At 42.3% G+C, this 143,914-nt stretch overlaps 5 protein-coding genes and 4 pseudogenes across 8 annotated transcripts in view; 7 read left to right on the top strand and 2 right to left on the bottom strand.

The window, feature by feature from the left end:
- Positions 1–45,170, top strand: part of vps45 (vacuolar protein sorting 45 homolog) — a 53,048-nt gene extending 7,878 nt beyond the window's left edge. For 2 of the 3 annotated variants that reach the window (XM_088328229.1, XM_088328227.1), the window contains 15 exons: positions 19,576–19,636; positions 19,702–19,781; positions 26,168–26,236; positions 27,719–27,856; positions 27,933–28,043; positions 30,210–30,344; positions 30,416–30,529; positions 30,586–30,753; positions 34,773–34,908; positions 34,991–35,037; positions 40,366–40,473; positions 41,222–41,343; positions 41,403–41,534; positions 41,609–41,699; positions 44,720–45,170. In XM_088328229.1, coding sequence (XP_088184355.1) covers positions 19,576–19,636; positions 19,702–19,781; positions 26,168–26,236; positions 27,719–27,856; positions 27,933–28,043; positions 30,210–30,344; positions 30,416–30,529; positions 30,586–30,753; positions 34,773–34,908; positions 34,991–35,037; positions 40,366–40,473; positions 41,222–41,343; positions 41,403–41,534; positions 41,609–41,675 — 1,488 coding nt within the window. In that variant the 3' untranslated portion in view covers positions 41,676–41,699; positions 44,720–45,170. The remainder of the gene's footprint in view (positions 1–19,575; positions 19,637–19,701; positions 19,782–26,167; positions 26,237–27,718; positions 27,857–27,932; positions 28,044–30,209; positions 30,345–30,415; positions 30,530–30,585; positions 30,754–34,772; positions 34,909–34,990; positions 35,038–40,365; positions 40,474–41,221; positions 41,344–41,402; positions 41,535–41,608; positions 41,700–44,719) is intronic. The other variant, XM_088328228.1, reaches the window with a different exon arrangement.
- Positions 23,926–24,619, top strand: LOC148370572 (general transcription factor II-I repeat domain-containing protein 2A-like; annotated as a pseudogene).
- Positions 37,665–37,807, top strand: LOC148370571 (5.8S ribosomal RNA; annotated as a pseudogene).
- Positions 45,171–61,682: 16,512 nt separating the features above from the next.
- On the bottom strand, positions 61,683–70,669 carry LOC148370569 (transmembrane protein 65-like). The gene is made up of 5 exons (XM_088328177.1): positions 70,646–70,669; positions 68,615–68,733; positions 66,767–66,939; positions 62,929–63,050; positions 61,683–61,754 (listed from the first exon to the last, which is right to left on the bottom strand). The coding sequence occupies exons 1-5, from the start codon at positions 70,667–70,669 to the stop codon at positions 61,683–61,685; spliced, it is 510 nt and encodes a 169-aa protein (XP_088184303.1).
- Positions 70,670–74,971: 4,302 nt separating this feature from the next.
- LOC148370568 (U2 spliceosomal RNA) lies at positions 74,972–75,105 on the top strand (annotated as a pseudogene).
- A 4,963-nt stretch (positions 75,106–80,068) lies between these two features.
- psmb4 (proteasome 20S subunit beta 4) lies at positions 80,069–92,806 on the top strand. The gene is made up of 8 exons (XM_088328226.1): positions 80,069–80,220; positions 87,949–88,075; positions 88,362–88,441; positions 88,532–88,678; positions 89,699–89,780; positions 89,839–89,955; positions 90,021–90,109; positions 92,699–92,806. Exons 1-8 carry the CDS (start codon positions 80,096–80,098, stop codon positions 92,709–92,711), a joined length of 780 nt encoding a protein of 259 aa, XP_088184352.1. The 5' UTR covers positions 80,069–80,095; the 3' UTR covers positions 92,712–92,806.
- A 615-nt stretch (positions 92,807–93,421) lies between these two features.
- On the top strand, positions 93,422–112,877 carry rfx5 (regulatory factor X, 5). The gene is made up of 11 exons (XM_088328223.1): positions 93,422–93,702; positions 104,118–104,346; positions 104,416–104,449; positions 108,529–108,611; positions 108,686–108,811; positions 108,898–109,018; positions 109,186–109,260; positions 109,328–109,526; positions 109,669–109,751; positions 109,816–109,932; positions 111,104–112,877. Exons 2-11 carry the CDS (start codon positions 104,231–104,233, stop codon positions 111,752–111,754), a joined length of 1,605 nt encoding a protein of 534 aa, XP_088184349.1. The 5' UTR covers positions 93,422–93,702; positions 104,118–104,230; the 3' UTR covers positions 111,755–112,877.
- Positions 112,878–116,392: 3,515 nt separating this feature from the next.
- trnau1apa (tRNA selenocysteine 1 associated protein 1a) lies at positions 116,393–143,549 on the top strand. Of its 2 annotated transcripts, none has more exons than XM_088328225.1 (8): positions 116,393–116,540; positions 119,583–119,680; positions 119,745–119,859; positions 119,949–119,998; positions 120,062–120,193; positions 136,199–136,315; positions 138,868–139,106; positions 143,205–143,549. In XM_088328225.1, the coding sequence occupies exons 2-8, from the start codon at positions 119,595–119,597 to the stop codon at positions 143,363–143,365; spliced, it is 900 nt and encodes a 299-aa protein (XP_088184351.1). In that variant the 5' UTR covers positions 116,393–116,540; positions 119,583–119,594; the 3' UTR covers positions 143,366–143,549. The 2 variants fall into 2 exon arrangements, with proteins under 2 accessions (XP_088184351.1, XP_088184350.1); XM_088328224.1 differs by lacking the exon at positions 116,393–116,540 and adding an exon at positions 116,591–119,096.
- On the bottom strand, positions 134,452–134,590 carry LOC148370565 (5.8S ribosomal RNA; annotated as a pseudogene).
- Positions 143,550–143,914: the final 365 nt, after the last annotated feature.

Raw genomic sequence — 143,914 nt, 5'->3', positions numbered from 1 at the left:
CAACCCGAAAAGTCAAGCGATGACCTGGTTTTGGATGGGCTCATATTTGCGGAAGCGAAAGCTTGAACCAAACAATCGTTTAATTCCAGTTTCATTTAACTTGCCACCAACACATCTCTTTATTCGGGATTTTTTAAAGAAGTTTGATTTGGAAACACAAGAATGTCACACTTTACAAAACCACAGGGCCCTTATTGCTATTGTGCAAGAGCGAGCAACAGTAAGTCCTGTGCGGGGGCTTGCGTTTGGCAAACCTACAACGGTTTGGAGCAACGTGAATCATCCTGCCCTCCCAAACAGACTACGAGACTTGTCATGGATGGTGGCTCATGAGGTTCTCCCAGTCAGAGCTGTAATGCACCACCGAGGAATGTCAGCGACTTCGACATGCCCTCGACCTGGCTGTGGCGCCCAGGAGTCGATGAGGCACCTTTCTTGTGAGTGCAACGCTGCCGAGGACTTGTGGACAATGGCCGACCAACTAGGAAAGTTCCCGGACTTGCCAGCAGGCTGATGCACAGTACGTGCTTTACGGGGTGAGTCGGTCGAGGAGGTCTCGGAACGACTTTGCCAGGGACTGGCTCACTCTCGCCGCCATCAAGGACGCCATCTGGACCTCCAGAAACCTGCTGGTATGGAGGTGCAGGCAGATCCCCCCCGTGGCTGTGCTCCAAATGGCTGCAGATACCATACAATCTGCGAGCAGCGGGCCTAGGACGCAGCCATAAAGAAGAATCGTCTGCACCCACCCGGAGGGGGGAACCGGAGCTACAATGTGGGGGTCCCGGCAGCAACGGCCTGGGTTGTGTAAAGTAGAAGTAAGAAGGGAGAGGACCCACACAGAGGACTGGAAGGATGCTGCTTGGGAGGGTGGGATGGAAGAGCTATGCCCTTGCACAATAGTATTGCCCTTTACACGTTGGTTAACTACTGTTAATAGATAATAACTCTGAAATTGTTTAATTGATGTTGAAAATGTCAGGAAAAAATGTTAAAACGTCATATCGTCACGTCATATTGTCAGATATAACAAATTTGTGAATATGCTTGATGGCTGTTGAGATTGTCGTGTTTGTTTTGCTGCTGTTGGTGTCGATGGATTTGTTCAGACCAAAGACAATCGACTTTGGCCTGGACGGATCTATTGACACTAACAAAGATGTTATATAATGAAATTGTGTATATGCTTGATTGCTATTAAGATTTTCGAGAAGGGTTGTTCAAACCTCACATTGTGTTTGCTGTTAAAAACGTCATATTGAAATATAATATTGTGAATGTGCTTAATTGCTGTTGAGATTGTCATGATTGTTTTCTGTCATTAGTGTCAATAAATTTGTTCAAACCAAAAAAAAAAATTTCATATTTCTACTTTTTACAGGAGATATATTAAGGAGAGCAAAATCTTTTGGGAAATACAAGTTTTTTTTTAAATATATACATTGACATAGGAACAAAGGAATTTGAATGTTATTTTATTGTTAAATTGTTTAAGTTAAGTTCTAAGTTATATAATTTAACAAGATATTTTTATTTACAGCAAAATAATAAATACTGTATAAGTGATTTAAGGTTTAAATGTAATAATCTTGTCTGTTTTTATTCATATTTATGTTCCAAAAACATTCAGTTTAAGTGTGTTCAATAAATGTTTATCCTGGTTTGCCCTCGACCTTAAGTGTGTTTTGAAGTTTGGCCTCTTGTGCAATTGAGTTTGACATCTCTGCTCTATGGCATGGAGAAAACATTTTTTTTACTAGTCTGTAGTTGTTAACAGGAATTTTGGGGCAAAACAGACGGCTACCAACTGTCATGAACCAGAACGGACACTCGGATCCAATTGCGTCAGTTTCAGAGTTTTTATTGACAAGGATCGTTGAAACTGGCTTGGGACGATGATTAACCCAGGTGGCTCCACTTAGGTAATCACGACAGAACCCCCCCCTCAGAAGTCCCCCAGGAAAAAAAAATTAATCCAAGACACGTCACAGGGAAACATAGGTAATCCAAGGGAACAAAAAGTCATAGGCAGATCACAAGTAATCCCAAAAGATACGTCACCGATAATCCAATAATGAGCGTCCAGTAGTCCCCTCTCAGAATTCCTCCGAATGGACGGACACCCCATCGTCAGCATCTGGAGGGGCGGCAGCGGGTGGGTCCGCAGGTGGAAGAGTAGCAGCGCCGGACCCACGAGGACGACCACGGCGCGGCGCTGGTTGGTCTGGATGTAGTCGGTGGAACTCCGCCACGAGAGATCGGTCCAGGATCTGCCCGCTGGGGACCCATGATCTCTCCTCCGGACCATATCCCTCCCATTCGACCAAGTACTGGAACCCCCGACCCCTGCGTCGGGAGTGGAGCAGGCGGCGCACCGTGTAGATAGGTTCCCCGTCCAGAAGGCGCGGAGCCGGGGGAGGAGGTGGTATGGGTGCCAACGGGCTCTGGCTGACGGGTTTGATTCGGTAGACATGAAACGTGGGGTGCACTCTCATAGACCTTTGTAGGCGGAGACGGACTGCTGAGGAGTTGATAATCCTTTCAATAGGAAATGGGCCTAGATATCGAGGAGCCAGTTTCCTCTACTCAACCCTCAGTGGTAGATCAGCGGACGAAAGCCAAACACTCTGGCCCACATGGTAATTCGGAGCAGGACTCCTCCGTCGATTAGCCCCGACTGAATGAGCCTTGCCTGCCCGAAGGAGTGTGGCCCGGGCACGAGCCCAGGTTCGCCGACAGCGGCGTGCGTTTGCCGTAGCTGACGGACAGGAGACTTCCACTTCCTGGCTAGGGAACATAGGAGGTTGGTAGCCATATACGCACTGGAAAGGGGACATACCCGTGGAGGAGCTAACCAGAGAATTGTGGGCATACTCCACCCATGCCAATTGCAGAGCCCAAGACAACGGTTCACGAGAGACCATACAGCGAAGTGCTGTTTCCAGATCCTGGTTAACTCGCTCTGACCGTTGGATTGAGGGTGGAACCCCGATGAGAGGCTAACTGAGGCACCCAGCAGACGACAGAACTCCTTCCAAAAAACGGACGAGAATTGGGGACCCCGGTCAGAGACAACGTCCTGAGGGATGCCATGGAGGCGGAATACGTGTTGCTGAACTACCAACGCGGTTTCCTTGGCGGAGGGAAGCTTGGGTAGTGCCACGAAATGGACCATTTTACTGAACCGGTCCACGATAGTAAGTACGGTCGTCATCCCCTCAGATACTGGCAATCCCGTCACAAAGTCCAAGGCGATATGGGACCACGGCCGGGGGGGAACCGGTAGGGGATGTAACAGACCGGCCGGACGTTGGTGAGAGGCTTTGTTCTGGGCACACACTTGACAGGCTGAGACATATTCCCGTACATCATTGGCCATGGAAGGCCACCAAAAACGTCGGGACAAGAAACTGTGGGTCCGAGCCGACCCCGGATGGCAAGACAGGCGAGAATCGTGCCCCCATTGGAGGACCTCGGACCGTAAGGGCTCGGGGACGAATAGTCGACCCTCGGGACAGGAGCTGGGACCTGCTTGATCAGGTAGCGCCTCTCTGACTCGGGATTCAATATCCCAGGAAACCGCCGCCACCATACGGGAAGCCGGAAGAACCGTCGCAGGACCCTGAGGTATCTCATTGGGATTCTGGAATTGCCGGGAGAGTGCGTCGGGCTTCACATTACGAGATCCGGGTCTGTAGGACAGAGTAAAGTTAAAACGGGTGAAGAACAGGGACCAACATGACTGGCGTGGGTTTAGCCGCTTGGCCGATCTAATATATTCCAAATTCTTGTGGTCTGTCCAAACTATGAACGGCACTGTTACCCCCTTCAACCAATGCCGCCATTCTTCCAGGGCTAGCTTGACGGCCAACAACTCACGATCCCCCACGTCGTAGTTGCGTTCGGCCGGGGACAACCGCCGGGAAAAGAAGGCGCACGCGTGCATCTTCTGGTCCTTGTTTGACCGCTGGGACAAGACGGCACCAACTCCCACATCTGAGGCGTCCACCTCCACTACAAGTTGGCGTGCGGGGTCAGGTACCTGGAGTATGGGGGCCGTAGAGAAATAGTTCTTTAAACAGTTAAAAGCTGCATCGGCCGCGGGGGACCACCGGAATGGCTCCTTAGGGCTGGTGAGGAACGTGAGGGGAGCTGCCACCGAACTGTAGTTCCAAATCCAAGGAATTGTTGGAGTTTCTTGCGAGACTCCGGGACAGGCCAAGAGGTGACAGCTGATACCTTGGCAGGATCCATCTGAAGGCTCCCCTCCGCCACGATGTAGCCCAGGAACGAAACCGTCTTGGCATGAAACTCGCACTTCTCCGCTTTAACAAATAGAGTTCTCCAGGAGACGACGGAGAATAAGCTGGACATGCTTTTGGTGCCCTTCGAGGGACTTCGAAAAAATCAAAATATCGTCCAGGTACATAAATACAAAGCGATTAAGCACATCTCGTAAAATGTCATTAATCAAAGATTGGAAAACGGCTGGGGCGTTGGTTAACCCGAACGGCATTACCAGGTACTCGTAGTGGCCGGTGGGTGTGTTGAATGCCGTCTTCCACTCATCTCCCTCCCGGATACGGACTAAATGGTAGGCGTTACGCAGGTCAAGCTTAGTGAAGATCGTGGCCCCCTGTAGAAGTTCAAATGCAGAGGCAAGCAGTGGCAAGGGATAGCGATTTTTAACAGTGATGTCGTTAAGCCCTCGATAATCAATACAGGGTCGGAGTGACCCGTCCTTCTTTCCCACAAAGAAGAACCCCGCCCCCGCTGGGAAAGAGGAGGGCCGAATAATACCACCCGCCAAGGCATCGGAAATGTACTCCTTCATGGCCTCCCTCTCTGGAATAGACAGGGAGTAGAGGCGACCCCGAGGAGGAACGGACCCTGGCAGAAGGTCAATCGCGCAGTCGTAAGGTCTATGAGGGGGCAGGGAAGAGGCCTTAGCTTTACTGAGGACTTCCCGTAGGTGATGGTAACAGACTGGGACCTTTGACAGATTGGGTGGAGCCCTTGTGGAAGCAGGGTGATCCGGGTAAGGAGCGGCTCGCAGACAGGTTTGGTGACAGTCCATGCCCCATTCTAGTATCGACCCAGTGCGCCAGTCGAAATGGGGGTTGTGTTGGACCAACCATGGATGACCCAGAACGAGGTGTTGGCTCGGGGAGTGAAGTAAATGGAATCGGATCTTCTCTCGGTGATTTCCAGACAACTGTAATTCTATGGGTTCAGTTATTTGAGACACGGTGCCTAACAGGTGACCATCTAAAGCCCGAGCTGATACCGGATTAGGAAGGGGTTTAACTGGTATCCCCATTTTGCGTGCGAGGGACAGATCAAGGATATTTGCTTCAGCGCCAGAATCAATCAGGGCATGTAAGGACTGAGATGAGCCGGAAAGAATGAGATTGGCCCGGAGGACCGGTCTATCAGTCTTTGGGAACGAAACTAATGCCGAGCTCAATCGGACGTCCCCTATGTCCGACGAGCGTTGGCTTTTAAAGGGCAATTGACCACCCTATGACCCTGGCCGCCGCAGTAAAAACATAGCCGTTCGGAACGCCTTCGCTGGCGGTCTTCGACGTAGAGGGAGGTACGATCCACCTCCATCATCTCATAAGATGTGGTGGACGTGGTTGAGGGGTTCGGTACCTTACTAACTTCTTGAACTTGCCTGGTGACGAATTGGCTGGGACCTTCTCTCTCTCGACGTCTCGCCTGAACCCTACGGTCGATCCGGGCGGTCAAGTCGATAGCTTCGTCAAGTGTTGCCGGAGGAGCGTGGGATACTAATTCATCCTTGAGATAACCGGACAAACTGTGGAGGTAGGCGTCGACCAGCGCCTCTTCGTTCCAGTGACTCTGGGCTGCTAGCGTACGAAAGTCGATAGCATAGTCGGCGATGGAACGTCTCCCCTGGCGGATGTTCATGATCGAACGGGGGGCGTCGACCGATGAGGAACCAGAGTCAAATACCTTGATCATTTCCTGGCCCAGTAGGCTAAAGGAGGTGCATGCTGTCGCCCCCCGTTCATATTCGGCCGTTCCCCAAAGGCGGGCTCTTCCAGTCAAATGATTTATTACATAAGCCACCTTCGTCTTTTCGTTCACAAAGCTGCGTGGCTGTAGGTCAAATATTAGCCGGCAATTTATGAGGAAGGGGCGGATCTGGGCGGGATCTCCACCGACTCTCTCCGGCGAACCCACTCGTGGTTCAACAATGCCGTTGCCGGACTGATCGGGAAGGGGCCGGATTTTGTGGCCAGGCTGCTAGGGAAGTGTTGATTTGCTGCTCGAACAATTGCTGGTGTCGCTGTACTTGCCGAACCAGGGTGGAAACGTCATGGGCTATTTGTTGTACTGCGCCTTCAGTGTGCATTAGGCGCTGTAACGCGGATTGCTGCTCGGCATTTCCGCATTCTCCGGAGATGGGGGAAACTTCCGCTGGATCCACAATATGGTTCGAGTGTTCTGTCATGAACCAGAACGGACACTCGGATCCAATTGCGTCAGTTTCAGAGTTTTTATTGATAAGGATCGTTGGAACAGGCTTGGGACATCGGCTCTTGCTGGTCGAAAAGCCTCATCGGGCGGAACGGCAGCTCCGTGATGAAAAGCGCAAGGTGCAACGTAGCGGGTAAGTCGGTGGCCGGGGCGGGAGAGTAGATAGTAAAACTTGTAACAGAAATAGGTCAGGCAACGAGAGGCAGGCATGAATCAGGCAAGAGAAATCGTGGGTACCTTGTATGTTGGAGTCACACTCAGAGATACGAGGAGTACACTCGAACGTCCATCTCTGGACGCTGACAGCGTAAGTGAGGAACACCATCCAATCAGGAAGCGCACTCCAGCGCGCCAGATGATTACCCCAGGTGGCTCCACTTAGGTAATCACGACAGCAACAAGCAATGTCCATCGATGCAGATGCTTCTCGGCGGATTTGTTATTTTATTTGTCGCCATTATTGCGTGTTTTGGAGTGTGTAAATATTTTACACTGTTGGATTTACTACATTTACCCGGTTTTATATTTTCCCAGTATCCTGTTTCAGACTGATCTTGACGTTTCTTTGATGGGTCTATTTTTAAAATTATTTAAATTCAAAGTGTTTATTGTTATATGCACAATAAAGAATCATGTTTCCCTGTACAATTACATTTTTACTTTGCTGTAAAAAAAAATATTGAAACTAAGAAATGGTTGGCATTTCTTGAATCCCAAGAGTTTAACCTTCGTAATGATATGGGAAATGAGCATTTGAGTGATTAGTGACATCGTACAGACACCGTGTCCGTACGTGTCTGAAACACGTATTTGCTTCCCGTCTCCGTCTTTCCCTGTGTGAGTTGAGCACACGGTCCGATCACCCCCCACCCCACCCCCGTCTTTCCCCCGTCTTTCTGTCCTTTACTTTGTGTAACGTTATGTTTGAGTTGTTTGACTTACGGAGGGGGTCTTGGAAAGATAAATGAAGAGTGGAGTGATTACTTTTCCTCGCCCGCAGGGACGTAGTGGTGATAGGGGAACTTAAGAGCGCAGAATGGGCTTATTAGTGCGTGAGAACAGGAAATAAAAGTACTGCGCGATTGGTGTATGAGATAGATATGAAAAACTTACGGTACTGGGATATAAATTAAGGTGAAAGACTCATTGAGCGCTCCGTCTACGTGTGGCTGTGAATTTGAGATCTGTTTCCGTTGAACACTCTGACGCTCTGAAGTTGAAGATTCGTGTGCGAAGAGGGCCACTCAAGTGGGAGGAGCTGGGTCCGCCCTAAGATGAATATTCATGAAAGGGGTTGAGCTGGAATGAACTGTTTGTGTCTGAGCAGAAGCAGACGTGCGAGCAGAAGAGGCCCCCCCCGCCCATTCTGAGCCTGAACAGCGCCCTCGTTCGGAAAAATCAGGACACGCGTCCAAATCAGCCTAAGTTTGCAAAAGCAAGGTCAGTGACATTAATTGAATAATTATGAACATTCTTGTGCCAGTGAAGCTTTTGGGATTGCGCCATCCGGACAAGGCCGAGCAGATTGAAAAGGTGTCACAAAAGTGGGAGAAGAGGACGAAGGATCTTCAACCTGCATGGCCGAAAGGTGGTACGTTCGATACATACTCTTGTGATGTCATGGAAGTCAGGATTATGGACTACAAATCTGGAAAAAATAACAAGAAACGACAAGAGAAGAGGAACACAGAAAAGGAGATTTTGAAGCTGTTTAAGACTGAAGGTGTGCATTACAGAGAGAAAATTAGGGAAGGACTGATTCGACTAAAAGATAAATCATTGAATGCTGAAAAGACAACTGGATCAGCTGGGTTGTATCCAACTTTGGTCGGAACAATGAAAATAAATGGGGATTTCAAGTATGATGGAGAAGGGGACGAGATGAAATTGCCAACAAAAAACTTAGGGAACGCACCAACAAGTCCTCAACATCCTCCTATCCCAAAGCATTGTAGCACGGAGAGAAAGTTCGACACAGTGGAATGCAGGGAACCGCTCGACTGCTATGCGGAAAGAAATGAAACGGTCAAGGGAAAGTCAGGTGAATCTTTTTGGGTCGACATGGGAACCGGAGGTGTCCGTCAAACAAGCCAGAACATGGAACAAGAACAACAGCGTGCGGTCCGAGCTACCATCAGAGAATTGGAAGAAGAAATAGACAATCTTCACGCAAGAGTTGAGGCAAGGGAGGACGGTGAAAGACCTGGACCGTCAATGATTGCGACTGGAAATTACGACCTAAGATATAGGCCTAATATCCGGCCGCCAGAGAGGTATACAGACCCTGGTCAGTTTCCAATTCTAATCAAGGGAAACAAAGGTCAGTACATCCCTTGGCAGACGCTCGACCTCACGGGTCTGATTTCCCGATTGCCAGACATACATGAAGGTGCTGGGAAGTGGATTCGACGGTTTGAAGAAGAGACTATTGGCAAGCTGCTAGCCATCGGCGATATCAAGTCAGTATTGGCACAATGTGTAGGTGCCTCAACGATGCAGAATATTTTGCGCCATAGCAACAATGGATGGATGATCGATGTGATGGCGGATGGAACTGAATTTAACGCCTACCGTGCAGTGGTGTGGAGAGCATTACGGGATGAATACCCTGCCAAGATTGATCCAAAGGCATTAAAAGGTGAGACTCTCGGCGAAACTGAGAATCCAGCTTCATACATCGGCAGACAGCTCAAACGATGGAAACAGGAGACAGAGGAAGAAGTGGAGAACAGCCCTATACTTTCGACTCTGTTTCGCAATGCAGTCATTGGAGCCCTGCCAATACAAGTTCAGAGTAAGCTGGAAGATGCCGTAGGGTTAACCTCAATGCCATACAGGGAGTTCCGTGACCATGTTGTCCACGCCATTGAGAGATTCAGAAAGGATCAGCAAAGACAGCAGGACTTAGAAAAAGCTGAACAACGGAAACTCACTCAGATGCAGCTCTCTGACCTGCAGAATAAAGTTAGACTGAAGACTCAAGCACCTGTACTGGACCAAACCATCCAGGCAAGCGTGACGGCGCCGCCCATCGCTCCATCAACCCAGCAACCACTTCCGGTTGTTAATGTTTATCAGCAACAGCCATTTGGCCGGCAACCCTACGGAGCAGTACAGGGCCAGATGCCTGCCTGGGGTCGAGGTGCCCCAAGAAGGAACGGGCACGCGCCCACAGGCCAAGTGCTCGTGTGCTGGAAATGTCAGGGTCCTGGTCACTTTGCACGAAACTGTTCAGCAGCCGGTCCAGGGGGATGGAGAGGAACAAAGGGGGGCCCGTCAAGACAAGGAAGAGGATCTCCAGGTTCAGGTCCAAGATATTGGCATTAGGGGGGCCCAGAGAATCCTGTGGGGGAGGCCCAATTCACAATTCATGCAGGGGAAACTGGCAGGGAACCAATAATCCAGGTCAAAATTGAAGGCAACAAAATCCCAATGCTAGTTGACACCGGAGCTACATATACCTGCATAAGTTCAGAGTATGCCTCGAACCTCCCCATGTCTGGCAAATTCATAAGAACAATAGGATTCTCGGGATCAAAACAAACCATTCCAATGACAGACCCAGTGAAAATCTCTACTGAAGAGGGTGAAATTATGATACCCATTCTTGTGTCAGAAGAAACGCCAGTAAATTTGCTGGGAAGAGACGCTTTGTGTAAGCTTGGAGTCAAATTGTGGTGCACTCCTGACGGGGTGTATCTGGACAGGATTGGACTCAAGAATCAAATGCTACAACAAAGCAAAGGCGCAAAGGTCTATTGGTTGGGAAATCTACAAGAACCTGTAAATAAAATTATGAAAGTATGGGAACCTGTCATCAAAATACAGCTACCAGAGGCATTCAAACCAACGACAGAGTATCATTGCACTATGTATTATGACTCGTCCTGCAGTATGGTCTACGAGGAAATATGGGACAAACAGACAAAGAACATCACAGTAGAAGTTTTGGTCGACTGCCTCCTGATTGGCCATCAGGGTGCAGCTCTGAACATCAAACCAAATGACTTCACGTCGCAGTGGTTCGGAGTGCCGGAATCGGAACCACATATTGCATTACTAGTCAACAAAGGATTCAAATCTAAAGACCTAGGTCCCATGGTGAAAGCAGCAAAGAGCGTGAGATGGATTGAGACTGAAGATTCGGAAATGACAATCTCGGACGAAGATGGTATGGTGAGAATACCATGTGAAATGAAAATGGATGCGAAACCTTGGGTGGTTACCATACCAGAGGCGACACAAGCTGTTCAAGATGAAGAAAAACAAGAGGACGTATTGAGACAAGAAATGCTGAACCATGTTCCGAAGGAGGTGTGGTCAAATCATGACACCGATGTTGGATTGGTGAAATCAGCAAATCCAGCTGAAATACAACTGAAACGGGGAACGAAATTGCCGTTTCGACCGCAATACCCGTTGAAGCCAGAAGCGGAAGCAGGGATACAAAAGACGATCGACGGACTGCTCAAGGCTGGAGTACTAATTGAGATGCAAAGTCCATGCAACACTCCGATTTTTCCAGTTCTCAAATCGGACAAGTCTAAATATAGATTGGTACATGATTTGAGAGCGGTAAATGAAGTTGTCCAAAATTGGGCAGCTGAAGTTCCAAATCCAAGTACTATCCTCACAAATGTGCCTCCAAACGCAAAGTACTTCACAGTAATTGATCTTTGTTCAGCATTCTTCAGCATTCCGTTATCTGAAGACTCATGGTATCTCTTTGCATTCACATACCGAAGGAAACAATACAGTTACACACGGTTGCCACAGGGCTTCAAGCATAGTCCTCATATGTTCAACCAAGTACTGCGTAATGACCTGGAAGGCCAAGACATCGAGAGTACACTGATACAATATGTTGACGACCTGCTAATCTGCTCAGCAACGCTCGAAGAATGTCATAGAGACTCGATCAGAGTCCTACAAAGACTGGCTGAAACAGGACACAAGGCTTCAGAAGCCAAACTACAATACTGTCAGCCGCAAGTGGAATATCTGGGAAGACTCATTTCACAAGGGCGCATTGCAATGACACCAGAGCAGCTCGAGGGAGTCAGCAAAGCTCCGAAACCTCAAACGGTCGGACAAATGATGACCTTCCTTGGAATGACGGGATTCAGTTCCGAGTGGATTGAGGACTACGCATGGAAGACCAACCCATTGAGGGACTTGATGAAAGAAGCAGGAACGACGATGCTACGAGCAAAATTGCAATGGACAGACACTGCAATGGATGCTTTCGAAAATATCAAACAAGAAATGCAAAGAGCGCCTTCTCTGGCAACACCGGACTACACAAGACCATTTCTGCTGTACGTAGCGAATCGACATATGTATGCTTCAGCTGTGTTAATGCAAGAGACATGCAGTGGCAGACAAAAACAGCCAATTGCCTACTACAGCACCAAACTTGACAATGTGGTGCAAGGATGGCCGCCATGTTACCAAGGCTTGGCTGCAGTTCATTATGCATATGAGAAGGCCACAACAGTAACTATGGGCTATCCAGTGATAATTTACACCCATCACAAGATTTCAGGACTGATAAATCAAGGCAAGTTTGTTGTCACTCAGGCCAGATGTCTACAGTTCATGCCACTGTTGACGTATCCGGACATTACATTGAAAAGATGTAATACAACAAATCCAGCTAACACCATACCGTTTGAATTTGAGGGTGAAGCACACGAATGCGTTGCGGACACAATGAAGTACACCAGGTTGCGACCGGATTTGGAGTCCATTCCGCTACTGGGTGCAGACCTGACGTATTTCGTTGATGGATCATGCTTCCAAGATTACCGGGGAAATCATGCTGGGTACGCAGTTGTCAGGCAAGAAGCTGAGCAATATGTGACGCAGAAAGCAGAGAAATGTGAACAGCCATGTTCGGCTCAGTGTGCAGAACTAAAAGCCTTGACAGAAGCGTGTAAGCTAGCAAGAGGAAAAACTGCAAACATATACACCGACTCGGCATATGCGCATGGAGTTTGCCATCATTTTGGAACCGTTTGGAAGCAGAGAGGATTTAAAAAATCAGATGGGAGCCCAATTCATCATAATCAACAAATTACGGAACTAATGTCTGCTATGATGTTACCATCAAAATTGGCCATCATCAAGTGCCAGGCACACAGAAGAGGAGATGATGCAGTGATACGTGGGAACAATGCAGCGGATGAGGCAGCCAAAGAAGTGTCAAAAAGCAAAGTTGCTGTCCTCGCTCCTATGGTTTCACTAGAACCAATGGCAACGCCAGACGATATAATCCTGATTCAAGGCGAAGCGAGCCTGAGCGAAAAGACACTGTGGAGAGAGAGGGGTGCTACCTGTGATGATAAGGGACTTTGGAGATCGCATGAAGGACTGATTATTGCTCCAGTGTCACTGCTGACTATGTTGATATCAGACGTGCACACGATCGACCATTGTGCAAGGGGAGAAGTTGTGAAGAAGCTGAAAAAACAAGGTTACTGGTCTCCGTATTTGCAGGCCACGGTAGACGAAGTGCTCAACCAGTGCGAAATCTGTGCTGAAAGAAACATCAGGAAGTGTGTACGGGCACCGATTGGCTTTGTGCCAGTCCCACAGGGACCATTTAAGCATTTAGTAATTGATTATGTAGACATGATAAAGACAGTCCAAGGAAAACGATATATGCTCGTCGTGATCGACCGATTTAGTCGTTGGGTGGAAGCAGTGCCATCAAAAGATCTAGGTGCGGAAACAGTAATTAAGTTTTTGATTAGAGAAGTTATTCCGCGATTTGGCATACCGTCAGAAATAAGCTCGGATAACGGTGCGGCATTTGTTCAAAAAGTCGTGAAGGGCATCTTACAAAAACTACGCATTAAACAACGGTTGGGTGCGGTGTATCACCCACAAAGTCAAGGAATGGTGGAAAGAGTAAATGGCACATTAAAATCAAAGATAAACAAGATCTGTGCAAGTACTAAGCTAAACTGGGTAGATGCGCTACCATTGGCGTTGATGAGTTATCGTATGCAAACTCATCGGATCACACATTTAACACCGCATGAAATGCTAACAGGCAGACCAATGCCAGCGCCGCATTTGAGAGGTCCCTATAAAGGGCCGCCGCTTGAGCAACTACAAACTGAACTGAGAGACTATATGAGACAATTGACGGCTATCCAGAAGGCCATCTACCTGCAGGTGAAGAGGCAAGAGTCCAAGGTCGAACAACCATTCGAGAGGACAGTGGTCCCAGGAGATCTCGTGTACATCAAGGTGTTTCGACGAAAGTGGAACCAACCGAGGCGTGAGGGACCGTACACCGTCGTAAGGGCAACGCCGACCGCTGTCCAGGTCGAGGGCAGCTCAACCTGGTACCATCTAAACCACTGTACCAAGGCTCGCGCTGCCACCGTCGACGAGACCAAGCAAGATCAACAGGGCAGTAACGTTAAATTAGGAAAACAAAATGTGGATGACAAAGCTGTGTGTGATAATAAATTGTCTAATATGGTTGTTACTAGGAGCAGAGCTCGAGAAATCGCAGCGGCGAATGGAAATTGCGGATCCAGAAGTGCAGCCGGAGATCCCGACAGCGGCGATGCAGTTGCAGACCATGACCCATCAAAGAGACAGCAGCCCGGTTAAGTGTGACACTACTATACAACATGCTGAAACAATTGAAAATTTGGAAAGTACAATTCGTAATAGAAAACAAATTGGAAGTACTACAATCCCGAGTACGGTGGGATTAATCCGACAACAGAGAGACGTGGAACCAACCGAAGTGCCGACTGTATACCGAAAACCAAATATGTTAACAACAGTACAGACTAACCTAACGGATAACAAGCCAAGCTTTAACAGCTGGTGGTCTGGTTTGTGGGTCACTCCAGCACCTAAAGAGATGATACCGACGGTAACAACACACCCAAAATCAGAGAAATCTACACCCAAGGCAACAACACCAAAGGGTGAGGTTACAACACGCCAACGGCCGAAAATGAGTACACTAGTAGTTCGTAAAATACAGGAAAATGTTACAGAGGGTAAACGGCCAGAGCAATCACATTTAAACGAGGGGGTAACCGTGACTCCTACAATAAAACGACCAATTGAAGTAGAAACTCAAAATGATACAGTGGGTAAGCCAATTGAAGTTAATCCTCAAAAAAGTATGGCCTACGAAGACTATTGTGCGGATGGTGGAGTTGGCAGTCAGGACAGTCGCCTAGTCATGAGTGACTATAGGCCAAAAAGTTTTAACCCAACGGACGAACTTGGGTGGGAAAACGCGAAGTACAACACATGGTATAGATGGTTATGGTATACTGCGAGAGTCATGACAGATGAAGAATGCATAGCATGCTCGACAGCACCACCAGGCGTTTTAATTGTAATTCCAGAAAAACATAATATGAAGACGTGTGCAGAGGAGCAGCGACGGATTTGCAAAGACCCAAGATTTGCTTCACAAATAGTTATAGTTAAGCCAGTTCCGCTGCCAATGTGTACGATATAATGTAGATTTATTTCTGGTGCAAAAGGTGGACATTATTATCCAAGGCTATCGGGGACACCTGAGAAAATTAGGTATAGGATGTTTAGAGAATTTCAACGATCAACGGACCACAAAGTCCCTCCAAAAAGATATCGGGTAGATAGAACTGCTGAGTATGAATGTTATGCAAGTGGTGGATATAGCTACAAGGGCATAGATGGACACGAGGTAGGAAACACGACAGTGAAGTGTAAGACAACTTGGGTTATATCCTGGTTTCCACACGCAAATATGTATCCTTTATTTCCAGATAAACCAGTATGGTTTGAAAATCCGGGTGAGCAAGATCAGACATGCGAAAACGTAACAATGACAATTCCAGACATACGTTATTTGAGGGATCAATCAGTCGCAATAGCAGACAGTTACTGGATGTGTGGAGGTGACTATTTAAGGAGCAAGCTTCCACGAAATTGGGCAGGATTGTGTACACTTGTGAGAATGAAAGTACCGGTCCATATAATGTATAAAGGGGTTTATGAGCTACTAAGAGTTTCTAGGGAAGCCAGAGTTAAGAGAGCATATCTTCCGGATGGACGAGTATATCTAGATGCCATCGGACAACCGAGAGGAATTCCAGAGGAATTTAAAGCTAGGAATGAAATTAAGTCTGGATTAGAATCGATATTTATCTGGATAACTCCGAATAAGAACGCAGAATGGATTAATTACATTTATTACAACCAACAACGTTTTATTAATTACACTAACGAGGCCTTTAGTGCAATAGGAGAACAATTACATGAGACATCTAGGATGGCCTGGCAGAATCGTCAGGCCCTGGATTTTCTCTTGGCCAGTAAAGGAGGCGTGTGTCATATGATAAAGGAGGAATGCTGTACTTATATACCTTTAAATACAGCCGCAGCAGGAAGCTTCACAAAGGCGCTGTCAAAGATTCGTGAGTTGAGCAATGAAGTGACAGTAAATACTGAAAAGAACAGTATCTCTTTTGATTGGTTCTCGTCTACATTTGGGTACTGGGGTGGTCTGTTAGCGAAAGGGGGAATTCTTGTACTAACTGTCGTAATAATTATGTGTTTGTTGTGTTTCTGTGCCATACCTATTCTTAAAAGAGGAATGCTTAAGACTTTTGGAGAACAGATGACAGTAGTTGCTAACACTAGGGTGGCAGAAGCTCAATTAGCACAGTTAGTGATTGAATACCCAAGCTTATTCCTTAGTGTGGAGGAGCAGATGACTCAACTAAATTCAACGCCTTGAAGTTTATCTGGCAACATTAACAGTGAGTCTATATTACTTTAAATAATGGAGCATCTGCGGAAAGAGACACATATGATGATCTGGACCAAATACAATATCAAGTACCACTATTGTTAAACACGCAACACACTATATAGCGCTAGGAATAACGGCTACAAATATATATTGGTTTCTGATTGTGTTTCTTTTGTTGGTATGTCACACTGCCGGGGAGCGAGCTGCTGACTGAGATGGTCGGGATGCGTCGTCGCGTCCGAGTTTCGGGCTGCATGGAAACTGAGCGTGATGCCTGCTGGGATGATCCCCCACTCCGACATCTGACTTCACGACACCCGCTGACGAATACGGCGAAGCACGTTCTTCGAAGTGTTTACGGGGATCAGGCCTAAGGCCAATATGTATACTGTATCACTATCTAATCATGCACGTATATATTGGAATATATCAACAACTATAACCGGGAGTTTGCACGGTTGTAATCACTTTTATCACTTATCGGTTCATATATACATATACCTTATCATGTACTGAACGACTATTCTACGTGTATAATCCAGTATGTACGGATAAAGATAAAATGCGTAGGGAGACTGGTGCATGGGTTGAAATGATCAAATCAGGTGTTTGGAGTGTCGGAGGTTTTTGTAATTGAAACATGAACAATGAAAGTTAGAATAATCACAGCAGGCTGACCGCCAGAATTTTATTTTATTTTTGATTCGCGTAAACTCTGTCCGTGTATTGATATCTATGATTTGTAATACTTTGCCACTACTCTGTATTCATTTTCGATTTTAATTTCTGTTCAGAATGGGAGGTGGGATTGTGGTAAATAGACTTGCATTTGTGCATACACTGACGTCAGTGAAAAACTCAGTTCGGGAAGTTCTTGGCAGACAGTTGAGTTTGCTTGAAGATAGAGTGCGAGTCTCTGTATACACTGGGCAAGGAACGAAGGTCTCTGTATACACTGGGCAAGGAACGAAGGTCTCTGTATACACTGACGTCAGACTGTTTGGAGAAGCCATCTCCTTGTCTCCTAATAAGGATACAAAGAGATGGCTTGAACGAGAAAAACAAAATTCCTTTAAGTAATACGTGATATCGGACCGCCTTTTGGGGTGTACAAAAAGCGATGTTATGCCTGGAGCTTTTTCGAGACCTTCATTGACGCATCAATAAAGTCATCTCCCTTCCATGTCGCTGGCTTTTGTCCATTTTCCTTATCCACATATGAGAAGGTTTCTCTCAGATCATAACCTACGTTTTCTCTACAACAGTACAACCTAATAACGCTCAGGAAAGTCCTGAAGCACGAAGTTATTCAATGTCTTCTGATCGGCTGCAAATTGCTAAACGAACGGAAATTCCGAAAATTCCAAACCGAACGCAGATTTCGAAATCGGAATAAAGCAAACGTTTGATTTGAAAAGAGTTTTTTTTTCTTTCTTGAAAAAGTTGACAGCCACCCGGGCAGAGACGTTATGAAAGTTGTACGCCCGACGTAAAAGATGCACTTTTACGCGGGATATGCTCAGGAGGTAGACCGCTCGTCTTGGGATCAAGAGATCGCAGTTCGAATCCCGGCTCCTCCGTGTTACATGTCAGTGTCCTTGGGTAAGACACTGAACCCCCAATACCCCAATATTGGGAAATGTGAAGCACACTGTAAAGCGCTTTGGGAAGTCTTGACTTGAAAAGCGCTATATAAATGCAGATCATTTCATTTAATTTCGCTTCTCGGGTGTCCGGGCAGACGTTATTTCAAACACTGGATATGGACAGCTACCATACCATTCATCAATAAAATCTTATTTTAGAAACTATCAAAACTTGAAACACACATACACACCTTTAATGTATTCGCCATTCGTTTTCTGTGCTTTGCCATGAAGAGAGCAATGTCATGGCTTGCTTCAGTGGTGGCGTTTGTAGCAGTGACAAATGTTTTCAGGTTCTGTGTTTGTTTGCCGTACCAGAACACAATGCGTTTTAATGCTTCTGCCATGTCAAGACTCATAATTGAATTCATGTTCATGTTTCGTCTTGTTATGACGTGTAACACTTGATGTGCGAGGTACAACGCTCTCAAAGCATAATGCACAAACAGCGTGGTCATTTTTTGCACAAATCTTTCCACGCTGGCTGAAAAGAACGATATTTTTTCGCTGGGTGAGCTGTTGTGATTCGTTCATTTATCGTGCACCGGTGTTCCTGTGGGTGCGTTAAAACACGGATCCCTCCTCTGCGTTGCGCGGCGCAGACATGCACACAGGAAGTAGAGGAGGCGGGTGTTACCGTAAAGCTTCTAAATAACACAGCGCGCAACTGAAAATGTCTTAATTTCACCTAAAAATGCGCATGGAAAAAAAAATCATTATTATTGTGCCACGCGCTCGTGTGCCACTGGTTAACCCAACTGCTGGCACCTGTGCCATAGGTTGCCGACCCCTGCTCTATACCATTTTTGGGACTGAGCAAAAAAACACAAATAATATCCCTAAGTGTCATTACAAATATACACCAACACAAATTAGAAATCACTTAAAAAACATCTACTTTGCTGCTAAAGTGTGCCTATGTCAGGATTGTATTCTTACCTGTTTAAGGGGACTTCTTTGTTGAAATTGGGTCTGTAGCTAGAGGTTTATTTATATTGTAATGCACCCCTTTTAAAAGGGGCGGATTGTGCTACTTTTGCTCTAACACAGGAAATTCGGGAGAGAGAAAAACAAGCAAAAGAGAAGTGCTGCAAAGTAATTGAAATGTAATATAGTGTTGGGCACGTTACTTTAAAAAAGTAATTAGTTATAGTGACTCACTACTTCTTCCAAAAAGTAACTGAGTTAGTAACAAATTTACTCTATGATAAAAGTAACTGGTTACCAGGAAAAGTAACTATTTTCATTGATTTAAAAATGACTTGTATGTCAAAGAATAATTTTTTTGAGCAAATACAAAACACAGCCGTGCCTACTTTGACTAGTTTACCTGAAGAGATGGAAATTCCAACTATTCTTAGAGAAACGTTTTTTTCGGCTCGCTTCACTAAATAGAGACAGCTTTTTTGGGTCCAAACGGCTCTTCAAGTTTTTGTTGTTGCTTTAATCACTACATTACCAGTTATTATACAACATTATGCACTTAAAAGGGGGGGAGCTTAAATAAAAAAATGACGAAAATGGGGGAAAAAAGAAAGAAAAAATTTCAAAACAAAATAAAAAAAGAGCTGCACGGGTCTCCTGAGCCACAGATTGTTTTCCACGGGCCTATACAAATAAATCTGACTTTCTGTGCTGCAGGAGAATGTGCAACATCTGATCCAGGAGCTTAGAAGACCAAAGTACAGTGTCTACTTTATCTGTAAGGTCACGCTTGCACAACATTCAAGTAAGGATCGACTAGTAATGCCTGCGTGTCTGCTGCAGACTTCAGCAACGTGATCAGCAAAAGTGAAATCAAAGCTTTGGCGGAGGCCGACGAGCTGGAAGTGGTGGCTGAAGTTCAAGTGAGTGACTGTGGTGAACACATTTTGGTCATTGCTTTTTAGATTTCTCAGAGTGTAGATCATTTTAGCGTTTCACATAAGGCTTCAACCCATCTTCCCTCAAAGCCCTACATTCCCAACCTGCGGACCGGGGTTTAGATCCGGACTGGATCGCCATATCATCCTGACCTAATATTAATTGTTAAAGTATTTTCAATTATGACAGGCGCATCTATCTCATGCCGTAACATCACTTTTCCGTATCCTAGCACACCCACTGAGCAAGCATTGGAAGGTACCAACCAATCATGTACGAGTCATACTACCCATGTTATTTTAACTAGCCAATCAAATCGCCAACTTAAATCCAGACCGAGTTGCGGCGAGTGTGACAGCGAGACAGACAGTCAGTCATGAAGCGAAGGTGTAAAGCGAGCGGCAAGAGATTGAAGTGGATGAAACACAGCGAGAATATACTGGAAGAGACAGCGTAAATTAGTCGTATTTTTTTTTTTTTTGTATTTTTATTATTATTCAGCCAGTATCAACATGATATCTACCGGAAATCATTTTGTCACGCGAAGCTATCGACGTGACTCGTCGCCTTCGATCGGCGCCGGGTTTTTAGACCCAACTGCTGTGTTGAGAGTCATTAGGTGACCAAACCCCCCAATTTCAACCCTTAATGCCGAGCGCCAAGCAGGGAGGCAATGGGTACCAATGTTGTAAGTCTTAGGTATGACTCGGCAGAGGCTTGAACCAGCGACCTCCCAGTCTCGCCGTTAAATGAGGCTTCTCCTCAAGACTACGTGAGCAGCCATGTAGCACGCCCTTTGAAGAAGGGTGGCAGTGTCGCACTAATTTCTGAAAAAACGCTCAAATTTACTCCTCTTACCTCTAATAATTACAAGGCGTTCGAGGTGATGAAGATAAGACCAATTTTTTTAATCGTCTCATACGTGTTCAAAGAAATGCAGGAATCAAAATGACATAAGAGGGAGTTATTTTTATTGATACACAATTTCAACAAGAGACTCAGTGAATCAAAGATATGCGTGTGTCTTTATAGTTTTCAACATAGCACGTGTACCCGGTTTGGCCCCGTCCCTTTTCACGCCTGAAGGCGTACATGCCCAGGGTTCCGTCCTTATTTGGAAGTGTTTTTAAGTTTATGCCAGTTTATGTCACCTTGCCCTTTGCCGTTATCTGTTGTCCTCCCTTAAGGAAGATTGTTTATTCGCCGAGATCTTCCCGAGATGTAAACAACATTTCTCCCAACTGTAAGCAAATCTTTCTACATTTCTTTCTAAATGTATGCAAATCTATTCTACAAATGCAAGTTTATTTTCTACAACAGAGGCTCTTGTTATGCGGTCCTCTCTATTGTCAATTTATGTAGTAACTATTTATCGTGCACCAGGGCCATACACAGCCTTCTTGGATGAATTCGCTGAACTTTTGTCTGAACCAGTAACCTATGCAGACATAATTATAATTATGGGGGACTTTAACAATCATATGAACTCCCCACTCAGTTCACTTACTGTTGCGTTTCGGTCTCTAATTGATACATTTGGTTTTAATCAACTGGTTGATTTGCCAACTCATAAAGATGGAAACACGCTAGATTTGGCTCTGACTCGAGGAGTTTTAACCTCAAACATGACGGTGTTACCGTGTACTACCGTTATCTCGGATCATTATTTAGTTACATTCGAGGTGCTAGCTAAATGTAGTACTAAAAAAGCTGAAGGATTTAGCGGACGCAATATAAGCACAGGCACAGTTTCTGAGCTCTCCGATCTTCTTCCAGGAGCAGTTGCGTCCTTTCCTTCATACAAAGGCTCTATCGACTCACTCATGAATGAGTTTACTGCTACTCTGGCTAGTGTCCTGGATTCAGTAGCGCCCATAGGGCTTAAATCACGACTTAAAAGAAGCACGCCTTGGTTTAATGATGAATCTAGATCCCTTAAAGAAGAATGCAGGAAATCTGAAAGAGAATGGCACGCTACCAAGCTTGAAGTTTTCCATCAAACCTGGTGTGACAGCTTGTTAAAGTATAAAGTGGCCCTTGCCTCTGCAAAATCAGCCTACCTTTCGAAGGTGATTGCGTCACAAAAGAACAATCCCAAAGTCCTTTTCGACACTGTAGCATCGCTTACAAGGCAACAGACTATCCCAGATAGTTCCACCCATTCAGCCCACGACTTAATGGTTTTCTTTACTAAGAAGATTCAATGCATACAGGAAGAAATTGCTAAAGACAGTATTAATACAACACATACTAAAGGGCTGAAATCTTTAGATGCACGACATGGTGGCTGTCCAGGGAATTTGTCCCGTTTTAGTGAACTGTCACTCGATAATCTTAAACAGGTGGTGAATACGGCCAAACCGACGACTTGACCTGTGTCAAACCTACCGTTTCTTTCTAAAGTACTTGACAAAGTAGTGGCACAGCAGCTGAATGATTTCATATCCGAGAACAATCTTTTTGAATCAATGCAATCAGGATTCAGGGCTAACCACTCTACTGAGACAGCTCTGATTATGGTAACCAATGATCTCCTACTGGCAATGGACTCTGGCGCTTCATCACTTTTGCTGCTGCTGGACCTTAGTGCTGCTTTTGACACAGTGGACCATAATATCTTACTAGAACGGTTGGAAAAATGGATTGGTCTCTCAGGAACCGTCCTCTTATGGTTCAAATCCTACCTCGCACTGTGTTAAATATGGCGAAATGACATCTGAGCCCTGTGGTGTTCCGCAGGGTTCAGTGCTTGGCCCCCTTCTTTTCAGCATTTACATGCTTCCATTAGGTAATATTATTCGCAAGTATAATATCAGTTTCCACTGTTACGCAGATGACACTCAACTATATCTTCCGTTGGAGGAATCTGCCACACTAAATTGTGGAAATTTGGAGGCCTGCCTCACTGAGATAAAAGAGTGGATGTCACTCATTTTTTTGCGTCTTAACTCTGAAAAGACCGAAATGTTAGTTATTGGTCCATCTAAATGCCGCGACTTATTCTCAAAAACTGCTGTAAACATTGACAAATGTCACATCACACAGAGTGATTCAGTTAAAAATTTAGGTGTCATATTTGACCCCGATCTGTCCTTTCAAACACATTTGAAGAAAATTACTAGAACCTCTTTCTTCCATCTTCGTAACATTGCTAAAATTCGTCCTATACCGTCTCAGTCGTATGCGGAGATTATAATTCACACGTTTGTTACCTCCCGTCTCGATTACTGTAATGCACTACTCTCCAGTCTTCAGATGACCAGAATCAAGAGTCTTCAGCTGGTACAAAATGCCGCAGCGAGGCTTTTAACTAGGACAAAAAAGTACGATCACATCACCCCAATTTTGGCTAACCTGCATTGGCTCCCTGTTAGCCTAAGATGCGATTTTAAGGTTCTCCTACTACTATACAAAATCATACATGGACTTGCCCCCTCATATCTTTCAGATCTGATTTCCCCCTATGTTCCGGCCCGAAGCCTTCGTTCTGAGAGCGCCGGTCTTCTGGTGATCCCAAGAGCCAAGAAGTGTTCCGCTGGTTCGAGAGCGTTCTCCATCCGGGCACCGGTGCTGTGGAATGCCCTTTCCCCTGAGATCCGATCTGCAACCTCAGTGGAAATGTTTAAATCTAAGCTTAAAACTCACTTCTACTCTATAGCATATGAATAACCTAAACTTTTCGTGGACAATATCTCTGTATTATTTGCGATTGCAACATCCTCTGCTGTCTGGTAATCCTGGAAGGGGGATACCTCATGTGCGGTCCCTTCTCAAGGTTTCTTCATTTTCCTCATGTTGAGGTTTTTTGAGTTTTTCCTTGCCCTCATGTCGGTTCCAGATCAGGGGATGTTGTAGTAATAGTCTGAAAAAATAATCTGCGTAATCCTGTGAAGCCCTTTGAGACTCTTTGTAATTAAGGGCTATACAAATAAAAATGACTTGACTTGACTAGAGAGGTTGATGCAAACTCTGATGATCTTTTGCTCCACAACAATGTGAGATGGCTCAGCAAAGGTAGGGTGCTAGAGCGATTTTGGTAAATTAGACGTGCGGTAGCAGCTTTCTTGGAAGAGCTGGAAAGTGAGAAACCCATCCAACGTTACTGTCTTTCTAAATGACGAGAAAAACATGGATATTGTAGCTTTTTTGGCTGATATCATGTCACACTTGAATGGGCTCAATATGCAGCTGCAGTTAAAGAACAATTCCATTTGTGAGCTGATGACCAGTGTCCGCTTATTTCTGCGAAAGCTTGAGGTGTTCAAAGAAGATCTGCAAGGATCACACAGACTTCCTAAAAATAAAAGAACAGGTGCAGGAACATAGAGATGTATCCTCTTTTGTTGGCTTTGTTGACAAGTTGATTAAAAACTTCAGTAAAATTTTTGATAGCTTCAGCATTGGGGAGCAGCTCACCCTTTTCATGCAAAATTTATTTCTCATCACTGATGTGAGAGCATTCTCAAATGATCACTTCAAGTGGGCAAATGCTGGGTCCCTCCAGATGCAAATGGTTGACCTCCAGACCGATGTGGCCCTGAAAGAGCAGTTTGGAAGAACTGATTCTTCCACCTTCTGGCTACAGATGGTGTCTGAGACAGTTTTCCCAGATCTGAAGAAAGTAGCCCTGTATATCTTGACCATGTTTGGCTCCACATACAGCTGTGAGGCAGCGATCTCTACGATGAACATAACAAAAACAAAATATCGGTCCGAGCTCACTGATTAGTATCTGCACATGTGCATGGGAATTGCATTGACCTTGTTTCAGCCCAGATTTAAAATGTTGTCAAGGCAAACTAAAGCTCAATTCTCACACTAAAAAAATGGGGAAGGGAGGGAACGGAAGATCATCTGTTACCCAAGAGAAACAGTTAAGATTTTTGAGAATGTATTTTTCTCTGAAGCACTTTATTTGTTTTTGAATAACTAATTTAGTCATTTTTATTTAAACTGCAGCCATATAATGGTAACCCATGTGTCAATTTCAATAAATTTCTTTGAAATTATTTTACCCGTAATGTGTGTTTTTTCCCCCTTTGTCTGTTCATTTTCTCAGGTATCAGTCTTACCACAAATACAAATATGTTCCGGACCTCAGCTTGAGGATATTTGTTTTAACTGAAAAGCTATCCTGTGTATAATAATCAGAGCTTGAAATTGCAAAATTAATTTACCAGCAAATTCGGCCAGAATGACAGAACAACATGGGGTCCCTCTGCGTTGTTTTAAGTGGGGTATTTTGAAGTCAATGTAAGCGCGAGATTGAATAAATTAAATAAATGAAAGCAAGGGTGCATGTGAGCTCGAGTTATTGCGAGAGAGAGATGGCAGGTAGGTTAGTTGGAGGAGTTTGCTTTAAAAAAAAAAAACATTATTATTGTGTTTTATCAGTAAGATATTAAAATTCAGAGAGACAAGTATGGTTCACTTTAATTATTGCCTGCACAGTTTGACTACGTAGCTACGTGACCTTTCTTACTTTCGTGACGACAGCGCTCACTAAAAAGAACAGCACACAAATGGGTCTTCAGATTGTTTTTGTTTCTTTCGTCCATATATTACCAATTATTATGAACATTATTCACAAAATCAGTTAAAAAGGGGGGGGGGGCAGAAAAAGGCGAAAAAGGAGGCACAGGAGAAAATAAAAGAGAGAAAAGATGAACAAAGCAGGAAAATTAAGAAAAAAATAAAAAACGAAAAAAATAAAAAGGTAGGAAAAAAGAGAAAAGGAAGTAACCCAAAAAAGTAAAAAAGCAAGTAAAAGAAGTAAAATGGTTGGGGGAAAAAACAAAAATCTAAAAAAAAGGAAACAAAAAAAAATAATGAAAAAAGGGTAGAAAAGAAAAGAGAAAGCAACAAAAAAGACACAATTTTGGGGGTCTATTTGACCGCTATTGTGTTATATTCAAATAATATGCAAATATTTGAATAATATGCAAATATTTGAATGTAACAGTTAATCTTTTTGCCAACATTGTACTTCGACTACAACTGTTTTGTGCAACCAACTAAATAAATCCCCAAAATGTTAGTATTATGTAACAAGAAACTTTTTTAAAAACGGGAATCTCATGTGAAAGTTGTTGTAAAAACCACACATTTGTGGGCTGTGCGACCTTTCCAATAGTACGATAACCAATTCATTAATATGTGAAAAAATAATTTACAATTGCCCGAAAGCCAGCAGAATGTAACTTGTTTATATGTCAGGTTTTAGACATGTTGACTAATGATTTGGTTGCCACAGTTGGGATTGATGTTGTGCACTATTATTTCTCACAGCTTATGTGATTGCTCAGACCCGTGGAAGCTTGCAGAGAACATTGGTTTTATGCTAAATGTGTGCCTTTCGATGTTTGTGTAGGAGTTCTACGGGGATTTCATTGCCATCAATCCTCACGTCTTCTCCCTCAACCTGAAGGGCGTGGCCAAGGTAAAGATTGAATTCAATTGTCTTTGATGTAATTGATAAAGTAGCGAACATTGTTTGCAACCAGACTAGCCATGGTACTCCTGGAGCACGTATTTTTAAGCGCCTACTAGTGGTACAAAAAAGGTAATCTGTTAAAATATAGAATTATAAGCGAAAATACATTAACTATCATATGAGCGTGTATTTTTAAAAATACTTGTACATCAAGAAAATTTAATGTATAATACAAACGTGGGAGTTGAGATATTGAGGGAGTTAAGATATTTGGCCACTATTTTGCTGCTGCAGGTACCCAAAAACATAGTGAAAAGCAACAAAATTACAAGAAAAATTTGGTCCCTTTGAGTCACTGTAGTTTGTATTCCTTCTTGTGCTTTGTAGCACTCAATTTCACTTGCACTACACCAGTTGTTCTCAAATAGTGGGGCAGCCCTCCTTGGGGAGGAAAGGGGGGAGGGTTGTTGGGGGTAAGTGCATTTCACCCCTTTTTTTTTTACCTTTCAAAGAATTAAGTGCATTTGCACATCCACTACATTAGAGAGCAGTGGCGCTCTCATTGTTTACATTGAGCCTCCACACCGTGCATATAGCACAGAGTATAAGCTTTGAATATGAAGTGTAGATACAAAGTGACGCAGACCCTTGAGTGACCAAATTAAAAAAAGAATTAACCCAAATGAGGAGACAAACTTCTTGGGGGGAAAGGATTTCTTCGAGGGGGGCGTGACAAAAAAATAATTGAGAAGCACTACACTACACAGGGACATGTATTGGTCAAATAATACACACTGTCCCTTTAAAAGATAAAAACAAGATAAAAGAAAGCCAGGATAAATAGTCAAAAATATTGACAAGGAAGTGCTTAGAGATTGGCCTGAGTCAGGAGGGTCAAATTCATTTGGGTTTGGGCCACATGGTAGAAAAAAAAAACTCACGGGGGCCATTCTAGTAGATTAAAGAAAGAGACAGAAAGAGACCGAGAGGGGGAGAAAGAGAAGAGATGGTGAGAAAAGAAAGATAAGGAAAAAGTGATAAATGGATATAAAGAGAAAAAAGAGAGAGACAGAGAGCGATAAAGAAAGAGGGAGTGAGACAGAGTGAGAAAGATAAAGAAAGACAGAGAGATAAAGAGAGAGTGAAAGACTGACAGAGATAAAGAGAGAGTGAAAGAGAGCCAGAGAGACGAGAGAGTGAAAGAAAGAGGGACATAGATAAAGAGGGATAAAAAGATGAGAGAGTGAAAGAAAGACAGAGAGAGTGAAAGAGGAGGTTAAAAATTAATGAGAGAAAGACACACATTGACAAAGAAAAAAAGGAGTGAGAAAGAGAAAGAAAACGAGAGAGAGAAAAAAGTGTGAAAAAAGAGAGAGAAAGTAATACAGAAATGGAAAACTAGCTGGAAAGCCCTTAGCCGCTGCACTTGTACGCGCTGCCATTTTTTGTATTGAAATGAAACAAGATGGCTGCTCACGTGCACGTCAGGGGCGGAGCTGGGAGCCGTCCATGTTGTGGCGTTGCACGCAGGGCCTTACCTCCGTTCTATTGGCCCTCAAGAAGTGCCCCATGATTCGCTACCAGCTCTCCTCCGACATGGCCAAACGATTGGCCGAGTGTGTCAAGGTGAGTGCAAGCCAAGGCCAATTGCTGATAGTGCCGCCCACCGTGACCAATGACCCCTCGGCCTCGACCCAAACAGCAAATCATCACCAAGGAGTATGAGCTTTTTGACTTCAGGAAGACGGAAGTCCCGCCCCTTTTGCTCATCCTTGACCGAAGCGACGACGCCATCACGCCATTGCTCAATCAGGTGAGCCAATACAGCACGTCATCCACAACCAATATCGTCACGGGTATTCTTGTTTTTTTTTCCGACAACCGGCTCTTTGAGCTCGACTCGCCCCAAAAAAAAAACCTTTTAGTTGGAATCCCAACTCTTTTTAGACAACCGGCTCTTTGAGCTCGACTCGCCCCAAAAAAAAAAACCTTTTAGTTGGAATCCCAACTCTTTTTAGACAACCAGCTCTTTTGTCTACACTTAATAAAAAGGGCCAACTGATGGAAATCGCGACTCTTTTGGATAAAACAACCAAAAAGGCATCCAGAAAAAACACTGACAGATGACGAAAAACTACCAAAAACAAACCCTACCCCACAACTTAAAAACCGACCTAAAAAAAATTAACATGAAAAATGACCAAATATAGGCCAAAAACCCCCCCAACTAAAAGCGACCTGAAAAAACACTACAAATTAAAAGGTGACCAAAAAAGATTGAAAAACAACCCAAGAAATTACCTAAAAATATGACCAAAAAAATGACAGAAAAAAACGACTTTAATAAAATAATTAAAAGAGCTGGCAGACGGGAATCCCAGCTGATTTTAGAGAACCGGCTTTTTCAGTTTGGCTCCGCTCACTAATAAGAACTGACTAATGGGAATCCCAGCTCTTTTTTGACCATTAAACCGTTCGACTCGGATAGGAATCCCGGCTCTTTTTAGACAACCAGCTCTTTTAATTCGGCTCACTAAAAAGAGTCGAATGATGGGAATGCTGACTCTATTTAGACAACTGTCCCTTTAGGCTCGGCTCACTACAAAGAGCCAATTGGCCAGAATCATGGCTCTTTTTGGAAAACCGGGTGTCAGAGTGCTGAACTCACTCCCTGCTCTGCCATCCTTCCTCACAGCCTCTCTCTCCCTATTTCCTGCTCCACCTAGAGCCTGACTCTACCTTTTTTTCAACCAATAGACACCCACTGCCTTCAGGAAACTGCGTCACTTTAACACTTTATTACCCAAATAAGCTAACCTTGCTCATTGCACAATCATGTACATTTGCATGACTCAGAACTTTGGTTTACAAAGGTACCATATGCAGTTTTTAACTCATGTGTTCGCACTTTCTGTTTTCGTGTCATACTGTCTGTGTGTCTCACAAAGGGATTTTTTTTATCTTCTAGACACTGAGGGCTGAAAGAAACGTAATTCCAATTCTCTGTTTATGCTGCAGAATTTACAATAAAGCAGACTTTTGACTTTGACTTTTGTCCCGGCTCACTGATTGGAAAAAGTGTCTCTTTCAGCTCAGCTCACTGAAAAGAGCCGATTGATGGGAATCACGGCTCTTTTTAGAAAACAGGCTGTTTTTACTCTGCTCACTAAAAAGAGCTGGTCCTTTCCCCTTCCCGGAGTTTTTGTGGCTATAATTCATTTATATCTATGAAGTTATTGTGTAACATAACCACAAGGGCAGTAGCTCAGGAGGTAGAGTGCTCGTCTTGGGATCAAGAGATCGCAGTTCGAATCCTGGCCCCTCCGTGTCACATGTCGAAGTGTCCTTGAGTAAGACACTGAACCCCTAATGCCCCCAATAAGCAGGTTTGCGCCTTACATGGCTGCACGGCCGCTATTGGGAAATGTGAAGCACATTGTAAAGCGCTTTGGGAAGTCATTGACTTGAAAAGCGCTATATAAATGCAGTTTATTTCATTTCATAAAATGTATATGTATAATTTTTAAAAACTATAATATGATCTCCACAATTATTGATGGGAATTCTGGCTCATTGTAAAAAACGGCTATTTCGGCATGGAATACTATTTCAGATACCATTCACCTCCTGATTGATAGTGAGCTGGCTCGTGGTGCTCAATCTAAAGAAATAAACTACCTGAAAAAAACACTACAAAGTAAAATGTGACCAAAACAAGACTGAAAAACCACCCAAGAAATTACCCACCAAAAATGACAGAGAACGACTTTAAAAAAAAGACTTAAAAAAGCAGACCGACTGGAATCATAAAGCCGTTACGTTCATAAATACCACATCACTATTTCAAAGGGAGCCTGCTCCTGATTGTTGGGCAGCTGGCTCCTGGTGTTCACTTCAAATAGAGCTTTTATGTTTGTGAACGATACATCACAATGTCTGAAATTGATTGGCATCGGTTTTGGCATGCATGGCGGTGCAGTGGACGTACCAGGCAATGGTCCATGAGCTCCTAGGCCTGAACAACAACCGCATCGACTTGTCCCGGGTGCCCGGCATCAGCAAAGATCTTCGCGAGGTGGTCCTGTCCGCCGACAACGACGATTTTTACGCCAACGTGAGTGGCCACCGACCATGCTAGTAGCCACGCCCTCACATCAATAACATAGTGGGCCTGTCCTCCCCCAGAACTTGTACTTAAATTTTGGCGAGATCGGCAGCAACATCAAGAACCTGATGGAGGACTTCCAGAAGAAGAAACCCAAGGGCCAACAGAAGCTGGAGTCGATCTCTGACATGAAGGTGCTGTTGTGGTTTCGTTAATTTGGCGTTTGTCGCTAACCACAGCTCCCCTACAGGCCTTCGTTGACAACTACCCGCAGTTCAAGAAGATGTCGGGCACTGTGTCCAAGCACGTGACTGTGGTGGGTGAGCTCTCCCGCCTGGTGGCGGAGCGCCACCTGATGGAGGTTTCAGAAGTGGAGCAGGAGCTAGCCTGCCAGAATGACCACACCAGTGCCCAGCAGGTTGGGAAACAGGCGATCGCAGCGGAAAAACACTAGCATCTTTAGGAGCTCAATAAATCGTTTTCATAAACAATCGATTTACCCTATTTTCCTCACTATAAGACACACTGGATTATTATGGCACCCTCCCAAAATAGTCTTCTGTGGTACATTTTTCGCTTATGAAGAACACTGGACTCTCAGGCACATTTAATTAAAACTACATTCCATTATCTGCACCGCTTATCCTCAGTAGGGTCCTCGGGCAGTGGGCAGGGGACACCGTGAACTGGTTGCCAGCCAGTCGCAGGGCACACAGGGACAGACAACTCGCCTGCTCATTCACACCTCGGGACCATTTCTGGCCAATTAACCTGACAATGAAATGTTTTCGGAATGTGGAAGGAAACCGGAGTGCCCGGAGGCAACCGACGCAAGCACAGGGGGAACATGCAAACTCCACACAGGAAGGTTTGATCCCATGACCTCAGAACTGTGCCGCAGACACACTAACCACTGCCCCACCGTGCTGCATTTAAATGAATTCAATACATTTAAATCAAAATAATTTATTTCATAGAACATAAATTAACATTATGACATATGGTTTCACCCCTATAATGAATTTTAGCAACAAAAAAATTAACATGTTAATCACAAGAGGGTTCTTGAAGACCACTCTTTATTCTCAAAGGCAGAACAGTTACCGTATGCAGTATCCTTTAACAACAATTCAAACAAGATTACTTAACAAAAATCTTAATTAAAGTTATCACAATACGTTTCATACTTACGGACAAGTATTGTGCAACGCTACAACAAAAGAGGATTTGCATCAACCATTCTAAAGTTGGTGTCCATGTTCTGCGCTTCTTTTGTTTCCTTTCAGCAACAAACATGTTTACCATGAGAGGGCACTCAAGACCACCCTACATGTTTCTCAAAGGCAGGACAGTTATCATATACAGCAGGGGTTGAGAAGGTTTTTGACCCAAAGAGCCTTACTAGTAAAATATGTTGATTTTGTTTTTCTTCTCAGAGAGCTATACCATATACTGGACTGTCTCAGAAAATTAGAATATTGTGATAAAGTTCTTTATTTTCTGTAATGCAATTAAAAAAACAAAAATGTCATACATTCTGGATTCATTACACATCAACTGAACTATTTCAAGCCTTTTATTATTTGAATATTGCTGATTTTGGCTTACAGCTGAAAAAAACTCAAAAATCCTATCTCAAAATATTAGAATACTTCCTCAGACCAAGTAAAAAAATAATTTTATAACAGCAAAACTAAATCAAACATTTGAAAATGTCCATTGATGCACTCAGTACTTGGTTGGGAATCCTTTTGCACGGATTACTGCATCAATCCGGCGTGGCATGGAGGCAATCAGCCTGTGGCATTGCCGAGGTGTTATTAATAATAATATAATAATAATTTCCTTGTATTGTCATTCTGTGTAACAATGTACACAGAACGAAATGTCGATTGCACCTGACCCGTTGTAGCGAGCCGATGCAGCCGCAGCCAACAGAGGGCGCCGCCGACCACTTTTAAAGTCTTAGGAATGACTCGGCCGGGGCGCGAACCACCGACCTCCCAGTCTCAAAGCGGGCGCCTTACCATCTAGGCTACTGAGCTGGTTGATGCCCAGGATGCTTCGATAGCGGCCTTCAGCTCATTTGCATTTGCAGGTCTGGTGTCTTTCATCTTCTTCTTAACTATACCCCACAAATTCTCGATGGGGTTCAGGTCAGGGGAATTAGCAGGCCAATCAAGGACAGTGATGCCGTGGTCAGTGCACCAGTTACTGGTGGTTTTGGCACTGTGGGCAGGTGCCAGATCATGCTGGAAAATGAAATCCTCATCTCCATAGAGCTTTTCAGCAGATGGAAGCATGTAGTGCTCTAAAATCTCTTGGTACACAGTTGCATTTACTCTGGACTTGATGAAACACAGTGGACCAACACCAGCAGCTGACATGGCTCCCCAAACCATTGCTGACTGTGGGAACTTCACACTGGATTTCAAGCAACTTGGATTTTGCTCCTCTCCAGCCTTTCTCCAGACTCTGGCGCCTTGACTTCCAAATGAAATGCAAAACTTGCTTTCGTCTGAAAAGAGGACTTTGGACCACTCTGCAACTGTCCAGTGCTTCTTCTCCATAGCCCAAGTCAGACGCTTCTTCCGTTGTCTTGAGTTCAGAAGTGTCTTGACCATGGGAATACGGCTATGTAGCCCATTTCCCGGACACATCTGTGAACTGTGGCTTTTGATACCTGGACCCCAGCTTCAGCCCACTGTCTTTGAAGCTCCCCCAAATTCTGGAAGCGGCTCTTCTTAACAATTTTGTTAAGGCTGCGGTCATCTCTCTTGGTTGTGCAGCGTTTCCGGCCACATTTTTCCCTTCCAACAGACTTTTTGTGGATATGCTTTGAAACTGCACTCTGTGAACAGCCTGCTCTTTGAGAAATTTCTTTTTGTGTCTTACCCTCCTGATGGAGGGTATCAATGATGGTCCTCTGGACAGCAGTCACATCAGCAGTCTTCCTCATACTTGTGATTTAGTTTACTGAACCAAGCTGAGTGTTTTTAAGGCTCAGGAAACCTCGCAAGGTGTTTCGAGTTAATTAGATGATTCAGGTGATTAGTTGAATAGCCTACTTGTATACTTTTTCATGATATTCTAATATTTTGAGATAGGATTTTTGAGTTTTCTTAAGCTGTAAGCCAAATTTAGCAATATTAAAATAATAAAAGGCTTGAAATAGTTCAGTTGATGTGTGATGAATCCAGAATGTATGACATTTTTGTTTTTTTAATTGCATTACAGAAAATAAAGAACTTTATCACAATATTCTAATTTTCTGAGACAGTCCAGTATTTTAAGACAAACCAAACCTGCTCTTCAGAAAAAATAGCTAATTTTTCAGCGCATTTTGTTTCTTTGTGTGACGTTCGATGATTTGATCACATTTATGACATAATATTGCCACAGCCAATGTCCAATATGAACAAATAAACCACTTCAAACTTGTTTCCCTACCACAGTTTCTTAAGATAATTGAGGCTAATTTTGACCTTCATTTTTTCCTCAAAAATGGTTTCAAAACAAGATGCAATAATAATAATCATAATTCAAAAGCAGAGTTCTTTAGTAAATATGTCACAAAAAACTGCAACTGAACAAGTGATGGAACTATTTCCATTTAGTGCATGTTTGAGAGAGAGGGGAGCGTGCTGTGTTGCATAGCTGCGCCCACTCGTACCACTTACCCGATCGAATTGTTCTGTGTGGTTGGCTATTGTTTGTGGGTTGTTACATTTATATGTGAGTTTTTTACCCAAAAGTCTCCCAACAGTGAACATATATTATTTAAGGAGCTTTCATATAAAGGATTTTTTTAAAGATATACAGCCAAAATAGTGTCTGTTGGTGACGCTGTGGTTAAAACTGTGCCCTTTATATAATGGACCTAACTCCATTCTTGATTAGAGTAGCTTTGGCAAAGCAAGATCTAATCCTGCATTATGCTTGTGAAAATTGGAACTTTATTTAAGAATTTGCTCAAACAGCATTTTATCACTGATGTATACTCATGAAAAGAGCCAAAGGTTCCCGACCCCCTGATGTACAGTATCTTTTCATTGTAACCTACATTTCCAATTTTATGCACCATATTTACCGGTATGTAAGGCTTATTTTTACATTTTGATTTGCAGGGAACTACATAAGCAGTATGGAGACTAGAATAATTGGAAAATTAAAATAGAGGTCTGAAAAAAAGGCTGCTTTGGTAAATAAAAAGTGATCTGCTCAGGATTAGTTTTTGGTTAGTCTTCTCGCATTAAATTCAATTATTAGGCACAATTCTGATGGGTACTGTTTTGACATCATTTTGAGCGATAACTGGACCATTTCTTGATTAAATTTGTGTCCTTTTCGTGTTCTGTGGAATCCAGCAAGAGATGTCGAAAGTTCCAGCATTCCATACAAACGTTAGTATGTGACTAAGATCTATTTTGTGCCCAGAATGTGCGGCGGTTGCTACAAAACCCCAGCGTGACAGAGCCGGATGCCGTCCGTCTGGTGGCGCTATACGCGCTACGCTACGAGCGTCATAGCAACAGTGTCCTGCCCGCTCTCATGGACCTGCTGGCCAAAAGGGGTGCGTCCGACAGGCAACGCAAGGTAATCAAGAAGGACGGTAGTTTTCTTATCTTGTCCTTCTTGTTTTTGTTAAATTTCAGGTGAGGAAAGAATCAGAACTGCTTCCCAAGAAGTTTTGAATGTAAATGTAAATGGTCTGCATTTATATAGTGCTTTTCAAGTCAATGAAGACCTCCCAAAGCGCTTTACAATGTGCTTCACACTTTTCCTTTTTACATACTAACTAACCGATAACAGCGTCAGCCATGCAAGGCAACTACCTGCTATCGGGGGCATTAGGGGTTCAGTGTCTTGCCCAAGGACACTTCGACATGTAACACGGAGGAGCCGGGAGTCGATCCCAAGACGATCGCTCTGCCTCCTGAGCTAATGCTGCCCCATGGCAGAATGGCAGAATATTCTGGACACAATTTTGCTATTGAACCTTTGCACACACGTGACCTAACCACCTGACGACACCATGACGGAAGGCAGTGAACCGTTGTAAATAATAGGTGAGGCCAGTAAACGGTAGACAACAACAACAAAAAAACTATAGTATTTAACACCATTGGCAATGACTCGTCAAACAAATATTGTACAGCTATCAAATGAGGTGGCTTTCCTTGGAAAGCACAAAGAGCACTATTAAGAGAAATTGGGGATAGCAGCACTAGCTACCGACCCATACTTTCTTCCTCCTGCCATATTTAAAGATCTAATCAAATAGTCCAGTCTGCCCAAATTCAGTCCACACAATCTGTACCACTATATTGTAAATGGTGTATCACCATACTGATCTAAAAGCTTATAAATCTGGATGCTTACCACTCTGTAGCCGGTTGGGTTACCAGTACGAGTTTCTCACTGATGCAGGGAGGCACCTCAACATTGTAAAGGTAAGACACTAACGTTAACTGTTTATGCTGATATGTTTTATGCAGAGTGCCATCAAATCTCAAATCAACTGCAACCGAAAGCTGCTAACATTTTTTTATCAATATTGTGGCTAAATTTCACTTCCCTGCAGAACCCCCCGCCCCATTCGAAAGCGCACCGTTTTTTGTGTTAACCCCTTAACATTCCGAAAGCCCGCCGGACTTTCGATTAACAAAATATGTGTCTTTACGATGTCACCAGTCAATGAAATATGCCATGGCAATTATTGCTGGAAAGCTTAAACTTTTGCCATTCAAGATATGGCGACCATTTCAAAATATACTTATCACAGAAACATCACGATCAGTCTCAAACAAAAAATAAGAATATTATAGAGCCGGCGTAATTTGAGTAAGACGTCGTCTTGAAGCCATCAAATTCAATTAAAGTACACAGTTATGGCCTCCTTACATTTGCAAGAATCTAGTGAATCCAACCGTGTAAAATATTTACTACAAAACACACGAATAATGACGACATATAAAAAAAGATCCGCCTAAAAGCTTGTCTGCTTTGTTAGATATTTCTTCATGTAATTCATTCATTTCGTTCCAAAACTCACCTTAAAAAAATAAACAGACTACTCAGATGACTTCCGGCATATCCTTCTGATTGACACCACTCTGCCAAACAGTCCCGCTTGTTTGATAAAAGGTAGATTGCTTTCTGTAGTTTCGAATATTTTCAGCCAGTAGTCATCAAATTCAATGATGATTGACACATTAGCCAATGAAAATATTATTTTATGCTGTTTTCTGGGGGGTGCATTCGATTCAGACCCGAAAATAACGCGCGCAAGGCAGTCTGGGAATCACCATTTTTACGCTGAAGTGTGCACAATCATTGATTTGATTTGACAACTCTTGCACAATGTCTAAAAATGTAGCCAAATTAAATTTACATTTTGCAAAGGTTTTAGTGTTGTTAACTGCTTGTCTCCAAATGGCCACCTTTTGGAAACGCCTAAACCTTCACTCAGAAAAATGCTTAAAATACAATGTTTAGTTTTTCTTATTGTGATCAAAGTTGAAAAGGTACCGGCTAAGTCTTCAAGCTATTGCCTCATCTGTTTTCCAGCTAAAATGCCCATGCTACACTCAATTGCTGGCATTTGTTTGCAAAAAAAAACAAAAACAGTGAGAATAAAAATGTTCTATTTCCGTGTGTTCCAATTCAGATTACTCAATGTTTGTAGCACATGCAGTGATTTATTCAGTTTGGCAGAACGTCACTTTTAGAAGCGACCAAAACCGTCCATATGCTCCAAATGGTTCAACACCAGTACAGTGGAACCTCCTTTGCGGTTCGACGTTCGCGGCTTCAGAGCTTCGCGGTCTGTAATGGTTAATTATTATTATTATTATTATTAATTAATTAATTAATTAATTAATTAATTAATTAATTAATTAATTAATTAATTAATTAATTAATTAATTAATTAATTAATTAATTTTTTATTTGAAGGGGCGTCGCTGCTTCGCAGATTTTCACTTTTTGCGGGTTTTTTCAGCGGACGCGGGTTAAGGTGGCCGGCTGGATGGGCCGGGGAAGGGGTGGGAGGTCACTCCCGGGCCGCGCGACGCAGCGAGTTCGGCGGACGCGGCGCCACATGGCGCGACGCGAGAAAAGGCGGCGGCGTCCGAAGACCCCAGTAGGCGACAGGCGGCCGTCCGCGCGCGGCGTGCAAAAGGCGGCAGACGTGTGCGGCACCCCCGTAACTGTGTCGGTGTCGTGCGTATCGCGCCCGAACGACACCCGCGGTGCGGCGCAAATAAAAACCCTGTCGTGAATTTGTCTCCGATCGTCCCGGGCGGACGTAAAATCGCCCACCTGTACGACTCTTAGCGGTGGATCACTCGGCTCGTGCGTCGATGAAGAACGCAGCAAGCTGCGAGAACTAATGTGATTTGCAGCTGCGATTGGCTGGCAACCAGTTCAGGGTGTCCCCTCCCCATTGCCCGGAGATGGCTGGGATGCCCCCCCGCGACCCTAATAAGGATAAGCGGTGCAGATAATGAGATGAGATTCTTTTTTTTTTTTTTTTTTTGAAGGGGCGTCGCTACTTCGCAGATTTTCACTTTTAGCGGGTGGTTTTGGTCCCCATTAACCGGGTCTAAAAAAATAATAATTAATTTTTTTTTTTTTTTTTTGAAGGGTCATCGCTACTTCGCAGATTTTCACTTTTTGCAGGTGGTTTTGTTCCCCATTAACAGGGTCTAAAACAATAATAATGGGTGAAAAAAAACAAAAAACTTTTTTTCACGGATTTTCAATTATCGCGGGTGGTTTTGGTCCCCATTAACCGCGATAACCGAGGTCTTACTGTACTCATTTTATTTTGGGTAGGTCTTGGATTGGGATTTTAGGCGTATTTGACTGGAATTTTAAGGGGTTAATCATGCAAATCAATATTCTTAATACATACATTATACAGACTACAATAGTGACACCCATTCTGTCAGACACTCAACGCTGAAAAACATAGGAAAAACCGAGTGTGCGTTCACGTTTACGGGTGTGAGATTCTTTTGCAGGTGCGTCCAGGTTAGCCACAACCCTCGTACCTACTTAACATTAAATTGATCGGAAATAAATGAAACGTACTTTTAAAAAAATATTTGCTGCACATCCGAGAATCGTTTGAGGGCTGGGAGTCCCTCTGTTTGATTGCAGATGAACATTGCCATCTTCTGTTTTCATCAAAAGGGATATCATAAAATTCCAAAATTAGCTTTAGAACCATGCCCGCTGGCACAGTCCACACAAAGTAATAAATCACACTCGAAAAAGTCGTGGTTATATTCTTCTGTTGTGGTTATTAGTATTTGTTTAAACTCAAATTCTCATTCAAGTGCTGCCCACTGAGATGGGGTTCTTGCCATCCGTCATGACTCTCATTCTGCTGAGGAAGGCAACGTGACGTCTCGTGCAAAGGGCCAATATATAAACGCTACAATTTGACACAAGTGTATCAATGTAACATTTAAAGCAAGCTGTTTGTACTTTTCAGAGTCATTGCAAAACCGCTTTTGGAGCTCTGAGTTGTTTTCCATTCTTTGATCAATATTTTGCTGTCAGACACTTTGACAGCTTGCCTCTACAGTGTTATCTTGTGGACGCTGGACATGTTGAAATTGAGTTGCTCTTGTGGATAGCACAACAATATGAATATATGGCTAAAGTTGATACACTTCCTTGTATAGTCTTCACAGCCTAAAACAGTTAACAATAACCTAATATAAAGACCAAACCCTAACCCTAAATCCTAAACCTTATAAACTCAATAACTAAGATTGAAGGCTGTTTTACCCCCCTCAATCGTTTTATGCTGTATTAACTCGAGGACCGAAGTGACATTGCCAACAAACATTTTTTATCTTTGATCTATAATCAGTTGTCAGTCATTTCGGAAAATTAAGTTATTTTTCCATTGTCGATCAATATCCTGCTTTCAGCCATTTGGTGAGCTGCAGTTTGTTAGAGGACAGTCAAATTTTTATCTTGTCCGTCACATGTTGGAGGAATGTCGGCTGATGAGAATCTTGTAGAATCCAAAATATTTCTCAAGAGGTTTTTTAATGGCAGAATATTCTGAACACCGCTATGATACAGACAACCTATAGCAATTGATGTGTCATTTTAAAGCAAGCTTTTTATACTCTTTCTGAGGAAGAACAAAATTCAAGCGGAGACTGTGACTGCCGTTTTCTGCTTGCTATCGGTTGCACATTTTTCGTGTAATCAGCCAATTTGGGTTTGCACAAATTCCTGTTATCATCAAAATAGACAGCTTATTGATCTTTCCACGTTGCACAAAATCTGTTATCAGTTATTTCGGAGATTTGCCCATGCACCACTGTATCGTGGCTCTTGACATTAGCTTGAACTTCTTGTCAAGTCACATCACATTGATTTGTCTTGCCCTTTATCACAAAAACTCTCAAAGGGCTCCACAGACCACCATTACAACATCCCCTGATCTGAAACTTACATGAGGGCAAGGAAAAACTCAAAAAAACTAAAAATTAAGAAACCTTGAGAATGGGTGTAATTCAGTTCAGTAATTACTGAAAAGTCGTAAAACTGTGAAAAAAGTAAATTCAAAAGACAAGCTTCCCGTCTCAAAATCTTGGCCAATGCAGCAGGTTCTAGATGTTCTAGATGCATGCATCATGAGTTGAAGGTTCTCGACATTAGTTTGGTCTTCTGGTTTGCACCAAAAACATCAATTTAACACGAAGGTCATAGTTGAATTTTTGGTAATGGCAATATTGGCAAAATCAGAGACTGAAAATGGACTGCTTCTCGAGAAGTTTTCAAATGGCAGGATATTCTGGACACATTTGTGATATAGACGAAGGTGAGATTCTAGCTACAGTACGTCAGTCACATTTGGAATCGAGCTTCTGGTTTGCACGAAAAGTATACATTTTTTGTAAAAGTTGATCTACTTCGTGTACAGTATTGTCTTAACTAACCAAACCTGCTGGACTTTGGCGAGCAGTTAAAAAATGTCCGCTTTTCCTGTGCTCGCCAGATGGTCCAGTGTGTGGTGGAGTACGGCGGAAAACGAGTCAGAGGAAGCGACCTGATCACGCCCACTGACGCTGTCTCCATCACTAAGCAGTTCTTCAAAGGCCTGAAGGTAAGTGGCCACACCCCCTGGGCTGCGCCCCCTGACAAGTGTGTTATTAGGGCAGGGGTGTCCAACTCATTTGAGCTTGGAGGGGCAACATGGTATAAAACACTTTCGTGGGGGCCAGACTAGTAGATTAGATAGAAACAGATAAAGTGGTAGAGAAAGAGTAAGAGATGAAATAGAAAGTTAAAGAAAAAGAGAGGGAGAGAGAAAGAAAAACGGATAAATAAAAAAAAATGTAGGGAGGGAGAAAAAAAACTGGGGGGTAAAAAAGCAAGATAAAGAAAAAAGAGGGAAAAAGAAAGAGAGAAAGACAGAGATAGAAAACATTGAGCGAGAGAGAAAGAGAAAAAAGGGACAATGAAAAAGAGAGAAATTAAAAGAAAGGGAGAATTAAAAGAGAGAGACACACAGAGACAAGGAAAGTGAGAAAGAAAGAGAGAAAGGAAAAGGGATAGGAGAGGAAGAGAGAAAAAATAGAGAGAGGGAGATATAATAAATAATAATACACACTCTCCCTTTAAATTTCATCCTGAGGGTCGTGAATGGTCCTCAGGCTACAAATTTGAGACTCCTTTAGTGTTAGTCAGCAATTCGAGCTAAAATGGGTTTATTTTGCGAGTGGCGCCTGGCCTTGCTGACCTTCAGTGGACATATTTAAAACTGCAGCTCACTTTTCTCTCATGCTCCACTCGGCATTGTCTCTCGGTTCACATTTTGCCCACGGGCCCTGACTTTGCCCCATCTCCGGTAGGGCGTCGAGAACGTGTACGCGCAACATCAACCCCTTCTTCACGACACACTAGATCAACTCCTCAAAGGTCGTTTGAAGGACAGCCAGTTTCCTTATTTGGGAGCCAGCAGCCTCCGGGACCGGTAAGGGTTAGGGTTTAACAGGCGGAGCTCAGCCACACCCACATCGTTGGCGTTTACAGGCCTCAAGACGTGATCGTGTTTGTGATTGGAGGAGCCACTTACGAGGAAGCGCTTAGTGTGTACAATGTCAATCGCAACACAGCTGGCGTTAGAGTTGTGGTGGGCGGCACCAGCATGCTCAACACCAAAAGGTCTCTGACGGCACCCTCTTTTTCCACTGACTTTGCCCACTCCTGCACTGACTCCGCCCCTTGTGTGTCTGCAGCTTCCTGGAGGAAGTGATGTCATCAACAGGCGGCGGGGAGCGCTCGCAAGCAGCCGGTCGCCGTTAGAACAGACATTGAACATTGCGTGAAGTATTTATTTACATTCCTTATATGAGCAAAGAGGGAGTGGTTTCAGAATGCTAATTTTCTTGTTTCTTTGTTACAGAGGAGCAATCTGTAAAAATCAAATTAAATGTATTTGTAAAGCACTTTTTAGGCAACAATTTGGCACTCAGCGCTGTATAAAAGAATTCAGAGTGCAACTAGACAATAAAATCCCCTTTCCCTTCCCCTCCCAACACACCTTTTACACAGACACACACACAATGGTTAAAATACCTCCCTCCATCCATTATCTGCACCGCTTTTCTCAGCTACCTTCGGGCAATGGGCAGGGGACACCCTGAACTGGTTGCCAGCCAGTCGCAGGACACACAGAGACAGACAACTCACTTGCTCATTAACGCCTAGGGAAAATATGGACCGGCCAATTAACCTGACATGCATGTTTTTGGAATATGGGAGGAAACCCACGCAAGCACAGGGCGAACATGCAAACTACACACAGGATTGATCCCATGACCTCAGAACTGTGCCATGGACCACTAACCACTCAGCCGCCGTGTCACCCGGTTGAAATACAATATAAACAAAATAAATAGTAATAGAAATAAAATATAATTATGAAAAGGCACAGACTAACCATGTATGGAAGGGAGTGAGAGAGGCGTATCCACACTGATAGCAATTAATTAATGAAACTTTGGTTCCAAGATGAGAAAAATAAAATAAAACGAGTCAAAAACAATGTTAGCGTAACATGGCCGAAAAGGAATAGGAAGAACCATATGCCTTTTTCATCCTTTCCCTTTGACTTTCTTAATAGTTGTGTCTTACAGCTAGATCTCCTGTGTATTCATATGTAACAAACACCTCACGAATATAAATATTTACATAGGTCCTGTAGATGCACAGTCACTAAATCAGCATCGTTATCATCACCATAACTACTTTCACCGTCATCATTGCTGTCTCCATACATTTTCAGAACACTATATAATAAGAGTATCAATTATAATAATCTCATTACTGCTCATGGTCACAACTGACTGTTTTGTAGTGTGTGTTGTCCATCATACAAAGTACCGTCAATTCCGGACTATAGAGCGCACCTGATTATAAGCCGCACCCATCACATTTTAAGGGAAAAACCGATTTTTTTCCATACACAAGCCGCACCTGTATATAAGCCGCATGCACCCACATCAAACAAACACGAGATTAATCCAATCCAAACTTCAAGTCCCGCGATTGAAACTAAATGTCCCTCATTGAGGCACACAGTCTAAAAATCACTCCCAGCAAAATGAACGCAAAATGATATAGGTACTTTAAATTTGTTGCAGACCTGCAGATTCTGGGTGCCCGTTGATAGTAATCCAAGGAAAAAATGTGTATATTTCCAAAGGTAAGGGTGGGAAAAATATATATCCATTATTGTCCGCCATGTCCACAAAGACTCACCTTTACCGGTCCCCACTTTCCCATCAACGTTGGCGTTTGCTCCGCCCCTCTTTTTTAATTTGCTTGTGCAGAATAAATGTCTCAAATAAATACAAATAAATACATTACAAAAATATACAGTTGCAAATACATATTACACATATTTACAAAGAAAGACGGTACATCGAGAGAGTTTTAAAAGCTTTGATAATAATAATATAATTTTCATCCTAAACCGTGCCTTTGGGAGGTAGCCTCACGCTACTAAAAAGACGCTCGCATACCCGCAAGTTAGTCTGTTAAGAAAATAACGGCTGCAATCGTAGGAATCACGGCAGACCATCCACTTCTGCTTTCTAGATATTGATCTAGATTGTAATGAATTTGCATAATATAATGCTGAAAGCAATACAATAACAATAACAACATTCAACAATAATAAGAATAGTCATATAGTTGATAATTATAATAACAACAAAAAGATAATAGTCATGTTAATAGTTGTAATAATAATCATCATCATAATAGTTAGAATCTATCTATTTATCTATCTACCTTGGTCATATCCCTCAAGAGGGCTGACCGACAGCAAGACAAACACAATAACAAAGAAAATAAAAGGGAAAAAATAGCAAAAATACGCACACAAAACTTTTTGGACCATGGCCAACCCAAATGCCCAAACACCCAAACAAGTTAAGCACCTCGGCACCTAAATTCGTCATGCTTTCGTCCCTCCAGATGAAATGGGACACAAGAAAGCGGCCATGTCACTCGGGTCAGGGTGACACAACACACTCTTTTGTCCAACAGCAGGGCCCGACAGCTTTCACTGGTTTACCCCTGTCCCATCATACAGGTGCCCTGCCCATCCCTTAGAATGCGCCCAAACATGCCACTATCCTTTTACAACACCTCTCCACTCATTCCTATCACCAACAATAACTCTAGCTTTCACTAGATTTAGACCTCTTTCCTGCAGTGCATCATAACACCATCAATCCACGTCAATTGTTCTAATGAAACAAATTGATACAACAGAATGTTGTACTATCTTTTAATATGCCCGTCAATTTTTTTTTTACGTTTTATATCAGGATTTGTCTTCGTTCTTAGTGTAACGATTTTTTCACAAGTTATCTACAGATGTTTTCCTGATTTATTCTTATTATTAATTTGTACTGAATACTTCCCAAAATATTTTAATGGCACTATCCACATCCTCTGTACAATATTTTGTTTTCAGTTTTGTTTAAATTGGTCCTCATAAAGTGATTTAAATATCTCTTCAGTTCTTACTCATTTGTAAATATATTTTAATGTTGACTTTTGACTAGTAACCTTATCACACACTGGCTGGTGGTTAGAAATATCACAAACCAATAATCCACTAACGTTTGCAATTTCAATATTATTTGTAAAGATATTGTCAGTAAGTTTTGCACTGTGTGAAGTAATTCTACTGGGTCTTAATATAGTTGGGTATAAACTCATTCTGTTAAAATAGTCATCAGCAGGTTTATGGTTGTTTGGATTCATCAGGTCAATGTTGAAATATGCACATTATAACAATTTTGTGTTGATTATTACTGGATATGTTTTTTCAGGGGCGGCATGGCAGATGGGTGGTTAGCGCAGAGCTCCACGGTGTGGAGGTCATGGTTCAATTCCAGCTACCGCAGCTACCCTTGTGCAGAGTATGTATGTTCTTTTCGTGTTTGCTTGTGTTTTCTCTGGGAACACCAGTTTCTGGTCCAAATTGTCCCTTGTTGTAAATGAGCAAGTGAGTTTTATGTTTTTGGTGTGCCTTGCAACTGACTTAGCAATCGGTTCGGGGTGTCCCTTCCCCACTGCTCAAAGTCAGCTGGGAAGGGTTCCAGCACCCCCGCAACCCTATTGAGTCTAATTGCCGCACAAAATTGATGTTTTTTCGGCCCCATTTGTGAAAGGTTGTAGACTTGAGCCTTGTGATCTGTATACACAACTGACTATAATATTTCTCCTGTTTTCGTTTATATTTTCCATTGTTTAGCATTCAAGTAAATCATTTATTACCAATGACATGTTTTGTGTTTTAGATTTAAATCTCTTGTGCATGTATACAGAAACTCTTCCTCCTGTTTTGTTGATCTATTTACATTGTTAAAATTATAGTCATTCAATTCAAAATCATTGAACCTGGTTCCTCATTGAACCAGGTTTAAGAAATTGCAAGTATATATATGTACACAGTGTTCATTTTACCTCTGAAAAGTGATGGGTCCCGGGGACTCGCATGCTCAAAAATCTATGGGTCCCAACAGAGATCTATGGGTCCCCAAAATTTAGTGTTATCGGGGTTGAAATTGTAAATCGTTGACAAATATGTAATATAAATCTATATATTCATTCAGTTTTAATAATCACAGTTTATTGGTAATACAAATCAGTTATCTCGTCAAGATTTTCCAGTTCACAACTATATTGCAAATTATACAAAATAATATTGCTGAAATAATTATGTAAATCTATATTTTCATTCAGTTTTAATCATCACAGTTACCGTATTTTCTGCACTATAAGGCGCACCTAAAAGTCTTAATTTTTTTCAAAAGCTGACCATGCGCCCTATAATACAGTGCGCCTTATATATGGCTCAATATTAAATCGCAAGGTCTCACAACTTACGCAACAGCCGCCGACTCGATTTTCCCCCGAACGTGGAGTAGTCCGCGGTGTATGCTGGGATTTATATACCGGCGTTTCCTTGGCTGACAAATGTGTCAATCATCATTTGAATCAATCGCTATTGGCTAAAGTTATTCGGAGCATCGGATAGGCTAGAGGGCCGAAACAAACCCTGCAATTGGCAGAAAATGATGTGTCAATCATCAGTTGAATCGATCGCTATTGGCTGAAGTTATTCGGAGCCTCGGATTGGCTAGAGGGCCAAAACAAACCCTGCAATTGGCCGAAAAAGATGTGTCAATCATCCGTTAAATCGATCGCTATTGGCTGAAGTCATTCGGAGCCTCGGATAGGCTAGAGGGCCAAAACAAACCCTGCAATTGGCTGAAAAAGATGAATGAATAGCAAGCTTGCTAAACTACGCCATAAAGAAACATGTTTCATTAGTCTGTATTTGTAAACATTTTACTCTCCTGGATTTACTACACTCACGGTTGTAAGAAGACCATGATTGCGTATCATTCTTGAACGTGAGAACTTATGCGGCTTTATATTTTCCCGGTATCTTGTTTTAGAACGATCTTGATGTTGCTGTGATGAGTTGAGTGAATTAAACTCAATTCCAAGGGTTTATTGTCATATGCACAGTAAAGTTGCGAGCGAAAAAGAAAATAGAAACTAAGGAATGGTTGGCATTTCTTGAATCCCAAGACTTTAACCTTCCGAATGATATTTGAAATGATGCATTTGGGTGACATCGTACGGACACTGCATCCGCACGTGTCTACGACACGTATTTGCTTCTTTGCAAGCTTTGGGAATGTTAAGGGGGTAATCAGTTTGACTGAATCATCTGAATGTTTTGTCAACGTTCCCATTGTAGCGCCTTATAATCCCGTGCGCCTTATCTATAGAAGATATAAGACCAAAAACTATTTTTTGGGGGGTGCGCCCTATAACCCGGTGCGCCCTATAGTGCAGAAAATACGGTAATTGGTAATACAAAGCAGTTATCGCTTCAGATTTTTCACAGTTCACAATATTGTACATTATACAAAATACTGAAAATACTGCCATCCACTTAACTATCTTTAGCAGTGAAAGCATGGCCAAGTCTTCTTTTTGATGTCGTATCCGTTCATACTTGCCTCTCTCTTCCTGCAGCAACAGAATTTCCATAGCTAATTTTGGCAGAAAAGTCCTTTTCTTGCTAGGAGTATTCTTTTATTTTCTTTCGTCGAATCGTTTGCTTCAATGCTCGTGTTTTCCTTGCCTTCGCGATCTTCTGAAGAATTTCTCCACCGTTTTTTTGTGCCGGAATTATTGCCGTTGTTATCACGTTCTGCATTATGTTTCGACTTATTACTTAACACTGAAGAAAATACCAATTATGTGTTGATGTTCACCTTAACTCGATGTCAAGCACCTCAACAATGACGTTATCTCGAAGCAACAAGATCTTGTTGGCCGAGATCGGCGTGCAGACGAAAACTCGAACCGCGAGACCAAAACAACAATGGCGGATCTGCCTGTCAAAAAGTTTGGAGTGCGGTAAATCTTTGTTAAAAAAAAATAATCGGGTAATAATGAACATTTTGTGTCAAAAAAGTTGCGTCCCAGGGACGCACGTTGATTCGACACTATGCGTCCCCAGCAAAAATGATACGTCTAGGACGCAGGGACGCGGGCAAACGAGAACACTGATTTTATATATATATATATATATATATATATATATATATATATATATATATATATATATATTCTTCCCTAATTTACTTTGCTTTATTGTTTAACATTTCTTTTTCTTAAGGTTTTTTTCCCCCCATTTTTTTCTTCTTTTTTTTCTTTCTTCGCAAAAAGTGAGGAATATTAATTTTGTGATTCTGTCGCTTTGATTGGCCGTAGTTTGTATACTTCCTTTTGCTTTCAGCACCTGTTTTCGGTTGCACAACACCATACACATGTGGTCAAATATTACACTGTACCTTTAATAAAAAAATATGACACAATACATAAATTACTTATTTGCATTGATGTCGTATATGTATGTATAACGTGATTTATCGATGTGTTCATTTCTTTCCATCACATATATTCAAAGATTTTTCTTTCTACATATGGCACGATCTCTCCTCCATACTCTGTTATGTGCAGACAAATGGAAGCAGTCACATCAATAAAAGTCTCAATTAAATTGTTTGAGTGGCTCTGATGAAGAACTTCTGCTGTCACTCACAGGAACTTGTGAGTGGTTCACTGAAAATGGAACACACAGCGCTGGGCAAACTTCATAATGCACTGATCGGGAACCTATGGCTTGCGAGCCTGCTTTTCATGAGTACATATAGCCTGGTGATAAAATAGAACTAGTGAAATATTACAACTTATTGCTTCATGCAGAGCCAGATGTCACACTTGCAAAGCTAAGAGTATGCTATGGGTGTATGGGTTCGGTCCAGTACATATAGGACACAATTTTAACTCGTTTAGTCACGGTCTCACACCAACAGACCCTGTTTTGGCTGTAAATGCCTAAATAATCCTTTGTATGGAAGCTTATTAAACTACCGTAAATTCCGGACTATAAACTGCTACTTTTTTCCCAAACGTTCAACCCTGCGGCTTATTCAGTGATGTGGCCAATTTATGTAATTTTTCTAAGAGCCGCCAGCAGCGCTCAAGTACAAAAGGTAAGATTTAGACCGGTGGAATATATGCGCCGAAGAAGACTGCAACTTCCTAGCTTGTGCACAAATTAAATTAGCGTAGAAATATCCTCACCATGCAAATTGCAAATAGAAAGGCACATGACGCAGCTTTCAAGCTAAACGCAATCGAGCAGTTCAATAAAGAAACAGAGCTACAGCACGTAAACTTTACTTTGCGAGCGTGTTGCCAACGTGTTTTTGAATAAGGGAGAGTGGAACTAATTATTATTTTTTAGACCCGGTTAATGGGGACCAAAACCACCCGCTAAAAGTGAAAATCTGCGAAGTAGCGACGCCCCTTCAAAAAAAAAAAAAAATCTCATCTCATCTCATTATCTGCACCGCTTATCCTTATTAGGGTGACGCCGCGTGCGCCGAACTCGCTCCGTCGCGCGGCCCGGGAGTGACCTCCGCCGACCCCCCGCCCCTCCCCCGTCCCATCCGCCTTATCCCGCGTCCGCTGACGTTCCGCCGAAAAAACCCGCAAAAAGTCAAAATCTGCGAAGCGGCAACGCCCCTTCAAAAAAACAATTTTTTTTTAAAAGATTTTTTTTTTGTTTTTTGTTTTTTTAAACCATTACAGACCGCGAAGGTCTGAAGCCACAAACGTCGAACCGCGAAGTAGCGAGGTTCCACTGTATATGACAAAGTCTCTTTCCCATACTGAAGTAAGATGACTTTGTCGATGCCTATTTATAAGGAGGAGGATGAGAATGGTTTACCGTGGTTTGTACACGTACGGTATGTTTTTTTAACAGACCCGTTTACTGTGTTGCGAGCGTGTTGCTAGTAGCGTTTTGCTACCCTTCACAGGCACGGTTTGGGATGAAAGTTATAATATTATTAAAGCTTTGAAAACTCTCTGTGTACCGTCTTTTTTTGTAAATATGTGTAACCATTTTTGTAATGTATTTATTTTAGAGACTTAGTCTGATATGTTTTCCACGGGCGAATCAAAAAGAAGGGGCGAATACAACGGGGGCTGACAGGAAGTGGAGTAAAGGTGAGACGTGTTTGTGGACAATTGTGGATATATATTTTTCCCACCCTTACCTTTGGAAATATACATTTTTTTCCTTGGATTATTTTCAACGGGACCCGGACTCTGCATCAAACCTTAAATACCGGTATCATCTTCCGTTCATTTTGCCGGCTGTGGTTTTTTTTTGGACTGTGTACTTCATATTCAGATACAATCGCGGGACTCAAAGTCGGGTTTGGGTTATATTGTGTTACATGTTTAATGTGGGCGCATGCGGCTTATATACAGGTGCGGCTTGTGTAAGTACAAAAGTGGTTATCCTCTTAAAATGTGGTGGGTGCGGCTTATAATCAGGTGCGCTCTATAGTCCGGAATTTACGGTATCTATTTTCATTGTTGAGACAATTTATAATGAAAACCCACAGAACAAGCTTCAGCTCCAAACAAACATTTTACCCAGACGCACTAGCAAGGAATGTAGAGAAATTTGTATTGCTGAGCGTTCTCTGCACTGAAGATTAATACGTTGGTACCACCACTATTTTGACATTTTTTTTAAAAAAAGCTTTGCTTGCACCTTGTTTTGAAACCATTATTTGGGACAAAAATGACAGTAGAAATGAGCCTCAACACTCTCAAGTAACTGTGGGAGGTAGACACATTTTAAGTGGTATATTTATATTGATATGGTACACTGGTTCTGGCATAATCATTATTTCGTTACATCATCTAACGTCACACAGTGAAACAAAGTCCGTTGAAGAATTAGCTTTTGTCTGGAGAGCGGGTTTGGCAGTTTTGTTGAATTTTGTTCTCTTATATTTGGTGTGGTTCTCTCTCAAAAAAACGGTTGTCCAAGAATCGTCGGAATTCCGATCTCTTCAAGTAAACTCTGGTCAAAGACGTCACCGCGGTGTTTTATATTTGATCAGAAAATGTACTTTGAAATACAACAACTTCTTTTGAAAGTTACTAGGTATTGACACGAACAAAGATGTTATATAACGAAATTGTGAATATGCTTGATTGCTGTTAAGATTGTCGAGAAGGGTTGTTCAAACCTCACATTGTTTGTTTGCTGTTATTAGTGTCAATAAACTTGTTTAAACCGGACGGATCTATTCCCAGAATCTCTGTTGTATATTTGCAGTATGTTTTTTGAGATATTTCTGTAGTAGTATCTTTGTGTAATAGTATTAGCGTAATGGTATTTCTGTAGAAGTATTCTTGAAGTATTTACATAGGAGTATTTTTGTAATATTACCTTGTGATTTGTGTTGTATTTCTATATTGTTTCAGTAGTAGTTTTGTAGTATATGCATAGTTGTAATTTTGTAGTATTTGTTTTGTATTTTTAATATTATTTTCGTAGAACTTTTTACGTACTATAAATCTATTTTGTGATATCGGTTGAATTTTTGTAGTAGTATTTTTGTATTATAGTATTACTGTAGTGGTATTTTTTGTAGTATTACAGCAGAAGTATTTAGCATTTTTTCTGTAGTATTTCTGTAATTGTATTTTTGTGTTAAAGTATTACTGTAGTAGTATTTCTATGGTATTGATTATTTATTCAGAAAAAACGCAAAATATGAGGTCCCTGTTTTTAAGCACTAAAGTTTAATATTTAGGTTTGGAGTAATTTTCTCGTATTTTTTGTAGTAGTATTTCTGTAGAAGTCACACAAAGGGACAATAGGGACAAAGTCTGCACCAAAAAGCATTTTAGCTTTTACCATTGTTTAGTAAACAACAGTTGAACATTGCTAAGTTTATTGAAAATACTTGTTCCCCAGAAAAAAAAAAACCTGAGGAAACAGCTTTTAATAAAAGGATGCATTTCATCAGAACTTTTACTTCAGTGTTTTTTATGTAATCTTGATGCCTACAATATCTATGTGTTCCATTGACACAAGGGCATTCTGCTTTCAAAATAACATTTTATTGCAAGAACACTGAACTGATTCATGTTTCCAGTGAAGTGAACGCATGATTGGAGTAGTCATGATGATCGCGGACTTTTCATCCCTCTAAGTCTTGACGTTTAATAAGGCACTTTCTCATCTTTTTTTTTTTAGAAAGAATAAAGCTTGAGGCATTTACAGTCTGTACTTAAATACAGACGCTGCCCGACCTAAGAAAAAGATTCCGGACGATCGTTCGTAAGTTGAATTTGTTCGTAAGTTTCTTCAGTGCTATATTTTGTATGGTTATGGTTTATATAAGTATGTTTAAGGCTTTTGTAAGTAACCTGCATTGTTTTGTACAAAGAAATGAACATTTCATAAAATATTTGCTGTAAAGATAAATAAAGTTGAGTTAAACTGACTTTTGGAAGATGCGCTTCAAGAGGTCCTCTGTGGTAAATCGTGGCCCAAAAAAAAAAGCTTCTTTACGCTTCTTTACACTAAACACCAGGGGTCAGCAACCTTTTTGGTGTGGAGTGCCACTTTCAAATGTCCTTGGAAAACAGTGTGCCACACAATGTTCCCTCTAATTTTCCACGGGTCTGAGCGTTCACACAGTCTGTGAGCAACGCTTGAGACAACTGTGAGCAACCATAATCCCAAGTGTGGCAAGATAATTAATTATCAAACATGTCCAAAACTTGACATCAAGTTACATTTTGCTGAGTTTCCGGCAATGTAAAATTATTTTTCTCTTTTGAATGAATTGACTCATGTACTATTGCAAAGGTTGTACGGCCTACAAACATCGTTTGTTCTTACAATTCTTTCACAAGATATCCATTTCTTTTTTTTCCTGATATATTTTGTCGCATAATATTAACATTTTTGGGGGCTTATTTAGTCTGTTGTAAGATACAGAACTACTTAATCACATTTTTTAGTGGAAGTACAATGTTGGCAACAAGATTCACTTGATGTAATTGGAAAATTATTTGAATGCAACACATACTTTTTCTTCTTTTTTCTACTTTTTTAAAAATTCCTCTAAAAAAAAAATCTCCATCCATCCATTGTCTTCCGCTTATCCAAGGTCGGGTTGCGGGGGCAGCAGCGTTAAAAGGGAAGCCCAGACGTCCCTATCCCCAGCCACCTCCTCCAGCTCATCCGACGGGACCCCGAGGCGTTCCCAAGCCAGCCGAGCGACATAGTCTCTCCAACGTGTCCTGGGTCGCCCCCGGGGCCTCCTGCCGGTGGGACATGCCCGGAAGACCTCCCGAGGGGGGCGTCCAGGAGGCATCCTTATTAGATGCCCGAGCCACCTCAACTGGCTCCTCTCAACGCGGAGGAGCAGTGGCTCTACAGCGAGTCCCTCCCGGATGACTGAGCTTCTCACCTTATCTCTAAGGGAGAACCCAGCCACCCTGCGGAGGAAACTCATTTCGGCCACTTGTATCCGGGATCCTGTTCTTTCGGTCATGACCCAAAGTTCATGACCATAGGTGAGGGTAGGAACGTAGATCGACCGGTAGATCGAGAGCTTTGCCTTTCAGCTCAGCTCCCTCTTCACCACGACGGACCGGTACAGGGTCCGAATGACGGCAGACGCTGCACCGACCCATCTGTCCATCTCCCGTTCCATCCTACCCTCACTCGTGAACAAGACCCCAAGATACTTGAACTCCTCCACTTGGGGCAAGACCTCCTCCCCGACCCGGAGGGAGCATACCACCCTTTTCCGACTGAGAACCATGGCCTCGGACTTGGAGGTGCTGATCCTCATCCTGGCCGTTTCACACTCGGCTGCGAATCGCTCCAGCGAGAGCTGAAGATCACGGCCTGAGGAAGCCAACAGCACCACGTCATCTGCAAAAAGCAGTGACGCAATGCTAAGGCCCCCAAACCGGACTCCATCCCCGCCAAGGCTGCTCCTAGAAATTCTGTCCATAAAATTATGAACAGAATCGGTGACAAAGGGCAGCCCTGGCGGAGCCCAACCCTCACCGCGAACGAATCCGACTTACTGCCGGCAATGCGGACCAGACTCTGGCACCGGGCATACAGGGACCGCACAGCCCGGATAAGACTGTGCGGTACCCCATACTCCCGAAGCACCCCCCACAGGGCCTCCCGAGGAACACGATCGAATGCCTTCTCCAAGTCCACAAAACACATGTAGACCGGACAGGCAAACTCCCATGCACCCTCAAAGACCCTGCAGAGTGTATAGAGCTGGTCCAGTGTTCCACGGCCAGGACGAAAACCACACTGTTCCTCCTGAATCCGAGATTTGACTTCCTGGCGGATCCTCCTCTCCAGTACCCCTGAATAGACCTTACCAGGGAGGCTGAGAAGTGTGATTCCCCTGTAGTTGGAACACACTCTCCGGTCCCCCTTCTAAAAGAGGGGAACCACCACCCCAGTCTGCCAGTCCAGAGGCACTGTCCCCGATGTCCACGCGATGTTGCAGAGGCGTGTCAACCATGACACGCCCACAACATCCAGAGACTTAATGAAATCCGGGCGGATCTCATCGACCCCCGGGGCCCTGCCACCGAAGAGTTTTTGACCACCTCGGTGACTTCAACCCCAGTAATACGAGAGCCCAACCCAGAGTCCTCAGGCTCTGCTTCCCCAGAGGAAGACGTGTCGGTGGGATTGAGGAGGTCTTTGAAGTACTCCGCCCACCGATTCACAACGTCCCGGGTCGAGGTCAGCAGCGCCCCATCGGCACTATACACAGTGTCGATGGCACACCGCTTCCCCCCCCTAAGACGTCGGATGGTGGACCAGAATTTCCTCTAAGCCGTTCGGAAGTCGGCTTCCATGGCCTCGCCAAACTCCTCCCATCCCCGAGTTTTTGCCTCGGCAACTGCCGAAGCCGCATTCCGCTTGGCCAGCCGATACCCGCCAGCTGTTTCCAGAATCCCACAGGCCAGGAAGGCCCGATAAGACTCCTTCTTCAGCTTGACGGCATCCCTCACCGCCGGTGACCACCAACGGGTCTGAGGGTTGCCGCTGCGGCAGGCACCGACGACCTTACGACCACAGCTCCGATCAGCCGCTTCGACAATGAAGGCGCGGAACATGGTCCACTCGGACTCAATGTCCCCCGCCTCCCTCGGGACATGGGCAAAGTTCTGCCGGAGGTGTGAATTGAAACTTCTTCTGACAGGAGATTCTGCCAGCCGTTCCCAACAGACCCTCACAACACGCTTTTGGGTCTGCCGGGCCGGGCCGGCATCTTCCCCCACCATCAAAGCCAACTCACCACCAGGTGGTGATCAGTTGACAGATCCGCCCCTCTCTTCACCCGAGTGTCCAGAACATGCGGCCGCAGGTCCGACGAAACGACGACAAAGTCGATCATCGAACTACGGCCTAGGGTGTCCTGGTGCCAAGTGCACATATGGACACCCTTATGTCTGAACATGGTGTTCATTATGGACAAACCATGACGGGCACAGAAGTCCAATAACGAAACACCACTCGGGTTCAGGTCAGGGGGGCCGTTCTTCCTAATCACGCCCCCCCAGGTCTCACTGTCATTGCCCACGTGAGCGTTGAAGTCTCCCAGCAGTACGAGGGAGTCCCCAGGGGGCGCACTCTTAAGCACACCCTCTAAGGACTCTAAGAAGGGTGGGTACTCCGAACTGCTATTTGGTGCATAAGCACAAACAACAGTCAGGACCCGTCCCCCCACCCGAAGGCGGAGGGAGGCTACCCTCTCGTCTACTGGGGTGAACCCCAACGTACAGATGCCGAGCCGTGGAGCAATTAATATGCCCACTCACCACGGGCAACTCCAGAGTGGAAGAGAGTCCATGTCCCGTTCCATGTCCCAAAAGCCAGTTTCTGTAGCCGGGGATCGTCGTGCCAAGGACCCCTGCCTTGGCCGCTACCCTGCTCTCTGCGCACCCGACCCCTTTGGCCCCTCCTACAGGTGGTGAGCCCATGGGAAGAGGGTCCCACGTCGTCCCTTCGGGCTGTGCCCGTCCGGCCCCCGTGGGTCAGAGTCCGGCCACCAGGCGCTCGCCAGCGGACCCCACCTCCAGGCCTGGCTCCAGAAGGGGGGCCCTGGTAACCCGCGTCCGGGCGAGGGAAATCGAGGACCAAAGTTTTGTGTCATCATAAAGGGTCTTCTGATTTGCATTTTGCCTGGCCACTCACCTTGGACCTGTTTCCCATGGGTGACCCTACCAGGGGCTTAAAGCCTCTGACAACATAGCTCCTAGGATCATTGGGACACACAAACTCCTCCACCACGATAAGGTAGCAGATCAAGGAGGAAAAAAAATCTCATTGTGTTTATTTATTCCGAGCTGTTACTTTTTTCTTTTTGTTCTCTATTTACTTTTTTCCTTCATTTCTTTCTTTTCTTTTTTTCTGGCTTTTTTTCTAAATGTTTCCTTCTTTTTTTCTCTTCTTTTTGTTTCTTTTTTTCTCAGCTTTTCACTACTTTTTCATTTTGGTATTTTTTTCTCTTTTGTTCCATTCCCCCCTTCCTTTAAGTTATTTTGTGCATAATTCTACATAATATTTGGTCATGTTGGGATTAAAGAAGCAAAAACAACCTGAAGAGCCGTTTAGGACCCGAAAGAGCCAGTTCCTTTTAGTAAGGCGAGCCGAAGAAGCCGGTTATCGACAAACTACTAACTTTACTCAACTTCGTGCTACTTCGACTCGACTTCAAAATACGGCAATTATGACACAACGTCAGGGGAACCAGTGTATTATTACCTCCATGCACTGTAACTTTGACTTAAGTCGCTTCTTAATTAGTAATTTTGAGCCCTCATTTTTGTGCGCTGGCCAGATTTTCTTGTGCGCCGAGAATGTGCGAGCAGTGCGCAATTGTGTGAGCAGTGCGCAATTGCGCACGCGCGCAGCTTAGAGGGACCACTGGTGCCACACCAATATCAATGACTCGCACAACATTTTTTTGATATCCAGCAGAGCTGTCATTTTACATCAGTCCAAATATACAACATGGATATAAATTTTAATCATATAACTCAGTGTTTTCAACCCTTTTTGAACCAAGGTACACTTTTATTTATAAAAAAGTTCCGAGGCACACCGTCCATCAAAAATGTTTGAAAATGAAGTTATGTCAAATTTTTCACTGTACTACCTCAGATATCATAGGCGCCGTCGCGAGTGGCAGCCTTTCCAGCAGCTCCCGTGTTATTTCGTTTTGTGTATTTCCCTACGGGGATGAATAAAGTATCTATCTATCTATCTAAGCAGATAATTAGAATATAAAAATTAGTAAATAATACTTAAAATAAAAAGAATGATGTGTTTTATGTTTTTATTTTTTTACAGCGCAATTTTAAACCGCTTTATTAGCACAGTACATTTAATAACTTAATTTGTTTACCTCAAGAGCAGATAATTAGTACATAAATCCACTGATATGGATGACTATTACAGTTCCTTGTCTGAAAATTGCAAAAATACTGAATAATGGCCTGACTTTTTGGAAAGATAAAATTGGGCAAATTCCAGCGGCACACTAGACAAGGTCTCACGGCACACTAGTGGGCCCCGGCCCACTGGTTGAAAAACACTGGTATAACTGACCAATTTATCTTCCACTATTCTTGTTCATCAATCAACTAAAAAATGAATGTGAATAACAAGTGGAAAGGCCTGTAGCCATCCACGACTTCAACTTTTTGCCACAAGAATCAACCATTCTTCATTAACAATGAACTACAATCAAAAAACAAGTGCTATGGACAGCTACCATACCATTCATCAATGATATATTGTTGCAGAAAATATCAAAACTTGAAACAGCAGCAAAGCAGGAGGTACGAGCGCACACACGCATCTTAAAAATATTAGCCATCAGTAAATGGTTTTCTGTGCTTTGCTATGCAGTGAGCAAAGTGAGGACTTGCTTCAGTGGTGATGTTTTCAGCGGTGACAAAGGTTTTCAGGGTCTGTGTTTGTTTGCCGTAACCTGGACACAGCGCGTTTTCATGTCTCCGCCATGTCGGACTCAGCCTTGAATTCATGTTTATGTTTTGTCTCGTAATGACATTTAACACTTGCCGTGTGAGGTACAACACTCGAGGCATGATGCACAAACAGCGCGGAGATTTTTTGCACAAAGCCTCATTCGTCTGTCCACGCTGACCGTAAACACGGCGCGCAACTTAAAATGTCAAAATTTCAGGTAAAAATGCGCTTTAAAAAAAACATTAGTATTTGTATTATTTTGCCGCGCGCTCATGTGCCTCTGGTTAACCCATCGCGTGCCACTGCTGGCACGCGTGTCATAGGTTGCCGACCCCTGCTATACACCAACCATATTGAATGGATGGTTGAGATATTAAACAGTAAAAATGTAAACGATTTTAGCGCACTGGAGATAGAATAGACATAGACAGTATAGGATGTTTATATACGAACTAGGAAGAGGAAGCAGATTCTTTTCTTCAGGGTGGATGCTGGGTGACATCTCACAGCGCCACACGCCGGTAGCGGCAGAAAAAAGCACTTCTGTACTCGGAAAAAGGTGCACACAATACAAAATCTAACAGCAATGTCCGGATATTTTTCGACATCCCAAAAAAATGTTCGTATCTACCGTTTTGCGTAAGTCGAATGGTCGTAAGTAGGGGAGCGTCTGTATTCGCTTTTATCACCACACTGTGCATAATCAGCGTATGGGCTGGTGCCTACACAATGCCATATTGTGTAATAGGGTGGAAATAAGAACAAAACTAAGCTTTAAGTCAGGGGTCGGATTTTTTTGACCCAAAGAGCCAAAAAAGCAAAAATATTTAAAACATTTTTGAGAGCCACACCATATATTTTAAGACAAAATTTAACAAAACTGCTAAACCCGCTCTCTAGACAAAAGCTAATTATTTTGCACATTTTATTTCACTTTGTGTCATTTTATAGTTTGATCGAATCTATAAAATAATAATAATACCACAGCCTGTGTCCCATATAAATTTAACACTTAAAATTGTTCTCCCTCCCTCAGTTACTTATGAGTGTTGAGGCTCATTTTGACTGTCGTTTTTTTTGTCTTAAATAATGATTCCAAAACGAGGTGCAAGCAAAATTTTTCTGTAAAAAAAATCACACAAAATACTGCAAATGATAAGGATGTCATGATATTTACCTTCAGCGCAGACTGCACTGAGTGGGCGTGGGATGGGAGTGTTTTGGCGATGTGTCAGAGATCCACCCACCTCTTCGGACCACCCAATCAAACTGCTCTGAGCAGTTTGTTGGCATTTTTGAATATTTACAGGTCTGTGGGATTTAAAGTATCTTATCCGTGAACATACATAGTTACATGATCTTCCATTTAAAGGGTTTCTTAGTGACCTACTGCCAGTTTACAGTCAGGGTGTCACACCCTGACTGTAAACTGTAGTTGAGAATGTGCCCTGTATATACTGGATTATACCAAAAGCTGACTCATTGTTACTTTGGCTTCACATGTACCAAAACCCAGCCACCCGACTTAGGAACATCAGTAATTATGTTTTATCAACAAGCCATAGGATTCCGAACGCTGCTTTAAGCGTTCACAAAGATCTGACCAAAGCCACTCCTGATGATTTATCATATTGATATAATTCGCTGAGGCTCAAACTGGAAGTCCTTCAAAGCAAAAGGTTAAAGAAAAAAAAAAAAAAACAACGTATTTTTAAGTTACGGCACTGAATAAGTTGAAGACTTTCAAAGCCAATTTTCCAATTTCTCCAGTACCATTAAAAGAAGTAATCCGGTGTGAATCAATAAGCCTGTTGTTTGAAGTCACCGAGTTCTGCCTGTAAGAAAAACAAGTGGACAGTTTGATAAACCTTAAGCCCATTATTAAAGATGGCGGCGCGACTATACGCAGCGGCTTCAATTGGCTCTCCAGTAATGGCAGGAATCCAGCATTACACATCATAAAGGGAGACTGTGTAGAGAGAGTCCACTCGTTCAAATTCCTGGGCGTGCACATCTCCGACGACCTCTCCTGGTCTGCAAACACCAGAGCGGTGGTAGGGAAGGCCCAGCAGCGACTGCACTTCCTGAGATTGCTCAGGAAAAATAACCTAAAACAGCAGCTGCAGGTGTCCTTCTACAAAGCCACAGTGGAGAGCATCCTAACATACTGCATCACGGTGTGGTATGCTGGGTGCACAGCAGCAGACAGGAAAAAGCTCCAGAGGATCATCAAAACAGCCCAGAGAATCGTCGGCTGCTCTCTGCCCAGTCTGGAGGACATTGCCTGCTCTCGCTACCTTAGCAGAGCAGAAAACATCATCAAGGACTTTTCTCACCCCGGCCACCATCTCTTCGACCTGCTGCCTTCCGGCAAGCGCTACAGGTCACACAAAGCAAAAACGAACAGACTCAGAGACAGTTTCTTCCCCACAGCCATTACCACCCTAAACAGACACCGCACAAAAAACTGAAAACTGTTGCAAAAACTACCTCACACGTATGTAAATGGTACTCACGTACATGCTGTCTGCACTATGCTTGTTCACTGCTCAAACAGACACCGCACAAAAAAACTGAAAACTCGTGCCAACACTACCTCATACAAATATAATGTTACTCATGTCTTGTTCTTGCACATGCCGACTGCACTACGTTTAATGCTCAAATTGCACAATGTCTGACCATTTCCTGTTTCTGCACTATGATGTCTATGTTTGCACCAATGCATATGCTGACTATTTTTGCACTATGATGACTTTGCACCAAATGCAATATTGCACAACCGTTACGATACCAACGTTATCACGACAACCCTGTATGTAACATCCCACATGCCGACATTTCTTGTGTAAATACCATGTAAATTATAACTATAGCCTTATCCCCCTTGTCTTATAACATTATCTTCTCTGTTCCTTTATCTTCTTGCTCATACCTCACTATGAATGTGTAAAACTGGAGTGTCATGCCCAATTTCGTTGTCACAATATGTTAGCCCATTTGTAGCAATGACAATAAAGGTATATTCTATTCTATTGTATTCTATTCTATCTAAATCAGACGCTATCATTCACCGAATGGGGCATAGAAAATCAGGGTGAAGCCAAATTAATTTGAAGACTTTTTTAAATACCTTTTGAAATAAAATTTAAGACCAAGTTGACAAAAACACAATTGAAACAAACAAAACAAAAAAACACCACATAAGTTAGAGGCTATTTTAAACAAATGTTTATTTATTTATTTATTTATTTATTTATTTATTTAATTACATTATGGTCCAGTTTAGATTTTTCCATCTGAAAAACTTAGCACTCACTAACGTTTTAGACATGGAAACCAATAAATTAAAAGGATGTCGACAGTAAATCATGGATTCCCAGTAAAAACTGGCAGATAACTCCTTCGCTACATTCATGAAGAATTTTTATAATAACGCATGAAAAATTACTTTTTGAAAAATCTTTTTGTTCAAAAATATAGAGATGTTATGTGTTCAGTTTTAAGACTTCGAAAATTTGATTTAAGACATTTTAATGCCAATTAAGGATTCATTTTTTTGAATAATAAATTCAATGCTTTTTTTTTCATGAATCCACGGGAACCCTGAAAATGGTCATTCGTGTGATCAACTTTATTGTTGACCGAGCCTTAAATGATCGGCAGTTTAAAGCACTGCTGGATGAAGTTGGAAATAACTTTCACGGTCTGCTTTTGCACAGCAATGTGCGCCGGTTGTCAAGAGGGAAGGTGCTCAGCCGTTTTGCGGCTTGCCTCAATGAAGTACGGACTTTCCTTGAAATGAAAGGCAACGAGCATCCTGAGCTAACGAAAACCGAGTGGCTTCTCAAGTTCTGTTATCTCGTGGATATTACCGAACATCTGAACCAGCTCAACGATAAAATGCAAGGCGTCGGAAATACAGTGTTATCCCTTCAACACGCCGTGTTTGCTTTTGAAAACAAGCTGGAGCAAAAACATCAAGTCCAACCTAGGATCACGTTTAACAAATGAAAGCCTCAATGCCTGCATGAAGCTTAAACTCACCAAGTACCAACCAGACTACAAAACCATCAGCAAATCCATGCAGCACCAGAAGTCGCATCAATAGTGAGTATTATAACATTATTTAAAATAATAAATTAAGACGCTTGTTATGCTCACATTTAATTGAATTCAGTCTTAAAATATATTATATGGCTCTCACTGAAACAAATTTCTAAAAATTGTGCTTTTATGGCTCTCTGAGTCAAAAAGGTTCCCGACCCCTGGAGTAGGGCATGCCTTTCGGGTTAGGATGGCGCTGGTCCCCTTGTCACCTTGTCAGGGGCGGACTACTTGTCATCGATGAATAGGAGCGGGAACATTCCCAAGACGCAGCCGATTAAAACACCGATGGCTTTGCCCTGTGGAACAAAGGGTCAGTGAAGGTCATGCCAAGATCATGTCAAAGTGGCAGGGTTTGTACACCTTTTTCATGGCCAAATTCAAGAATTGTTCACGCACTTTCATGGCCATTATTTCCAGTAGAGTTAAAGGAAGAACTCCAGCACCGATCAAAATACCTTTTTATTGTTAACTTTGATAATTAAAATAAAGTCGCTATCTGGCTACTAGCACATACTTTGTGCCTTCTATGATCTACAATCTTTGCGTCAATGGGCTGCTGTAAACTGCAAAAAAATCTGCCATTCAGCCTCAACAATGCACATGCAGTTTAGCTATGTCACACTTCTTCACAAACACAAAACAGGTTTCATAGGGAAATAATTGAGTTCAATATGGAGGAAAAAGAAACTGTTGCATGTATAAAAAGCAGAATGATGATCCAATTTGGACTCCGTTTAATGATATTGATTGCTCCGAAGCAGGGTGCCTTCAATCTTTCAATTGACTGTTGATCTTATATTTTTTATTTTACTTATTTTAGAATATATTTTTTGGCGTGATCTATGTCTTAATTGGTTAAAATAAAATTGTAAATAGTCTTTTTTTGCATTTTATCATTTAGTTATAGCACTGAAAAGTTAATCTTTTTAATTTATATGCTATAATTTTTAATTTTCAGGGATTTTGTGTTGTTGACTTTAAATCTGTTCAGTGTGTAAAAAGCAAAAGTTATTTTGGATTTCACTTATTTTTGTAAATCTGTGAACATTTGGTGCATAAAGTTTTATTATTATTAATAATGTATCATTCAAACATATGAAATCTGAGGAGCCGTTTGGAAGCCGAAAGAGCCGTCTCTTTTTAGAAAGCCGAGTCAAAGAAGCCGGTTTTCTAAATAGAGCTTGTCCTCTTAGGTGTGACCAGTAGGAGGCGGTGACGCTTCACATGACAACGCCATAACTCAGAGCAGGTGTGTCAGTGTCATTTTCACGCTGATTTCTAATCTTTCTTTATTGCATGGTCTATAGAGTCAGACTGCCAGGAAAAATGGCAATGGCTACAATTTCAAGCATTTTAAGGCAATTCATCCAAAATTCAATAATATTTCAGATCTTGGAAATACAACCCAAAAAAAAATCAAGGCTTTTCAAGGATTTAAGCAACCGTACGAACCCTAAAGTGGTGCCTCACCATGTGCGAACTGAGGCGCGTCTGCCACATGTCGGCCTGCTTGGGCGTCAGGTCCGGTACTTGCATGCCCAGTCGGGATGCAAACGCCTCCACGTAGCCTGCCAAGCTAACAAAATGCGTCGCTAGCAAGGCAGACAATCGGCAAACATTCCCAAATTCACACAAGTAGTTAAAATAAATGCCGAAACCATTTTTGAAAGCCTCGGTCTGGGGTCAGCAACCTGCGGCACTGGAGCCGCATTCGCCTCTTTAGCGCTGGGGAGCGATGCCACGGCACTTTTTCAAAAATGTTTAAAAATTAAAAAATTGAGGAGGGAAATATATTTTTATTTATTTTCATTTTATATATGGTTTCTGTAGGACATGGGTGTCAAAATCATTTAAACTCAGGAGCCACATGTATGAAAAAAAATCTCACGGGCAGGACTAGTAGATTAAAAATAGAAGGGAATGAAGAAAGAGGAAGGGAGATCAAGATAGAGAGAAATAGAGAGGAAAATAAGAGAGAGCAATAGAATGAAAAATAAAGGGAGAAAGAGAAAGAAAGGTAGAGAGAAAAGAGAGACGGAGACAGAGAAAGAAAGAAGAAATAGAGAGGAGAGAGAGAGAGTGCAAGCAAATAGAGCGAGTGAGAGGGGGGAAGCAAGAGAGAGAGAGAGGGCATATAAAGAGAGAGAGCAAGAGAGAAAGAAATACAGCTCAATTTGTAATATTCACGTAGCAGTATTTCTGTAGTAAGATTTTTGCATTATAGTATCACTGTCATAATCATTTTTAGTATTTCTGTAAAAGTATCTTTTTTAAATATTTCTGTAAACGTTTTTCCATAGTAGTATTGTGGAGTATTTCTGTAGTATTTTGAAGCTGAAGCAAATGGAAGGAGACCAAAAGGAAGGCCGCGATTGACGTGGATGGATAGTGTTATGAGTATATTGCAGGAAAGAGGTCTAAATCTAGTGAAAGCTAGAGCTATTGTTGGTGATGGGAATGAGTGGAGAGGTGTTGTAAAAGGATAGTAGGATGTTTGGGCGCGTTCTAAGGGGTGGGCAGGGCACCTGTATGATGCGGCAGGGGTAAACCAGTGAAAGCTGTCGGGCCCTACTGTTATACAAAAGAGTGTGTTGTGTCACCCTGACCCGAGTGACATGGCCGCTTTCTTGTGTCCCGTTTCATCTGGAGGGACGAAAGCATAACCAACTTAGGTGCCGAGGTGTCTAACTTGTTTGGGTGTTTGGGCATTTGGGTTGGCCATGGTCCAAAAGTTTTGTGTGTGTTTTTGCTATTTTTTCCCTTTTATTTTCTTTGTTATTGTATGTGTTTGTCTTTCTGTCAGTCACCCCTCTTTAGGGATATGACCAAGGTAGGTAGATAGATAGATAGATATTTACCAAGTTAGTAATATTTCTATAGCAGTGGCTCAGGAGGTAGAGAGCTCGTTTTGGGATCAAGAGATCCCTGTTCGAATCCCAGCTCCTCCGTGTTACATGTCGAAGTGTCCTTAGGTAAGACGCTGAACCCCTAATGCCCCCAATAAGCAGGTGAGCGCCTTACATGGGTGCACGGCCGCTATTGGGAAATGTGAAGCACACTGTAAAGCGCTTTGGGAAGTCTTGACATGAAAAGCGCTATATAAATGCAGATCATTTCATTTCATATTTTAGTATTACAGTATTAGTAATTTTGTAGTATTTCTGTAGAAGTATTTTTGAAGTTCTTCTATACTAGTATACTTGTAGTATTTCTTTAGTCTTTTTTAATAAGACCTAGTTTTATTTTTGTAGTTCTTATGTTATGTTTATGTAATAGTATTTTTTTATTATTTCTATGTTTTTCTTAGCAGAATGAAGAAAATATATATATCAGGTCTCTGTTTTTAAGCACTAAGTTTGATATTTACTTTTGTAGTATTTCTGTAGTAGTATTTTTGTTGCAGCAACACAAAGGGACAATGGGAACAAAGTTGGCACCAAAAATCATGTCTTATTAGAAGTACAGTATTTTCTAGTCTATACAGTCGTATGCAAAAGTTTGGGCACCCCTGATCATTTTCAAGATTTTCCTTACTAAATCATTGGTTGTTCGGATCAGCAATTTCAGTTAAATATATCAAATAGCCGACAAACATTGATATCTGAGAAGTGAAATTAAGTTTATAGGATTTACAGAAAATGTGCAATAATTGCTTATAAAAAAAGGAGGCAGGTGCATACATTTGGGCACCCCAACAGAAAAATTACATCAATATTTAGTGGATCTCCCTTTTGCAAAATAACAGCCTCTAAACGCTTCCTATAGCTTCCAATTAGGGTCTGGATTCTGGTTGAAGGTATTTTTGACCATTCTTTACAAAACATCTCCGCTTCAGTCAGGTTTGATGGTTTGCGAGCATGGACAGCCCGCTTTAAATCACACCACAGATTTTCAATAATATTCAGGTCTGGGGACTGAGATGGCACAACTTCAGCTTTGTCACTGATTCAAGAACATTGTTCGCAAGAATCTGCTGATACTGACTGGAATCCATGCGACCTTCAACTTTAACAAGAATGCCAGTACCTGTACTGGCCACATTAATCTCCCATATAGCATCTCCTTGTGCAAAGTGCATTGAATAGTTGAACGATGCGCAGTGACACCATCTGCAGCGAGATCATGTTGTAGGTCTTTGGAGCTGGTCTGTGGGTGTTTGACTGTTCTCACCATCCTTCGCCTCTGCTTGTCTGAGATTTTTCTCGGCCTGCCACTCCCTGCCTTAACTTGAACTGTGCCTGTGAGCTTCCATTTCCCTACTATGTTCCCCACAGTGAAAACTGACAGCTGAAATCTCAGAGCTAGCTTTTTGTATCCTTCCCCTAAACCATGATGTTGAACAATCTTTGTTTTCAGGTCATTTGACAGTTCTTCTGAGGCTCCCATGTTGCCACTCTTCAAAGAAGGTGCAAAGAGGAGAACAACTTGCAACTGGCCGCCTTGGATACTCTTTCTCATGATTGGCTTCACAGGTGTATGTAGGTCAATGGTCAATGAGCTTACCAAACAAATTTTGTGTTCCAATAATTAGTGCTAAAGGTATTCAGATCAATAAAACAACAAGGGTGCCCAAATTTATGGACCTGCCTACTTTTGTTTAAGGAATTATTGCACACTTTCTGTAAATCCTATGAACTTCATTTCACTTCTCAGATATCACTGTGTTTGTCTGCTATATGTTATATTTAACTGAAATTGCTCATCCGAACAACCAATGATTTTTGTCAAGTTTTCCCATTTTTGGGGGGGCTTTATTTTTCCCCCCTTCAAAAGTTTTTTTGTGCATAATATTACATATGAATTGGTAATATATAGATGAAAGCAACAAAAACAATCTGAAGAGCTGTTTGGGAATCAAAAAGACGGCTCTGTTAAGTGAGCTGAGCCGAAAGAGCCGATTCTCTAAAACAGACGGAAACTTGCACAGCAACATTGACGTAGTAATTAAGAAAAGTCACGGAGCTTCGTTGTCTAACTGTGCAGGCGATAATTAAAGTTAACCACCTTTGTCTTTATATTTTAATGTCTTAGTAATTCAAATAATAATAATACAATAACGTAGAATTTTGAAAACGCAAACTCCTACTCAAACACCCCCTGCCCCCAATCTGCCTCTCCCTCTGTCTCTCTCGAAATAACTCGAGCTCACATGCTCGCTTGCTTTTAATTACTCAATCTCGCAACATGAACCTCAAAAGGCCGCACTTAAGACACTGCAGAGGGAATCTGCATAGTTTTTGCTTGCATGCACTGTAATTCTGGCAGAATTTACCCGTGAATTAATTTCCAGCCCTGATTTTTTATGCACATTGTAGCTTTTCTTGTGTCCTGAAAGGTTCTGGGCAGTGTGCAATTGAGCACGCGCGCAGTTTAGAGGGGACGTTGTTGCGGCGCTTGCCACTCACAGTGGAGATCATAATTGCGTTGTCCAGGAAACCGAAGCCGATGAAGGGGAGAGTGTTGTGGAATATACAGGACTGTCTCAGAAAATTAGAATATTGTGATAAAGTTCTTTATTTTCTGTAATGCAATTAAAAAACAAAAATGTCATACATTCTGGATTCATTACACATCAACTGAAATATTTCAAGCCTTTTATTATTTGAATATTGCTGATTTTGGCTTACACCTGACAAAAACTCAAAAATCCTATCTCAAAATATTAGAATACTTCCTCAGACCAAGTAAAAAAATAATTTTATAACAGCAAAACTAAATCAAACATTTGAAAATGTCCATTGATGCACTCAGTACTTGGTTGGGAATCCTCTTGCACGGATTACTGCATCAATCCGGCGTGGCATGGAGGCAATCAGCCTGTGGCATTGCTGAGGTGTTATTGATGCCCAGGATGCTTCGATAGCGGCCTTCAGCTCATTTGCATTTGTAGGTCTGGTGTCTTTCATCTTCTTCTTAACTATACCCCACAAATTCTCGATGGGGTTCAGGTCAGGGGAATTAGCAGGCCAATCAAGGACAGTGATGCCATGGTCAGTGCACCAGTTACTGGTGGTTTTGGCACTGTGGGCAGGTGCCAGATCATGCTGGAAAATGAAATCCTCATCTCCATAGAGCTTTTCAGCAGATAGAAGCATGTACTGCTCTAAAATCTCTTGGTACACAGTTGCATTTACTCTGGACTTGATGAAACACAATGGACCAACACCAGCAGCTGACATGGCTCCCCAAACCATTGCTGACTGTGGGAACTTCACACTGGATTTCAAGCAACTTGGATTTTGCTCCTCTCCAGCCTTTCTCCAGACTCTGGCGCCTTGACTTCCAAATGAAATGCAAAACTTGCTTTCGTCTGAAAAGAGGACTTTGGACCACTCTGCAACTGTCCAGTGCTTCTTCTCCATAGCCCAAGTTAGACGCTTCTTCCGTTGTCTTGAGTTCAGAAGTGGCTTGACCATGGGAATACGGCTATTGTAGCCCATTTCCCGGACACGTCTGTGAACTGTGGCTTTTGATACCTGGACTCCAGCTTCAGCCCACTGTCTTTGAAGCTCCCCCAAATTCTGGAAGCGGCTCTTCTTCACAATTTTGTTAAGGCTGCGGTCATCTCTCTTGGTTGTGCAGCGTTTCCGGCCACATTTTTCCCTTCCAACAGACTTTTTGTGGATATGCTTTGAAACTGCACTCTGTGAACAGCCTGCTCTTTGAGAAATTTCTTTTTGTGTCTTACCCTCCTGATGGAGGGTATCAATGATGGTCCTCTGGACAGCAGTCAGATCAGCAGTCTTCCCCATACTTGTGATTTAGTTTACTGAACCAAGCTGAGTGTTTTTAAGGCTCAGGAAACCCTCGCAAGGTGTTTCGAGTTAATTAGATGACTCGGGTGATTAGTTGAATAGCCTACTTGTATACTTTTTCATGATATTCTAATATTTTGAGATAGGATTTTTGAGTTTTCTTAAGCTGTAAGCCAAATTCAGCAATATTAAAATAATAAAAGGCTTGAAATAGTTCAGTTGATGTGTAATGAATCCAGAATGTATGACATTTTTGTTTTTTTAATTGGATTACAGAAAATAAAGAACTTTATCACAATATTCTAATTTTCTGAGACAGTCCTGTAACTGCAAAGTCCAGAAAAATAGATGGCACTCTTTTGAGAAACAGGTGTGGCTCCAAACAGATGAGTAACGGAAACTGACCGTATCTGATCTGAGGTGCAGTAGGTGGTGACGGTTCCATACTTTCTGTGGACAAAAACAAACAAGAAACGTAATTTAGGCATGGGCATAATTTTTTTAAATTATCTTGAAAAGTCTAACAAGGCATCAAATTCATTATTCTAAAAATAAGGCCTTAAAGGGCATTGAAATGTCTTAAATCCATCAAGTGTTAGGGAAAGTCCTAAAAATGTGAACACATACGATTGTGTAATGTTTATCTATTGTTCACATCCAAGGAGTACAAAGCTTTTGTATTTTCAAACTCAAAATTGGTCATGAATATAACAGTGTTATGTTTTTGCAAAAAGTTTTACGCAAAACAAAAAAGTCATCGATCATGCATCATGAGAAAAATGCTTTGTTATCTGCCAGCTTTGACTGAGGATCCATGAAATACTGTAAAGATCCTTTTTATTTCTTGTTTTCTATATCTAAAACTTGAGAGTGCTATGTTTTTCAGATAGAAAGTTTTCAATTGGCCCAACATGGGATTAAAAAAATAAACAATTGTTTGAAATTGCCTCTAATTCATGTGTTTTTCCTTTCTTTTGTTGGTTTCAATTGTGTTTTTTTGTTGAGTTAGTCTTAAATTTGATTTCAAAAGGCATCAAAAAAGTCTTAAATTTAACTTGCCTTAAGCTGTAGGAAACCGCGTGGCATAAAAGGAGTCTTTAAAACTCCGGTGTATTACTGTGAGAATATGTCGTACAGTTTTCTTTTAAATGTGTGTGCGTGTGTGTATACTCTATTACAGTGGTTCTCAAACTTTCTTCAGCCCCCCCTTAGAAATATATTTTTAGTCAAGTACCCCGTGACACAGGCTAAATATCTCTGGAAGAAAAAAGAGGTACAGTGCTGTAAAGTCAGATTTATTCAAGCCAAACAACATTGAACGTGACAAAAACATTCATATGGCAAACATTTCATGTACAAACAAAAAAGAAAATTGAAAGACGACCACCAGAAGGCATAAAACCACTCAAAACTCAAATGTACAAAACAATGCTAAATATAAATAAAACAAAAAATATACATAAATAACAAAAATCTGTTCACAAAAATAAATCTATAATTAAAAATAAATAATATTTAGTTTACAAAATTATTTAGAATAGAATAGAATATGCCTTTATTGTCATTGTTACAACATGGGATATGCTGTGACAATGAAATTGGACGACTCCAGTCCACATTTACAGTGAGGATAAGGAAACAAAGAGATAAAGGAACAAAGAACTAAGAAGATTGCATGTTAATCACTTTGCATTGAACATTTGACTTGAATTAAACAGCATGTGACAGGCAGTGATTTATGAACAGGGCTCATTTTCTAGCGCTTCCTTGTGTATCACACAGTGCGCCCACTTGATGTCGGGATTTTGGCTTTGGCAACAAGAAAAGACACACCTAAGAAGCTTTGGATAATGTAGTGGAGGCTTTTCGCATTGTGGCTTGGGATAACTTGAAGTCAGAAAGTTTTCTCCTGATTAACGCTGGTGTCTTACCAATGTGACATTCATATTTTCTGGTGAGATGCAGTTGGAGGTGTGCCGGCTTCATGCTAGCGTCGGCTAACTTCTCCCCGCAAAATAAACACAATGCCTGGGGTAGGTCAGAGCTCATGGACATAAATCCCATTAAAACATATTCTTTCATGTACTCTCTGGACTTCATCGCCTCTGGTTTTGTCTTCTTCACTTGTCCATCCGTACTTTTACAGCATGGCTGCTGCGCTTTAGCCACGTCTCCATAGTTACAGTATAATGATAATGACAGGTCGTTGATGAGTGCGTCAGTGGGTCAAACTAACTGTGTATTAGGGACAGTTTTATTTCAAAGGATATTGAAACTAAATACTAAATGTAAAATTAAGTGCATGGAACACATATTTATATTTTATCAAACTTTTTACAAAATAATTTTTCTCAAGATTCATTATTAGGACGAGCATACTGATTTAAATATTCTGAGAAGTTTTGCGTACCCCCCGCAGTAACTCCACGTACCCCCAGAGGTACGCATACCCCCATTTAAGAACCACTGCTCAATTAGAAATGCATGAGTAAAAATTGGGCATGATGAAGTAAGTGTTTTTGCCAATCACAAAGTGAAGTGACACCCCTGAACAGTGTTGAATGATCCGAAATCACTTTGATTCATAGGTGTCAAACTCACGGCCCTGGCCCAGCGTAAAATTATATCTGGCCCGTGAAATCATTTCATCTATATCTACTATTGGCCCGCCTCTATAAAACGCTGTTAATTCTCAAACTACGGATCCCACAATGCAGCGCTTCTGCTGGTGCCACAAGACTTCCCAAAAATGTTCCAGCATCAATCGAATTAGCTCTAGTCTGAGGAGCGCAGCCACTTTTAAAACTATCTAATGAAAAACAAAACGTTGGCCAGTTGAAAAACAAGACCGACAGGTACATTCATAAAAAGTGAGTCTTTAGTGTCAGGAAGCAGAACAAAACTCTTATCTATCACGATATAACGAAAGGCTAATCGGAGAAAAAGCAGGGTGACGTTTCTGTTGCTGTGGATTACGCGGATGCTAAACCCTCACAATGGCCAAGCAAAAAGTTGATCCGGAAAACATGGCCTTCTAAAACCGATTGGAGGATGAATATGTTTACTGACATTGCCGGTAAACCATCTATCTTTTTTGTGGAGCTAATGTGGCCGTAATTAAGGAATTTATTGAAAAACGGCACTACAAAACAAAACATCAGAGTAAGCTGAAAAACTTGAATGGACAGCAAAAGATACAGAAAGTTGAAGAGCCAAAGATGAATACGAGGATACACAAAATCCCAAAGTGAAATGCACGATTTACATTTACATTTTTTTCACATTTTGAATTTGTATAATTTTAAAAGGAGATATTTTTTATGGAGAGCAAAGTGTCAGTTATTTACTGTTTGAGTTTGTTTAGTCTGGAATAATATTCCTGTTTGTTTTGAAATCATATTTATGTTTAAAGCACATACTTTTGATGTAAAGCACAAATTGTATTTATATTTTCATGATTTCTTATTTTAATTTGATTTGTTTTAGGTTTTTAAATTTCAATAAATATTTATCCTGTTAGGCCAGCAACCAAAAGTGTGATTTGAGTTTTGGCCCTCTGTGCAATTGAGTTTGACACGCCTGCTTTAAGTGAAATGATAACAATATACCAGCCAGACATTCTGTGTGCTCAGCAACTTGAAAGCTCTAAACTTAAAATGGCCCCTGCACCTAGGGCAGGGCTCGGGAACCTATGGGTTATGAGCCAGATATGGGTCTTATCATGAGTACTTTTCTATCTAATATTTTTGCAGTATTTCTGTCGTAATATTTTTGTATTATAGTATTACTGCAATGGTACTTTGTAGTATTTCTGTAGAAGTATTTTTCTCGTGTTGCATTGTGGCGGTTTTTAAGTATTTCTGTAGTATTTCCAGTGTCTGAAACTCACGACAAAAAGTTACCAGACACCAGGGCAGACAACTCTGAAAAGTTGCCTGCCCCATTTTTCACAACTTGAAACACAATAAGACGACTAATCACACAAAAAAAAACATTGCAAAGTATTGCTAATCAGAATAGATAACAGAACAACACTTTAAAGTTAAGTTTATTATAATTCTACTTGTAACATTCATTGCATGTATATGACATCGCTGTTTTCTATCTGCCATCAGTATGTACCTGTATTTACTCATCTTCATTCATGCAATATTTGCGTTGCGTCGTCTGCTACAAGCCACGTGAACTCCTCTTTCCACGATGCTTTTATTGTCCGTTTACGCTTTGTAGTGTGTAAAGTAGTCTTGGGCGTATTTCCTCAGGGGTGTGTATTCCTAACCAGATGGCATCACGTTTCTCTGTATCAAAATTGGTACCGCCCAAAGGGGCGTTTCTTTTCTTTCTTTGTCTTTGTCTTAGCCATTCATCTTATCTCATTAGCTGCACCGCTTATCGTCAGTAGGATCGCGGGGGTGCTGGAGCCCATCCCAGCAATCATCGGGCAGTGGGCAGGGGACACCCTGAACTGGTTGCCAGCCAATCACATGGCACACAGGGACAGACAACTCGCTCATTCACCCTAGGACAATTTGGACCGGCCAATCCACCTGAAATGCATGTCTTTGGAATGTGGTCTTGCCCAACGTGGTACTGCTGTTAAGGGATTTTGTCTTGCCCGCCAGGATAATGGTCTTGCACGGGGAGAACATTAAAAACTCCGCACAGTAAGTCCGGTAGCTGGATTTGACTTACCTTTCCCAAGACCTAGGAACTTTGCTGCACACGCTCTAACCACTGCGCCGTGCTGCCCCTTTGTCTTACCCGTTGTGACTTAAATAAAATACAGTGTAGGGTGGAAGGGCAGAGTGAAGGAGCGCGGCCAGGGAGACGAACGCGGGTAAATTCCTCCTCTCATGGCCCCTCCCACCTCTCCAACTAGCAGTTGTAAAAAGTCTAATGCCAGGTGTATCTTTTAGCGTTAGCCAATTTTTAAACAGCTCTCCCACATGTAAGAAGAGGTCAATTTAGATCCCACAAGTGTCAAATTTTGTCAGCTTCTTTTGAATCTTTCTTCTGGGGCTGAGATTTTGGCTTGATTCTTAACCACTTATCAATTTTTCTTGTGTTCTCTGTCTACTTTGGAAAATGATATGCAAATGCACGACATTATAACGCTCTGGAAAGTCCGGTAGCACCAAATTATTCGATGCAGGCTTTTGATTGGCTGCCGAGTATGCAAATTGCCGAACAAACCAAAATTCCGAAATTTCCAAACCGAACGAAGATTTCGAAATCGGAATAAAGCAAATGTTTTATTTATTAAAAAAAACTTTCCTTGAAAAAGTTGTCGGCCACCCAGGCGGAAAGGTTTGAAAGAAAAAAGAGGTACAGTGCTGTAAAGTCAGATTTATTCAAGCCAAACGACATTGAACCTGGTAAGTAATTGGTGTATTTATATTGATATGGGACACAGGCTCTAGCATCAATAAGATTTTATAAATTTGTTGAAATCATCAAACGTTGCACAGTGAAACAAAATGCGCTGAAGAATTAGCTTTTGTTTGGAGAGCAGGATTGGTGGTCTTGTTTTTATTTTGTCCTACTATGCAGGTGTTGAACATTCCGGCCCATGGGCCGGATCACTCCCACCAAAGTGTTTAATTTGGCCTGCTAGACACAACAGCCAGAAAAGCACGGTAAAAAAAAATCAGCTGCAATTTGAATTATGTCCACTTGATGTTGACAAAGCCAGGCACCACTCGCAAGTAGTTATATAATTTTCCCTCTTTTTTTCTGACTTTCTTTTTCTTTATTTATAGCTCTCTTTCTCTGTATCTTTGTCTAGCTTCTTGCTTTCATTTTATCTTTCTCTCTCTCTCTTAGCTACCTTTCTGTCTCTTTCTCTATGTTTCTTCTTTTTTCCTTTGTCTCTTTTTCTCTCTTCCTCTACAACAGTGTCTCATTCTCTCTCTGTGTCTCTTTTTCTTCATTTTCTTTTTTCTTTCTAACTATCTCACATGCTTTCTGTTTCTGTTTCTTTTTCTTTCAGTCATTTCCTTGTTCTCTTTCCCTATTTTGTTTCTGTCTGTCTTTCTTTTTTAATTATTTCATTTTCTCTTCCTCCCTAGTTCTCTTTCTCTTTATTTCCCCCTCTTGCTGTCTTTTTTTCACTCTCTCTCTCTCTCTATCTCTTAATCTCCCACTATTTCTCTTTAATCTACCTGTCTGGCCCCTGTGACTTTATTTTCTACCATGTGGCCCCCAAGTTAAAATGAGTTTGGCACCCATGTCCTAATACATATTTTTTTGGTGTAAATATGTTTATTTAAAATATGCTCCTTGGATTTTTACAGTGATGCCTAAAAAACAAATACATCTGTAATAACATTGGTGACTATAAACTCAAAACCAGTCAATTAGTTTTGCAATAGTGATCTTTAACTTCCATTTGCAGGTAATGTTATAGTACACCCTTGTGGACAGCGCAAAAACTCAAGGTCTCTTCAACACTTATAGAAGACATAATTAACAAAAGATGCATGACCACCTTAAAAAAAAAAAGAGATTCCCTTTGACTGCAATTTAGTATCTTGATGCTCCTACTCATGTACAGTATTCTATTCCAGACGATGAATGGTGCTTGTGTCAGTCACATGCAGTCTTTTTATGTACTGCAGTTTCAGTCCTCATCACTGCCCATCTCTAAAGGGTCAAAGTCAGGGTCGTCTTCCAAATCCAAGTCATCGATGTCCTGGAACAGTGATTCGTCCACCTCCACATTGTTTCCAGCTTTGATGCTAAGTCCTTAGCTTGGCCGTTTAGCTTGGCCTTTTGGCCGTACCTCTTGCCATGATCTTTGATTTTTGCATTTCGGAGTTGGAATAAGAGCTTGCTCTGTCCACTCCACGCATCGGCCCGGTATTGCAGTACCTCCGGGAACGGTGCATTCGCAATGATCGCAGCAAGGCTTTAGGGCTAGGACCTTAGCTTGGCCTTTTGGCTGAGAGTAAGTGTCCCGGCTCCTAGGCTTTGTAGCGTATTATGAACTGACCGATAACGGATAATGGATAATGAATAACGAAGATAGATCAATAACCCTTAAAAACCCCATGTCCTAATACATATGGTGTGGCTCTTTCAAAGATAAACCGTCCAAATGTTTTGCTTGTATTGCTCTTTGGGTCAAAATAGTTCCTTACCCTTGATCTACGGTTAGGGTTAGGCTATGAAAGCACAAGTGCCAGCAACTGGAAGACTTTTGCATACAGTATCTGGATTTTTAATTACCTTTTATTTGGGGATCCTAAGCCAACCTTCCTAGGTGTCCAACAAAAAGGAAGAGACCAATTGCAGCCTGAGAGGAATGGCACGCCAGGGGCGTTACTAAGGGGCAGGAGTGGAAAGTGCCCACTCTTGGACACACATTACCCACCCAATAAAAAGTGGATGTAGTACCGGTGGCAGTCAGGACAGCAAATATGCCATCTCATTCATATTCTGTATGTCAACTGACACTAGAGTGGACTCTCCTGCCTCCTACAGCACACAGCTCGTGTGTCAGTCCCCACTGAGGGTGCACTCTCTCCCAGCATACCCACTTTGTTGTAGTAACGGGAATTCAGTATATTTTCCAAAGTGACTCTTTCTTTTAGTTTAATCCCTATTTTATCAATGATTATGTAACATATCTTATGGTACCTTAAAAATGGGCAAAAAAAAGAAAGCAAAAAAATGATGAAACCGGACAAAAATGAAAAAAGAAACAAAAGAAGAAAAATTAAAAGAGGAAAATAAAGAAGGGAAAAAAAGAAAAACATAACAAACCAAGACAGAAATAAGGAAAATCCATGGGGAAAAAAAGAAAAAAATCAGGAGATAACTCAGATAAATTAAAAAGCAGGAAAAACAAAGTAAAAAGCTGTGGAAATAAATAAAAGAAGAAAAAAAAAGAATAGAAAATGGGAATTTAGAGTTTTTAAAAAAAAAACTAGGTAAAAAAGAAACAAACGAAGAAATTAACAATAAGTTTGACCCAAAAAAACTCCACTGCATTGCAATGGTTCAGTCCATTTGATTCCTAGCACCCCATTGTAGTATTTCTCCAGTAGTATTTTTGTAGGATTATCTATAGTAGAATTTTTGTATATTTTTAGTACAACTGTCGTTGTATTTTTGTAGTATTTCTGTAGTCATAATGTTGTATTATTGCTGGAGTATCATTGTAGTTTTCTTTTTGTATTACTATATCTATAGATTTTTGTAGTATTACTTGAGTTGTATTTTTTTAGGATTTGTATAGTATAACTGTACTTTCATTTTATTGTATTTTGTAGTATTTCTACAGCAGTGTTTTTATAGTACAAACATATTACATATTTTTATAGTATATCTGTAGTACTTTTATAGTATTTCTGTTGTAATATCTATGTAGCAGTAATTTTGGATTATAGTGTTACTGTAGTCGTATATTTGTAGTATTTCTGTAGAAGAGTTTACCGTAAATTCGGACTGTAGAGCGCACCTGTTTATAAGCCGCACCCACCACATTTTAAGAGGTAAACCGATTTTGTACATACACAAGCCGCACCTGTCGATCTCGGAAAGCAGGCGAATCGGCCTCCTTCCTGCACTGGTTTTCGAAAGAAATCCGCAGAGTCAACGACAACATCGACTCCGTGCTTTATTTTCTTTTCCAAACCCACAGACGCCAAAATCGTGGCATTCAAGTGGCCATAGCACTCTCACTTCTCTCCCAAGCTACACATTCAACAACTCCTCAAAATACTCTGCCTATCTCGTCCTGACTGCACTACCGTTAACCAGCAATCTACGGTCCTTATCTTTCACTTTGTCTTCCTTTCCAGACTTACTCTTTCTTACTCTTTTCACTTCTTCTTAAAGTTCACTCCTATCTTTCGACACCATTCATCATTTGCTTTCCTTTTCGCTGCTTCCACTGCCGCTTCTACCAACCTTTTCTTCACTTTATACCTGTAATAAACATCACCACTCTTATCTTGCAGCCACTCCTCAAAAGCACGTCTCTTCTCTGTCACAGAATCTGAGACCTCATCATTCCACCATTCACTTCCTTTCCTAATACCTCGACCAACTTTTCTCATTCCACACACTTCTTTCGCACTCCCCAACCACTTCCATTCCCTTTCCACACTCTCCAATTCTCTTCTACTAATCCATTCATACTCTTCTCCTATCCTCTCTTTAAACTCTTTCCTTTTCTGCCTTATTTCCTGCCATTTTCACCTTTTCCCTCACACTCTTCTTATAACAAGCCCTCCATGAGCAATCTATTCTCAGTTTTTCTTCCACATAAAAATGGTCATACCACTCATTTCACCTCTGTAAACATTCACATCCAACAATCTAACATCCCTTTCCCAACCACTACATAATCCATCAGTGCTCTGTCCACCATCTCACCACCACCCACTCTGACAAAGTGGGTCACGTCCCTCTTTTTAAACAATGTATTTCAAATCACCAACTCATTTTCCACACATAACTCAATCAATTTCTTCACACTTTCATTTCTTCCTGGTACTCCATATTTACCAACCATATTTTCAAACATTCCATCACCCACTCTAGTATTCAGGTCACCTAGTATTAACACTTTCCACCCGTTCTTTCGCACTTGCCACACAATCAGACCAAACCTTCCAGATTTCCTCTCTCTCCTCAGCATTTCTTTCTGAACCAGGTCCATAACCACTTATGAACATCATTACTTCTACACCTCACTTCAATCGCACACACATGAATATCAAAGATGTGTCTTTCCACTCCACCAGTTTTTCCTTTGCTTTCTCAGTCACAAACACAGCCACTCCTGCTCTAGCATGCCCACTCGTAACTCCAGACTTTCTACCATACACACCTCCAAGCTGTAATTCACCCTTCCCTTTCATCATTGTTTCACTCAAGGCTAAGACATCAACCTTCCTTTTAGTCATCATCCTTCCGATCTCTTTCTTTCCACATCCTCTCATATTCAGTGACCCTATAAATAGGGTTTGCGGGACCTTTTGGTCTCCCGCCCCCCTTTCTTTGCCTTGGTGTCTCTTATTTTCATTATGAAAGCAAAAAATATATGAGGTCCCGGTTTTTAAGCGCTATATTTGATATTTAGTTTTGTAGTTATTGTGTAGTATTTTTGTACAAGTAGTTTTGAGTGGACACACAAAGTGACAATGGGACAATGTTGGCACCAAAAAAGTTAACCACTCTTGGGGGCCTCCTATTAGTTCCGAGGCCCTGAGCAGCCGCTTAGCTCGCCTATGACTTGAGCCGGTGTTATGCCGAGAAATGCGTCCCTGCCAAGATTTGCATCCCCTACTATAAGCACTTTTACCTCGTTTTATCTCACTTTTCAGGAAATTAATGGCGAACATATAACCAAAACCACTTAGTCTTGCATTTGTTGGGAATGTAATACAACTTAAACCATTCCGTCTTTGTATTTGTTGTGAATGTAATGGAACGGTAATGCACACCGCATATAAATCACTTCTGAGAACTGTTATGCACTCTACCATAAAGCTTATTATGCTGAAAGAAGCTTTATGGTAGAGAGCATAACAGTTTTAATACGAGCGATTTGAGTAGAAAAAGGCAAAATAAACATGTTTCCTGCTCAAAAGTGATTTATATACGGTGTGCATTACCGTTCGATTACATTCACAACAAATACAAAGACAGAATGGTTTGAATTGTATTACATTCCCAACAAATGCAAGACGAAGTGGTTTTGGTTATATGTTCGCCATTAGATAGATAGATGGATAGTTGGATAGCAGGGTTGGTAGGGTTACTTTAACTGGATTACTTTCAATTACTTTTGGATTACTCCAATACCAAATATGCTAATAAAAGACAAAAGGAACTAAATATGAATAAATTACTACATTTTTTGCAGGCTTGGAATACATGGAACGGCAAAAATGATGTTGGCAAGCTGTTTGGATTTATTTTCATTTTGTTTCTGTCGCATCTTATGTTAGTTTCGCCGGAGATCAAAGCCAGGAGAGAAAGCTTACCACGTGTTGTGAGTCATAATTTTATTCATATTTAGTTTCTTTTGTCTTTTATTAGCATATTTGGTATTGGAGTAATCCAAAAGTAATTGAAAGTAATCAAGTTATAGTAACCCTACCCAACCCTGATAGATAGATAGATACTTTATTCATCCCCGCAGGGGAATTCACACTTCCAGCAGCATCCCTGCGCTGGAGAACAAAACAAAAATAAAGCAAAAAGAATACAATACACAAATACCCATTCCCGAAAAGTGATATAAAACGAGGTAAAAGTGGTTATAAAAGTGGGGGGCGATCTTTTAAGGGTTATTGTACTATCTTCTTTATTCATTATCCATTATCCGTTATCGGTCAGTTAAAAATACGCTACGAAGCCTAGGAGCCGGGACTCTTACTCTCAGCCAAAAGGCCAAGCTAAGGTCCTAGCCCTAAAGCCTTGCCGCGATCATTGCGAATGCACCGTCCCGGAGGTACTGCAATACCGGGCCGATGCGTGGAGTGGACAGGGCAAGCTCTTATTCCATCTGATCAACACATGCCAACACTTTTAAAATCTAGCGATCGGAATCGCACTACAAACCACGGTGACACGGCAAACGGTAAAATGAAATCCAGAGCCACCACGAACAGACCACTGCCGTTCCATAGCCCACAAAAGTGGCGGTTTTACACTAAATTACTTCCTGGGTGAGTCTACCTCCAAACATTTACTTTTTAAGTGTGTTTAGCTAGTGGTTATTTGTATTTTGTTCCTATTTAATTGTATGTTTGCAAGCAGGGTGAGAGAAATGTAGTGCATGAACAGTAGAGACATAAACGAAACCGTTTTCAAGCAATTCCTTTAACTATTTCCTGACGTCACATCCGGCATACAGTTCCTCCAACATGGCTACCAACTGCATGAATCTAAACTTGTGGGAGAATGGACCGAAACCTGGTGCATTTTTCTCGCTGCGGGGTGGTAGCAGCGTCGGGCAGACCTTGTCCGACGCCCCGGTTCGACACACGCTGTGAGTGACAAGTTGTCTTTTATTTTATTTTATTTTGCTTCCTTTGAAATTGAGCTTTCGCTTTAATCGTTGCTGCTGCATCATCGTCGAGCTATCAACTGCTAAGCTAATTGATGCTAAGCAAACTGATGCGCGTTTAAACGTACAAATTGCGACGCTAATCCATGTCAAGTCATGTTTATTTGAATAGCCCTTAATCACAAAGAGTCTCAAAGGGCTCCACAGACCACAGATTATGGATTGCTGTTTTTTTACTCTTAATGTTTCTTCGTTGCATTAGCGTGTTAACCTTAGCACACCGACAGTCAATCGGCTAAATAACCTTTACACCTCTTCATTTTAGTTCTTATTTTCTGTTGAACCTATTATATTTTTACTATCAAACAAAATTTATTATTTTTTACTGTGTTATTTTTATCTTGTTGTAAATTATCTTGCACCATCAGAATCTTACTTTTCACCTCATTGTGCATATGAATTTGAGGTCAGATCTTCGGCCCAGGGCCCGAACCTCGTATCGTCCCGGCACGACCTGAAATCACCTCTCAAATAAAAAATGAAAATTCGGGTTTGCCCCCTCAAATTGTTATTAGTCAGGCTTTGGCTCAACCGGTCTTTAATATCTGCGGTCCTGGCTGGATTTTTTCTAGGCCCGATCTTCCCTGTAACAATAATTAATGGAATTTTTTTAGAATTGTCAAATTAACGTTCTGAAACATCGGATGCAACGAGATTAGACATAGCACTCTAGGGTAAAACATGTTAAATATAGTCTTACGAGAATAAACAAATGATTACCAGGATGAATAAGCCAAAACAATGAATTACGACATGGTGCTTAGATGAAATAGAATAGAATGAAATAGAATAGAATTTTTTCCTCCCACATTCCAAAGACATGTATTTCAGGTGGATTGGTCGTTCCAAATTGTCCCTAGGTGTGAATGAGCGAGCGAGTTGTCTGTCCCTGTGTGCCCTGCGATTGGCTGGCAACCAGTTCAGGGTGTCCCCTGCCCACTTCCCGATGATTGCTGGGATGGGCTCCAGCACCCCCGCGACCCTACTGAGGGTAAGCGGTGCAGCTAATGAGATGAGATTGATACTGAATGAATATATAGATTTATATTATATATTTGTCGCCGATTTACAATTTCAACCTCAATAACACTAAATTTTGGGAACCCATGGATCTCTGTTGGGACCCATAGATTTTTGAGCATAGTTATATATACATGTGTATATATGTGTGTGTATATATGTATATGTGTGTATATACACACTCCTTGATCTGCTACCTTATCGTGGTGGAGAAGTTTGTGTGTCCCAATGATCCTAGGGGCTATGTTGTCGGGGGCTTTAAGCCCCTGGTAGGGTCACCCATGGCAAACAGGTCCTAGGTGAGTGGCCAGACAAAACGCAGATAAGAAGACCCCTTATGATGACACAAAACTTTGGTCCTCGATTTCCCTCACCCGGACGCGGGTTACCGGGGCCCCCTTTTGGAGCCAGGCCTGGAGGCGGGGTTCGCTGGCGAGCGCCTGGTGGCCGGACCCTAACCCACAGGGGCTGGCCGGGCACAGCCCGAAGGGACGACGTGGGACCCTCTTCCCATGGGCTCACCACCTGTAGGAGGGGCCAAAGGGGTCGGGTGCGCAAAGAGCTGGGTAGCGGCCAAGGGAGGGGTCCTTGGCGCGATGATCCCCGGCTACAGAGGGGCGGAGCTGTCAACTGATCACCACCTGGTGGTGAGTTGGCTTCGATGGTGGGGGAAGATGCCGGCCCGACCCGGCAGACCCAAAAGCGTGTTGTGAGGGTCTGGCAGAATCTCCCGTCAGAAGAAGTTTCAATTCACACCTCCGGCAGAACTCTGCCCATGTCCCGAGGGAGGCGGGGGACATTGAGTCCGAGTGGACCATGTTTCGCGCCTCCATTGTCGAAGCGGCTGATCGGAGCTGTGGCCGTAAGGTAGTTGGTGCCTGCCGCGGCGGCAACCCTCAGACCCGTTGGTGGTCACCGGCGGTGAGGGATGCCGTCAAGCTGAAGGAGTCTTATCGGGCCTTCCTGGCCTGTGGGACTCTGGAAGAGGCTGGCAGGTATCGGTTGGCCAAGCGGAATGCGGCTTCGGCGGTTGCCGAGGCAAAAACTCGGGCATGGGAGGAGTTTGGCGAGGCCATGGAAGCAGACTTCCGAACGTCTTCGAGGAAATTCTGGTCCACCATCCGGCGTCTTAGGGGGGGAGCGGTGTGCCATCGACACTGTGTATGGTGCCGATGGGGCGCTGCTGACCTCGACCCGGGACGTTGTGAATCGGTGGGAGGGAGTACTTCGAAGACCTCCTCAATCCCACCTGCACGTCTTCCTCTGGGGAAGCAGAGCCTGAGGACTCTGGGTTGGGCTCTCGTATCACTGGGGTTGAAGTCACCGAGGTGGTCAAAAAACTCCTCTGTGGCAGGGCCCCGGGGGTCGATGAGCTCCGCCCAGACTTCATTAACCATTTACCAGGGCGGCAGTAGCTCAGGAGGTAGAGCGATCGTTTTAGGATTAAGGGATCCCAGTTCGAATCCCGGCTTGTCCGTGTTACATGTCGAAGTGTCCTTGGGTAAGACACTGAACCCCCAATACCCCCAATAAGCAGGTTAGCAGCCTTACATGGCTGCACAGATCATGGCCGCTATTGGGAAATGTGAAGCACAATGTAAAGCGCTTTGGGAAGTCATTGACTTGAAAAGCGCTATATAAATGCAGATCATTTCATTAAGGCGCTGGATGTTGTGGGCGTGTCATGGTTGACGCGCCTCTGCAACATCGCGTGGACATCGGGGACAGTGCCTCTTGACTGGGGGACCGGAGAGTGTGTTCCAACTACAGGGGAATCGCACTTCTCAGCCTCCCTGGTAAGGTCTATTCAGGGGTACTGGAGAGGAGGATCCGCCAGGAAGTCGAATCTCGGATTCAGGAGGAACAGTGTGGTTTTCGTTCTGGCCGTGGAACACTGGACCAGCTCTATACACTCTGCAGGGTCTTTGAGGGTGCATGGGAGTTTGCCTGTCCGGTCTACATGTGTTTTGTGGACTTGGAGAAGGCATTCGATCGTGTTTCTCGGGAGGCCCTGTGGGGGGTGCTTCAGGAGTTTGGGGTACCGCACAGTCTTATCCGGGCTGTGCGGTCCCTGTATGCCCGGTGCCAGAGTCTGGTCCGCATTGCCGGCAGTAAGTCGGATTCGTTCCCGGTGAGGGTTGTGTTCCGCCAGGGTTGACCTTTGTCACCGATTCTGTTCATAACTTTTATGGACAGAATTTCCAGGCGCAGCCTTGGCGGGGATGGAGTCAGGTTTGGGGCCTCATCTTTGGGTCACTGCTTTTTGCAGATGACGTGGTGCTGTTGGCTTCCTCAGGCCGTGATCTTCAGCTCTCGCTGGAGCGATTCGCAGCCGAGTGTGAAGCGGCCGGGATGAGGATCAGCACCTCCAAGTCCGAGCCCATGGTTCTCAGTCTGAAAAGGGTGGTATGCTCCCTCCGGGTCGGGGAGGAGGTCTTGCCCCAAGTGGAGGAGTTCAAGTATCTTGGGGTCTTGTTACGAGTGAGGGTAGGATGGAACGGGAGATCAACAGACGGGTCGGTGCAGCGTCTGCCGTCATTCGGACCCTGTACCGGTCCGTCGTGGTGAAGAGGGAGCATAGCCGAAAGGCAAAGCTCTCCATCTACTGATCGATTTACGTTCCTACCCTCACCTATGGTCATGAACTTTGGGTCATGACTGAAAGAACTCGATCAAGTGGCCGAAATGAGTTTCCTCTGCAGGGTGGCTGGGTTCTCCCTTAGAGATAAGGTGAGAAGATAAGACGCTAACCTGCTTATTGGGGGTATTAGGGGTTCAGTGTCTTACCCAAGGACACTTCGACACGTAACACGGACGAGCCGGGATTTGAACTGGGATCCCTTGATCCCAAGACGAGCGCTCTACCTCCTGAGCTACTGCCGCCCCAATATATATATATGTATGTGTGGGTGTGGGTGCGTGGGAGTATATATGGATGGGTGGGTGTATATATGGATGGGTGGGTGAATGGATGTGTGTGTGTGTATATAAGGGTGGGGTGGATGTGTATGTGTGTGTATATATGGGTGGGTGGATGTGTGTGTGTGTGTGTATATATGGGTGGGTGGGTGTGTGTGTGTGTATATATATATATATATGGATGGGTGGGTGGATGTGTGTGTGTGTATATATAAGGGTGGGTGGGTGAATGTGTGTGTATATATGGGTGGGTGAATGTGTGTGTATATATGGGTGGGTGGCTTCGTGTGTATATATATATGTGTGTGTGTATATATGGGTGGGTGGATGTGTGTGTGTGTATATATGGGTGGGTGGATGTATGTGTGTGTGTGTGTGTATATATATGGGTGGGTGGGTGTATGTGTGTACAGGACTGTCTCAGAAAATTAGAATATTGTGATAAAGTTCTTTATTTTCTGTAATGCAATTAAAAAAACAAAAATGTCATACATTCTGGATTCATTACACATCAACTGAACTATTTCAAGCCTTTTATTATTTGAATATTGCTGATTTTGGCTTACAGCTGAAAAAAACTCAAAAATCCTATCTCAAAATATTAGAATACTTCCTCAGACCAAGTAAAAAAATAATTTTATAACAGCAAAACTAAATCAAACATTTGAAAATGTCCATTGATGCACTCAGTACTTGGTTGGGAATCCTTTTGCACGGATTACAGCATCAATCCGGCGTGGCATGGAGGCAATCAGCCTGTGTTATTGCTGAGGTGTTATTGATGCCCAGGATGCTTCGATAGCGGCCTTCAGCTCATTTGCATTTGTAGGTCTGGTGTCTTTCATCTTCTTCTTAACTATACCCCACAAATTCTCGATGGGGTTCAGGTCAGGGGAATTAGCAGGCCAATCAAGGACAGTGATGCCATGGTCAGTGCACCAGTTACTGGTGGTTTTGGCACTGTGGGCAGGTGCCAGATCATGCTGGAAAATGAAATCCTCATCTCCATAGAGCTTTTCAGCAGATGGAAGCATGTAGTGCTCTAAAATCTCGGTACACAGTTGCATTTACTCTGGACTTGATGAAACACCAGCAGCTGACATGGCTCCCCAAACCATTGCTGACTGTGGGAACTTCACACTGGATTTCAAGCAACTTGGATTTTGCTCCTCTCCAGCCTTTCTCCAGACTCTGGCGCCTTGACTTCCAAATGAAATGCAAAACTTGCTTTTGTCTGAAAAGAGGACTTTGGACCACTCTGCAACTGTCCAGTGCTTCTTCTCCATAGCCCAAGTCAGACGCTTCTTCCGTTGTCTTGAGTTCAGAAGTGGCTTGACCATGGGAATACGGCAATTGTAGCCCATTTCCCGGACACGTCTGTGAACTGTGGCTTTTGATACCTGGACTCCAGCTTCAGCCCACTGTCTTTGAAGCTCCCCCAAATTCTGGAAGCGGCTCTTCTTCACAATTTTGTTAAGGCTGCGGTCATCTCTCTTGGTTGTGCAGCGTTTCCGGCCACATTTTTCCCTTCCAACAGACTTTTTGTGGATATGCTTTGAAACTGCACTCTGTGAACAGCCTGCTCTTTGAGAAATTTCTTTTTGTGTCTTACCCTCCTGATGGGGGGTATCAATGATGGTCCTCTGGACAGCAGTCAGATCAGCAGTCTTCCCCATACTTGTGATTTAGTTTACTGAACCAAGCTGAGTGTTTTTAAGGCTCAGGAAACCCTCGCAAGGTGTTCCGAGTTAATTAGATGACTCGGGTGATTAGTTGAATAGCCTACTTGTATACTTTTTCATGATATTCTAATATTTTGAGATAGGATTTTTGAGTTTTCTTAAGCTGTAAGCCAAATTCAGCAATATTAAAATAATAAAAGGCTTGAAATAGTTCAGTTGATGTGTAATGAATCCAGAATGTATGACATTTTTGTTTTTTTAATTGCATTACAGAAAATAAAGAACTTTATCACAATATTCTAATTTTCTGAGACAGTCCTGTAGGTAAGATAATATGCTTTTCACAGTCTTGTGCGCTTGTTGGTGATGGCTCTGCCTAGGAAATAAATTGTCCCTAAGCCTTTTCATCTTTGTTTAGGGCAGGGGTCGGGAACCTTTTTGACTCAGAGAGCCATAAAAGCACAATTTTTGGAAATGTGTTTCAGTGAGAGCCATATAATATATTTTAAGACTGAATTCAATTAAATGTGAGCATAACAAGCGTCTTAATTTATTATTTTAAATAATGATGTTATAATACTCACCAATAATGCGTCTTCTGGTGCTGCATGGATTTGCTGATGGTTTTGTAGTCTGGTTGGTACTTGGTGAGTTAAAGCTTCATGCAGGCATTGAGGCCTTCATCCGTTAAATGTGATCGTAGGTTGGACTTGATGTTTTTGAGATGTGAAAATGACTGCTCACATGAATACGTCGATCCAAACATTGTCAATACACCAATACTCACACGCCTCAGTGTGTGGTATGTGACTGGAAGCGCGTTCCAAGCTTTGAGAATCAGCTCGTCTTTGGATTGAAGTTTGTCCAGTTCTGTCCTCATGTGCTTGCTCGCCAACTCCGCTTTCTGTCGTGCAATTCTTTCCAATTCTTCATTCAGTGATTTGAACTTGCTCATCCTCATCTCAGAGGCCTTCAGGTCAGCCACTTCTGCTTCAAAATCTACCAGGGAGACATCAGGAATGCAACTCAGGTCGGCTGTGTTCAGTGAACACTCGTTTGGATGGGTGGTGAACTTAATAAGACCACAGTGCTCACGAAATTCTCCTAAGTGCGCTTTGAACGACTGGAGGAGACCGGATGTGAAGCCAGCTAGCTGGTGGAGATGTTTTGAGCGGGCTCACTTGTTGTGTATGCCTCTGTAAACTCTGTTTTTCGAAATGTAGTAAGCGACCTGTTTCAAAATCCTTGAAGAGCTCCAGCTTGTTTTCAAAAGCAAACACAACGTGTTGAAGGAATAACACTGTATTTCCAACGCCTTGCACTTTAACGTTGAGCTGGTTTAGATGTTCGGTAATACCGACGAGATAATAAAACTTGAGGAGCCACTCAGTTTTCGCTATCTCAGGATGCTCGTTGCCTTTCGTTTCAAGAAAAATCCGTATTTCGTTGAGGCAAGCCGTAAAACGGCCGAGCACCTTTCCTCTTGACAACCAGCGCACATTGCTCTGCAAAAGCAGACCGTGCAAAGGGGGCATGGCGTGTGTCAAAGTGCCGCTTAACATTCGACTGTTTCATCTATGCAATTTTGTCATAGCAAATTAGGCATACCTCTTCACAAAGGCAAATTCTTCGGGCTGTTCGTCCTGAAATGTACGATATTCATCATCTTTTTTTCGTTTCGCCATCTTCTCCGTCGAAGAGTTAGCTTTGAGCTAATGACCAACGGCCAAGTGCCAATGGACGCAAAAGGGGGCGTGTACCTGTGCCCCCCAGTAACGGCCAACATCGGGTATTATCATCCAATTAAAATAGACAATCGCTCGTGCAACTGCAACTCTGCACAAGACATGATCAATAGAAAATCGATGGATGCATTTAAGCAAACGATAATTTTTTTAAACCCAAATCTGCGAGCCAGATTTGCGAGCCATATGTTATCATCAAAAGAGCCATATCTGGCTCGCGAGCCATAGGTTCCTGACCCCTGGTTTAGGGGATTGGATAAATGTTGTGTAAATGTTTTGTTCAGGAGCCCCATGGTGACGGGAACTTCAGTGCTGGCGGTTAAGTTCACGGGAGGCGTGGTGATGGCGGCCGACATGTTGGGCTCTTACGGCTCCCTGGCTCGATTCCGAAACATCTCCAGACTCATGAAGGTGAGCACTCTCCAGCATTTCAATCAACACAATCTACAAAGCAAAAAAAGGGGACAAATTCACATTAGTAGCTTTGGGAATTCAGCCTCTCTTGTAGAGAAGACTTGAATTATCTTTTATAAAAGATGTGTTTTCCTGCTATTCTTTTTTTCCCGTGTTTTTTTTTTTTAATTATTTCTAATATATATATATATATATATATATATATAATACATTTTATAAAGTTCCGTCCACTAACGCCACATGACTACATAAAGGGGCAATAAAAGCTTTTTTTTTCCCTCAGGTAAACGACAGCACCATCCTGGGCGCTTCAGGGGACTATGCTGACTACCAGTACCTCAAGCAAGTCATTGAGCAGATGGTGTAGGTGTCAAACTTGGGGCGTGGAGGTGCTAGCGGGCCCAAAATCTGACAATCGCTTCAACCCCCTTCCCCCCGAACACCCTGATTTAGCATCAATGAGGAGCTGTTGGGGGATGGGCACAGCTACAGCCCCAAGGCCGTCCACTCTTGGCTCACCCGAGTTATGTACAATCGCCGCACCAAAATAAATCCGCTGTGGAACAACGTCATCATCGCTGGATTCTACCATGGAGAAAGGTCTGCACCCTGTCTTAGAAAAAGTACAAAATTTACATCACTGATAATTTTTGAGTTTACTAAACACTCCGAATAAGGAGAGTCTGATTGTGAACTTGGAAGTAGAGCAGGAGAGGACTACAAAACTACTTAAGATTCAAAAAGTCAAACGTGTTCTAAATGTCTTCTCTTGAGTCTTTTCTTTTTAATAAATCGCCTAGGTAACAAAAGCCATATCTGCCCTAAGGGTGTGGAAATAAAAGAATAGCAACATTATTTGCCGTTGGTGACAATGATGTAAAAAAAATTGTAAGTAGAGGTACGACTGTATGATGACCATTTCAAAAGGTACTCAGCACAGAAACACCACTATCAGTCTGAAACAAGATAACCAAAAACTATAAAGCCGGACTAGCTTGTCCCTTGAGATGAATTTCATCATACAGTTCTCCACAAACATGGTCTTGTGCGTACTCAATTGGAGTCCAGTGAATCCAACTGTGTAAAATATTTGCTCCAAAACGCACAATAAAGCCCTAAACCATGTCTGGATTGTTGGACGTTCCTTGTTGCAGTCCATTAGTTTTGCCACGTAATTTCCAGACTGGTAAAATTATATACAATATACCCGTTGCCCTCTGACCTTTTAATTGACTCATGGCTCCCAGGCCAAATGTGGCTTGCCACATAATTTCATGCGGCCCCTGAGGGCTCAATATGACTGATGTTCGAAAAATAAATGGGTTATAAGAGTGCTTTGACCACATTTCCCACAATGCCTGCCGTCAATACCTGCAAAGTGCCTCTGTACGGCAGTAATGTTTGTTACTTCAATGGGTGATGATTTATTTTATATAAATTAGCTACATCCAGCCTTTTGATGACAGCCATTATGCTGATTTAGTCCTTGGTCCAAATTAGTTTGAAACCCCCAGTCTTTCGATATTTTTTATTTTGACTTTTGGTTTGTTTATTCACACGGATGTGGGCAGGTCAGAGTTTGATGTTAAATATAATGTGATGTGTGTTTGTTGCGGGTAGTTTCCTGGGTTATGTGGACAAACTGGGCGTAGCCTACGAAGCCCCTAGCATGGCCACCGGCTTCGGTGCCTACTTGGCTCAGGTGAGTTCTCCCCACCTATCAGAGGCGCGCCTCCATCTTACCTGTTGATGCCTGGCAGCCTCTGATGCGCGACTTCCTGGAGAAGAAGACCGAGGTAAGCAAAGAGGAAGCTCGCCAGCTGCTGGAGCGATGCCTCAAAGTTCTCTACTACAGGGATGCCCGATCATACAACAGGGTAAGTTGCGCAAAATTGCCTGCCAAGTGAATAGAAGTGGAATCTGAATTTGTTTTCGGTTTTAGTACGAGATCGCCACAGTAACCGAGGAGGGAGTGGAGATCGTGGGACCACTTTCGTCTGAGACCGACTGGAATATCGCTCACATGGTCAGGTAAAACAAATAATCCAGGGTCAGACCAAAAAAGTAGCTACAAGCTAGTGAAGACCCATTTTCAAAACGAATGCTTTTGCCTAATTTGTCAAGAGACTGTGGATGTTTTTAAAGAATATAATGTAAAGAGGCACTGCCAGACGAAACATACAGAATACCAAAAGGTAACCGCAAACGAATGCTGTGAAAAGGTGACGCAACTGAAAGCTGTTTGAACGACACTGCAGCGATTTTTCACGAGACCCTTGAGTAAAAAAAAATGCTACAAGGTTGTGACGCTGATAGCCAAGCACTGCAAACCTTTCACAGAGGGTGAAAATATTAAAGATTGTTGAAAGAATACCCGGGGGAATAGTCGGCCATCATAGTTTCAGTTTACCAAATTTGGTCCGCATTCTGAAAAGTTTGGACACCCCTGGAATAGACCATACACATGTTAAAGTTCACAGCTAACCACTAAAGCTAAATAGATCCTCACTACTTAAAATAAGACAGAATTATTTTTGTGGTGCATTCATTTTTAATTCATTTCTTAGTTTCATTTATCGAGAAGATAGATGCCAGAAGCTGCCTTATTGACGCTATCTTTTATTATTCAGGCACCATTAGAAGCAAAACATCTATTTTAGCAAAAAGGGGCTAAATTGGTGTCAAAGGGGGAAAAAGACTATTTTTCATCATTCACTTAACTGAAATATTTCTTAAAATAGAATTGCATTGAAATACAGTATAATAGAATGCAAAAATAAGTCATGTGCCATAAAAAAGACAACAGTTGTTGGTTTATGATACAATCATCTATCTACCCATGTCATATCTCTCGAGAGGGGTGACCAACAGTAAGACAAACACGTAGAAAAACAAATAAAATTTAAAAAAAGGTAAAAATTAGCAAAAAAAACACACACAAACATTTTTGACCATGGCCAACCCAAATGCCCAAACAAGTTAAGCACCTCAGCACCTAAGTTGGTCATGCTTTCGTCCCTTCAGATGAAACGGGACACAAGAAAGCGGCCATGCTCAGTTCCACTGCTACTCCAGTTCTGTCCCTCACAATTTCATTTCTCAATCTATCCAATCTTGTCACTCCTAACATACTCCTCAAACACTTCATCCCAAAAACATTTAATATCCTGCTCAAATCTGCGTTCAGGCTCCAAGTCTCTGCACCATACAACACAGTCGGCACAATCACACTCTCATAATAATAATAATAATAATTTCCTTGTATTGTCATTCTGTGTAACAATGTACACAGAACGAAATGTCGATTGCACCTGACCCGTTGTAGCGAGCCGATGCAGCCGCAGCCAACAGTCCCCTCTTAACATCCATACTCATACTCTTGTTGCTCATCACTCTCATCAGAGCACCCCAAACCTTGCTTTCTTGATTCACTCTGTGCAATACCTTGCACTCCATTTCACCAACTGCAGCCACATCACAACCCAAGTACAGTGGAACCTCAGTTCTCGACCATAATCCGTTCCAGAACCCTGTTCGAAAACCGATTTGGTCGATCACCGAAAATCGTTTTTGCCATTAAAATTAATGTAAAATAATTTTAATCCGTTCCAACACCCTGAACGCTTACCATGCACGTATTATGAACGTGTAAAACTAAAAAAAATCAGGTTGTTTACACGTCATTTAGCACTCGGGTCTCCACAAAAAGTGGTGAGCGGTTAAAGGATAAAGAAAAGAATTATGAATAGGATTTCTTACCTTTGTGGTCCTCAGCAGAAGCCATGATGTATGTATAGCAAGATCGGAAACTCGCACACCTTCTTCATATTTTGCTATTATTTCTTTCTTAAATGCAATAGTTGTACGCACAACCCTTCTTTTTTCACCTGTAGCAACTTTGCTGCTTGCCGACCTTCTTGGGAGGCATAATTAGGGGCTAAAACACTCTGTTCACCGATATCTAAAGCGAAAGCAAAAAGAAGTGCGCGCGTCATAACAGTTCTTCACGAGGGGTGGGGGCAATCTACACCCGTACGCCACTCAGCATCGCCCCTAGCGTACCGGCGTTCGAACTCGATTTTTTGAACGAAAAGCGAAGCAAGAATTTCTCAATTTTTAGTCGAGAACCGATTTGTTCGAACTGAGAGGCGTTCGAAAACCGAGGTTCCACTGTACCTCAAGATTTCAACTTCTTCCAGCACCTGTCCATGCAACCTTTTTTCTAACGCTATTCCCACTCCATCACGTGAAAACTTCATCACCTTACACTTCCCATTGAAGGATTTATGCTTCCCTTATAAATAAAAACATGCAGAAAGGATACAATCATGAATCAAGATATAAGCTCCGTAGAAAACCTTCTCGGGGCCACAACTGGTCCGCGCTGCTCAGTTTTGACATATTTGTTGGCTGAAAACAACAAACACTATTGCTGTTATATTTTTATTATAATCAGGTTTTATTTGAATTTTATTTAATATGACTTATTTTTATCCTACTTCACTTATTTTAAACTGTGGTATTTCATCATGTCAATCAATGGTCTTGCAGTGTCTTGGTGGCACTTGTTTCAAGGACAATCAGTTCTATACTATTGATTTGTTTTTCTCCTGTCTACAGTGGCTTTGAATGAACTCCATGAGGGAGACACTTAAATTCTCCGCACTCAAGTAATTTTTTTTTTCTTCTTCTCCCTTTTCTTTTGTTGAAATAAATGTGTTCAATCAACCCAAGTCTCGCTTAATTAGTGTCTTCATGTGAACAAGGCATCATTCTTTATCCTTTATTTAAGCCCTGGTGTGTAATATTTGACCAGTCGTTGGCACCGTTATGTAATGCAAACAAAACCCGTGCTACAGGAAGCAACACAGCAGACAAACATGGCGGCGACTTCGAGGAAAGGGTTCCACTATGAAAAAGAAATGCAAGTTTCTCGAACTTTCATTTGTTTAATAATAAAAATGAACATCGGAATGATTATGTATTTTTGACTCAAATCAATTTATAATTTATTTTTTTTACTGAAAGTGTTTTATTGTACCACTACAAGCCACTTATATTACACACTGTCTCCAAGATTATTTGGGTCAATTGACCACAAACATAATCATCTGTATTGTAACTGGGCAGACCAGACTGCGTCATCCAATCAAAATAATCCCCCTCAGAAAAATGTTTGGCCTCGGCGAATGCAGTGCGGTCATATTTGGGTATCTGTGCAGTTTTCAGTGCGTAGGCCAATGGCAATGGAAGTGCGCTTTGTAGTCAGGCAAACATAAGATAGTCCTCCAATCAAAATCATTTTCAGGTCTATTTTGACGGATTCTTCTTCAGGTACTTTCCTTTTCTCTTTTCAAGGTACAACAATGGCGTTGCTAGTGCCCGTTTCTAGACACGATTTTGTGCTTACGTTCGGGCAGGCCAATTCGGGTCAAGTCGACTCGAAAAGGGAGGGCTCGCTGTCGCCCAATAGCTAACGGGCTAACCGGTGCTAAGAAATAGCTAACCTAACCCGGGACGAACGCGGTTGTCGTCGCTGAGGAAGGTGGCAGCTAGCATGACACCTAGCCTCTTAATCTAAGGTGGCTAGCGACTGGCCGTCCTCAAACCGCCTCCTGCTTCCCGTAAGTCGAACCCCTTTTGCCCTGCATCCCGCAACGAACACCCAGCGAAATGGTCACATATTTACAAAACATCTTAACAAATACATTAAATTTTCTCTAGCGCACACTAGTCCCGTGACGCGTACCCTTGGCCTAGGTTCATCTTTGTATTTATGATTGGAGCCAAATGGTAAAGGCACGGCCAGATGACGCCGTTCAAATATTATTTCTCATTGAAATTCACAACTTTTCGGGATATCTTTTACAAATGGGTGATTTTTCTATATGATGTTGCAATTATTATGTAATCTATCACTGCTGAGCAGATACAGAATGAGTCTCGCAGTTATTTAGCCTCATGGAAGAGGGTAATAGTAAGAGCTAGGATGGTGATTTGGCACAAATGTTCTTTTGAGTGTTTTATTTGGTCTTTTAAAATGTGTTTTCTGTTTATGGGTCTTTTTTTGTTTTTAGTTGTTGGGGTTTCTTTAATCGTTTTGGGTCATATTCAATTGTTTTCAGTTTGTTTTTCTGTTGTTTGAGTAGATTGGGGGTAATTTTTTGGGATCATTTTTTATTTCACATTGTTTTCGGTCATTTATTGGTCATTTTTCAGAATTTTTTTTGTTCTTTGTATTGGGTCCATTTTCTGTTGTTTTGGTATGGTTTTGGGGTCTTATTGTTATCATAATTTGAGTGTTTTTAGTGTTTGGGTAATTTTATTTTATTTTTTGTCATTTTATCTGGTCAATTTTTAGTTTAGTTTTCTAGTAGCATCAAGTCAAGTCATTTTTATTTGTATAGCCCTTAATCACAATAAGTCTCTAAGGGCTTCACAGATTAGTACACTATGTTACACAGACTATTTTTCAGCCGACAAGAAGAGTAGGTTATTATTCATATGCAATGGAGTAGAAATGAGTTTTAAGTTTAGATTTAAACATTTCCACTGAGGTTGCAGATCGGATCTCAGGGGGAAGAGCATTCCACAGCACCGGTGCCCGGATGGAGAACGCTCTCGAACCAGCAGAACACTTCTTTGCTCTTGGGATCACCAGAAGACCGGCACTCTCAGATCGTAGGCTTCGGACCGGGACATAGGGGCAGATCAGATCTGAAAGATAAGAGGGAGCAAGTCCATGTATGATTTTGTACAATACTAAGAGAACCTTGAAGTCACATCTTTGGCTAACTGGGAGCCAGTGCAAGTTAGCCAAAATCGGTGTCATGTGATCGTACTTTTTTGTCCTAGTTAAAAGCCTCGCTGCGGCATTTTGTACTAGCTGAAGAGACTTGATTCTGGACTTCGGGAGACCGGAGAGTAGTGCATTACAGTAATCGAGACGGGAGGTAACAAATGCATGAATTATAGTTTCCGCATCAGACTGAGACAGTATTGAACGGATTTTGGCAATGTTACGAAGATGGAAGAAAGCGGTTCTAGTAATTTTCTTTACATGCATCTCAAAGGTTAGATCAGGGTCAAATATGACACCTAAATTTTTAACTGAGTCACTCTGTGTGATGTGACATTTGTCAATGTTCACAGCAGTTTTTGAGAATAAGTCACGGCATTTAGATGGACCAATGACTAACATTTCAGTGTTTTCAGAGTTAAGACGCAAGAAATTGAGTGCCATCCACTCTTTTATCTCGGTGAGGCAGGCCTCCAAATTTCCAGTTTAGTGTGGAAGATTCCTCCAACGGAAGATAGAGTTGAGTGTCGTCTGCGTAGCAGTGGAAGCTGATATTGTACTTGCGAATAATGTCACCTAATGGAAGCATGTAAATGTTGAAAAGAAGGGCTAACATTCTACGCCTCCTGTTTTCCGTTAGTTGACTCCCCTATCCCCGCTCAACAAAATTTTGGTTTGAACAATTTTTTGACACTATTAACAGCAAATAAACAATGTGAGGTTTGAACAACTTTTCTCAACAATTTTAACAGCAATTAAGCATATTCACAATTTCGTTGTATCTGACAATATGACGTTTTAACAATTAGTTCCGACATCTTTAACAGCAATTAAACACACAATTTCATTATATCATATCCCAACAATATGAGTTTTTATCGACACTTTTAACAGCAATTAAATACATTCACAATTTCATTATATTCTAACAATATGAGGTTTGGACAATTTTTATCGACACTTTTAACAGCAATTAACCAATGTGTAAAGAAAGGGCAATACTATTGTGCAAAAGGGCATAGCTCTGTCTTCTCAAGTGGGATTCCATCCCACCCTCCCAAGCAGCATCCTCCAGTCCTCTGCCCGGAATGCTCAGATGGGTAATCACCCTTCTTACTTCTACCTTCCACAACCACCCGAAAAACCAGGCCGTTGCTGCCGGGACCCCCGGTTCCCTCCTCCGGGTGGGTGCAGACGATTCTTCTCTATGGCTGCGTCCTAGGCTTGCCGCTCGAGAACCTCATGAGCCACCATCCATGACAGGTCCCGTGGTCTGTTTGGGAGGGCAGGATAATTCACGTTGCTCCAAACCGTTGTAGGCTCGCCAAACGCAAGCCCCGGCACAGGACTCTCTGTTTCTCGCTCCTGCACAATAGCAATAAGGGCCTTGTGGTTTTGTAAAGTGTGACATTCTTGTGTTTCTAAATCAAATTTCTTTAAGAAGTCCCGAATAAAGAGATGTGTTGGTGGCAAGTTAAAGGACACTGGTATCAAATGATTGTTTGCTACAAGCTTTAGCTTCCGCAAGTACGAGCCCATCCACAACTGGGTCATCGCTTGACTTTTCGGTATGTTGGGTGGGCCCATAGGGTTTTGGAAGTGGAGGGAGACATATTTGCTCCCCAGGAAGAGCTGGAGGTCAGGAACCCCTTTCCCCCATTTTTCTTTTTTATTGTGTCTCTTTTTATCCTTTCCCACTTTGAGCCCCAGATAAAGTGAAAGATGGCTCGGTCCAGTTGTAAAAGCACTTTCTTTTGGGCATAAAAACTAAACTGACTGATAAAAGCAGTGGGAGGATGATCGCTTTGATGATTACGACCTTCCCCTCTATTGTCAGTTTTCTTAGTGTCCAAAAACCAAGTCTTTGCTTAACTTTCCTTGTCACATCGTCCCAGCTGGTCTCGCCTCCTCCATTCGCATTGAATTTAATCCCTAGAATTTTCTGGTCTGTCTTTAGCACCGTCAGTGGGAGTCCTGCCTTTTTTGTCTCTGTCCACGGTCCATAAAACTTCGCTTGTGACTTTTCTCTATTGAGCCTTGACCCAGACGCCCTCCCAAACAGGTCAGTCAATTCAAGGGCTCTTCTAACGGATAAGAGGTCAGTACATAAAATATTAAAATCATCCATGTACAAAACACACTTAGTAATTTGTCCCCCACTTCCTGGGATATTGATCCCTTCGACAAATCTATCTTTTCTTAAAATTTGTGCAAAGAAAATGCAAAGAACACATAGAGAAGGGGAGATAAAGGGCAACCCTGACGTACACCGCAGTTGATCTCTACTGCTTCCGATAAATTCCCGTTAATCATGAATTTGCTGTAGATGTCTAAATATAGTGGTCCCACCCACTTGATGTATTTTTGGGGGAAACCACATTTTTGCAGTACCCTGAAGAGGTATTGGTGCGAGACTCGATCAAAGGCTTTCTCAAAGTCTAGGTTTAGGACCACTAGTCACATGTTTCTGTCTCTCGCATAACAGATGGTGTCACGGATCAGCATGAGACTGTCGCTGATCTTCCTTGCCACGATGGCACAGGTTTGGTCCGGATCAACCAAGTCTCCCAAGACTGCAGACATTCGTGTTGCTAAAAGCTTGCTGAAAATTTTACAGTCCACGTTTAAAAGCGTTATGGGTCGTCAGTTTTGTCTCCTTTTTTGTGCAATAGAGTAACTATCCCTATTCTGAAACTGTCTGGCATGTTGTCTCGACTGGAAAATTCGTTAAAAACAGTAATCAGATCTGGTGCTAGAATACCCCAAAAAGTCCGATAAAATTCGAGGCTGAGCCTGTCCTCCCCAGGTGATTTGCCTTTTTTAAAAGTCTTTATGCAATCATTCAGTTGGTCTTGGGTAAAGTCCGATGCTAAAAAGGGGTCTTGACGCACTGATCTCGAGATATGATCTAATACATGTCCCATTTCATTCTCATGTGTTTCTTTCCTTTCATATAATTTTTTGTAGTAGTCTTCGACTAATTTGGTTATTTCACTACTTTCCTTTGTTATCAGCCCGTGTTGTCGAAATGTTGGAGAAATTTGGAGGTTCGATAATCGAGAGAAAAGTCTTCTCATATGTGGATAAAGATGGGCAGGAGCCAGCCGCGTGGAGGGAGATACAACTTTATTGATTCGTCAATGAAGATCTCACAAAGCTAGGAACATGACAATGTATTTAAAGCTGGTAGTGACGATTAGGCTTCGATTGAGTACAACCCAAAAGGCGGTCCTGTATCACGTATTACTTAAAGGAATTTTGTTTTTCTCGTTCAAGCCATCTCCTTGTATCCTTATTAGGAGACAAGGAGATGGCTTCTCCAAACAGTCTGACGTCAGTGTATACAGAGATCTTCGTTCCTTGCCCAGTGTATACAGAGACCTTTCGTTCCTTGCCCAGTGTATACAGAGACTCAACTGTCTGCCAAGAACTTCCCGAACTGAGTTTTTTACTGACGTCAAATGCAAGTCTATTTACCACAATCTTTCTACATTTCTACATGTATGCAACTCTATTCTACAAGTGCAAGTCTGTTTGCCACAACACCCGTTTTCGTTATGGAGTTTAAAAAGCCCCTCACTTTTGCTCATAATTTTTTTAACAAAATAGCGCGTACATTTTTTTCCCCTTCTATTTCTCTTTCTTTGCTTCTTATTATGATGCCTTTACTCTTTATTTCCGCCAAAGCGTTTAGTTCTTGTTTGATCTCTCCGATTTCATCATTAAAGTCCATCCCCTTTTGTGTTAGGGTAAAATAGCGTTGGAGTCTTCTTTGTAGTCCCGACGTGCGTTTCATCTCTTTAAATTTCTTGTTTTTCCCTGCAATTATAAAAAAAATCTGCGTTCGTTTCTTTGTCTTCTCCCACCACTGTGCTCGTGAATCATACGAGTCTTGAAGGGTCTGCCAGTCCTTGTACCGCTCCCTGTATTGTGCGGCTAAGGCCTCATCCTCCAGCAGGGAGCAGTTCAACTTCCACAGACCCCTCCCAACAGTCATACCTGAAGGAAATGAGAGAGAGCAGGACAGTAGCAAGTGATCTGAAAAAAAGACAGGAATTAATCTGGCATCACTCCGTGTTAAGCCCCTTGTAAATATGTAGTCTATTCGAGAGGCTCTGGCATTGTCACTACTGAACCAGGTGAAGCCCTCCTCTCCTGGATGTATAGATTTGAAACAGTCTTCCAGTTTAAATGTCCGGCACATGTCCTGTAATAAAATTGATGTTTTATCTACTTTAAACTCCTCATCGGTCCCCTTTCTATCCTTTCTACTTAGGACGCAATTAAAATCTCCTCCCACGATTAGTGGTTGATGGCTTAGCATATGTGACTGGATGTCTTCTAAGAGTTCGTACCTGAGTTGTTTGTCAGGATGGCCGTATATGTTAATGAGGTTAAAATCCTTCCCTATATAGGAAAGTCTTGCTAAATTGCGTGTCCGTCTTTCATCACAGTACTCCCCTTTATGATGAGTTGAGGGTTGTTTATTTAAATGGCCACCCCATCGTACGGTTTTCATTTGAGCCACTCCATAATGAAGGATATGGCCAAATCTCTTCCCACAAATTTTTTAAAAAGGGCATGCAGCAGTCTTGTAGTAAAAACACATCTGATCTGATGGTTTTTAAAAACGATAAAACGCTGTGAGCTTTAACCTTTGATCTCACACTTTTCACATTGATAGTAGAGAAGGTAATGTTCATAAGTGTTGTTAAAGTGTACAAAGTACTTAGACCAGGGGTCTCAAACTCAATTGACCTAGCGGCCCGCTGGAGGCAGATCCTGGATGAGGCTGGGCCGCATCAGGATTTCCACAAGAAAAGCGCTGATAAAACATTCCACTGTTCTCAAATACCTATAGCTCATCTCATCTCATTAGCTGTACCGCTTATCCTTATTAGGGTCGCGGGGCGGCTGGAGCCCATCCCAGCCATCTACGGGCAGTGGGCAGGGGACACCCTGAACTGGTTGCCAGCCAATCGCAGGGCACACGGGGACAGACAACTCGCTCGCTCATTCACACCTAGGGACAATTTAGACCGGCCAATCCACCTGAAATGCATGTCTTTGGAATGTGGGAGGAAACTGGAGTGCCCGGAGGAAACTCACGCAAGCACGGGGAGAACATACAAACTCTCCACAGTAAGGCCGGTAGCTGGATTTGAACCCACACAGGAGGTCCCCACGACCTCAGAACTGTGCTGCACACGCGCTAACCACTGCGCCGCCGTGCTGCCCCAAATACCTTTATTTTTAACACAATTTTGATATTTTGGACAAACTTTGCGCATGCGCCTCAGCAAAATGTGGCGACTTTCTGTATTGGTCCGGAGCTGTGACAGCATGAGCTGTCATGCTCATGTTCAAACACAGATAACAAGACATGAAAGCCCGCTCCGTTTATTATTAACCACGCATTTTCTGAGCGATTCACTCGCACAGTGTGAGCTATAATAATTAATAATAATTTCCTTTGTATTGTCATTCTTTGTAACAATGTACACAGAACGAAATGTCGATACACCTGACCCGTTGTAGCGAGTCGATGCAGCCGCAGCCAACAGAGGGCGCCGCCATTATACCAATTAGGTATGACTCGGCCGAGGCGCGAACCAGCGACCTCCCAGTCTCAAAGCGGGCACACTACCATCTAGGCTACTGAGCTGTAGCTTTTGCCGCGACTGAAAAAAATCGCACAGTGTATACCCGGGTTTACTGTTAAATTTCAGTTTGACCGGGACAGTCCAGCCGATGTCCCGCCCACCAGACCCATATACTTAACCGTGATTGGTTCATTCAGCTCCCGCCCACCAGACCCATATACCTAACCGTGATTGGTTCATTCAGCTCCGCACACAACAAGTGTCATTCATGTCACTTTTGCGAGCCGCACTAACATTAATAACTTTCATATTAAGACGGGCCGCAAATTATCGTCCTGGGGGCCGCAGTTGGCCCGGGGGCCGCGAGTCTGAGACCCCTGACTTAGACTAAACCGGGGGATCCGAGTCCATTCTCTGGTGGTCATTGAGAGTGTCGCCTGTGTCGGATTCCTGATTGGGGCACAAAGCACCACTTAAAAACATTACCTCATTTGGAGATCCACCGGGGAAAAGTCTGGAATCCTCTGACTCTCTGTCTGTGATTCCAGATCTTCCCCTTTTTTCTGGGTTAGGGGGTGGGCCAGAGGACCCATCTCGGGGGGTCTCCTACTTCCCTGCCCACAAGGGATCAGGTTTTTTTCTTCCCCGACTTCCTCCGGCTCAACTTCATACAGTTCCCTTGTGGGCGTTTTTATCGGCAATCGGCTTTCCTCTATCTTTGTTTCCGGTGTTTTCACCACTCCCAATTTTTCTTTGTTACATTTATTCATTTCATTGTCTATGTTGTCTGTAATCATTTCATTGTCTTTATTGTCTTTGTTAACTGCCTTCCTAGATTTCAACTTGTTAGCAAACGATTTCGGGCAGTTCCTATAGAGGTGGTTCATTTCTCCACAGAGGTTGCATTTTCTGCTATTGGTACACTCCTCAAAAGAATGTAATTGTCCTGCACTTTCCACAAATAATTCGATCACATACCTCAGCCAGATGCCCATGCTCACCACATTTCCGGCAGAGTTTTGGTTGTCCTTGGTAGTGGATAAAGCCACGGTTTTCCCCCAGGACTATCATCGACGGGAGGTGTTTCAGTCCCTGAAAGCCCTGAGGGTCTTGCCCATGTTGGATGGGTATCCTCCAGGCACAATTCCAAATGCCATTCTCATCCTTCACCTTCATAGCCTGGCCTTTTATCGAGCAGTATCTGCTCAACCAATAACAGATGTCATATGCATTCACCACTTCATTAAACATTCTGACAATGACTATCTTGCTAGCATTATCAGTCAGCTTCTCCACTATAAATCCAGAAAACTGGGGCCTCACCCCCTCAAAGCGATTCCAAAACTCTTGCAAAAGAGCCGCCGTTACAAAACTTACATCAAAGCCCTTGCCAAAAGGCAAGGTTATGATGCAATTTATCTCCTCCGGTTTAAACTTCAGACAATTTCGAACAAACCTGTTCCAAAAATCCAGCCTTGACATTCTTTCCGAATCAGCTTCCACATCTTTGAACAGGAATCGCACGCAGTTATGTCTCCGCCCACCGGCATAATGCAGGGCTCGGCTGCTTTACTTTGCAAATAGGAACGCAATATATCGCAGACCGAAAGAATGCAATATCAAAGTACACAGTCGAAAAATCACAGCCAATCCTTCATTAAAGTACACAGTCAAATACAACTTAATCAGGCCATGCTAAATGTGTTGGGTGCCAAATAATCTAATGATCTGTCTGCCTGAAGTGAATACTTGGTGAAATATTCACAAATATTTATAAAACAGCTTGAAATTGCTCAACAAATACATAAAATTATCTGTGGGGCCCCCAATCATGGTGACGGCGACATTGATTAAATTGAACCAATTAGGAAAAGCAGTCAGGTTTTTCATTTAACTTCACAATTTGGGGAATTTTCTTTCATAAAATGATGGAATTTTCATATTATAATTTGAACACAGTGAGTATGCACTGTATTACTGTGCTGAGCATATGCGGAGTGAGGCACGAAATTCTGTTGCCTGTTGGAAGAGGGCCATCGAGAGAGCTAGGATGACGATTTGGCACAAATAGCCCTTTTTTGGTCATTTTTTTCTTAATGTTATGGAGTCGTTTTCTGTTTGGTTAGGTTTTTTTGGGTCGTTTTATGGTCATTTATATCATGTTTTTTGTATTTGAGTCGTTTTGCTGTCCTACTTGGGTAATTTTTTTGTGTTTTGGTAGTTGTTTTTTGAGCGATATCCAATTGTTTTTCAGTCGTTTTACGGTTGCTTTTGGATCATTTGCTTTTTAGTTGGTCTTAACTATTGTTTTTGGATCCTTTTTCAGTCTTTGTTAGTAAATCAGTCATTTTTCATGCGTTTTCTGTAACTTCAGTTGCTTTGGGGTAGTTTTCTGTTGTGTGTGTTGGTTTATGGGTCTTTTTTGTGGTCATTTTCGCAAGTCTTTAGTATCTGGGTCATTTTTCGGTTGTATTTCGATCATTTTATGTATTTTAGCCGTTTTTAAGGCTTTTTTTCTGGTCTTTAGCCGGTCATTTGTGGTTGTTGAGTCATCTTTGTGTTTTTTTTTGGGTTGCTTTATGATTGCTCTTGGGTCTTATGTTGTTTTTTTAGTTGTTCTTTTATGTCGGTTTTCAGTCTTTGGTCATTAACAAGTATTTTTCAAGTGTTTTTTAAAATCATTTTTCACGTGTTTTCTGTTGTTTTTCAGTTGTTTTTGGGGTTGTTTTCTGTTGTTTGTGTATGTTTTTGGGGCGTGTTTTGGCATATTTTGTGTGTTTTCAGTGTTTGAATCATTTGTCTCTGTGATATATTGAGATTGTTTTTTCTGTCGTGTTTTGGTAGTTTTATGTTTTTCTTTTTTGGTCATCATGCGGGCATTTCTGGTTGTTGCATTTGCTTTTTGGTCTTATTGTTTTTCAGTGCTTGTAATTTTATTTTTTTTGTCGTTCTTCTGTGTTTTGGTCGTCAATCTGTAATTTTTTGTTATTTTTCACGTGTCTCGGCCTGCTCTGGTTTCTGGCCACATAATGTCTCGGCCTTCTCTGGTCCTTCGTTGTGCAAAGAAGACTATGATAAGCCTGTGCGCAGATCCAGAGTGAGGCACACAGTTTTCTTGCTTCAAGGCAGAGGGTGGGTGATAGTGAGAGCTGGGATTGCGATTTGGAACGTCAATTGTGTTATTCAGATTGGTAGCCTACTTCACGTTGTCAAACTCATTAAATTTGGGTTATTTCCTGATTCTAATGGCAATCAATTTCAGAAGTAGCGTATGGAATTGAACTCATCTTTCCCAAAACTGTGGTTAGACGAAGTTACTCTGTCATTTAATGGGGGGCAATTACTTTTTCACGTAGGTCCAGATAGGCCTAGATTTTTTGTGCCTTGCCTTAATAAATGGAATGAATATTTCAAAACTGTATTTTGTATTTTCTTGGGTTGTCTCTGTGATATATTGAGTTTTGTTTGATCTGAAAACTTAGTGAGTGATAATTGTGCAAAAAACACAAAATTCTGAAAGGGGGCAAATACTTTTTCACTGCACTATATTCTACTGTTTATATGTTGCTTTCTTGCTCTAACAATCAAATGTTAATAGGTTGTTTCATTTATTTGCTATGTGACTGTGCCTCACCAGACTCAACCTAAGTGGACGTGACAGGTAAAGCACCATCTGAATGCCCGTGGCGCCATTTTGAGGGCAGCCCCACCCGAGTCCAAATGGTGGCGTATTAGTTGACGTGGGCGGCCATGATGGAGGAGCAGCAACGGCGCCTAGGTGGCGACAGCCAGGAGGGTGACTCCCACTCGCCCGATGGCTACACCGAACCCAGCATGCTCCTGCACAGGCTTAAGACCAACATCTCGTATGTACCATGGCTGCCACGAAGTGGCGCAACATCCTGACCTCACTTTCTGTTCGTGTTTTCCGACAGAAAGAGCGTGCAGAGCAAAGTTGACCAGATCCTGGTGAGAACTGATGTCATATTTGTGGTTATGCTGTTAATGTGTACCCCTGCGTCAATGTGGTTGCTACCAAGATAAAAATGAGCTCTACTCAAACTGACCAGTTGATGCAGATTTGTACCTCCTTTGAAGCCATTTCCTAACTGCATGACACTATACAAATTGGGCAGACAAAATTCAGTCAACAGGTTTGCTCAGAAAACAAAGTTAGTCAAAAATGATTTGCATGTTGATCATTTTACAGTAGACCCTCCAATAAGGAGAAAATACATTAATTAATTTTGAGCTTGCAAGGAGAAAGACGCTGTGGACAATCCTCATGATGCAGAAATTCCAACCTCTTTTATAGGTCCTTTGCAATAGCTTTATTTTTTTAAGCAGAATTACTAGAAAGAACTCATAAAGAAGAATTGGTTACTCATTCTTGTAGGGATTTTTTTTATTTTAACTGCAATCAGTAAACGAATTTGACTCTAGATGTTGCTTGGGCTTCACCATAAATTGTTTTTTCGCTGAAGGATGCTAGAATTTCCTACACTGATAAAAAAAAAAAAATTACATTATTTCTTTGAGTTCTGATATACATTACTAATCCCAAGAAAATGGTTTCATGAACAAGGCAGATTAAAATAGCACACATAATTTATTCACACAGAGAAGTGATAATCGGGGAAATAAGGGGTAGGCGATGGCACCGGAGATTATGGGAGTTTTCGACCGCTGAAAGTTGAAGTTACGAGCATAAAAAGAAAAAGTGCTATAATGCTATTCGATTTGGGGAGATTCCCTTGTACAGAAAAAAATGCTCATTCCCGAGAACCAGCAAACATGCTGTTAAATCTGAAACCGAACTCTTACTTTTTGTTGCGGAGAGATTTGGTCTTGTGCTCTGGATGGTCACAATGTATGGCCCACGTGTTGAACTCAAGGCCGCAGTGCAGGCCTGCATGACTGCTTGGCGCGGCTGCCGTGCGAGACTAGCCAGCCAGGCAGAAGAAAAGAGGATGAGCTATAGATCAGCTCCTCTTTTTATATGGACCAGGGACGCTTGACCATATCATGCCTCTGGGCATGGTCTCAGATATCTGAGACCACCAAGATTGGCTGACGGTGTTTGAAGTTGCTAAACTTCTTAGAAAGCCAAAGAAGTGAGAAATTTGCGTAATGTTCTGTACTGGAGAATGCCCCTCTAATTGACATAATTGCGTATGGTTAGAACATTATTTTATCAATGCATTGCCTTGGATTTTTTATTTACACTCAAAACTTCATGTTATCAGATTTCATTATGGTACATGGTGAATTGGTACATCCGGGAACTATCTAAAAGGGGGCGCCGTCATTCCATCCATTCCAAAGTGAGTTATTTGAAACAAAGCAGGTGGAAGTCATTTTTGTGCTGGGCTTATTTGTTTTGCATTTTTCATTGTGAGCTCAAGTACAAGCAAGAACTAAATAAGTAGGATAATAAAGCATTCTTCATTTAAAGAATAAGCACTAAAAAGAACAAAAACATTTTAACAAGTGGACTGGGACGTCCATGTGCACAATTACGATGGATGATGTCATAGTGTGATGTCACATGAGGAGGGAAGATGTCGTTGTGGAAAATTGTATTGTTTGATTCATGTATGAAATTGTATTTGTTTGTTCTGAACTGCATCTCATGCTATAGAGTTGAGAAACATCTGGTTTTAGTGAAGGGAAGGTCAGTTTAGCTGCTCAAGTGCATGGCATACAGCTCAGAGAATCTTGGCCCACCAGAATTTTTGAACAGGCAGTCTGGGTCAGATTATTGTATTGTGTAGTGATGGAGAAACCGAAGCTTTCTGAATTAGTGAATTAATATGAAGCAATGTGTGAAAATGTTTCAATGTCGTGAAGCATTTGCCACAAATCAGTATGGTGACTAGCTTCTCTTCACCACCTTACCAATGCTTTATGTATCATTGAAGCAAATGAGTTGACATGGTTCAGTGCTTCAGGACATTTGAAACAATTCAGTGTCATGAATTCTGCTGGACTAAAACATTTTTAATGTCACCTAACAACAATGCATTTAAACCGCCTCTGGGTGTCAAAGTGGTTACCTAAGTTGCAGGCAGTATCAGGTTTGACTACAGGCCTGGCATGGATTAATCCTCTCTCCCATGTGCCTTAAAAAGATGCTTTGTTACATTTAAATGAAAAACTGAAATGATTATGTGCAATGCAATCTCATTGTGGTTGATTAATGCTAGTGACACTAGGATGGAGGATTTTGGTGTTTATTCAAAAACAAAGTAATCTCAGCAGCATTTGGTTTTATTTGTTTTTTTTCTATTGCTAATGACCCCTCCAGTTTTGAAAATACTCTTTGACATAGAACAGATTACCTAGGGAGCTGACATATTTGTTGGGAATCTTCCTGATACGGTACCCCAAAAACATAAACCTGTCTTTTTTTTCCCCGTTTCCTTTTTTTAACCAAGCTTTCTTGTCTTTCTTTCTGTCTTATGTCATTTTTTTCTTCGATTTTTTTTTTTTTTTACTTTCCTTTTTTCTTCTTTTCGAGAGGTACACATAATGGATAAATTCTTTCCTTTTTTCTATTTTCTTTGTTCCTTTTTTTTTTTTTTTTCGTTCTGTTTTCTTGTTTTATTTCTTTTTTCTCTCATTTCAAAATATTGGGCAAAAATACTGCAGTTTGATCTCTTTGAGTCTCTAATCTTACTCATTTTTGCTTGCACGACTACTGTGACGAGTGGTCAAATATTCAGCACAGTCTGTTTAAACTGGTAAACAGATAAACAAATACAAAAACTCAAAAACTGACAGACACCAAAACTAACTTGTATTAGTCGTAAATAAATGAATGTGTGTTCCTAATATGTAAATTAGTGTATAGTTTGGCAAAGAATGCCTATTTTTTGTGCAATTGCAAATTACGCTAATGTGATCTAACTTCACCTCACTCTCCATCGCTCTTAATATGACGTAATGTGCGCAAAAGCCAGACAATTTTGAGGAATGTTTCTCCTTTTTAAAGCAGTTTGACAGAAGTAAATTGACTTACTCGATCCCTCTTTATCTAAGTGACATGTCAACAGTCACCTGTTGACACGTGCGTGACTCCCCCACGCTTTGCTTCTGCGGTCGCGTGATTTTTCCACCCAATGTGGCATGGGTCGGAACAACGTATTGAGACATTTGTTGAGCAACCGCGCTACCCCTGCCGAGCCTCTGCTTCGAGCGTGACATCTTTAGATGTGTCACTGGATCCAGCAAGACATTAGCACCACTGATTGTGATACTTCTAGCGCGAGCGCTCAATCCGTGTCTCGAGTGTCTGCTTCAAGCGTAACATCACTAGTGTCAGGTATTGCTTAAATATGGTCTACCAATTCAGAGTCTACGATCACCAAGTTTTTACTAAAGAAGCAATAAACCCGAGCTGTCCTGGCCTATAAAAGTGTGAAATTTTCATTGTTAGAGGACGTTTGCTTGTAATGTTGGCCACCAACTATGTTGTGCCTTTAAGTTAAAGACAACACCGAGGGGGTCAGGAGAAGAACTTTGAGAAGAATGCAGAATTGATGGGACGTTTTGATACTCGCACAGAGACATGACTTAGAGTAATCAAATAAATACAATGTCATACATGAATCAACCATCCATCCATTCATGATCTGCACCGCTTATCCTCAATAGGGTCGCGGGGTGCTGGAGCCCATCCCAGCTATCTTCGGGCAGTGGGCAGGGGACACCCTGAACTGGTTGCCAGCCAGTCGCAGGGCTCACTGGGACAGACAATTTGCCCGCTCATTCACACCTAGGGACAATTTGGACCAGCCAATTAACCTAACATGTGAGGAAACCAGAGTGCCCGGAGGAAACCCACGTAAGCACGGGGAAAACATGCAAACTCCACACAGGAGGTTCGATCTTATGACCTCAGAACTGTGCTGCACACGCGCTAACCACTGCTTCGCCGTGCTGCCCATACATGGATCAACTCAATACAATTTTTCACAACAATGTTATTGTGTAATGTCACAGTACTCCGGATGATGTCATCGACTTTGTGTCTTGTGGTTCCACAGCAAGATGTTCAATGCTTCTCTGACAATGACAAGCTGTACCTGTACCTCCAGCTGCCGTCCGGCCTTGGCGCTGGCGACAAGAGGTTTGCCACCGTGCCCCGCCTCAGTACCCTAACCCCTTGTCACACAATTTCTCAACTTTTGTGCTCGTTTTCAGCGGCAGCGGTGGGGACGGTGTGTTTAATACGTCGGAACAAGTCCACACCTGCAATTGGATCCGAGGCCACTTGGAGGAGCACTCCGACACTTGCCTACCCAAGCAGGACGTCTATGAAACGTACAAGTGAGCACTCGTACCCCTTCCATACTGCACTGCCTTCTTCGGTTAGGCTCCGCCCACTCTTCCTGTCCATTCCGCCCTCTTTCCAGGCGCCACTGCGACAATGTGCAACATCGCCCACTGAGCGTTGCCAACTTTGGCAAAATCATCCGAGACATCTTCCCCAACATCAAAGCCAGACGCTTGGGAGGACGAGGACAGTCCAAATATCGTTATTTAGCACCTTCTAGAGGGAAAAAGAACTATTGGTTTTAATAATAGGAAAAAATACACTAAATTTCATATAAACCTGAGTTTATTAAAAAAATCAAAGTTGGGTAGGACATTTAGTGGTTAAATAATACATACTGTTCCTTAACTGCTGAGCTGGCACATATTGCTACAGTGGGATTCGGAGGAAGACTGTCCTCAACATGCCGCTGCTGCCGAACTTGGACATCAAGAGCGACCCGGTACACGGGCACTTACGGTGAAACACCGACCCCAACCCACCTGACTGTCTTTTCTGCTGCCTCTTAGGCTGAGTTGACGGAGCTGGTGCAGACGTACAAGCAGGAAGTGACGGAGGCGGCGTGCGAACTGATCTGCGATTGGGCGCAAAAGATTCTCAAACGTTCTTTTGATACGGTGGTGGAGATTGCTCGCCACCTCGTCCAGGAACACATCGTCAACCCAAGATGCAGCCGGGCACAGCTGGTCGCAGCCGCCGCCCTGGCGGGTACGCCACATTTAGAACACTAATCTATATACAAGTCTAACACTAATCTAGTAATAATATCAACATTACACTGACATGTAATCTGGCTGGAAGGACCAAATGCTAGTTTTGTGTGTCGCTTGGCTCGCTGTGTGCCTTACAGGAGGTCCTAGCAAGCCTCACAAGGTGATCACCAAAACCCCCTTGATGGGCAAATGCGAGGGCTACGCCCCCTCGGAGCTGATAGTAGGCCACGCCCACTTCTTCCGTTTTCCTTTGCCCCGCCTCTCAGCGCTTCCTCTCTTCTCAGATGGAGGGTGGCAACGCGGGGTCCAGGCCGCCATGTGTTGACAAGACTCCGCCTTTGGCTAAAGCGACGGACGCACTGCCCCCTGCTGTCGCCCAAGGCTCCTCTCTGCGCCCCGCGGTAGGTCCACTCACACCAAGGTTTGTACAGGTGCTTGCAATCTTTGAAAATGCTTGAATCTTAAGGCGGTGTTTTCAAGGATTGAGAGGTGCTTGAATTTTGGGTGAAGTTCTTGTAAATGCTTACATTTGTTGCCATATGTTTTAAGTTAGGCGTTGACCTAGGGTTTTGGCCTAAAAACGTGTTTTAAATGTAATTTCCATAATGGGATTAGAGCTAGGGTTAGAAAACTAAGGTTTAGGCTCCTTATTCGGGTATTAAACTGAATTTATGGTTCTGAAATAGGGTTTGAGCTTGGGTTTCAGCTAGAGTTAGGTGTAACTTTAGCGTTCGGAACTAGGTTTGAGTTCCATGTTAGGGTTGTAATATGAATGTAGGGTTTCAGAATAGGATTAGAGCTAGTGTTACAGTATAAAACAGGGTTAGGGCTAGGAACTAAATTTGAGACCTATGTTACGGGACTAAACTGAATGTAGGGTTCCAGAATAGGTTTAAAACTAGGGTTATTGATTAAAACAGGGTTAGGGCTAGGAACTATGGTTTAAACTCCATGTTGGGTTTCTAAACTGAATGTCTGGATCCAGAATAGGTTTAGAGCTAGTGTTACGGTATAAAACGGGGTTAGGGCTTGGAACTAAGGGTTGAGCCTCATGTTAGGGTACTAAACTGAATGTAGGGTTCCAGAATATGTTTAGAGCTAGGATTACGGTTTGAAACAGTGTTAGGGCTAGAAACTAGGGTTTGAGCTCATTGTTAGGGTTCTAAACTGAAAGTTGGGTTCCAAAATAGGTATTGTGCAAGGGTTATGATTTGACCCAGGGTTAGTGCTAGGGATAGATGTAGAGTTAAGGTTTGGCCTGCAAGTTTTCAACTGATTTTAGGGTTCCAAAATAAGGTTGGGGCTAGAGTTTGGGGTCTTGAACTTAGGTTTGGGCTCTCGTTTTTTTGATCGGCGCTGGATTTCTTCTTTTAATGGTACTGAAAAAAATGGGAAATTGGCTTTGAAAGTTCTCAAAAAGTGCTTGAATTTGGCCATGAAAAAGCTGCATGAACCCTGTCACACCATCCGTCCAACTTTTGTCTTTGCTATAATCTATTTTCTCCTTGGGATAGCCCGGCACCTAGAAAACATACCCGTATGTCTTTCTGCCTGTGTTTGTGTGTGTGACAGGTGGAGGCCTACATGAAACAGCTTCCCCGAATCCTCCCCCGCAGCTCCTTTCCAGAAAAAACTGCCATGCCACTGCACTCTTCGCCACCCACCCTGGCCCCCAAAGACGCTTCTAGTGCCCCGAGCACAGTTATCGCTATGGCTTCGCCCCTGGTCATCGTCCCCCAGGGCTGTTTGAAGCCGTCCGGGCCCCCCAAGGGCCAAGAGGCCGCCGCCAAGCGCCCTCCGGAGGCGGTGGCAGCTTTGGCGGCCCCTCCCTTCAAACGTAAACGGGGAAGACCAAGGAAAGCCCGGCCGGAGGATGCCTTGCTCCCTCCCCTGCCGCCTCCCCCAGTAACGCCCCCCCGCCCAGTCATCACTTCTGTGACGGGGGGTGTCATCCAGAAGGCAGCGCCCTCTGTCACATCCTCCTCTGTGCTAGAGCTTGTTATCCAGGAACCACCGGGTCTTCTCCTTGGCACGCTGCCGGCCCAATCTGAGCACCGCGCCCCCCGCCCACTGCTTCTCCTCCAGAACGCCAGCAGCACCAACTGGGAACTGGCACCCCCTGCCCGCCCGCCCATGGTGGAGGTCATCCAGAAGGCGCCCAGACCCAACAACACCAACAGGAGCCCATCAGACGGTGACCCGGGGCCCGCCCACAGCCCCTAGATCAGGCATGTCAAACATAGGGCTAACAGGCCGGACCTGGCCCATACATCTCTAAGTATATCAAAAAAAGAAGCAAGGCTATAAATCATTTTTACCAAAAGTTATGATATTTCAAATTAATGCAAACCGAATGCTCCCTCTGGCCACTCAAGGGAAGTAAAAGATATACTCTCAGCTTTAGCAGACCTAGCCTAGTAAAGTGGTACGTCTACTTCTGAATTTAATTCATTCTGGGAGTAGCTTCGTAACCGGATAACTTTGTAAGTAGGGAGACATTTTCAATGTAAATGAGACATTCGTAAGTAGAGGTACCCCTGTAGTTTGAACTAATGTTGTCAAATCTTATTCTGACTTACTCTGCGAAACCCTTTTTTTTTAAATTTCAAAATAAATAAGGCAAAAAATGTTTGTTTTTTTCATAACTTCTATTTGACTTTGGATAGTGTGATGAGTTGGTTCACTTGTAAAACTGCTTCAACTTTTCCCATTGTTTGCGAATAAATGTGTTATGCTCAGAAAAGATCCCTTGTCATCCATGATTAAAATCTATAGAGTAGGCTACTGCAGTAGGCAGAATGATAAAGCATAACACTGAAAAATTTGGAACTGACATTCTTTTACTGACCTGGCAGAAAGTCAGGATCTGGCCTTAGAGCCTAACTCAGTTTGACATTCCTGTTCTAGAGGTTGCCTTCCCTTTGAATTTGAACCCCCTCAATGCATCCCACCTACCGAAGTCCCGCCTCAATTGCCCTTATGAATGAAGCCCCTGAGGTTTCTTGCCCCCAGGCAACCCCCCCCGAACGGGAAGTAGGATTTTTTTACGGGTCAGAACCTATCCCGAGTTCTTTTGCTAACCTACGCACTTTAGTGCGCTCGTGACTTTGTTTGTAATTGTTGTCGTGTGTGTGTGTGCGTGCGTGCGTGCGTGCGCGCGCGCGCTGCACAATATGAGGAAAGGAATTTTGATATTGACCCATCAGAAAAGTTAAATGCAATTGAACCCAAATATGTCAAGACAATTAATTAACTAAGCTTCTCTAAAGAACAAATGTCATACTTTAATGCTATACACGTTTAACCAGGGCTCTCCAAAATAGTGCCCGTGGGCACCTGAGTGCGACATGTCGACTGAGTCAAATTAATCCTACTTATCTCTCCTTTTTATTACTTTGTCTTCATTTTTTATTGTATTTCTCTTTTTCTTTCTCCCTTTACCTTTGTTTCTCTCTTTTTATTTTGTTTTGCTCTTGTTGCTCATCCTGGAAGGGGGATTACCTAATGTCCTTCTCAAGGTTTCTTGATTTTCCTCATGTTGAGGTTTTTGAGTTTTTCCTTTGCCCTCATATAGGTTTTAGATCAGGGGATGGTGTAATAATAGTCTGTGGCTTGCAATAATCTGTGCTCTGTGTAGCCCTTTGAGACTCTTTGTGATTAAGGGCTATACAAATAGACTTGACTTGTCATGTTCTCTTTCCCTCTTCATCTTTCTTTCTCTTTTCTTTTCAACTTCCTCTTTCACTTTCTCTCTTTCTCTATTTCTTCCCTTTTTTCTCATTTCTTAGTTTTTTATTTATTTTTATCTTAATCTCTTTCCCTCACTCTTACTATCTAACTCTTCCTTTTTCTTTCTCCCCATATTTTCTGTTTCTCCATTACTTTCTCCCTTTCCCTCACTCTGACTTTTTCTTGTTCTCTGTCATTCTCACTTTCTTGTTCTCTGTCTTTTTCTTTCTCCTTCTTTCTACTTCAAATAATTAACCTGGTAATAACATAGTAAGTAGTATAAGATAAGTTATTATTTTAGAAATGTATGTCAGACTGGGTGGCGGTGTGTGGTTGGCGCAAAGCCTCGTGGTACAAAGGTTCAGAGTTCAAGTCCAGCTACCGCCACCTGCGTTTGTGTGTTCTCCCAGTGCCTGTGTGAGTTTCCTCTGGGCTCTCTGGTTTCTGCCCACATTCCAAAAACATGCATGACAGGTTAATTGGCCGGTCCAAATTGTCCCTAGGAGTAATTGAGCAAGTGAATTGTCTGTCCCTGCGATTGGCTGGCAACCAGTCCAAAGTTCTCTGCCCACTGCCCGAAAATAGCTGGGATGGGCTCCAGCATCCCCGCAACCCTAGTAAGGAGAAGAAAATGGATGGATGGATATCAAACTGGGTGCTTTTTGCTCTAATAAGTTAGCTCGACGCTTGAGAAAAGTTGGAGACCCCTGCGTTAAACTGCCGCTTTTCGACCCTTAAAAACACCTACTGATTTTTCAAATGAATTTACCTTTTTTTTTAATTTAAAGGATAGGTGTGATGTTTGAGGTGTCCTTAAAGCAGTGCTTATCTATTGTTATCTGGCATGAGCCCTGCCCCCTCACCGCTGGGTTAATATGTCAAAAAACACATAAGGGGTTAGATTGTTGTAAAACCCACTTCAGAGGTTGGTATGTCAGAAAAGCATGTAAGGGGTATGTCAACAAAACATGTAAGTTTTTAGTATGTCAAAAACTCGTAAGGGGTTAGTGAGTAAAAAACACAAAGTTAAAATAAGTCGGGAGAAAATATACAAAAGGGGTAAGTATGTTGAAATAAGACACAAAAGGGGTTAGTACAGTGCTTTTTTTCTCATGTCCCCCCTCGGGAAAAGAAAACCTCCAAGTGAGAGTGCCACTTTCGCCAACCATCGTGCAGGTGCAATTGCACATTATTATAGGACAGTTAAAAAATAAAAATACTTCAGGTCAAATGTGCCCCCCTTGACAGAGCCGTGCAACCCTGCTCTGTTGTTTAAGAACCGTGAGGGTAGTATGTCAAAAAAAAAAAATGAAAGGGGTTAGCATGTTGTAAAAAAAAGGAACGGAACGGTTAAGTATGTCAAAAAAACACTTAAGGGATTATTAATTAAAAAAAAACAAGTATGGGGGTTGATAAGTCGAAAAAACACACGAAAGAGGTCATTATGTTGAAAACAGTACAATGCTTCTTTTATTTTGTCATGCCCCCTCGAGAAAAAGAAAATCTCTCATTCAGTAAAGAAAGACAGTATTCAAATAAATGAACTATTATACCAATGGTTATTTTTACTAAAACGAATCGTCGGTGGAGAAACCTTTTTTTTTTTACATAGTGGAATCCATACCTAGTAGTCGCTGCCATGTTTGTCTGGCATCTTGCTGCTCTGCTGTGATCATTTGGCACTGTTTTTTTCTTTGCATTCCCTTTAGTGGTCACATATTACACACTGGGGCTTTAAAATTACAGTAAGATGTTTTATTTCAAATATTCTGGAGAAATAGAGTGCACAATAAAGTTTACTGCTTTCTAATGTGAAAAGGTTGACTTGTGTGGAAAAATAGTGAAAATGATGTTAAAAGTAGTGAAAATAGTATTGGAAAGAGTTCTACTGAGAATGAAAAAACTGAAAAATATCTAAAACTACTGAAAAATTACAGAGTGAATTGTGAAATAATCCTAAAAATATTACAATGAGGAAAATTATGTTAAACTTTCACATTACATTTCCATTTGGATAAAAGTTTGCCACTTCTGATTTTAAAGCCACAGTGTGTAACATTTGACCACTAGATTGCACTGTGTTTTCTGGTCTGAGCGAGGGCTTGTGCCACTGAGTGGCTGCAAGATGCTGAAAAAACATGGCAGCTACAAGTGTGGATTTCACTATAAAAGAATTACAAATTTCTTGACTTATATATATATATATATATATATATATATATATATATATATATATATATATATATATAACATTTATATGATATTTCATGTATTTTTGCCTAGTTTTCGAAACAATGATTTTTTTCCAATGATTGAAATTTTTTTGTACCACTAGGCGGCACTAAATATTACACACTGTCCCTTTAGGTTGAAAATACGACTACGTGTACAGAAACACTACATTAATACCACAAAATAACTATCACAATACTAGAAGATTACTACAGCAATAATACTATAATACAAATAATATTTTAGAAGTACTTCAAAAATGCAACTACAATAATTCTACAGAAAAACTACACAAAAACAACCAACCAGAACTACAAAAATGCTACAAAAATACTATAGTAATACTATACAAATATTATTGTAATACTCAAAAGGTACATTGTGTCGTTGTTGACCAACAAAAACCAGTGCCAAATGAGCACAGTGTAGCAGCAAGATACCAGACAAACATGGGGCCTCTGGTGGGGATTCTTTTATGTAAAGAAATACAAATTTATCAACCTATGATTATTTTAGATACTGTATGTAACCAATAACATTGGGATGATGCTTCATGAATTTATGGCGAGTATTCAAATCAATGTTTGTTTTATATCGAATCAAGTTTTTTGGGGACCAGTAGAAGGCACTAAATATTACACACTCCCTTTAAACAAGTAGGGTTGTTTTTTTCACAGTATTGCGTTTGACGTGCAATAATCCAATATGCGATAACATCTACCGCTTTTTAATGTCAAATTTTGGCAAATAATATCACTTTATTTTTTGTGGACAATATTCAAGGCTTGTTTTTCTATTTTTCAATATTGTGCAGCACTAGGCGCATGCGCGGTGTTCGACGCTTCACCCATGTCATGAGTGGGCGTGTCCTCAGCCCAAAAGGACTTATGTTGTTATGCAGTAAATATTGTTGCTTACACGCTTGTTTGCCCTTAAGTGTGAGGATGTCGTCACAGATAGTTTAGGATCGAACTGGGGAGTTAATTTTGCCATCTTGCACTTGAAAAGGAAGAAGAGGAGGCCGGAAAGGACGTCACGTTCAAGGATCGTAAGCGGTTTGTTTGTCAGTTGCTATGGCAACGTGTCCTGAATCGTCTAATGCTATACTTTTTTTTCTTGATGTGTGTTATTACTCATTGCACTTTATACTTGTTCTTTATTCTTGTGTGTTCTATAACGTTTAGTTGACAGTGTTAAAAGTTTCAAGCTGTCGAAAAAGTGAATATGCCACAAATAGAGTGGGCAATTCGCGTTTGTATGCCAATGGAAGTCTTGTACTGCATAATAACTGCCAATCAGAAGCCGGCTCCCTCTCAAGCTTAGTGATGTGTCGCAAACGTGACGGCTCTATGAGGCGATTCCCGGCTAATCAGGAGCTGGCTCCCATCGGGACACTTTTTTTCTATCTCTAAGGCAGACGTGATTGGTCGAATTAATTGTTCCATCTATCCATCCATTATCTTCCACTTATCCGACGTCGGGTCGAGGGGGCAGCAGCCTTAAAAGGGAAGCCCAGATGTCCCTATCCCCAGCCACCTCCTCCAGCTCATCCGACGGGATCCCGAGGCGTTCCCAAGCCAGCCGAGAGACATAGTCTCTCCGGCGTGTCCTGGGTCACCCTCTGCCGGTGGGACATGCCCGGAACACCTCCAGGAGGCATCCTTATCGGACACCCGAGCCACATCAACTGGCTCCTCTCAATGCGGAGGAGCAGTGGCTCTACACAGAGTCCCTCCCAAATGACTGAGCTTCTCACCTTATCTCTAAGGGAAAAAACAGACACCCTGCGGAGGAAACTCATTTCGGCCACTTGTATCCGGGATCATGTTCTTTCGGTCATAACCCAAAGTTCATGACAATAGGTAAGGGCAGGAACATAGATCGAGAGCTTTGCCTTTCGGCTCAGGTCCCTCTTCACCACGACGGACCGGTACAGGGTCCGAATGACGGCAGACGCTGCACCGACCCGTCTGTCAATCTCCCGTTCTATCCTACCCTCACTAGTGAACAAGACCCCAAGATACTTGAACTCCTCCACTTGGGGCAAGATCTCATCCCCAACCCGGAGGGAGCATGCCACCCTTTTCCGACTGAGTACCATGGTCTCGGACTTAGAGGTGCTTATCCTCATCCCGGCCTCTTCACACTCTGCTGCGAATTGCTCCAGCAAGAGCTGAAGATCACGGCCTGAGTAAGCCAACAGCACCATGTAATCTGCAAAAAGCAGTGACGCAATGCTGAGGCCCCCAAACTGGACTCCATCCCGACAAAGGCTGCGCCTAGAAATTCTGTCCATAGAAGTTATGAACAGAATCGGTGACAAAGGGCAGCCCTGGCGGAGTCCATCCCTCACCGGGGACGAATCCGGCAATCCGGACCAGACTCTGGCACCGAGCATACAGGGACCGCACAGCCCGGATAAGACTGTGCGGTACCCCATACTCGTGAAGCACCCCCCACAGGGCCTCACGAAGGAACACGGTCGAATGCCTTCTAAGTCCACAAAACACATGTAGACCGGACAGGCAAACTCCCATGCACCCTCAAGGACCCTGCAGAGTGTGTAGAGCTGGTCCAGTGTTCCACGGCCAGGGCGAAAACCACACTGTTCCTCCTGAATCCGAGATTCGACCTCCTGGCGGACCCTCCTCTCCAGTACCCCTGAATAGACCTTACCAGGGAGACTGAGAAGTGTGATTCCCCTGTAGTTGGAACACACTTTCCGGTCCTCCTTAAAGAGGGGAACCACCACCCCAGTCTGCCAGTCCAGTGGCACTGTCCCCGATGTCCACGCGATGTTGCAGAGGCGTGCCAACCATGACACGCCCACAACATCCAGAGCTTTAATGAACTCCGGGCGAATCTCATCGACCTACAAATAAACCCTGCCACCGAGGAGCTTTTTGACCACCTCGGTGACTTCAACCCCAGAAATGCGAGAGTCCAACTCAAAGTCCTCCGACTCTGCTTCCCCAGAGGTAGACGTGTCGGTGGGATTGAGGAGGTCTTCGAAGTATTCCGCCCACCAAATGAATTGTTAATTGTTTCTATTATTCTACTTCTATTATCTTTAAAAACACTTTTTTTCTTCTTTTTTTCCCCTAGCTCTTTTTCTTCAATTTCTCCTTTTCCCCATCATCATTCTTTTTTTCCGTTTTATTTCTTTTGCTCAGCTTTTCCTCTTGTGTTTCTCGTTCATTTTTTATTTATTTTTATTTTGTATTTACTTTTTCTTTCTATGTGTCCGTTAAATTTCTTTTGCATTTTTAATTTTATTTTTTTCATTTGTTTGAACGGAAATCGATTTAAAAATGGAATGTAATCATCCCTAAAAAAGAACCTTTGCAATTGATATCTTTGTATTGAGCTTTGCTACAAACATTTAAACAACAGACCAAAAGTTCAAAAAGAAAAAAGTGGGTGGGCTGTCGACTTATGACGAACATCCTTTCTGTGACGCATTTTGTAATTTGCGCCAGCCAGCGTGCCGATTTAATAGCATGCGGATGCTAACACTTTTCCTTCCAGCCGACTTCGTTGAGTAAACAACAATTCTCAAGTCTACGTTTTCGGCCACACAATGAGTACATTATGGATGGGAAACGTGAGCTTTTTTCTTTGTTTTCTTGGGGCAAATGCGTGCTTAGCATGTTGGCTAAGTTGCTTGTTAGCTACCTAGCCTGTTAGCCCTTAAGCTTGTTAGCTGCTTCGATAGCTAGCTAGGTCATATTATTTTCGAATTTGTCCTTAATCGCGATCTCAAAAGGCTATAGACAGGGCACCTTTACAACACGTCTGTTGGTTAGCTTGTTAGCTACCTGGCCTGATGGTTACCTAGCCTCTGCGCTGCCTGTTAGCTGCTTTGCGTGTTAGCTAAGTCATATTTATTTGAATTTTTCCTTAATCACAGAAGATTTGAAAGTGCTGCATTGCCTGCCATTTTCTTCTATAAGTACCCAAAAATGCTACCTCGCAAATCATGGTATCCGTAGTTAATAATTTTCCTTGTGCTTTTTAGCACTTTTTCCGTTGCACGACACAACACTGTTAAATGTAGTGGCTTGAATGCGATTTGTGTGGGGCCCCGCAGCTGGATGCCTACATGGACGAGAAGTTTATCACCAAAGCCTTTTCCACCATGGGTGAGCAAGTGGTCAGCGTTCGGATCATTCGCAGCAAGCTTCCAGGGTGAGCCTAGCTTGGATCGGCATCCGTTACCCTTTGCGTCTCACTCTACCGCCACTTTTGACAGCGTGCCGGCGTCCAGCAGCGCATTGGGTTACTGTTTTGTGGAAATGGCCGATGAGGCCACGGCCGAGAGGTGTCTTCGTAAAATCAACGGCAAATCCCTTCCAGGGGCCAGCCCGGTAGGAAGAACTCACCACGCCAGTGCCCGCCAACCGGCCTGGGTACAAGCTCGGGATCCAGTTGACATGTTGCCGTTTTGTTCCGACAGCCCACAAGATTTAAGCTGAACCGGGCAACCTTCGGCAAACAAGAAAGCGGGTGAGCGTGGTGCACGAGCGCCAAAACGATCGCCACTCAGTCCTAAAGTGTAATCTTGTGCAGCCAGATGTACTCGCTGTTTGTGGGCGACTTGACGCCTGAGGTGGACGACGGTATGCTTTACGAGTTCTTCTACAATCGCTTCCCTTCTTGCCGCGGAGGAAAAGTCGTACTGGACAGCTTGGGAAACTCCAAGTAGGTTTTGTGGGATCTCTGTTCCCACTGTGCAATTAATGGGTCATTTTTGGTCATGGCATTGATTCTAGCCTTATATCTGGTGCCGGTGATCTGCCTGTGTACTTTTATAGCTAAGGCATATCTCAAGCAGGGCCAAATTGGTGCCATAAAGCAGTGTTTTTCAACCTTTTTGAGCCCAGGCACAGTCCTTTCATTGAAAAATATCCACCGGAGCCTTCTGAAAATATGAAAAAAAAAAAGCTTATATTAACAGCATAAGTGTTTTTTAACATTGAAAAGTGCCATTTTATAATAACGTCTTGATTTGGGATTCAAATAAACACAAAGAATCGAGTGTTTTTTAAATCTCTCATACTAATGTACCACTGCAAAAACTCACAATTTCTTAGTTTTATATAAGTAAAGAAAATGTTGTCCAAGCAAAAAGTGAGGGCAATTAATTTTTCTGTGCAGCCTGGTACCAATCCTCGGCCCAGTGCTTGCTGACAACTGATCCATGTCCCTAGTGATTACACATTTGGTTTTGTTAATATTATTACTATTGTTAGGTGCCACTCGCTAAGGGGGTAGAGCGATTGTCTTGGGACCAAAAGGTCGCAGGTTCCATTCCAATTCCTGGCTCCTCCAAGTGAATTGTTAATGAGTTGGTGAGGAATACATTGTAAAGCGCTTTGGGAGGTGTTCACTGACCTGAGAAGTGCTTTATAAAAAGCATTACATTTTACCAATGTGAAACTCTATTTTTTATTTCAAAAGTAAAGTGTATTTTCCGTACTAGTTTTGTTTTTTGGAAGAACCTAAACTTAGTGAGGTTAAAACTTCTCGAGATGATATTACAGACTGAGCGTATATGACTGAAACAAAATAACTAACATAGATCTACAAACAAAAACAGAATTACAGGTGAATAAATGGTCTTCATTGTCAATATTTAAAAGTACAACGAAAGTGGAGGGATTCTCCTTTATGAATTCAAATATTTTTATTGATTTTAAAGATTATTCAAAACTAACACAAGTGTGCAATGGCACATTACAAACATTCATAGTAGCGCTGTTCCAAAACCAATACCTGCATCGGTACATCTTATGAAATCTCATTACTATTTTTCTTTTTACTTAATTTATTTTATACTTATTTTATTACTGATTGTTTTTCTCTATATTTCTGTCTGTTACCTTGAAAAGTGTTAACTTTGTTTCATGATGAAACAGTCACACAACAAAGTTAAAACTTTCGTGTCAATTTTGTCTGTAAATGATACAATATTCAAAATGTAGTACTGTATATAAAAACATTCGCATAGCTTTTTTTTTTTTTTAATTAAAACTTTCTTTGCGTACTCTGCCGGAACAAAGCGGTACTACAATTCCTCGCCTCACGCCAAAATGGTGTGATCTCTAATTTGCATTGATTTAACGTTCTTGCTTGCTCAAATCACGTGATGGAACGAATCAATTATCTGATTAGTTGCCAATGCTTTTAATCATGGATTTTAATCTATTTCGTGTTGTGGCACTAGTTGCCAAATGTTTTTATATGTTTGGAGGAGGGCATTTACAGTGTATTGTAAATGTTCTAATTTCAAGTTCGACATTATTTCTTCGATTAAGCGCTAAAACGATGTTGGGGCAGTTTTTTCCAATTAACTAGAATTGTCCGTCTTGCAAGAAGTGTAATGAAAGCTATTACATTGGCTCGATATACAGGGATCAGAATTTTCCGCGGATCCGCAGATTTCCGCTGTTTTCGAACCCCAAAGGTCATTCCCGTAAATCGTCTATATTCGATGAGAAAATATTTTGGGGGGGTGAGGTATGATACGTGACTGTTTCATCACCCCGAGATAGCGAGAAAAATTGACTCCTACCATTGGTCGATAGGTTCGCTGATAACCAATCAGCGGAGCTTTTGTTCAGAGCATTGGCTTTCTCAAACATGGCGCTCCTTCCGGTCTTTTCAAACGATGAAATGGGTGTTTGAAAAAGTAAATATGAAAATACTAAGAAAAGAAGACGAGGCCTTTGTCTCCGAGATTGATAAAGGAATCAAGAATAAATTTAAGTGGTCATGGCTGGAGAAGACTGTCACAGTAAACGTTAAAATCGGCGCAAAGATCGAGGAAGTTACAGAAACTTTGAGCCAGTTCATCGCAAAGTGTGATGTTCCAGGGAAAGCAAAGTGTCTATACTGTGTCGATCTGATCAATTATGTTACGCGAGGTTGTGTGGCACTGATCGATCATGCTAAAATGAACAAGCACAAAGCAAAAATAGCTTGCCGGCGATCAAATTATGCACTTGGATCCGCATTTAAAAATCGGCAGTGAAACTAACAGTAACACCACCGGTTCAACATTATTGGCCGTTCCAAATCCTTCCACTTCAAATACTAGCAGCAGTCAACCACTGGTTCCCCTGTGTGACAGAAAATCCCAATCTGAGGTATTTATAAATCTATTTATTTATGAAATGATTTTATCTTTTGTGTTTATACAATATTTAGAACAGGATAAACAAAATTTATGACATGTATTTTCTTTAAGCATGTTCAGTTTGTGCATTCTATTTTCAAATTAATGATGAATGGTTATTAATGTATATATTTTCATATATATTGTTGATTAGTAGCTAAATACAAGGTCCATCTTCATCATCAAAACACAACAACAATGGTGATGGTTGTAACATTGTAATCCCCCAATTGTTTTAAACATCTTAAAACTGAAAAAAATACATGGTTTCTGTTTTGTTGGATTTAATTCATTCTAGTGCAATTTTCACATAGCAAATAAGATAAATGCTGTTGGCTTCAGGGGGTCTTCGCCCCACTGAGCCCCCCACCGGGCACCGCCCTGGACCTGGCCGGGGCCTGCGGCCCCTGGACCCTGGCTATTTCAGCTGAAAATGAAAATCTCCATTCTGATCCCTGGATATAGTGTTACCAAAATTTTTGGCGGGGCTATCCCAAACATGATGACTGCTGAATCGGGGCTTATCCGGGAGCTGCAGAGGGATGACAAAATGTCAAATACAGTGGCTTGTGAAACTATTTGGCCCCCTTGAACTTTGTTACCTTTAGCCACATTTCAGATATAAAACTGTTATTTCTTGTGAAGAATCAACAATAAGTGGGAGGCAATCATTAAGTGGAACACACTTTATTGGATATTTTAAACTTTTTTTAACAAATAAAAAACGTAAAAGTGGGTGTGCAAAATTATTCAACCCCATTGAGTTAATACTTTGTAGCGCCACCTTTTGCTGCGATTACAGCTGCAAGTCGCTTGGGGTACGTCTCAGTTTTGCACATCGAGAAACTGTTTTTTGCCCGTTCCTCCTTGCACAACAGCTCGAGCTGGATGGAGAGCGTTTGTGAAGAGCAGTTTTCAGTTCTTTCCACAGATTCTCAATTGGATTGAGGTCTGGACTTTGACTTGGCCATTCTAACACCTTGATATGTTTTCTGGTGTACCATTCAATTGTAGCTTTTGCTTGATGTTTTGGATCATTGTCTGTTGGAAGACAAATCTCCTTCCCATTCTCGGGTCTTTTGGGGAATCCATCAGGTTTTCTTCCAGAATGGTCCTGTATTTGTCTCCATCCATCTTCCCATCAATTTTAACCATCTTCCCTGTCTCTGCTGAAGGAAAGTAGGCCCAAAGCATGATGCTGCCACCACCATGTTTGAATGTGGGGATGGTGTGTTGAGGGTGATGAGCTGTGCTGCTTTTACGCCAAACATAACTTCTTGGCAAAACGTTGGCAAAAAGTTCGATTTTGGTCTCATCTGACCAGAGCACCTTCTTCCACATGTTTGGTGTGTTTCCCAGGTGGCTTGTGGCAAACTTTAAACGGCACTTTTTATGGATATCTTTAAGTAATGGCTTCCTTCTTGCCACTCTTCCATAAAGCCCAGATTTGTGCAGTATACAACTGATTGTTGTCCTATGGACAGATTCTCACACCTCAGCTTAGACCAGTTCATCCAGAGTGATCATGGGCCTCTTGGCTGCATCTCTGATCAGTTTTCTCCTTGTATGAGCTGAAAGTTTAGGGGGATGGCCCTATCTTGGTAAATTTGCAGTGGTCTGATACTCCTTCCATTTCAAAATTATAGCTTGTACAGTGCTGCTTGGGATGTTTAAAGCTTGGACAATCTTTTGTATCCAAATCCAGCTTTAAACTTCTCCACCACAGTATTTCAGACCTGCCTGATGGGTTCCTCGTTCTTCATGATGCTCTCTACGCTTTACACAGACCTCTGAGACTATCACAGTGCGGGTGCATTTATAAAGAGACTTGATTACACACAGGTGGATTCCATTTATCATTGTTAGTCATTTAGATCAACATCGAACTTCTGTACAGAGTTTGCTGCACTGAAAGTAAAGGGGCTGAATAATTTTGCACACCCACGTTTTCGTTTATTTGTTAAAAAAGTTTAAAATATCCAATAAAGTGTTTTCCACTTCATGATTGTGTCCCATTTATTGTTGATTCTTCACATTACATTAGTTTTATATCTTGATGTTTGAAGCCACTGTATTCTTCGCCAAAAAATACAAAGACTGGGGCAGGCCCAAAACATATGACTCAGATTGGTCCGCACTATAGGTCGCCCCGGGTTATAGGGCGCACCCCCAAAAAATAGTTTTTGGTCCTACATCTTCCATAGATAAGGCGCACCGGATTATAAGGCGCTACAATGGGAACGTCGACAAAACAGTCAGATGATTCAGTCAAACTGATTACCCCCTTAACATTCCCAAAGCTTGCAAAGAAGCAAATACGTGTCGTAGACACGTGCGGATGCGGTGTCCGTACGATGTCACTCAAATGCATCATTTCAAATATCAAGTCTTGGGATTCAAGAAATGCCAACCACTCCTTAGTTTCTATTTTCTTTTTCGCTTGCAACTTTACTGTGCATATGACAATAAACACTTGGAATTGAGTTTAATTCACTCAACTCATCACAGCAACATCAAGATCGTTCTAAAACAAGATACCGGGAAAATATAAAGCCGCATAGCTCACCTAAGTTCTCACGTTCAATAATGATACACAATCACGGTCTTCTTACAACCGTGAGTGTAGTAAATCCAGGAGAGTAAAATATTTACAAATACAGACTAATGAAACATGTTTCTTTATGGCGTAGTTTAGCAAGCTTGCTATTCAGTCATCTTTTTTGGCCAATTTCAGGGTTTGTTTTGGCCCTCTAGCCAATCCGAGGCTCCGAATAACTTAAACCAATAGTGATCGATTTAACAGATGATTGACACATCTTCTTCGGCCAATTGCAGGGTTTGTTTTGGCCCTCTAGCCAATCCGAGGCTCCGAAAAACTTCAGCCAATAGCGATCGATTTAACGGATGATTGACCATCTTTTTCGGCCAATTGCAGGGTTTGTTTCGGCCCTCTAGCCAATCCGAGGCTCCGAATAACTTTAGCCAATAGCGATCGATTCAAATGATGATTGACACATTGGTTAGCCAATGAAACGCCAGTATATAAATCCCAGCATACACCGCGGACTACTCCACGTTCGGGGGGAAATCGAGTCGGCGGCTGTTGCGTAAGTTGCGAGACCTTGCAATTTAATATTGAGCCATATATAAGGCGCACTGTATTATAAGGCGCATGGTCAGCTTTTGAAAAAAATTAAGACTTTTAAGTGCGCCTTATAGTGCAGAAAATACGGTAATTCCTTAAAGTAAGTTTCAGGAATAAAAACTGGTATGGTTTGAAATGAATAAAGAAACCTGGAAAAAATACTCATTTTGATTAAATTAATTCTTCCTACGAGAGATAATGAGTCTTGGCCATCTGTCTATATCTTGTTTAGCCTTATCGAGGGCACTTTAAAAAACAATTCTCAAACAGATTTTGTAATTGCTAGTGACACACCCACCCAAATAGTTCAAGTGATCTTTAGTAACCATACATGGAAAGCCTCGGTAAATTAACAGCCGAGCTTTTTTGTCAATTGGAAAAAGAACACTTTTTGACAGATTTAGCTTATAACCAGATACTGGGCCAAATTTGTTAACGGAAGATAAAGCAATGGGGATTGTATTAAGTAGATTAGAAAGAAGAGGTCATCGGCGTAAAGAGATAATTTGTGAGTTTGTCCCCCCCTTCGAATTCTGGTCAGCTGAACACTCTCCCTCAGCATAATTGCCAATGGCTCTATAGTGATATTGAATAGCAAGGCGCCCAGGGGACAGCCCTGTCTTGCCCCACGAGAGACGGGGAAGAAACTTGATTAAAACCTAATTTGCCAGTATTGATGCTTGTGGCATAGCGTATAAGATGCCAATCCAGGAGCCGAATTTAGGGCCAGTTCTGAATTTTTGAAGCGTGGAGAATAAAAAAATCTCATTTCAACTCTATCAAACACTTTTTGCGCATCAAGAGAGATCACTGCTTCTGGTGTGAGGTCGTTGCTCTGATATATGACATTGATATTTGCCTGTCTGTGACAAACCCCGTTTGGTCTGGGTGTATCAGTTTTAAGAGCACAAAGTCTGTCTGCTAACACCTTTGCTATTATTTTATAGTTGCAATTTAAGAGACAGACAGGAACGACGATAATATTCGCAAAGCAAGGGATCTTTGTCTTTGTGAAATTGAAATTGTTGCTTGAGTCATTGTTGCGGGTAATTTTCTTTTGTGAAAAACTTCCTTATAAACCTTTAGATAATAATCAGACAAGTTTAGAACTGAATGTTTTGAAAAAATATCGGGAACCCATCTGGGCCAGGTGCTTTACCCGATTTCGTTTTTTTAATATCTCTGATTATTTCAAGTTGTGTGATATCAGATTCTTGTATACTTTTATCCAGATCATCTTAAGTTGATTGATAGATAGATACTTTATTCATCCCCGTAGGGAAATTCACACTTCCAGCAGTCTCCCTTGTTGTTTATTAACAGATTAACATGATGCCCTCGGGGTGCTTGTAGATAGATAGATGATGTCACACGCTAGTCCAAAAGTTCGACGTCTCTGCGGCAGGTGGAAATCTTTGTGCCCAGGGATACCACCTCGTGTTAGCGAGTCCACCTCTCCGTTTCCCGCAGGCTTTCGTGTCTCTAACAGCGCTGAAGCCTATTACTCCGGGTAGCCCCGGTCCGGGTGGCTCCACGTTAGTGTCCGGGATGCTAGATGTGAGCCACGTTTCCGTAAAACACAGCAACTGCACTTCCTGTGCGCTTTGATTTTTTTCACCAGCACAGCCAGTTTGTCGGTCTTATTTGGTAGAGAACTTCAGATTTACCATGATTATGGATGGTACCGAAGACTTATAACCCTGCTAGCCGCTTAGCTAGCTCCGGCTCTCCATCCACGATAGGCCCCCCTCATCACGCCGGCACGAGAATTCTTCAGGGCAAGGAGTTGAATCCTCGAATAAACTCATTTTTGTGCGTTAAAACCCATGTCCATAGGATAGAATGTAATCCAAAGTGTAGTTGTCAAACGGGACGAAAAACACCGAAGATAGTAGCAGACAATAAAACAATAAATCACAAAAAGGGAGAGATAACAGGGGAGCTGCTGAAGAGGCTGCTGGGGAGGCTGCCGCTCGGCGGCGGCGCCGCTTTGATCTAGAGGCAACTTGTGAAAAAATGATATATCTGGGCTTGATCAAAAGCTGAGGAAGAATAAAGCTTTTTATAAAACGATTTGAATTCTTTGTGTCAGTTTGATCAGTTAATACTTTCCCTAGTTAATTTTTAATTGCGCCTATAAAACATGCAGTGGATGTGTGTTTCAGCTGGTGTGATAATAATTTGCCTGCCTGGTCGCTGTGCTCAAATTCCGTAACACGGGGCCGGAGATGTGAGCCAATGGCTTCATTGTTGGTGATTGTATTAAATTCAATTTGCAGAAGGAGTCTTTCCTCTTGGAGGTCGACATACAGTGCATCCGGAAAGTATTCACAGCGCTTCACTTTTTCCACATTTTGTTGTGTTACAGCCTCATTCCAAATTGTATTAATTTAATCTCTTATCTCAAACTTCTACACAAAATACTCCATTATGACAATGTCAAAAAGGTTTTTTTTTTAATTTTTTTGAATTTATTAAAAATAGAATACTAAGAAATCATATTTACATAAGTATTCACAGCCTTTGCCATGAAGCTCAAAATTGAGCTCAGGTGCATCTTTTTTCCACTGATCATCCTTGAGATCTTTCTACAGCTTAATTGGAGTCCACCTGCAGTAAATTCAGTTGATTGGACATGATTTGGAAAGGCACACACCTGTCTATATAAGGTCCCACAGTTGAGTGTGCATGTCAGAGCACAAACACCAAGCATAAAGTCAAAAGAACTGTCTGTAGACCTGCGAGACAGGATTGTCTTGAGGCACAAATCTGGGGAAGGATACAGAAAAATTTCTGCTGCTTTGAAGGTCCCAATGAGCACAGTGGCCTCCATTATTCGTAAATGAAAGACATTTGGAACCACCAGGACTCTTCCTAGAGCCTGCCGGCCTTCTAAACTGAGCGATCGGGGAAGAAGGGCCTTAGTCGGGGAGGTGACCAAGAACCCGATGGTCACTCTGTCAGAGCTCCAGCGTTCCTCTGTGGAGAGAGGAGAGCCTTCCAGAAGGACAACCATCTCTGCAGCAATCCACCACTCAGGTCTGTATGGTAGAGTGGCCAGACGAAAGCCACTCCTTAGTAAAAGGAACATGGAAGCCCATCTGGAATTTGCCAAAAAGCACCTGAATGACTCTCAGACCATGAGAAACAAAATTCTCTGGTCTGATGAGACAAAGATTGAACTCTTTGGTGTGAATGCCAGGCGCCATGTTCGGAGGAAACCAGGCACCGCTCATCACCAGGCCAATACCATCCCTACAGTGAAGCATGGTGGTGGCAGCATCATGCTGTGGGGATTTTTTTCAGCAGCAGGAACTGGCAGACTAGTCAGGATAGAAGGAAAAATGAATGCAGCAATATATAGAGATATCCTGGATGAAAACCTGCTCCAGAGCGCTCTTGACCTCAGGCTGGGGCGAAGGTTCATTTTTCAGCAGGACAACGACCCAAAGCATACAGCCAAGATCTCAAAAGATTAGCTTCATAACCACTCCGCGAATGTCCTGGAGTGGTCCAGCCAGAGTCCAGACTTGAATCCGATCGAACATCTCTGGAGAGATCTGAAAATGGCTGTGCACAAACGTCTCTCATCCAACCTGAGCTTGAGACTTATTGCAAAGAAGAATGGGCAAAACTGCCTAAAGATAGGTGTGCTAAACTTGTGGGATCATATTCAAAAAGACTTGAGGCTGTATTTGCTGCCAAAGGTGGATCAACAAAGTATTAAGCAGAGGCTGTGAATACTTATGTAAATGTGATTTCTTAGTTTTCTATTTTTAATAAATTCAAAAAAAGTTAAAAAAAAAAAACGTTTTCACATTGTCATAATGGAGTATTTTGCGTAGAATTTTGAGATAAGAGATTAAATTAATACAATTTGGAATGAGGCTGTAACATAACAAAATGTGGAAAAAGTGAAGCGCTGTGAATGCTTTCTGGATGCACTGTAGAGGGTTGTTGAATGCTGCTGGTCATCTTCCTTAATGTGGTCAATTAGCTAGGACGCTCTCTTCATCCAATTTTTTCTTTAAAGAAATTACTTGTCCTCTTAAATAAGCTTTTAGGGTTCCCCAAATCAAGGAATAGCTTATCCCAAATGTTTCATTTACTTCCGTTAAAATATAAATTTGTGCATTGATAAACTCAAACTTCTCATCAGAAAGATATTGGGAGTTTAAGCGCCACAGAGAAGTATTTTATGGAATATTCGGTTGCAATATCATTGGGGCGTGATCTGACATTTCAATGCTGCTATATTTTAGTCACCATATCTAACAATTTCTGGTCAATTAAGAATTGATCGATTCGAGAGTAACTTTGATGTGCTGGGGAGAAGAGAATTATTTTGCTGCGAGATACCTGAATCTCCAGTGGTCTACCACGCCATACAACTTAAGGTAGTCATTAATACAGAGAGCTGTCTTGCTTGGCATAGCAGGTTTAGAGCTTGATTAGTCAAGGACTGGATCCAAGGTGCAATTCAGATCCCCGGCCAATATTAAGTCATGGGAATCAAGATCTGCCAGCATAGAAAAGAGAGCAGTGAAAAAATTGACATTGTCCCAGTTAGGTTCATAAACATTTGCTAACACCACCGGCTTGTAAAATACTTTGCCCTGAGTGATGACAAAGCGCTCATTTTGGTCTGTAATTGCTTTCTCTTGTGCATACAGCATGTCTCTATGAATAAGTATAGCCCCTCCTCTACTCTTGCTACTAAAATCTGAGTGGTAATATTGTGTGAAGCCACCCCTAAATAGACGTGTGTGTGTGTGTGGTATTTATTCAGTCATTTTGTTAATTGTAGGAAGACTATTGAACTGTGCAACTTATTCAAGTGAGATTTTATGTTGTTACACCCAATAGGATTGTTTGGTCCACAGACATTTCAGCTCACCAGTGTGGTCGGATTAAAAGTCTAATTTGTAGACAACACATTAAAATAATAATAATGTGTGTATTGAAAGGGAAATAAACCATTTCAGTGGATACCTTGCACCCGAAACACCAAAAAACTAACATAACGTGTAATAAAACATTGGTTTTCATTTTTCTGCTTTTTACCCATCAAATCAGTTCTCAAAAAGAGACAAAATTACTTCCTGGTATTACCATGCAGGCTCCCACCCAAACCTATGAACTTCAGATACATTGTCAAAGTACCCCTGCGCCACCCTAAGCATTACAATCACTCCACACACAACGAAGAGAGTTTGTGAAAAAAATAAACGGCTGATATTCATTATAAAAACATTTTTTTGCCATTATCAATGCTTCACTTCATACATTTAAGCGTCTTTTAATATGTGAAGGACAGCCACCCTCAACTTGGCAGCCATTTATTCAGTAATTCTTTCACGACAAGATCCTTGGCAGATTTGGCATCTTTAAAGGTGTTTTCTATTCCAGACGTAGTGGAAATTCTCAGTGTTGCGGGTAGCTCAGTCCATACCAGACCCCTCACCTCCAAGAATGCAGCGCATTGTTAACTCACTGCCTGAGTATGGTCGTGTAAGATACGGATGCTGTCACCGTTGTTAGTTGTCATCACCCCAATTTCAGCCCCCTCTTCTTCAAAAGTAGCTCCTTCTTGTTAAATTAGTGGCACTGGACGAAGAACGCTCTACACGGTGGCTTCTCCAGGGTTAGGGTGTCCATGCTAGGCCACCTGAGCTAGCATTAGCCTCAGCTCTCGATTCTTGTTCTTCAGGTCAGCGTGTCTTTTAGCATATCCGCCACATACCTGGATGTCATGTTCTGTTTTCTCTGCCCTCTTTTATTCCGGTTATTCTGACCTTATAGCGCCACAAGCGTCCCTCCAAGTCCATATTTAGACTTCAGGAAGACCAATTCTTTCTGAAGGAGACTAATTTCGGACTCCAGTGTGGCTATCGCGTCTAAGTGTTTATTAACGCCAGATTCCAGCGGTGCGGCTTTCGGACTTGTCTAGCTCTAGACTTATGCTTGAGTTTCAGCAGGTTTCTCCTTTTTTTTTGTCCAACAGCTCCCATTTCAGAACTAGTATTGCCTCCAAAACTTTTTGGTCCCCCGTTGTGTTTTGCTTAGCTGTAGCCGCCTTACATGCTAGGCCACCTGAGCTAGCTTTAGCCTCAGCTCTCGAGTTGTGTTCATTCCTGCTGAAAGGCTGCTTTTTTAGGTGGCGTTTTCCCGTAGTCCAGCAAGTGCAATTGCGAAAGGTGAAGCCCAAGTTTTGTATTTTAGAGCGCAGTAGTTGAAAGTGGAGGGTTCACGTGGGAGTTTGACAAAACACGTCTTCACATGACGCTGCCACAACCAGAAGTCAGGATTCTACTTTATGTGAAAGAGAGCGCTTTAGAGCGGCTGGCTAGCTGCATGCTAGCATGGGGTAACTGAGACTTCAGCATTGTCTCTGGCGCTCTCCATGATTATTAAAATACAAGAGTCATGAATGTAGCCATTTCCTACGAATTGCAGCTCTAGGTCATTATTTCATGGGTAATGGATCTAGCATTGGTGACTAGCCACATCCGCCAGTGGTGGCTTAAGAGTGGTTAGCCTAGCTGTTAGCTTTCCCTTTTGACACCCCAGTTAATCCCGAATGCGATAACAATCCAAGGAGCACCTGCTGATAATCACATTTCTTTGCGCTCTTGACTTTCCTCGGAGCAATTTAAATGCTGAATTTCTTTTCAATGTAACGAACTGCTAAAGCTACAAGCTGTTGCGTTTGTTTTGGTGTCCAGTTGTGGAAAGGCTGTTGACTGACAGCTGATACCAGCCTATCACAGTCGCGCGCACACTGCATTCAAACTTTGGCTATCCTTTATTGCAGACCTGGGCACTCCAGTCCTGGAGGGCCGCATGTTCTGCATGATTTTTGAGGTTTCTCTGATCCAATACAGGTGATTCCAATCACCAGTATCGTTAACGAGCACTTGCTAGCTTGCTAACGAGGTTATAATTTGTATCACCTGAGTTAAAGAAGAGCAAACTTCAAAATCTGGCAGGACGTGCGGCCCTCCAGGACCGGAGTGCCCAGGTCTGCTTTATTGGCTAGTGCCATCAAAACATGCCTCTGTTTGGCGCTGTTAATATCCAAACTGTGACCATACTTGTTGGCCAAACACTTAAACACTCAAATAACAAACTGGACTTACAAATCTTTGGGGATGGGGGTGTGTGTTTGGGTCAGACGCAGTGTCCTGTGATGATATAATCGAACTACGTCACATCGCAATATCGATTAGATTCCGTGCAGCTCTATCACACAGGCACACAATTTGGATAATTTCTTATGACACACCAGTGTGTCTCTGCAAACCACATGGGAAGACACTTTCGATGGCCATTTTGCTTTTGGTGCCAGGTGTGCAAGGGCACTTGTTGGAGGAAAATGGCGCCAATTGTCATTTTGTTCACAGGAAATCAGTGAGCTGTCATTTTTGTGCTCTAAGTAAGAAACACTGCTATGATGTCTGAACACAATTATGACGTCTTTCTCAAAGAGAGATGAGTTGCCAACATTATTCAAAATGTAATTATTTTAATAGTTCAATATTTACTCAGTGTGTAAAATTTATTACCCATATATAAAGCAGTGTCCTTAATGTCAAGGTTAAAACTTGAGATTGTAGTAGAAAGAAGAAAAGAACACACTCTGAGTCAGAAACGTTTTTGATAGCCCCTTCCATCAGAGGTACGTGCTTCCAGAATCAGCTCAGAGAAGAACAACTCCCTCCTTTGGCAGAAGGCTCATTTATTGTCAAACACCAGAAGGAAACTAGTCAAGTCATGTTTATTTGTATAGCCCTTAATCTGCACAGGTTATTGCAAACCGCAGAATATTATTACACCATCCCCTGATCTAAAACCTACATGAGGGCAAGGAAAAACTCAAAAACCTCAACATGAGGAAAATGAAGAAACCTTGAGAAGGGACTGCACATGTGGTAATCCCCCTTCCAGGATGACCAGGCTGCAATGGATGTTGCAATAACAAATAATACACAGATATTGTCAACATAAAATATAGGTTATTCATATGCTATAGAGTAGAAATGTGTTTTAAGCTTAGATTTAAACATTTCCACTGAGGTTCCAGATCGGATCTCGGAAGAGCATTCCACAGCACCGTTGCCCGGATAGGAAACGCTCTCGAACCTGCGGAACTCTTCTTGGCTCTTGGGATCACTAGTAGACCAGCAGCTTTCAGAATGAAGGCTGCGGACCGGAACATAGGGGGAAATTAAATCCGAAAGAGTTGAGGGATCAAGTCCATGCATGATTTTGTATAATACCAAGAGAACCTTAAAATCTTAAGCTAACAGGGAGCCAATGCAGGTTTGCTAAAATCGGGTTAATGTGATCAAACTTTCTTGTCTTAGTTAAAAGCCTCGCTGTAGCATTTTGTACTAGCTGAAGGCTCTTGATGTTGGACTTTGGGAGACCGGAGAGTAGTGCATTACAGTAATCGAGACGGGAAGTAACAAATGCATAAATTATAATCTCGCTCTCGCTCTCAATATATATACAGTAAGACCTCGGTTAAACCACTCACAATAAGTGAAAATCTGTGAAGAAACGACGCCCCTTCAAAAAAAAAAATCTCATCTCATTATCTGCACCGCTTATCCTTATTAGGGTCGCGGGGGATCTGGAGCCCATCCCAGCCATCTCCGGGCAGGGGACACCCTTAACTGGTTGCCAGCCAATCGCAACTGCAAATCACATTAGTTCTCGCAGCTTGCTGCGTTCTTCATCGACGCACGAGCCGAGTGATCCACCGCTAAGAGTCGTACAGCTGGGCGATTTTACGTCCGCCCGGGACGATCAGAGACAAATTCACGACAGGGTTTTTACTTAACGAGCGAGCCCCTAACCCGCGGCGCGGGCACTTTCGGGTGCGATACGCACGACACCGACACAGTTACGGGGGTCCTGCGCACGTCCGCCGCCTTTCGCGCACGGATGGCCGCCTGTCTCGTGCCGTGCTACTGGGGTCGTCAGCCGAGGGGGCTCCCCCCCAGTTACGGGGGGTAGCCCGATCGCGCCCGCCGCCTTTTCTCACGTTGCGCCGTGTGACGCCGCGTCCGCCGAACTCGCTCCGTTGCGCGGCGCGGGAGTGACCTCCGCAAAATGACAACTTCTCATGTGTGTGTTGCAATCTATACTCCACAGTATGGTTGCCCTGGTGTAGTCTAGAAATATAGGGCTTACATTTAATGCCATGCAGCGCTCATTCGCTTTTGGCAATGTCGTAAATATGTACTAGTTTCTTTCTGATTCTGTGGTAGGTGGCATTTTGAATGGTCACCCGATCCGAATACACGCGACGTAAACAAGTTTGAGTGTAGCGAAAACCTGCTTCATGTGTTTAGAGGCACGACACCTGTGTTCTGTAGCCAAAAGTGTCGATGCCAAATTCCCCAGGCTAATGGCGTCAAGTGTGGGTTGGGCTTAAGCCAAAGTGTGACGCCAATGCTTTTTTTTTTTTTTTTTCAAATAATGAATATTTATTTGATATCGTCTTTTAGAGATAAGCCTTTCAGTTTGTTGGGACAGCTTCACGAATTCAGCCCATAGTTTGTTTGAAAATGAATTAGTGTCATCAATGTGACACTGAGTGAAAGCAACAAAGGACTGGTAACCACAGGCGAAGTGTTATTTAAGCTTTGATTACCTTCTCTGGATGAAAACTGCAACAATACAAGACAGTACATTGGGACCGTGTGCCAAAAGGTTTGCAAAAATAAAGTGCAAAATCTTAACATCTCTATTCTAATAGGTAACCTAAACATTATAAAAATGAAAAAATAACTACTTGCGTTATTGCCTTGTTTATCCTGGGGATGGAAACTAATTGTACATGCCACCATCAAGTCAGTTATAACATGAGTTCTTTTTTTACTGTGAGCAATTCGGATGTAGTATTTTGCTATGCTTTTAAACTAAAAGCTCAAACGCAAAATATGTAAAGCACTTCTTAATTAAGTTACAACAATTCTTAGTCTTGTACTACATTTTAAATGCATTTAATCATTTACATGGTTCGTACTGGTGCTTGAAATCCTTGAAAATGCTCAATTTACTGTGTTGTCAAGGTTTGAAAAATGCTTGAATTTCAGGTGTAGTGCTTTAAATACTTGAAATTCTTGCCATGTTTTTTAGGTTTGGTGTTGGCTCCTAACCTAGCTTCTTAGCCTAGCCTAAGGTTTGGCTGTAGATTTTTTCTTTAAGTGATACTGGAGAAATGAAAAATTGGCTTTGAAAGTCCTTAAAAAGTGCTTAAATTTGGCCATTAAAACGGTGTATAAACTCTGTTTTCATAAAAGAAAAACAATTGTCTTATGGGCAACAAATAAATGTTTGGATAATTATAATATTACTAATTTCTGTCTTTCAGGGGTTGCGGCTTCGTTCAGTTTCCGGACGAACGTCTTCAGAAGAGGGCCTTGGACGAGTGCCAGGGTGCGGTTGGCTTGGGGGGTAAGCCCCTGCGACTCAGCTTGGCAGCTAGCAAGTATGTATCTGTCAGGGCCAATGTTTCCTGTCAGCTTCCACGGGTTTGAGCGTCCACACATCCTTTGAACATCACTTGAAACAACGGTGAGCAACTTCAATCCCAAGTGTGGCAACCAAATCCATGGCAAACATCTCCAAAATCTGAATCAAGTTGCACTTTGCTGAGTCTCTGGCATTGCAAAAAAAAAAAATCACATTTTGATGACCTGACTAATGTAATATTGGAAAGATTGTGCAGCCCACAAATGTCAGTAGTTTTTACAAAGTCCTTTACATTATTCCATTATCTTCCGCTTATCTGGGGTCGGGACGCGGGGGGCAGCAGCCTCAACAGGGAAGCCCAGACCTCCCTATCCCCAGCCACTTCTCCCAGCTCATCCAACGGGATCCCGAAGTGTTTCCAGGCCAGCCTAGAGACATAGTCTCTCCAGCGTGTCCTTGGTCGTCCCCATTTCCTTCTGTCGGTGGGACATGCTCGGAATATTTCCCCAAGGAGGCATCCAGAAGGCATCCTTATCAGATGCCCGAGCCACCTCAACTGGTTCCTCTCATTGCAGAGGAGCAGTGGCTCTACACAGAGTCCCTGCTGGCAGACTGAGATCCTCGCCTCATCTCTAGCCGTTTGCGTCTGAATCACGGCCAGAAATTTCTGCCTGTGAAGCAGACGCTGTTGGACGCTTTGAGATCGCCATACAGACGAGATACAGCAGTGCTTTACACGCGGTCGGAAATTCACACGCGGTTGGCAGCGCGAAAAAGTATTGCGCTGCTCAAAACTTTAGGGCCCGGTCACCAAGCCTTTCACGGGCGTATTGAGGCTGAATCACGGCCAGAAATTTCTGCCCGTGAAGCAGACGATGTTGGACGCTTTGAGATCGCCATATAGACGAGATACAGCAGTGCTCTTCACGCGGTCGAAAATTCACACGCGGATGGCCGCGCGAAAAAGTTTTGCGCTGCTCGAAACTTTAGACTACGTGTTAACCGCGGGCGGCACACGAGGTAATGACGCGGAAATTACGCGGAACGACGTGCTCTGGCCGCGGCCAGGGCGTGGTTACACATGGGTAGGGCGCGAAATTTCAGCGGGTAATCGTGGGTGTTCTGCGCCTGTATCGCGGTGTTATTACTTGAAATTAGCGTGTTACGCGTGTGACGGTCAAACGCCTTTCTCCGCGTATATACAGCGCGATTTGCCGAGCACACGTCAGTTGTGCTCGAGACGTCAAGGGGTGGACATGGATCCCCGTCACCGTAGTGACCTCGTCTTAATCCATTTTTATTTCTTGACATTTCTTTTCATTTCATAACAAGATAATAAAATAAAAATTAAAAACTATTACAATAATAACATATTGGCTTCTTCGGGTGCCATAGCTTGAAATCTTGATCTTCACGGGACTGTGTCTTGAGCGGTTATGATTTCTACAGCCCGGTGTTATGCCGAGAAATGCATCCCTGCCAAGATTTGCATCCCCTCGCTACTACAACCACTTTTACCTCGTTTTATCTCACTTTTAGGGAATGTAATGGCGAACATATAACCAAAACCACTTCGTCTTGCATTTTTTGGGAATGTAATACAACATAAACCATTCCGTCTTTGTTTTTGTTGTGAACGTAATCGAACGGTAATGCACACCGTATATAAATCACTTTTGAGAACTGTTATGCACTCTACTGTAAAGCTTATTATGCGGAAATAAGCTTTACGGTAGAGTGCATAAGTTTCAATACGAGCGATTTGAATAGAAAAAGGCAAAATAAACATGTTACCTGCTCAAAAGTGATTTGTATACGGCGTGCATTACCGTTCGATTACATTCACAACAAATACAAAGAGCTCAACCAACCTGCAGGGCACAGGGCATACAGGGGACCGCACAGCCCAGATAAGACTGTGCGGTACCCCACACTATATTTGGAAATTATTTGAATGTGACACAAGACCGACCAAAGAGAGAGACTTTTCCCCTGCTTTTTTGTACTTTTAACTCCCTATCTTTTTACTTTTATTTCTTGCTTGTTTTCTTTTCTCTATCTTCTTTTTTCTTTTATAATTTTCTTGCTTTTTTTCCTTTTTCTGAGGTTTTTATTTTTCTTGCTTTTTTATATTCCCTTTTCTGTTTTTTCTTTTGTTTCTTTTTTCTTTTCCTTCATCTGGGATTTCTTTTCTATTTTGCTTTATTCCCCCGTTTTAAGTCATTTTTTCTTTAATGTTTCATAATAATTGTTAATATATGGATTAAAGCATGAAAAGCAAGCTGAAGAGCTGTTTGGGCACTAAAAGAGACGTATTTTTCTTTTTTTAGTGAGCCAAGCGGTTCTTGACATACTTAACCCAACTTTGTGCAACTTCTAAATTGACTTCAAAATACCGCATTCAAAACACACTGACTAGGGAACCCGTGTTGGTTCTACCTTTTTTTACCTAGATTTCATGCCCTTTTTATGCGCAGGATAGGTTTTCTTGTGCACACACGGAGTTTAGAGGGAACATTGGTCAGGGCTCTTGTTTTTCTTTAAAAGCACTAACAGCTACCGTTGCAGTTTAAGGAACCGTCCGATGCAGCCCGAGAGCAAAACCTGGCCTGCCGGAACATCCTATGCAGCTACTTACGAGCAGTACAGCCAATACCAGACACAGCAGCAGCAAGCCTACCCCAACTACTACTCTGCGTGGAGCTACGACCAGACGGCCGCCACGTACGGATACACGTACTCGCAGTATGACTACTCGCAGTACGCACAGGCTCAGGAAGCCGAAGTTCAGGATGACGGACTGGAAGGTTTGTATGCTTCAGATACCGTGGATCAGGGGTCTTTAACTCTGTTGACATTCGGCCAAATTAATTTTTCGATAAAAACAGTTCTGTTAAAAATGTTCTGCTGTTCTTAATTGTTTATTATTTGTCCACCAGATGTCACTGTAATGTATATTGAAACCAAAAATATGTCAGAGGAAGACTACCACGTAGTGTGAAAGTGTACAAGAACCAGCCTTTTTCTTCAGTTTCACTTTTCTCACTTTCTCAAAAAAAACAAAGAGAAAATGATTTTTTTTAAAGGAATAGAAAATAAGGAAGAAATAAGAGAAAAAGGCAAAAAAAAAAGGACATCGATAATAAAAAGGAAAGTTTGGGAAAGAAAGCAAAAGAGGAAAATGGAAAAAATTAAAGAGAAAAACAAAAAAAAATGCTATTTATCGTTTTTTTACGTCTCTTACACATTTTTATTTTATTTTTTGAGTTGTACTTTGTCTTATTTCTTCATTTTTTTTTTCTTTTTTTTTCTTGTCCATTTTTATTTTTTTCTCATTTCTTTTTTTGTCTTCTTCTTTTAAAAGGTAATAAGGTAAATTTTGGTCATTTTGAGAACTTCATACGTTGTCTTCTTCCGTTGTGCATTTAGCACTTGTTTTGGTGGCACAACATAATACAGTGACATCTGGTGGGAAAATAATACAACTGTCCCTTTTAACTTTGAAATTAAGGTGAGGGCCTCAAACTATTATCCTGGGGGCTGCAATTGGCCCCCAGGCTGCGAGTTTGAGACCCCTGTTGCAGATGATACTCTAGTAAAGCTGCAACTAGTTACAGCTACTAGTTACTTCACTTAAAAAGAAATCCCATTACCTGTACATTACTCTGAAAGTAGCTGTCTAGTTACAAATTACAGACGCTCCCCTACTTACAAACATTCGACTTATGATAAATGATAGATACAAACAATTTTTTGGGGAGGTCAAAAAATATCCGGGCATTGCTGTAAATTAGATTTTGTATTGTGTGCGCCTTTTTCAGAGTACAGGACATTACTGTAGTGCTTCTTTCTGCTGCTACTGGCGTGTGGCGCTGTTACAGTTCACCCGGAAGAAGAAAAATCCGCTTTCTCCTCCTAGTTCGTGTGTAAACATTCTATACTGTATATACTATGTCTATACTATCTCAGGCGTGCTAAGAACTTTGACATTTTTATTGTTTAATATGTCGTGCATCTATTCAATACGGTTAGTGTAAAGAAGAGGCGAGCCGTTTCTTTTGAAACAAAAGTGGAATAAGAAAGCTTGATGCGGTTGAGAAAATGGTTGGCTCGCTTTTTTGGGGATGCTCTCTTACACTGAGGAGGGCCTATTGAAGCTTATCTTCCAAAAATCTTTATAGAGCATAATATTTTATGAAATGTTTATTTTTTAGTACAAAACAATACAGGTTACTTATACAAGCCTTAAACATACAAAATATAGCACTCAAGCAACTTACAAATTCAACTTACGAACAACCGTCCGGAACCTATCTCGTTCGTAAGTAGGGCAGCGTCTGTACCCTATACCATTGGCGATACCATAGGATCACGCCCGCCCGCCAAGGGTTTTAATCCGGCCCATGACAATACGCTGAGAGAAGCACATGGGAAAAATGACTTGAATTTTGAAATATACACATTGAATGCCACTACTCAATAGCGACTGGAGCTGTATTTATTTTGTTTCTTTCATTGTCTTTCTCTTTTTCACTCCTTTTCTTTCATTTTCACTCTTTTCCCTTTCCCCCTATTTCTCATTCTCTCCTTCCCTTTCTCCTTTTTTTCTTTCTCTTTCACCCACTCTATTTCTTCTCTTTTCCTCTCATCCACTGTCTTCTTTCTCTTTTTTCCATTTCTTGATCTTTTTCAATACTTTTTCACTTTTTGTCACTGTCTTTCTCCTCTTTCTCTCTCGCCTCCTCTCTGTCCTTCTATAGCAGGGGTCGGGAACCTATGGCTCGCGAGCCATATATGGCTCTTTCTATGAGTATCTCTGGCTCAGAGACCAATTTGATTGCATGCAAAATTTCTCTATCTTGTTCAAAACCGGGAATGTCTATGCTATTCAGGTACACGTAAAGCCAAACCAAAGCTAAATGGAAGGAAACACTTCGCAGTATATATAGGGCACGTTTTTCACTACAATTTACAGTCAAGGTGTCACACAAAAAAAGGGGAAAAAAAACTTGTTTTGGCTGTACAACGCTAAAGAATCCTTTATTTAAAAGTTCACTATATAATCTGTGTTCAGTGTTCAGATACTTTATGATGAATCCACAGAACTGTAAATACGCCAAAACACCGGAAGAGAACTTAGTCATTTGATTGGGTGAGTGGGAGGGATGGGTGGAGCTATGCAAAAAGTACAAGCATTCCCTCCCATCTCTCGCCAAAGGTAAGCAGATAAGGCTCCCTATTCTCAGAATGTTGTGACGTTTTTACAAAATAAATGCTTGCATCTGGTTTTGAAACCAATATGTATGAAAAAAGGGTCAAAAGGAGTTTAACCGATCTTGAGTAATTGCAAGAAAGAGACAAGTTTAAAGTGGTCTGTTTGTTGAATTTGGGACAGGGGCTCTGGCATTATTCTCTTTTCATAATTTTTATCAAATCATCAAAAATAAATGTGCTGAAGACTAAGCTTTTGTCTGGGGCGCCGGTTTAGCAATTTAGTAAATTTGTCTCATAATATATGGTGTGGCTCTTTCCCAAAATAAAGTTAATATTTTTTGCTTTTATGGCTCTTTGAGTCAAAAAGGTTCCCGACCCCTGTTCTATAGCTTCTCTGTTTCTCCTTTCTATTTCTTCTCTTTATTTCTCTCCTTTTTTGTCTCTTCCCTCCATTAGTTGTATTTCTCTATTTTTTTCTTTCTCTCCTTCTCAGCCTCTATTTCTTGTCTCATTGTCTTCTGTTTTTATTTCATCTTTCTCTCACTCAGTCTTTTATTTCTCTATGTTTCTCTCTCTGTCTCGCTCCCTCTTTCTGTCTTTCTCTATCTTTCTTTTGTTATCTCCATCTGCTAGCTGTTGTTTGTCTTCCCTGATATGAAATGTGCGCTACAAACCTCGAAATTGTTTTAGGATTGCCTCAGTCCAATTTGTCTGCTTTAATGCATCCACAGGTCGCTTCTTTTTCTTTGATCAGGAGTGTCCACTGGGATCTTGTCAATCTTCAATTAACAACGACTAACTGTTTTTTTTCTCCAATTTTGGCACACAATCACACATGACGACAACTAGATAGATAGATAAATACTTTATTCATCCCCGCAGGGTAAACAATGGCTAGCAACTAGGACAGCGTTCTTTTCCACTGTCTTCTAACCAGCGCAAGTACTAATTTTGCCTCCGTGCTAAACACCACCCACCGCATACGTCACAATGTTTACAAATAAATGAAAGAGTATATTCATTATCCGCATTAAATGAGAAACGCATTAACACTCCATGAAGTGATGAGTTTAGTTACTAAAAAATTTTACCGTATTTTCCTGACCATAGGGCGCACTGTTTTAAAAGGCGCAGTCTTGGTAGCTGGTTCTATTTCTGTATTTAAGACATAAACAGGGCGCACCGCACGATAGGGAGCGGTTGCCCTCTGCTGCGGCCGCCTTAGATCAACAGAAAAGCATACAAGAGCGTTTTCTAAAAAATTAGCTGGACCAAAACTATCTTACAAACCATTGATTCATTAATATTCAATTGTCTCGTGGCCTCTCAGTTTTCATGTTCTTTTGCGTAGCATAGAAATCAACACACTATGACGGACAAAAACACGGAAAGCATACTTTACCATTTATCAGCCACATGGTGTCCTCAGCTACATCCGCCGCTTTACATAACACAGGGTGCACCGAACGACTTAAGTGAAATCTGAGACTCATTTGCGCTTTATGGTCGGGGAAAATACAGTAATGTGTTACAGTTTTACCAATAAAATTGTATTTAAAATTGAATTTGCGGTCCTTGGTCCTGACCTTTGTCAACAATGGAATCCCTTGTTGACGATTTCTATTATGGATATTTGACAACGTTGCTTAATGGTTAGAGTAGGCCCGCTAGCTCAACAATGTCTGTTTCAGATCCGTCAGCGGAGCTGGATGTGGCCGAGACCAACAAGTGCTTCATCGAGAACAGCGAAGAACTGTACGACGCTCTCATCCACTGCCCATGGAAGTCTGAGGAATTCTCTTTGGAGCAGGACCAGATCACCCATTCCATTCCAGATCCCGTTTGCTACTGAAGCTGTCGGTATTCTGCAAATGCTTCGGACTGCCGTCTTTGACAATTTTTTTGACCCAGTCCATGCTCGTTTTTCGAATTGTTGTCCAAATGCCACGTTTGGAGGAAAAGCGGCTTTTGTTTTTAAGAACTCCTTACTTTTTGCTAGCCAGTCTTCACTTGAAATATAAAGTGGGTAAAACACATGTGTTATGTTTTGTTGAGTGCTGGGAGATATGGCAAATGGTGTTTGAGGCCTCATTTTGGTGCCAACCAGCTTTCAGCATCTTTTATAAAATCCTACTTTAGTTGTCAGGGGGAAGATTTCATTCAAATTGAAATTGGGAGTTAATTTTTCGTAACAATGTAGAGAATATTATTCATTAAATGAGATATATACATCTAAAGACTTAGAAGAGGAACATGAGATTTAAAAAAAAAAAAAATGTCAGGATAAATAAGCAAATATTTCCAAGGCAGTTTTGCTCTACTTGTCTGTGTGCTTCACAATTTTTAAAGCAGTATAACTCCTCTCAGAATAAAGGTTAGTGTCAAGATTAGCATCCTAACT

This window comes from Urocampus carinirostris, chromosome 2 (genome assembly GCF_059441175.1).
Source record: "Urocampus carinirostris isolate Australia breed hairy pipefish chromosome 2, RoL_Ucar_1.0, whole genome shotgun sequence".
NCBI lineage: Eukaryota > Metazoa > Chordata > Actinopteri > Syngnathiformes > Syngnathidae > Urocampus > Urocampus carinirostris.
Note: the sequence above shows the minus strand (reverse complement) of the source record. Positions and strands in the feature narration are given on the sequence as shown.

Excerpts from the sequence above, each read along its gene's own strand:
- LOC148370569 (XM_088328177.1), bottom strand. The coding sequence starts at position 70,669 with ATGGGGGTATGCGTACCTCTGGGG. Across the intron at positions 68,734-70,645 it reads GGGTATGCGTACCTCTGGGG|ACTTTTCAAGATAATTTAAA; the intron begins GTACGTGGAGTT and ends ATGCCTTGTTAG. Across the intron at positions 63,051-66,766 it reads GACACAAGAAAAGCTACAAT|CGACGCATTTTGTTAGCTTG; the intron begins GTGCATAAAAAA and ends CTGCCTTGCTAG.
- psmb4 (XM_088328226.1), top strand. The coding sequence starts at position 80,096 with ATGGCTACCAACTGCATGAATCTAAACTTGTGGGAGAATGGACCGAAA. Across the intron at positions 80,221-87,948 it reads GCCCCGGTTCGACACACGCT|GAGCCCCATGGTGACGGGAA; the intron begins GTGAGTGACAAG and ends TGTTTTGTTCAG. Across the intron at positions 88,679-89,698 it reads GGATTCTACCATGGAGAAAG|TTTCCTGGGTTATGTGGACA; the intron begins GTCTGCACCCTG and ends TGTTGCGGGTAG.
- rfx5 (XM_088328223.1), top strand. The coding sequence starts at position 104,231 with ATGATGGAGGAGCAGCAACGGCGCCTAGGTGGCGACAGCCAGGAGGGT. Across the intron at positions 104,450-108,528 it reads GCAAAGTTGACCAGATCCTG|CAAGATGTTCAATGCTTCTC; the intron begins GTGAGAACTGAT and ends GTGGTTCCACAG. Across the intron at positions 108,612-108,685 it reads CTTGGCGCTGGCGACAAGAG|CGGCAGCGGTGGGGACGGTG; the intron begins GTTTGCCACCGT and ends GCTCGTTTTCAG.
- trnau1apa (XM_088328224.1), top strand. The coding sequence starts at position 119,073 with ATGAGTACATTATGGATGGGAAAC. Across the intron at positions 136,316-138,867 it reads CTCAGCTTGGCAGCTAGCAA|TTTAAGGAACCGTCCGATGC; the intron begins GTATGTATCTGT and ends CTACCGTTGCAG. Across the intron at positions 139,107-143,204 it reads TCAGGATGACGGACTGGAAG|ATCCGTCAGCGGAGCTGGAT; the intron begins GTTTGTATGCTT and ends TGTCTGTTTCAG.